The sequence below is a fragment of the Microtus pennsylvanicus genome, chromosome 4, assembly GCF_037038515.1.
Source record: "Microtus pennsylvanicus isolate mMicPen1 chromosome 4, mMicPen1.hap1, whole genome shotgun sequence".
Taxonomy (NCBI): Eukaryota; Metazoa; Chordata; class Mammalia; order Rodentia; family Cricetidae; genus Microtus; species Microtus pennsylvanicus.
In genome coordinates, this window is record NC_134582.1 from 97,357,911 (window position 1) to 97,484,717 (window position 126,807).

At 42.3% G+C, this 126,807-nt stretch overlaps 4 protein-coding genes, 1 non-coding gene and 1 pseudogene across 7 annotated transcripts; 1 reads left to right on the forward strand and 5 right to left on the reverse strand.

Annotated features, from left to right (window-relative positions):
- The first annotated feature begins 12,993 nt into the window (after positions 1 to 12,993).
- LOC142848204 (serpin B6-like) lies at positions 12,994 to 45,040 on the forward strand. 3 transcript variants are annotated; one of them, XM_075969940.1, is made up of 7 exons: positions 12,994 to 13,069; positions 18,194 to 18,368; positions 19,635 to 19,787; positions 21,077 to 21,194; positions 24,765 to 24,907; positions 28,170 to 28,325; positions 44,578 to 45,036. In XM_075969940.1, exons 1-7 carry the CDS (start codon positions 13,041 to 13,043, stop codon positions 44,977 to 44,979), a joined length of 1,176 nt encoding a protein of 391 aa, XP_075826055.1. In that variant the 5' UTR covers positions 12,994 to 13,040; the 3' UTR covers positions 44,980 to 45,036. The 3 variants fall into 3 exon arrangements, with proteins under 3 accessions (XP_075826055.1, XP_075826054.1, XP_075826056.1); XM_075969939.1 differs by lacking the exon at positions 44,578 to 45,036 and adding an exon at positions 28,626 to 29,142; XM_075969941.1 differs by lacking the exons at positions 12,994 to 13,069; positions 18,194 to 18,368; positions 19,635 to 19,787; ... (1 more) ...; positions 24,765 to 24,907; positions 28,170 to 28,325 and adding exons at positions 34,475 to 34,678; positions 36,415 to 36,567; positions 38,462 to 38,579; positions 40,798 to 40,940; positions 44,128 to 44,283 and having other exon boundaries at positions 44,578 to 45,040.
- Positions 45,041 to 69,572: 24,532 nt separating this feature from the next.
- Positions 69,573 to 70,853, reverse strand: LOC142848782 (zinc finger CCCH domain-containing protein 14 pseudogene; annotated as a pseudogene).
- Positions 70,854 to 70,860: 7 nt separating this feature from the next.
- LOC142849151 (U6 spliceosomal RNA) lies at positions 70,861 to 70,967 on the reverse strand. The gene has a single exon (XR_012910547.1). It is a non-coding gene; the product is annotated as a U6 spliceosomal RNA (small nuclear RNA).
- Positions 70,968 to 71,999: 1,032 nt separating this feature from the next.
- On the reverse strand, positions 72,000 to 79,236 carry LOC142848783 (serpin B9-like). Its single transcript, XM_075970960.1, has 6 exons — positions 79,063 to 79,236; positions 78,252 to 78,389; positions 77,679 to 77,796; positions 75,394 to 75,536; positions 73,643 to 73,798; positions 72,000 to 72,404 (listed from the first exon to the last, which is right to left on the reverse strand). The coding sequence occupies exons 1-6, from the start codon at positions 79,228 to 79,230 to the stop codon at positions 72,000 to 72,002; spliced, it is 1,128 nt and encodes a 375-aa protein (XP_075827075.1). The 5' UTR covers positions 79,231 to 79,236.
- Positions 79,237 to 91,272: 12,036 nt separating this feature from the next.
- LOC142848785 (serpin B9-like) lies at positions 91,273 to 98,520 on the reverse strand. Its single transcript, XM_075970961.1, has 6 exons — positions 98,353 to 98,520; positions 97,533 to 97,670; positions 96,960 to 97,077; positions 94,666 to 94,808; positions 92,916 to 93,071; positions 91,273 to 91,677 (listed from the first exon to the last, which is right to left on the reverse strand). The coding sequence occupies exons 1-6, from the start codon at positions 98,518 to 98,520 to the stop codon at positions 91,273 to 91,275; spliced, it is 1,128 nt and encodes a 375-aa protein (XP_075827076.1).
- A 12,137-nt stretch (positions 98,521 to 110,657) lies between these two features.
- LOC142848786 (serpin B9-like) lies at positions 110,658 to 117,904 on the reverse strand. Its single transcript, XM_075970962.1, has 6 exons — positions 117,731 to 117,904; positions 116,911 to 117,048; positions 116,339 to 116,456; positions 114,058 to 114,200; positions 112,307 to 112,462; positions 110,658 to 111,062 (listed from the first exon to the last, which is right to left on the reverse strand). The coding sequence occupies exons 1-6, from the start codon at positions 117,896 to 117,898 to the stop codon at positions 110,658 to 110,660; spliced, it is 1,128 nt and encodes a 375-aa protein (XP_075827077.1). The 5' UTR covers positions 117,899 to 117,904.
- Between the last annotated feature and the right edge of the window lie 8,903 nt (positions 117,905 to 126,807).

The following is a 126,807-nucleotide window of genomic DNA, read 5'->3' on the forward strand; positions in this document are numbered from 1 at the left end:
ATGATGTCAGTCAGGCACCCAACATCCCTTCTCAGCTCTGAAGCAGGCCCCGAAGAAAGAAGATCTTGATCTAGTGTCTGATTTGGCCTTGCTGATCTGTCAGGGAAAAACTGTGGAGACAAAAATGCCCAATTAAAAGCACACCTCATCATTCAACACTCAGAACCTGGCTGCTTCAAGCTGGATCCAGTAACTTGTGATGGCTTTGCATCATGGGATCCTCCTAATGATCCATGGATCCTCACCCAAGAGGCCAGGCTCAGGGAGGACAAATGTTGCCTCAAATATATTACATATCAGGGTAGTGGTATGGACACTCCCTGTCTACTCAGAAATGACGTAACACAAATGGCCCTTGAACTAAGACCAGATAAATTCCCCCATGGTTATAAAACCCTTCCATCTCAGGAAGGAGATTTTCTCTGAGAATTTTCTTTTTTTTTAATTTAATACTTTTTAAATAAAAAAATACCAAACCAAATTCTCACTCTCTCCCCACCTCCCAGTCCCCTCCCACTCCCTCCACCCATCCTTCAGCCCCACCTCCCTCCAATCCTAAGAGAGAGCAATGCATCCTGCCTTGTGGAAAGTCCAAGCCCCTCCCTACTACATCTAGGTTGGGCAAGTTATACATCCAAAGAGAATAGGATCCCAAGAAGCCAGTACATGCCGTAGAGACAAATCCTAGTGTCTCTATCAGTGGCCCCTCAGTCTGCCCCAAATGTTAATCACATTCAGAGGGACTAGTTTGTTCCCATGTTTGTTCATTCCCAGTCCAGCTGGAGTTGGTGTGCTACCTTTAGCTGAGGCAAACTGTCTCAGTGGATGAACCCCTCATGGTCTTGAATTCCTTGCTCATATTCTCACTCCTTCTACTCTTCAACTAGACCTTGGGAGCTCAGACCAGTGCTCTGATGTGGGTGTCTGCCTCTGTTTCCATCTGTTGTTGGACAAAGGTTCTATGGTGAGATTTAAGATAATCATCAGTCTGACTACAGGGCAAGGCCAGTTCAGACACCCTCTCCTCTATTGCTTAGGGTCTTAGCTGGGGTCATCCTTGTGGATTCCTGGGCATTTTTCTAGAGCCAGGTTTCTTGTTAACCCATAATGGCTCCCTCAATCAGGATATCTCTTTCCTTGATCTTTTATCTGTCCTTCCTCCATCTCAACTATCCCTTTCCCTCAAGTTCTCCATAACCCTCTCCTTCTCCCCTTTCTTCTATCCCCTGCCGCCATGCTCCAAAATTTTGTCTGACGATCTTGTCTGTTTCCAATTTCCAGGTGGGTCTATATATATATTTTTGGGGGGTTCACCATATTACTACCTTGGGAGCTCAGTCCAGTGCTCTGATGTGGGTGTCTCTAGGATCATGAACTATAGGCTCAATATCCTTTCTGTGTTCCTGATTCTCCTTTAATTCTCATTCTTTATTTAGCCTCACAAAATGGTAAATAATTTTATTATTTATTATTTTTCTGTGCTACTATCTTGCTTGCTCTGAAGCAATTTCTCCGCTCCTACATAGTTCAGGAACCCGTGCTCTATTAGAGAATGGTGCTGCCACAGTGATCTGTGTCTGCCCACATTAGTTAACAAGTTATCCCCCAACAGATGTACCCATAGGCCAACCCAATATTGACAATCTCATTGAGACTCTTTTCGGGGGTTGTGTCAAGTTGAAAATTAAAGCTAACCATCTCATCATGTTTTGTGCAGTCTTGGGGATCAAACCTTGGACTTACTGTATGGAAACAAACACTCTGTTCACTCATTCCTAAATAAGTTTATCTATATAGAAATGTCTATAAAAGCATCCTTAATTTCAGTGAAGGGCTCAGTACAATGAAGTGACAGCCGAAAGGGAACCTACAGGATTCTGCCAGTACAAACTAGGCAAAAGCCAGTTACTTTGTGCCTGGTAGTGTTACCTTGGCAGCGTCCAAGGACTCATGGACATTGAGTGCCATCAAGAGCACCAGCAGAGAAGATGTGATATGGATAGGTTCTTTGCCTGCTGGGACCCAGAATCAGTCAATGACATTACCCATGTCGCCTGACCTGGGGTGGCAGAACAGCAAGCCCCCTCTCCCTGAGAACAAACCATGGCTCCTCCTGGGGTTTGAGACTCTTGGCCCTGACCTTCCTCCGACCTGTCTCAGATGAAGTACTGCTCCAGTGCTGCGGGCCTGATGCCAGGAGCCTTGGCTCTCTGTGCTATTAGGTACTTTCTTGTGGAAACAGAATGAATGGATTATGTTACATCCTGCTATTGCTGGGGAAAAAAGAAAGAAGTTGTTGGGCTAAGAACTAGCAGACAAGTGCCTCATGACTTTTTCTTAAACCTAGCTTTGTCCTCACCTCCTCACACTGCCACCAGGTCCTCTTATCTCAGGGATGTGTATTGTTAGTCTCTTAGATCCCCAGTCCCTGACCCTGTCCTAAGAGCCTCGTCCTGTCTGCTCTCATCTTCCCTGAGCCTTTAATCCCCAACTTTATCCCCTGGTTCCATCCCTGCAGTGTCCCATGCTCAAGTCCAGGCTGGTGTAACCACAGCTTCATCCCCTCACATGAAGGATGCTCATGACCCAGGAGTCCTGTGTTTCAGGTCTTGTGGTCTTGGCCGAATGTGTGTGAGAGTTTCTGCCCAGGGCTCAGCTATGAGGCCTGGAGATAAGGACTCCTGGGTCATGAATTCCCTTCTGGCTGAGGCAGGTGGGTATAGAGCAGTGGCTCCTGCTGTGCTAGAGTCTGTGGCAGTAATGGATGCTCTGGGAGTGAGCAGCAGCCGAGGGCCTGAAGTTTTCCCAAATTGCTGTTCCTTTGGCAGATGCCAACGAGGCCCTGGTAGCTGAGGGTTTTGTATGGGGCAGGCCACTGGAAAGTTCATTTTTCCTTTGGTGGCCTGATCATCCTGTCTCTCCATCTTGGCTCAGTCCTTCCCTGCCTGCTCCTGAGGTCATCTTGGTGACTCTGTCTTCTTCAGTATCACCCTCTTGGTGTCTCAGCCAGGCACTGTCTTCTCTGACTCCACCTCTGTGGAATATTCTCACAGGCCCTGCCTGTCCCTCCAGCACCTGCTGGGAAGGCCCAGCCTAGATTCTCCAGCTCATGGGTCTGTAGGCTGGGCCACTCCAGCCTCACCCTGCACCCCAGCCCTGGTGCTTCAGTTGTTTGTGGAGAATGTTACCAGCTGACTCCACTGCTCTGCCATTCATCACTCTAGTAAATCTGCTCACACCTCTGCCTCCTCACTGTCCTCCAGAAGATCAAACTGCCCCCTTTCTCTTCTCTTTGAAGATCACTGTACTCAATTCTGGACATCCACTCTGTCCAACAGGGATTCTTCATGGCCTCAAACAACTCAGGTCTTTCTTTAGAACTAGCCCCCTTTTTGTCCTTGTTAACTTGTTCCTCCGTCTTTTCAGGTCCCTCTGCCCTCCCCTAGCCAGCTTTTGGATCTTCTTTCTATTTTCATGGACATCCTTTCCCTCACTGAGGCCTATTTGTACTGGACAGTCACATCGGTACCTAGACTTCTCCTGAACTTCCCATGGATACTCAATCTGTTCAAGTTTAAATAGAAATTGATTCTGGACCTGGTGGCACAGGTTTGTTATCCCAGCTATGTTGGAGGCTAAGGCAGGAGGAATTCAGGTTTGTATCCAGTCTGGACTACAAACCAATGTCAAGGCTAGCCTAGGTAACTTAGTGAGACCTTGTCTGGAAAAAAAAAAAGTAAAAAGAGGACAGGGGATGTAGCACAGTGGTAGAGGACTGTACAGCATCCAGGAGACCCTGGCTCTGTCCCCAGCAGCACAGGGAAAGATAAAGTAAACAGGGACTGGTGATATGGCTAAGTAGGTAATGTGCTTGTCAGTCTGGCCTGCTGACCTGAATTTGTCTCTTAAAACCTACATAAAGGTGGAACTAAATTAGCTTCCTCAAAATTAGCTTCCAACCTGACTGTGTTGGCTGCCACACATCCTCACCCAGACATAACATATACTCTCACACAAATAAACAAACCATGTTTCCTTTACATTCATCTTACTTCTGTTTTCCTGTCTTGCTTGAAACAGGAAACTGGGCCAAATCATCCATCTGGGTCATACTAGGTTCCTCCTTCCTTACCCACCTAATCTGCAAGCCCCAAAGCTGCCTATTCTCTTTTGTGTTTTATTTTATTTAATTTATTTATTTTGACATAGGGTCTTACTATGTAGCTTTGGCTGGCCCGGAACTCTCTATTTTGACCAGGCTGTCCTTGAATTTGCAGAGATCCTCTTGCCTCCACCTTTTTAGTGCCGGGATTAAAGGCACATCTCTACTACCAATCTCTTCTGAAATCAACACTTTCCTATGGTTCCCTGATAGTACTTTTTATCTGAAAAATTGGTGACATTGTTTTCCTTGCTGGCTCCCACTCCTGCCTCTCTTCAACAGTGCTGTGAAGCAAGCTTTCCTATCCTAACTCTGAGGATATAGCCGCTTGCGCAGCAGTCTGTAAACCCACTGGCATGATATCGTGAATATAAAACACTCCAGTGTCTAGGCTAAATGGCCTTGTATTTAGTGATACTCTAATAAGCTGTAGGTTTCCTGGGCATACAAAGACTTCCACGTTTCCTTAATCGCAGGGTTGACATGTTCCCTCCTGTGGTTCATGTCCCCAGCAAATCCTAATTCATCAGATCTCAGTTCTAGTCTTAAGGACTCTGACGCCCTTTTTGGTTCATATTTCCAAAGGCAAACTTATTGTTTCTGCTTCTCCTTTTTCTTGCCCCTTGTCTTCAGCTGTGTATATACAACTCCATATTTCATCTGTTTGCACATCTGTGCTGAGGCCGGAGACTGTGTCTTCTCTCTTTCTTTCTCCACGTGGCTCCTGGCCCATTCACTAAGTAGAGTAAATCTGTAGAACAAATGAAACAGTTTTACCATATGTGGCATGTCACTGGCACCATTTTTCCAATTCTAGGCAGTTCATACAATAACGTTTTTAAAGCTGATGACCAAACATCAAACTATCGAATAACAATATTGTAAATGTTCTAAAGGACTTTGACTATGACATTATATCGTTATCTCACAGGCTAGGAAATACCCCTGTCCTTGTGAAGGTCTAATACTGTGTTCAGACACGCTGGAAAACAGAAGGGATGGTGTGTCTGTTTGGAGGGCGAGTCCAAGGAATGCTGCAGTGGTAACCAGACATTAGAGCTCTGTTGGCTTTCTCCTTGAGCTCAGCAATCAGATGCCTTCCTCACGAGAGGTTGGGGTTCTCTGGTTCAGGGTGGGGTGGTGCTGTGCTTTGTCCGTCCCCAACAAAACTCATGCTGAAGTCAACCTCTCATGTGAAGTATTTATTATAGGAGGTGGGGTATCTTTATGGAATGACTGGGTCGTGAAAGCTTTTCTCTAAGCTAATCCATTTGTGGATTAATTGATTAATTGGCCATGGGCTCTCTTGGATGGGCCTATTATGAAGCCCATTTGCCCTTGCTACTTATATGCACTACTCTCATAGTGTCAAGACCTGCATCTCTCAGGACTCTACAGATAATCTCTACCAACAAAATGACTCTCATTAAGATGCAGTCTCTCAACCTTGGGCATCTCAGTCTCTAGAATCACAAGTTAAATAATCTCTTTATTAAATATGTGGCATGAAGTATTTAATGATAGCCAAAGAAAACAGGCTAAGACAGATAGGTACTGAGAGGGGAAGTTTTGTACCCTCATATAAATACTCTGACATCTTCACCAGGATGAACAGTAACATCTATGTCTCAGCCCACCCCTGCTTTCCTTCTAGAATTCCAGGCTGACATTTTAGAATTTAGCTTCTTTGTGTAGAATCCAAAGTGGTCTTTATGAATATTCCTTTAAGATGACCATAAGTTTCCAAGATCATCTGGCTGCAGTGCAAGCTCTAATTAAAAGCCCTGTCTCCCAAAACAGCCACCAGAGATAGGGCGGCAGAGCATGGACCCCCTGAAATTAGCCTCATCGCCCTCAAGTCCTGATCATCACACGTTTACTGCCATCTCTTTTTTGTTTCATTTTTACATACTTTGCATTTTTAATCTCATAGAGCCCTCATAAAGACCTTGTGAACAAACTCTCTAGGTGTCTCCTGGAAACCCTGTCCTGGGGCTCCATGTTGGTGTTTTTTTTTTTTTCTCAGGGACAGGCAACTGGACAGCGGCACTCTGCCTTGGCCTGGTGGATACCTGCTCAGCTGCCTCCTCATTTACATTTTGAAACGGATCACCTTTCGATGCTGGGGTGGATAAGAAGACAAGTTTCTTTTGCTGTGGAAAAAGAGACACAGAAGCACGTCAGGGAACCAGGGCATCCAGGAAACTGATCATTGAGAAGTTGGTGTGCAAGTTGATTCCCAAAGAGCTGAGCATGCGCAGGTGGCCCCAGTTTGAAATGTGCCTCTCCAAGAATCATGGTTTGGAATTTTTGAGGGCGATAAAGAGTTATACTGGCTTAAGTCAAAGGAAAAGTAACTGCAGAGTAGTTGGTGTGATAGTGGTCTGTCACTGTCACCCGATCTTCAAGGCTCTTCATAGAATGATATTCAGAAAATAGTGATGTTAGCATGGTTGATATGGGGCAGAGTTTTCAGCTCTCCGAGGCCAATCGTCATCCATCTGACGCCTGCGTGGTCTCAAGCATAGTGTCAGTGTTGTCAGCAATAATGAGGTGGTGATTCAAGCCTGCAATCCCAAATCCCAATGACTTGGGAGGCAAGAATATCCAAAATTAAGTCCTGCCTGGAATACAGACAGATCTGTAGTTCAACTGGGCATCTTGGTGAGACCCATTCTCAAAGTGGAAAAAAAAGAAAGTAAGAAACATTGAGGGTACAGCTCAGTGGTACAACACTTTGGCAGGCGCAAGGCTTCAGGTTCAATGCAAGTACAGAGCAGGTGGATGGACAAAAGAAAAAGAAGGAAACAAAGGTGGCATTCAATTCCCTGAAATTAACTGAGACAACTGTTATCCTGCTACAACCATGACCTGCATATCACACTGAGGATGCTGTTCTGGGATGCATGTATACACCGAGCTCTTCGAGCCTCAGAATAAGATTGCTTTTGTCTCAAAGCAGGTTTGGTTCAGAGCAAGAACATTCGTTCCTCTGGACAGGATGAGAAAGAGCTAACCTCATGTTCTAGCTGCAGTCTCTTTTAGGCATCCTGGTAACACCCAGTGGAGAGTCTCAGAAGGGTGGCTCCTGGTGATTCATGTAACCCTTTCCTTCCTCTCATATTTGGTTTCTAATCAAACTCTGGATTCAAACATGACAAGTGTGTGTGTGTGTGTGTGTGTGTGTGTGTGTGTGTGTGTGTGTGTGTTTTACACTCTAATTCAGGTTAATCTGAAGTGGACTAGAACTCATCACACAGACAAGACTTGTTTTAAGCCCATGACAATTTCCTGCTTCATGTTCATGCATGCTGAGATTACATCATGGGTCACCATTTTAGGTTTTCTTTCCTTTTTACAATTTAGGAACATGTCTTTTCTTTCTGTACTCTCCATGTCTTTGTGACTGAACCTGACTCTAATACAACCCATTAGGTTAGGGAAAAGTCTAAATTGGATGGTAGTTAGTTGTTTAAAATAGAAACAGTACTGTCTTTGAAAACGGCTAGACATACAGACCTTCATACAAACCTGTATGCAGCCACACCTTAAATTCACAGGCCTCTCATGACTAAGAGCCCTAAGGCCTGGGATTAGACACTTGGTAACACATTGCGAAACTGTTCATCTCTCAACACTAACAAACTATCCTCCACCACCAGCTTGAACCTGAGGCAACATTCTTCTAAGAGATGTTATATAAATGGTTTCTAGATAGTCATCTACCTTTCAACACATTGACTTGGTACTAAATTAAACCTTTCATTTTCTTGTCTCTCTGTCTCTGGACTGTTTGACTCTATGAATCTTAGTAGAATCAAATCTTTTGTGATTATATTCCATATCTGCTGTGATCAAGATATTTATAAAATTGGCATCCTGTTTTGCTTCCACTGGAGTAAGGCAAAAACATTTTGTTCATGCTAATGGTCCTGTAAGTTCTCTGCTACATGCCTGACTTATGTGTTTTAGAAGTGTTGTATAGCCCAATGTGCTTCATTGGTGAGTCACTAGAAGTGACCGTTAGTGGTTGTTCCTCGGTGAAACTGTTGGATCACTTGACCTGAAGAGCTTGAAAGCAATACGACGTAAGGATGAAGTTTTGCTCTATGCCATTCGAATAACATGTCTGCTGTTCTTGGGAAATGCCATAGTGCATATAGAAATCTACAGAGGTTTTTACTGGAAGCTTACACTCAGGGAGTCTACCCTGGGAACAGTCTTGGTTTTGTGTTATAGTTATATGGTGATTACCCATTTAATCAAACTGGGTTAACCAAGCAGCTGACAATCATGGGTGGCTAGGTACATCTGTAGGTTTCTACTCCTCTAATTTTCCAGCTGACTAGACACTTAGGGTTCCACTCACTGTGCTCCGGTTTCCAGGAAGTATTGCTAAGTCAGTACAAATCCACCTCCACCACTGACTTCCAGCTATACCTGCTGTTCACATTCTACCAGTTAGCCAATCCCTGGAAATCTGAATATTTCACACGGAGAACAGGAGTGTTACCTAATGTTACAAAATGTGCAGGGCAAAGCATGCATAACGTCTGAGAAGATGATTTTGTTCTTTGCTGAGGCAACAGGAGGGAACACATGCATGTAGAATGACTTCCTGGTTGCTGTTCTGGGATGTGTTCAGCGAACTGCGCGTGGATGGCAGTAGGCATTTTGCATGTGTTTGTGTCTGTGTTTTGTACCCAACACTTTAAAAGGGGTTTGTCTTCACAAGTAGACCACAGCACTTGCTGGGGATAGAGCTAAGTGGCAGAGTGCACGCTTAGCGTGTGAAAGGCCTTGAGTTGGATACCTAGGAAGATACCACACTGAGAACATAACACAGGAAAATATACTTGGTTAAAAAAAAAATCCAAAATGCATGAGTAAAGTGAACTGTATTTGCTACTCATGAACATTCCTGGTAAATCTGTCTTTCTGTCTCTCTCCTTTCTCCCTATTTGTGTGAGTGTGATATATGTATGCAATGCATATACAAGTGTCTACAGTCAGTGTCGTGTATGTGTGTCTGTGCATGGAATTCAGAGGAGATCATGGGCTATCTTGCTGTGCTGAGAGCCAGTGAATCCCATTCATCCTCCCGCCTCTTTTCCATACAGTTCAGGCAGCAACAGGCATGTTCATAGTCATACCCAGATTTTAAAGTGTGCTGGGATGTTCTCGGGTCCTCATGCTGTACCCACTGAGACATCTCTCCAGTGCCCTTTCTCTCCATTCAAGATTCACTCTCTCCCTTTAGCTTTTTATTGTTTCTTTGTGGATTTCATATCATGCATCCCAATCCCATTTGTCTTCCCATCTCCTCACTTCTGCCCTCTGTCGTTGCAACCTCCCCCCAAAACAAAATCTGAAAGTAAAACCAAACAACCATAACCTAAAACCAAACCAAACAAAGAAAAGAAAACAAGTGAAAAATATATGAAATAGAAGCTGTAGTGTGGCCCAGTGAATCACACAGTATATTCTTTAGTTCATATGGTTCCACTTGTAAGTGCTCATTGAAATATGTCAGTGCTCATTGAAATATGCCATTGGTATGGTTCAAGGCTTCTGGTTTCTTCTACACCTTTGATTCTGGGTCCTCACTCAACTCCTCTTTGCTATCTTGTTGTTGCCTTGGAGATACCATTTCTTTATACATCATTGCTATGTTCAACTTCCAGTCTCTGACAACTGTGTAGCCACCGGAGTAAGGATTTGTTTGCTTTACTTGTGCACCGTATTCTGAAGGACAAGCTGTCCCTGTCCCTGATTGGAAGCTTGGGAAGCAAAGTAGCATATATTACCAAATAAGAGGATCTGAGTAGTCATAACTGCAGACACCAGTCAGCTGTGACAGAGTGAAAAAGACCTTTCCTGGAGTCAACGTTTATCCTGACCGTCTTTATATTTCCAGTAATTTTCTAAGTATTAGACAGCAGTGCATCACCGACTAGGGTGGAACAATGTGTGTGCTCATCTGCAGACAGACGGAAACCCTCCCTTGTCTCCTGCTCTACTCCATCCTCTCACAGTGACGTTGCCTTCATTTATCCATGCCCACCTGCACCGATGCTACTTACTTGTTTCTAGTACAACTGTCACGGCACTGCTTATAGGTGGAGCCTTGGGTTCTGAAAAGCCCCAAGGACAAGTCACTGATACCTCCTGCTCATTTTTTGTTCCTTTTCCTGCACCGTCCAGGGTCCACCGGGTTGAGGCTCTCCACCAGAGATAAGCACAGTTAGCACTTCATTAAATGAGGAAGAGAAGAGGGGAAAGAGGAGAAAACACAGAAGACCAGTGAGTGATGGGAAACTCACCTTTCTATTCTCCATCAAGCTCTAGAGACTGCTTTGCCAGCGTTTATGGAAAATTGCTAGCACAGGGAGCTGGGTGGGAGAGGGAGATCAGCGACAGAGTGTGGGTTTGACATACAGAAGCTCTGAGGCCAGTTACTGGTGGGAGGTGGTGGGGTAGATAGATTCCCATAACCCACCCACTCCTGCCCCTCAGGAATTACCTAAAGAGAGGGAAGACTGGTCCTTAATGGCATTTCCGTTGGAGTAGTTCAGCAACTCTGTACTTCTATCATTTCCTATTAAAAACTGGCTCTTTTTGACAATCACCATACGTCTCATTACAAGCCCAGAAAAAAAACACACCATAAAACTGGACAGATATGCATTAAGCAACCTCATGTTGACTGATCCTTCTGGGAGGATCCTGAGCATTATTATCCCACCCGATCTAGTGATATTTTCTTTCGGTAACTTACTAAATCAGAGCCCGTCCTCCAGGCATCATGGAGGTATTTCATGGGGCATGACTACTGGATGTCTTGAAGCAGAGCTGCTGTAGTGACCTACAGAACACCTTGGCCCACAGACTTGACAGTGAAGTGAACAGAGAGCCAGAACCATGGTCATGGTAATGAGGCCGAGAGGGTAACCAAAGGCTTCTGCTGTCTCCAGGTGCATGTACTCCTGCCCGCACTACATGTAGCATATTTAAAAACTTAAAATCATAGGAATCCGTCACATGCACACAAAGGAGTACTGTATAGCTGGGGAAAAGAATAAGCAAGATCTCTTTCATATGGAGGTGTCGGGGTCTGAAGCTCCAACATAAAGAATATTTTCCCTAACTCGACCAGTACAGAGGCACGGGAAATAATGAGACACAGTTCACACAGCAATATCGGAAGGGCATCTCAGGCTTCATTCATTCTTGATGATCTACCTGCCTTTATTATTCAAACATCTTTTATTTTCCCAGGTAAACCAAAGTGGAACCTCATTAATATTCTCTTTCTGGGGAGGCAGGAGGACCATCACACCTGCAACTCAGTCACCAGCTTGGAATCCATACCTCTCCCCAGGCCTTCTACATATTAACAAAAGAGAAGGAGAAATACATCCTGAGCCTTTTTTAGGTGGCTACCAGTGGTCTGGCAGGATTGCAGCTGCCCTTGGAAACTAAGCACGGCCAGAACCTGGCTGCAAATATCTTGTATAAAATATGGGCCTACATACAAACACAGACATACGCATATACCCAGTACATACACACACACACACACACACACACACACACACACACACACACACACACAGACGACCCAGAATTAGGAAAGGGAAAATTACAGTTCTATGTAGAATTTTAATATATCCACATTCATCCTATATACACACAGTATTTTTGCATAAAAATGCTGGAAGGATAAAATGGAATAAAATCTTGGATTGGAGGAGTTGGAAAGATGTCTAAGAGCTAAGAGCAGATACTGCTCTTCCAGAAGACCACAGTCCAGTTCCCAGGTCACAACTCTAGTTCCAGGGGTCATTACACTGTCTTCTTCCCTCTGAAGGCACTGAGATCATGTACACGAACCCATATTAGACACAGTATATACACACAATTATCAAAAAATCTTAAAAACAAGCAAAAAATAACCACTCTTAAAACTAGAGTGGAATAAATGACGGATGGGCTGCGGAAGGATAGTAAGATGTTTTGAGAATTCCTTTGCTTTTTCAGTACTTCAAAGATAAAACTTTACAGCTGGGGTGGCCTCCCGTCTTTTTGGTTTTTTTTTTTTTTTTTTTTTGCCTCCTAGTTTTCTACCAACATATTCTAGGCAGAGGGGCCAAGGTCGCTGGTTAACATTCTATAAATTAGGACAGCCCACACAGAAATAGCCACTGTAAATGTGAACGAGACAGCAAAGAATCTGATGTTTTAGAGTTGACCTTTCCTTAAAGGTTTAAAACCTGACCAGCATTCTCCCCACCAGCTCAGCCTGTTTCCTAGAAGGAACACAAGATGGCAGATAGGGCTTTTTTTTCTCATCTGTGTGAAATAGCAGCGCTTGCAAGACTGACTTTTCCAGAATGGAGTAGTGGAGTCTTTGGCCATGGGCACTGACCGCTTCTCTGTTTCTGTGCCTGCGGGACAGGTGCTCTGCCTTCACCCCAGTAAAGTCTTTTCCCCTCACTTTAAACGTCTGTCCTGCTCTGCCACATTTATGTCCATCCCCCAAATGCTGGTATACTTCTGGTGTCACTAAGGCTGACAAACGGTCTAAAGGCACAGTAAACAGGCTGTAGAAAACCACCCAGAGATTCCAGCCTGAGTTTAATAACATCACTGCATTCCTATGGTTGAGAGTTAGCCAAAGCCTCAGGAAAGTACCAGAAAGATCGGTGGCAGCTGGCCTGGAGCCAGAGGATGGGCTAGGTTGTAGGGCGTCAGTAGCTTCCCTGGCCCTTCTCTTGGCTAAGGGCTGTGGCCCAGCCTCCAGCCTCCGCCTGCTTCCCCATCCCCTCAGGTATTTGAGGCAAGTCGAGCAGCCAGAGCCTCCTTATCTCTACTCTGCATGCTTCTTACCAGGAAACAAAGTCCCGGGTATGCTCTTCTGTGGGCTAGATGTGGGCTAGCCCTGGCATGGGGCTCTGGGGACCTGGGACACTGAGGATGCGAGGTCTGGGGAGGCTAGCGGGTGTAACATGTGGCAAGGTCCCAGCTTGGGTTCCCTGTTGTGCTCAGCGGCTTAGGTGGCTGGTGATGTAGATTGGTTAGTAGCCTTCTGTTTCTTGCCGGTTGGTGCTGTGGCTGCCCTCCCAGATCCTCCAGCGTCCTTAGAGGAGGCTGGCACAAAATGGGGGCAACTCGGAGCCGGACGGCTGATGTGCCAGGGTCCCAGGCTACAGGTGACCACTCATGTTTTCTGTCACGAGTGATCCTGGAGACTTCGGAGACGCGGGCTGTTGACTCACTGTGGCAAGTCTTGGGATCTGGGGTGTGAGTGTGGGTGGTGTTTGGAGAGAGGCCAAAGGCTGGGTGCTCAGACCCCTCTTTCCTTTCCAGTGTGCCTGGGTCTCCCAATGACAAGGCCCCAGCTGGGCTAAGAAGTCCTGACAAATCCTCAGTAGAGCAAGGCCTTAAAACATAAATATTTATGAGAAACCATTCCAGATCTTTGAATTATTTTCTATTACTCTCATGCCAGGCGAATTGTTGAGAGATTTGATGTCTGTCGGGCTAGGAGGAAGGACATGAGCAAAGTTTTGACAGAGTTTCTGTGCCAGATGAAATTGGCATGTGAGTTAGGTTTTTCCTCCCTTCCTCTTGTTTTGTTGATGGACCCAGCGCCTTGCTTTGCTGAGCAATTGCTCTACCACTGAATCACATGCCTGCTCTTCCCCCTTACTGCTTAGATTTGTTTTGAGAGTGAGAAGGATGGGAATCTAACATTCATGTGGTGTCGGGAAGCTGGGTGGGAGGAAAAACTGGGTGAGGCTTGGCACTTAATAATTTCTGGCTTACTTGGAGGCGATTGCTTGTAATAGGACTCTTCCGGAGGCTGCCCGTTTCCTTCCTCCAGTAGTTGAGGACTTGGGTGTGGAATCTGATGCATCAAGTAACCTTTGGAAACTGTGCGATCAGGGACTAACTTCATAGAGCTGGGGCACATGTTATCACTGTTATCAGTGTACATGGGGAGTGTCCCAGTGTTTCATGGCTGCCTGAGTGACTGTGTGCACTATGACTTGTGTCATCATACAGAGTGGGTGCATTTGGGTCACTCTTGGCTCAAATACACCAAGTTTATGGGGCTCCCCATACCTTCTATTGCCATACATGAATTTCAAATGAACTCAGCATGAAATAGCAAATAGAAATCAAAATCTGACAGAAAACATTGTAGGAGAACTGAACTGTGTTGCTGCACACCTGTAATCCCAGCCAGCACTCAGGATGCTGAGGCAGGGGGATAAGAGTTTGAGGCCAGCCTGAGCTGTATAGACCTATTCAGACCCTCTTCCCTTTCTTGCTTTCTAAACTGTACAGTGTATGGTAACAGGACCATTTATCTAGTGTTTACATTGTGTTGGGTATTTAAAGTACATAGCAGCATGTACATTGGTTAGGTCAATTATTAAGTTACTTTACATGTATAAATTGAGCACTTGAGAATTTTGCCATCTTCAGATACCAACTGATGTCAAGGAATGACCGTACTTAGGGGGGCACCATTTTCCGGGTTGCACAAAATGTAGAAAACTAGCTGAATGCGCAAGTGTTCATCTCCCTCTGACCTCTGGAGGTGTGAGGAGCTCTGAGCCAAAGGAAACCCTCACTGAATTTCTTTTGTTGGGGTATTTTATCACAGCAGCGCATGTTAGGGAAGTCCTGGATGAGGTCAGTTCAAGAGTTTAGCATCTGACAGATGGGTGATGCAGAAAGAGAGAGCACAGAGTCAGTCTCTGAGAAAGGAGCAGTGTTACGGGAGGTCCTTCCACTCCTGCAGCCTATCGCCGCTGAGATACAAGCCCCTTGGGGCGTAGTCTCTCTCCCTTTAAAAAAGCGGCCACTTCCCTCTCCTCTCTCTCTACACTTCCTGCTCCGCCGGCGACTAGACTTCCTTCCTGGTTGCGCAGAGAGCTGATGGTGATCTGTAAGTTTTTTCCCCTTTAAATAAATACCACCCTATTAATCATAATTCCAAACTGGTGTGGCATTGTTTATGACTTACGCCTTCAATTGGCGCCCAACGTGGGGCTCGAACCCACGACCCTGAGATTAAGAGTCTCATGCTCTACCGACTGAGCTAGCCGGGCAGGCGGCTGGGGTATTGGGGGCGCAGCCCCGCCGCTTCATATTACTACAGAGCAGTACATTCAAAACTCTCCGGAGTGAAGGGAAAATTCCCTTCACTTGCTAGTTTGAAAGGGTCTTCCAAGAGCCCAGCAAAATGCATGAATCGAGCTCAGAGAGGGACACAAAAGTGGGTGTTTCAGAATATCAGAAATAAGAATAAGTTCATAAGCTTTCAGAGTTGAGGTTCGAAAGGGGCTCTGAGGATATGAGGTCGGTATATCATCACCCCCTCAAACGCAAAACTCTTAGCTGGGAAGTAGTGGTGCCATAGCTGAATGACTGGATGTAAAGTCACATGGAACCTTTTATAGATTCTGTCAAACTCAGTGGCATGGAAGAATAATAAATTTTCAGATGTTTAAGAAACCAGAATAGCTGTATTCTTCCTCAGAAAGAAGTTATACAGTATGTTGCATTAATATAAGGGAATAAATAACAAAACAAGAATATATTTGGGCCCAGAGCAGATGATATATGTGAAGAGTTATGAGCTATATAGTACTCACAGAGCAAGGGTCTAAGAGTCCTGTCACTTATGTGGTCAATAAATACTACTTGATATGAAACATCCATATAATGAAAGAAGAGTAGAATGCTTGACTGTGTTGACCGTGGATATGAATGCCTCCAAGTGCCTTTGAATTTCAGAAGTGTTGAGTCCGTGAGAACGTGCAATGGTGATCTATTTTAAAGTGTGGCCCATGGGGGCCTTAAGAACAGAAGCATCTTTCCCATCTTGTTAACTAGTTTACCTTACCAAAGCAGCTGGATTTTCTTTTTGGTGAAGGTGTGTGCGCGCGTGCGCACGCATGTGTGTGTGCGCATACACATACACGTACACTTATGTTGAGTAGGAGTTGACACACATGTGTCTTTGTTTCATGTGGAAGTCAGAGACCAACCTCAAATAAAGGTCCATGCCTTTGTTGAGATAAGGTCTCATAGTTTGCCACTGTGTTTGTTAGGCTTCTGACTTGTGAGCTTCCAGATGTTCTTCTGTTTCCTCCTCCCATCTTACGGGATTGGAACTGCACATATGTGCCATCTTGCCTGCCCTTACAGGATTGCCAAGGCTTCCAACTCATATTCTTACACTTGTACGACAGGGACTCTATCCACTGAGTCATTTCCCCAGCCCAACCTCTCACTGTGTCTTAAATCACAGGACCAATACTCAACCTGTTTCTTCAAGCTTTCAGAGTTAGTACTTCATAAATCCTCTCCTGAAAGAAACCAGGAGAGGATCCATACTCTGCCCTTGGTCTGGAAGAGTGAGTTCAGCATAGTGTCCTTTTGTTGCTGTAAAGCCAGGTTGTTGAGACCAACAACTCAGGGTCAAGTAATCAATACAAAGAGATCCCCACTAGCCACATGAGGGCAGTCTGTGTATCAAGAAGAGAAAAATACCAGTTAATTGGTTTTTTTTTTAATAAAAAGGTTTGAGTCCATGAATAAATGTAAATGAGCTTAACAAGATGACTTAAAAAGCACGAAAGAATTCAGCAGTGTTTACACTCTTAGGGGTGTTAAATATTAAAGTTCAAGCTCAAATGCAGTAGTTCAGAAGGCCTGAAGGGTATTGGATGAGGACCAAATTACTTGGTACAGTTTGCAACTCACATAGAGGAAAACTCAAGTAATAATATTGCAGAGAGATTCCATGGCGGAGGGAACCTGGAATTTGGAAGGGGTCTTGAAAATCCACATGAAGGTGAGATTGAAGCCCAAAGTTATTTTAGCTAGACACACATGCTTGACCGCAACAGGAGTAAATGCCTGGTGCTAGGTCTCATTGGGATTTCAGGATGACCTTGAACTAGGCAGCCTTAGTCTTGTTTCTGCAGAAAGAGGATGCTCCCTTACTTTTAATTTAATCCCAGGAAACCTCTAAAGAAAGCCTGGTCATACGGGTCAAATTTACATGGACACCTTTTGGTCACTGGGGGTTCGATATGGGTTCTTTACTGAGCCTTGGATTGTTAAGCTGTCAGGACCACTTTGTGTTCCTTCACTATTCTCAATTAAAGTCTCTTGTCCTGCTTTCCTCCCTCAACCCCCTCTTCCTCTCCATTTGCATCTCAGCCAGTCTTGAAATAGAGAGCATTCTTCCATAGCTTCCCCAGAACTGTGATTGCAGGTATCGTGCCTGGCCACAGTCCTTTGATCTAGAGAACCCATTTCTCTGAATTAATTTTTTCTTGCCTGTCTTCCAGTGTTAACCCCTCTTTTATAAGGTGGCATGTGATTACATTTTGTCACTATTTGAATTATTGCTATTAAATTATTATTTAATTATTAAATAAAGTATTTCAAGATCCATAATCCTTACTGCAAAGTCTCTTACAGGGTTAAAAATCATTCCAGATTGCAGGGTTTGGAACCTGGGTGTCTTTGGGTTCTTTGATCAGCTGACTACAGCTGTAGCTGTAAAGCTGTGCAAGGTATTCTGTTCTCATCACTAAAACTGGGCGCCTTCTCTTTTCTGCAGCCTGTTCCTTTCCTTTCCCATGCTCTGAGTTCCCAGCATCAGGGGAGCTGATGGGAAATCATAGAATGTTGTACCGTCTAACTGGGGAAAAGGAATTTGGCAACTGTGTACGATGATGTCAGAGCTGCCAGGCCCTGCTTCTAGAGCTGCCTGCTCCCAGGCTGCACTGCTGCATTTGTGGACGTCCTGGCTAATGGGTCGAGCACTGACCCGAGTTAGCCAGGCCGGGTGGTATCACTTCCTGCAAGTCCCTTTACTTTCCAGGTGGGGATTTCCCCTTTGTTCACTGAGCCCCAGCATCACTGTGTGAGTGAGAGTGAAGAAGCAGCCAACACATCAGCCTGTATTTATGTGATACTGATTTTAATTCCTCATTCCAGGCTCGCTATCATGGATCCTCTTCAGGAAGCAAATGGCACCTTTGCCTTAAACCTTTTGAAAATCCTGGGTGAAGACAGCTTGAAAAATGTGTTTTTCTCACCCATGAGCATCTCCTCATCCCTGGCCATGGTCTTCATGGGGGCAAAGGGAAACACTGCAAGCCAGATGGCTCAGGTAGGCAGCATCGCTTCTCAGCAGCTGGATACCATGGAGTGTCGGTTGAGCTGGTCCTCCACATTCTCAGTCTCAAGAAAAATCCATCTTGAGGAGCAAATGGAATGAAATGGCCGGGGGCTATGGTTGGAGACTTGAGAGGAAGGATGCACCCTATACCTGTTAGGGCCCTATCACTAATTCCTCGGTGCTCACAGTATGTAAGTGAGGGTTAGCTTGAGTAAAACACCAAAGGGTGGTACCAGGGTCCTCTGTGCTGCCCACTGTCTTCTCTCTGGCCCTAATGAACCTTAGCTTTTTCACAGGTAAGGAATTCTCGAATGGGGCAGCCTTGATTGGAAGGCCAGGGACATGTCCATTAGGGCTCCTCTTGGACTGAGTGCTTTAGCTGCAGAGGTTTCTGAACTGCAGAGACAGGTTGTCCTGGCATTAAAGGAGGAGACTAACTTGGGCTGTGGCTTTTTATTCTGGATTAATTCTTTGCAGCACCTTTTCGTTTTTACAAGGCATACTGTGTTTGTTCTTTTCTCAACCTGAAGAGAGTTAAGGCATAGAGACTTGCTTTCAGTTTACACTCTTTTTGTCTTTTAATTCCAAGTTATTACAGCCACTGTAGGCAGTTTACCTGTTTCCTAGGGGAGCAGCTGAAGTAATTTGCATAGCGTTTTCAGAGGCTTTGCAGGTCTATGGAATTGTATCTAAGGTCTGGTACCCAGGTGCTCACTGTTGGCTGGGTCTTGCTTCTCTTTCAAGCTGCTGTATGTGGTGCAGTTACTCCAGGATGTTCCAGGTGGCCTCCTGCAGGATGGCTTGGATTTCCTTCCACCATGGTGCCTGGAAATAAGATTATAAATGTGGCAGCTGCCAGGCCTTTAAAAGCCCAAGCCTGGAACAGGGTCCCTCTCCTACATTCTGTTGGGCAGACAGTGCTGGAGCCAGTCTGGTCTCTAGAGAAGGGAGGACACAGTGTGATTTGAGGTCAGAACTGGCTGCACTTAGCAGGTCTGGCTGGTAGCCGTGCTTGAGCCAGAGCACAGTTAGTGGACAGGAAGAGCTGGGCTTGTGAAGGGCCGTTTCTGCTCAGACCAGAGCTGACAGGGTACAAGGGAGGACCCTAGAGAGGGAAGAGTCCAGGTACTTTCATCTTCAATTGTGTGGTTCTTTGAGTGGCAGGAAGGATCTATAAGATTTTGAGGATGGGTTTAGTGTTGACTCATTCCCTGTAGCTGGTCCTGCTGAAGCCGTGTTTTAATCTGTTGATTTCAGGCACTCTCTTTGGATAAATGCAGTGGCAATGGAGGTGGAGATGTCCACCAGGGCTTCCAGTCACTTCTCACCGAAGTGAACAAGACTGGCACACAGTACTTGCTCAAAACAGCCAACAGGCTCTTCGGGGAGAAGACTCTTGATATCCTAGCAGTAAGTATGTGGTATTAAGAGACGGCAGGCTGGAGTTATCCCCTAGCTAATACCTAGACTTCTACACACTCACATGCATTCCTGCAACAACTGTTCATGTACCCATATGAAATGCACATTTATTTGCCACATATAATCACACAAATAAAAAATAAAAATAGTTCCCTCAACTGGGAATTAAATATGGAGTGATGAGCTGTTTGATATAAATATTGAAATACAATGTATATGTTATAATATATTATAAAATATAATGTATACTATATTATATATATAAATCACAGCATAGAATACATATAATTATATTACATATTTGTATATTATAGAATATACATCTGTATGTTATCTAAAATTACATATTTTTTATAAAATTATAAATATTATGTATAAGTATAACATATAAATATATCAATATATTCCATACACACTGTCAACACAGAGGGAGTTTCAGCCCATTTACACTGTATAGAGTTTTCTGTTGCAACAACACGGCAGAATGTGGGCGGTCATCAATGTCATTGTCATTTTACAGAACATATCAGCAAATGGCTTGAGCTTCTGTTTGTCTTCTGGTTCTGGTGTTTGGTTCCCTTTAAGACCTTGTGCTTGCCAGGCTGGTCCTCCACCTCCGTGGTGCACCACTGAACCCCATCCCAGCATGCACTGTGTTTTTGTGCACTCCCTGAAATTGCTCACTCCCTGAAAATCACCTTCCTGAGATGGTGACTATGGTCACATAGCTGTTCAAATTTCATAACATGAAGTAAAATAAATTAAAATGAAATATTCAGTTTTATAGCTTCCATGGCCATCCCCTGGTGTTCTGCAGCTTTAGGTGTCACTATTTCAAATGATGCACTTTTGTATTTCTGTTAGTGTGGAAAACTGTGGTAGAAAGTCCAGCCTGTGCACAGTGCAGAGATGCTGTAGCTCTCATGGGGTTAAGCCTCACTCTGCCCATGTGGTGGATTATGAGAGTGACAACCGTATAAAGTTCTGCATCTGAGCATCTTCCCAGATACCTCCTTGAGCCTCAGCTACAAGGATGCAGCTGTTCATCATGCTTTTCAGTGGTACTCGGTCCACCAACCACCATCTTACCTCATTCATAAACTGTGGTTAAAGAAAGCTGGATGCAGGAAGGCTGGATTTTATACTCCTCCCACGTGTTCATTTGCAAGTCACATCTGTAATCATAAAAATTTGCTTTTCTGCTTTTGCGCATCAAGGATGGAGGCTTTTGGTGCTGATCACTTTCGTGGCTGTGTAATCACGTTGCTCTGTCTCAGTCTTTTAAAGATTCCTGCCGCAAGTTCTACGAAGCAGAGATGGAAGAGCTGGACTTTAAGGGTGACACAGAGCAGTCCCGACAGCACATCAACACCTGGGTCGCCAAAAAGACAGAAGGTGAACACAGAGTTGTTCTGTTCTGTTTGTTTTCAGAGCTGGGACTTGAATCCAGGGCCCTGAGCATGCTGAGCAGGACCTGGGTCCCTGAACTACACCCCAGTTCCTGTTAAGCAGTTAGCCTACTTTTGAAAATGGTGTGTTTGTTTGTTTATCGAGTGTTTGTGTATATCTGTGCGCACCTGCCGTCAGGACAACTCACAGGAGTTGGTTTTTTCTTTCTACTTCTGGTCCTATGGTTTCTACTCAGTTTGTTAGGGTTGTTAGCAAGCACCTTTACCTGCCAGGCCAACTATCTGTTTCTAGCCTATTTTTTTTATTTGTTTGTTTGTTTATTGAGACAGGGTCTCACTGTAAAGACTTGGCTGAAACTCACTATGTAGACCAAGCTGGCTTCAAACTCAGAGATCCACCTCCCTCTGCCTCTCCAGTGCTAGGATTAAAGGAATGCATCATCATTCCTGGTTTTATAGTCTGTTGTTGACAATCATATTGTTCATTCCTTCACAAGAGCTTCAAATGTCAACAATGATGGCCTTTGGTCTTTAAATCAGGACTTCTTTTTGACATGCCTGAGAATTGAAACCAAGGTGTTGAGTATGTTATGCAAAGTACTCTAACATTGATTTGCATCTTCAAACCTAAATCACAGGTCAGAACTCTTTGTTTGTTTGTTGTTTGCTTGTTTTGTTTTCCTTTCAGACAGGGATTCTCCAGGTAGCCCTGTCTTCCTGAAACTCACTCTGTAGACCAGGCTGGCCTTGAACTCAGGGATCTTTATCTCAGAGGTACTGGGATTAGAGGTGTGCACCACCATGTCCAGCTCCTAAATGGGAGTTCTTGAACTATCTGTCACTATTCTTTTTTGCCTAAGAAATTCTTATATGACCTTGTGCAGTGTATAAAACTCATATACGTTTACATAATAAATCTATAAAACTATGTTTTAAAATAGTTTGTGATATACATATATTTTTGTCATAAAGATGAAGCCAAAATTGCATACTAATGAGGTAGAAGAGTTTATCTAACACAGTACAATGCAAAGATATGATAAATTCAAACTTATAAAAAGTCTTTATATGTACGTGCTTATGTCTGCATGCATTTATGTGCACCCTGTGCCTGCAGGTGCTTTCAGAGGCCAGAGAGTGCCAGATCCTCTGAAACTGGAGTTACAGACAGTCGTGAGTCACCTGATGTGGGTGCGATATGAATGTTTAACCATTTAGTTACCTCTTCACCTCCCCAAAGATGTAATAATTCTCACTGAGAATGAGAGTACAAAAATAGTGAAAGTCTATTTTTCACGGGGAAGCCATTCTGTCTCTATAAGAGCAGAAAACTTTCTGTGTAGACCACAAAAACTGCATTCCTAATAATCTTGAATATGAGCTGAGGTGTTTCATGTGGTGTTTGTTGGCATTGCATTTTATAGGATAACACAATGGCATGCACAGTACAAAGTGCTTGTGGGTGCTCATCACCAAGGCCACAGTGAAGCAAGATGGAAATTGGTACCATGAGCAACTTGGGATCATCCTGTGTTGGAGTTTGAATGATGTTTTGGCTGTTGCTTGTTCAAAAAACTGTACCTGTTGGCTGTTTTTCCCACTACCCCACAGTCAGGCAGTAAGATCATGTCTAACACTTTGCATAGCTTTTTCCTGTTCTTTTTAATTTTTTTAATTAATTAATTTATTTATTAAAGATTACTGTCTCTTGCCCGCCACCTCCTCCCATTTCCCTCCCCCTCCCCCAATCAAGTCCCCCTCCCTCGTCAGTCCAAAGAGCAATCAGGGTTCCCTGCCCTGTGGGAAGTCCAAGGGCCACCCACCTCCATCCAGGTCTAGTAAGGTGAGCATCCAAACTGCCTAGGCTCCCACCAAGCCAGTACGTGCAGTAGGATCAAAAACCCATTGCCATTGTTCTTGAGATCTCAGTAGTCCTCATTGTCCGCTATGTTCAGTGAGTTCGGTTTTATCCCATGCTTTTTCAGACCCAGGCCAGCTGGCCTTGGTGAGTTCCCGATAGAACATCCAGAGTGGCTCACTCTGTAGCACTGGTGACTTACAGCCTACTGTATAGATTGGGTTGGCTTCAAACTGAACCTGGCTCCTAGTAGTGGGATTAAATGGTATGTCACCCCATCTTCCTTTTAACAGTGTGTCTATGATATCTCCCAGTATTTGGTACACCTCTTCGAAAACCTACCAAAGGACTGTCTCTCCTGTCCTTGGTTCCTTCCTCCTACTGTCCCTCCCTCTGTGTGTATGCCTGCAGACCAGAAGAGGGCACCAGACCTCATTATAGATGGTTGTGAGTCACCATGTGGTTGCTGGGAATTGAACTCAGGACCTTTGGAAGAGCAGGCAATGCTCTTAACCTCTGAGCCATCTCTCCAGCCCACCAGTCTTTTTTTAAACAGTCTAACTTTTCTGTCCTAAAGTTGTAGGCACCAACTGGGTCTTTCCAGCTCAAACTTTGTTTTAAAATTCCAACAGCGTGTTCAACATTAACTTTACATCATTATTTCAGTGATAAGGTTTTTCTTACCAGAACATTTTGGGCTTATTTTTCTTCTCCCTAAAACTTTTTTTAAAAGAGTTTGACTTTGATGCTGGAGAGATGGCTCAGCAGTTGAGAACACAGATTGCTCTTTCAGAGGAGCTGAATCAGTTCCCAGCACCTATACCACAAACTTCCTATAATTTCAGTTCCAGAGGATCTAACACATGGGGCTTCTATGGACCAGCATGCGTGTGGACACACACACGCACACAAATATAGATACATATGCATAAAACATTAATTAAAAATAAATCTTCAAAAACAAAAATGCTGTCTTGCTGATGCCAGGATTGTTGCTTTAAGTACAAATGTCCTTTATTTTGAGAGAAAGTGAAATCTTTTATCCATGCTCCTGACCAGAGCAGGAGGTGGTGCCCTTTGCCTATCAGCCCTTTGCATGTGTCAGCCAACGCTGTTAGCTGATTGGGTCTTGTCTTTGCCATTGTTATATTGCTGTGAAGAGACACCATGACTAACGCAATCCTTATAAAAGAAAGCATCAAGCCGGGCGATGGTGGCGTACGCCTTTAATCCCAGCACTCGGGAGGCAGAGGCAGGCTGATCTCTGTGAGTTTGAGACCAGCCTGGTCTACAGAGCTAGTTCCAGGACAGGCTCCAAAGCCACAGAGAAACCCTGTCTTGAAAAACCAAAAAAAAAAAAAAAAAAAACAAGCATCAAGTTGGTAAGTTGGTGCTTTGGTGCTTATAGTCTTAGAAGGATTAGTTCGTAGTCATCATGGCAGGGAACAGGCAGGCCTGGTGCTGGAGCACCTGATCCACAGGCAGCAGGCAGAGAGAGAAACTGGGCCTGCTGAGGCCTTTTGAAATCTGAAAACAACATATCTCTTTCAACAAGGCCATACCTACGATTCCTTTCCAAATGATTCCATTAACTGGGCAACAAGCATTCAAATATATGAGCCTATGGAAGCCATTCTCAACCAACTACCGTGTGTTTTTAATTCCTCTTTTTTTTTTTAAAAAAAATCTTTCTTTCAGACAAAATCACAGAGTTGCTATCTCGAGAATCAGTGAATCCAGACACTCTACTGGTCCTTGTAAATGCCATCTACTTTAAAGGGAACTGGGAGAAACAGTTTAACAAAGAGGACACCCGGGAGATGCCTTTCAAAGTCTCCAAGGTAAACACAGAGCAGTAACAGAGGAGACTTCTGAGCAAGGTCCCCTGTTCACACTGGCTTCTGAAACACAAGGAGGCTGCTTCATGTAGCCCATGCCCCTCATGGCTCTGGGCAGCTCCTCAGCTAGAGCTCCCTCTCTCATCTTTGAGGCCTTTCTCTTCCCCTTTCCTTCTGCATGTTGTCACTGGTCTGCAGTCTACATGGCCCTGCTTCTGTCACTGACCATGGTGTCACTGGCAGCTGCTGAGACAAACCTGATGTCAGAGCTCTGCCGTGTACTTGAAACAGTCTATCATGTGACTCTGGAGATAGGAAGGTCTGAACTCCAGATGTGCTGTCTCTTTGTGACCCTGAAAGCAGCGCATTCCTGGAGATCCCTTCAGTGGTGCACAGTCCTTTCTTTTCAGTGTCTTCCTAGAAGTGCTGTCTCGTGTCTTCTCCCTTCTTCAGAGGACCACAGCTCCGCCTGGTGCCACAAAACATTGCAGAGGGAAAATCACCATTCTCACCCAGCTGGAAAAACAGCAGAGGGCAGACAACTGTGTAATGAATGCCTGGCTCACGGTCGGTGCTCAGTAAACACTTAAGCAGTGTGTGAAATTCAGATTTAGTTCGGTGGTAGAAGCACAGATTTTTGCTTGTAGACAATCACACAAAGGATGTTTATATGGGATAGACTACATTCAACCTCTTCCTGGTTGGAGTATTCTATTTGCTGGTGGTCTAGTGGCTTTTTTTTTTTTGTAACCATTTTGTAACTATTCTGTCCACTCCTGCCCGTCTCAGTGCATATACTACTAGGCTGACAAATTAATTACATCACATTCTGGATCAGTAACCAGAACTTATGTCTCCAAGGCAAACTTGAATTTGACCTCCAGGTTCCTACAAAATGCATTATATTTCAAGATTTATTCTTAAACTGTTCTTTATTTCCTGATTAAAATATTTCTGTCTTTGAAATAAGTCATTGACAAGATGTTCGTTAGGACTTTCTTCAGCTGCAAGCAAGAGAAACCCTAGATGACCACAGTTGACAGCACACAGATTCATCACCCACCTGGGCGGCAGGAAATGGGTGGAGCCTGGGGCTTCCTACTCCGGGTGATGTTCTGGGGAACTGACTCTCCTTTGCTCTACCATCCTTAGCATGGGACCTTTGTCCTCATGCTCACACCGGGACTTTGACCCTGACGCAGCAGTCCACAGGGAAGGACACAGGGCTGAGAGCAAGAAGCCTCTTTTTGAGAACTTTCCCATTCATTATAGAAGTGGAACCACTTACTGTGACTCCTGCTAAGTGCAAGGCCGAGAGGCACTGCCTTGTCTCTTTGTCTCTGCAGTCAACACAGGCTGGTCTATAGCTACATCAGGTGTTGACTGTAATCCATATATGTTGTCATGCCTCCAAAGGCACAAGATTTTATGTTGGTATGATATGTATTTAAATTATGAGCAGTATTTCTGCTCATAGTTTGCCACTAATATGGTCTTCAAATGTTACTTAAGAGCCTACTGTGCACTAAGCATTAACTGGTTGAGTGTGTCTGCCCTTATGAAGCTTTGTTTTCCTGGAGGAGAGAAATTTGAGATAAGCATAGGTAAGAACACAGTGGTTGGTGGAAGGGCTCCAGAGACATACAGAGGAGGTGGCAGGATGCTGTGCTTGGGTGTGGTTTCAGTGAAGAGCTACTGAAGAAATTCACTGGGAAGATGGTATGTGAGCAAACAACCAGAGCATATGAGGAATGTTCCAGGTTTGAGACCCAGTTTGCTGGGCAGAAAGGGGCTTAATCTAGTTAACTATAGCACTATAAATAGTCCTGTGACTATAGTAGATCAAAGAAGAGAGGAACAGAATAGGAAGCAGTGTGGGCTCTTTTTTTCTATTCTGGGCAGTTTTAAGGACTTTCATTTACTATTGTTCCTGGTAGAGTAGTACACAGTGCTATGGTCTCACTTGCATTGTGCTAGGACCTATGGCCGCTGTGCTGGGATCAGTGACAAAGAGGTCATCACTGTGTCCCAGGGCTATGCTTATTTGGGTGGAGGTTTAAAAATAAAGTCATGTTTTGGTTCTATTTCAAAGGGACAGACAATACAGTTTGATCATGAGTCAAATGCAGAGTATGAGAGAATGACAGAAGTCGTGGACTCAAGTTGGTTTTGGCAACTGGCAGGACATCACTGTCAAGCAGGACCAGTAAGAATTATAGGTAGAACAGATGTACATAGGAATACCAAAGTGTAGGAGTCAAATAGAGTACAAAATACATTATTTCTGAGTTCATGGAGAAGTCCTGGCTAGAACAGTGAATTTGGGAATTTTGTTCAAAGTGATGAGAATATATGAGACCCCACGAGAAAAGAATGTTGGCCCAGGACATCACAGGTATTTAGAGATTGGGCCAGTCAGCTTTCTGACACTAAAGTGTGGAGTTGAACAACTCAATAAGAGACAGGGCTTATTGGACTCAGTGTTAGAAGTTTAAGTCTGTGATGAGATGAACCCATTATTTTGGGGCCTGTTTTGAAGATACTGGAATTCTAGGAACAGGTGCTGGAGTAAAATGGCTCATGCCAAGGCCAGGATCCCACAACCCCTTTCAAGCGCACATCCTAATGACATAAACACCCCCTCTCGCCCCCACCTCTTAGGAGATTCTACTCCTATGCCATGCATGGTTGTGCATACCTTTACTCACAATACTTGGGAGGCAGAAGCCGGTAGCTCTCTGACTTCAAGGCCAGCCTGACCTGTGTAGCAATTTTAGGCCAACTAGGGCTACATAGTGAGACTTTGTCTCAAACAAACAGAATTCTACCTCCTCTTTATCTAACACACCTGAGGACCAAGCCTTGAAGAAGAGGCTTTGGGGGAGGGGGGCATGTAAGGACTATGCAAGCATTTGAGAGACTGATGACATACCACAGAAGTCAGTTTAAGAAAATGTTCCTAAGGCTGGAGAGATGGCTAGACAATTAGAAACAGGACCAGAATTCAAATTCAGTACCCACTGGTGTCTCCTAACCATTTATAACTCCAGTTCCAGGGAGATTTGACACCCTCTTCTAAAATATGCAGGCACCAAATGCACGTAGTCAGGTGGTACACGTACATACATATGTTCAGGCTAGACACTCATACATTTACAATATAATAAAAAAACAAATATTCCTATTGCATTTACTTCCTTGTTTGAATCTGCCCAATGTGTTACTTGTGTCTCCTTTCAACTTAATATTTATCTCTCTTTCACAGAATGAGGAGAAACCTGTGCAAATGATGTTTAAGAAGTCTACCTTCAAAGCGACCTATATTGGAGAGATAGCCACTGAGATTCTGTTGCTTCCCTATGCTGGCAATGAGCTGAACATGATCATCATGCTTCCAGATGAGCACGTTGAACTGAAAACGGTAATGATCACGAGACCTTGATGGAACTGTGAGGGAGAAAGAGTGGCATTTGTGTTTCTATTGGAGGAGCTCTCCTAGGCTCCCATGTTCATGTTTTTATCTTCCATTCATTTGTGAGGCAAGGGTGGAACCCAGAGCCTAGAGCCTGCTTGACAAACACTCACCACCGAGCTGAATCCTAGCCCCTCCCAGCTCCTATATTAACTTAAAGCCACGCATTCCTGGGCAGTGTAGGGCCTCCCCATCGTCTCAAGTGCCCCGGGTGACAACATTGTCCTAAAGTGTCCACCTCTCTTCTAGGTGGAAAAGGAAATAACTTATGAAAATTTCATAGAGTGGACGAGGCTGGACAAGATGCAAGAACAAAAGGTGGAGGTTTTCCTCCCTCGGTTTAAACTGGAGGAGAATTATGACATGAAGGACTTCCTGTGCAAGCTTGGCATGACTGATGCCTTTGAGGACAGGGCAGACTTTTCTGGAATATCTTCCAAGCAAGGCTTGTTTCTGTCCAAGGTTGTGCATAGGTCCTTTGTGGAAGTCAATGAGGAGGGCACAGAGGCTGCGGCTGCTACACATGTCAACAAGACAAAGAGGTCCCTCAGTGTCACCCCTCGTTTCTGTGCCGACCGCCCCTTTCTTTTCTTCATTCAGCATGTTAAGACCAATGGGATTCTGTTCTGTGGCCGGTTCTCCTCTCCCTGAGGATAAGGTGTTCCTGTCAGTCTTTTATCCTTTCTCCATGGTTTGCCTGCGACCTAAGTGACCTTATCCATAAGTGCAATGACAATTTTGAAATAAAGTGCATTCTACATCCCAATGACTTTTCTATGATCTGAAACTGAGTTTCTGGGGGTTGTGATGTTGTTAGCTACAGAGTTCATCCTGCTGGAGGATGCTGTGGCTGCCAGCACAGGCAGCTGCGTGTCCCCTGTGACATGAGAAGAGAAACAGTGCTTCTTTTGGTAGTATTGGGTTCTCATTCCACTGTAAGTTAAAAAAGCTACTGAAGCCAGTGAGGTGAAGCTCTGAGGAGTGGGCAGCAGAGACATGCCTTAGACAGTCTCTGTGTAGAAATGTGTGCCAAATTTGTGTACGCCATATAGGTGGGGTGAGGAGGGACTCAGCCCAGTCAGAAAAGCTCATTTTTCCATATATCTGTTTGCCCTGTCATATGGTATGACACATATACCTCTTTAGATCTATACTCTCTTTCTCCTAAGTGTTGGAAATGTTAGGCCGTTCACAGGAATATAGATAAGCACAGCTGCATGAATATGCACAAGGCGACTTCCCCAATTATTGATAAACATTACAAATAAAAAGGTGACAGGTTTCTGCTGCTGTGTTGTCACTTGCTGGAAAGACTATAGAAGCATTTGGCAGAAGGGGAACAAATTGAAGGGGGCCAGTGTTAAACACTCATGTTGGGAATGATAAAAGGGCTGAGAATGAAATCGGAGAAACATCACCCTTCACAATAGGCACTAATAGCGTAAAATATCTTGGAGTAACTCTAACAAAACAAGTGGAAGACCTGTATGACAGGAACTTTAAATCATTGAAGAAAGAAATTGAAGAAAATGCCAGAAAGTGGAAAGATCTCCCATGCTCTTGCGTAGGCAGAATTAACATAGTAAAAATGGCAATCTTACCAAAGCAATCTACAGATTCAATGCCAGACTGGTACAGATAGCATTATTGTTTAAAAACCTACAATCGAAGGAACTGATTCATATGTACACAAAGGGATACTGTGCAGACAGAAAAGAGAATAAGGAAGGGCTCTATTCACCATATTAGAAGGATCTCCAAAACACACACACACACTCTCCCTTCCCACCCCCCCACCCCCGCACGTGTGTGTTGTGTGTATGTGTTTTAAATTCAACTTACAAAACTATTGGCAGATAACAAAATGCTACTCCTTGGTAGGAAAGGTGGAAATTAGAGCTGTCTATAGAATTCTAGTGTGCATACATACAGAGTGTGTTTCCCATAAGGATACGCTGGAAGGATAAGCCAGAAACAGTGTTAGAGAGACGAGGATCCAAGAAGCAGATGGGAGTGACATTCTTTAAGTATTCCTTACGCTTCAGTCCTTTAAAAGTAAAAACTCCCAGCTAGACTGGTGGCCTGGTTTTCTGCTGGCATCTGCTAGGTAGCGGGGTTGGCTCGCTGGAAAAAGATCTGGGAAGTTCTTCATGGAAGTGTCTATCTTCGCAGAAGGAAGGTCTCCAGAGAGGATCAGTTTGAGTCTAACTTTTCAGACTCCAGCGCACAACTCACACAGACCCAGGCACATTCCAGAAGAGACTCTGGAAAAACAGATCCAACACCCTTGGCACGGACAACCAGGCCTTTCTCTGGCTCCAGCCCTCTGACATCCCAAAGCCTGTGGCATTTGTGTCAGGAGCCTGGGATCTCACTGTCAGGGCGGGTGGAGTCACATGTGGATTCCTAAGAGAAAGACTGCCACATTCTATGAGGTCAGGATAGCCTGCACAACCCAGACACATATAACTCAAATGTCAGTATGGTCATCTCTGGGAATCCTTGGTTTAGGGTGAGGCAAAAAAAGGGCAGAGTTGACCTCACCCTTAAACCTGACCGGCATTCTACCCACCAGGTCGTCTTCCCCCTCAACAAGACCTCTGTGAGCTGGCAAACAGGGTTTTTATCATCATTTGGATAAAATACCAGCTCTTCAGTGTCTAATTATTTTGGACCAGAAGATTAAGTAGTGGAATTGTTGAACACCTATCGGTGTTTCCTGTCTGTCTGTCTATCTATCTATGCACCCCCATTCACTTTTATTTATTTATTTGTTTGTTTATTTATCTATCTGTGCAGGCTAGACAAGTGCTCTCTCTAGCCTCAACAGTAAAGTCTTCTTTTTCTCTCACTTTAATCTTCTCTTTTGCTCTGTCCCATTTATGCCCACTAAGTGCTGGCACACTCCAGTGTTGCTAAGGCTGTCATTCAGTCTTGACGAAGGCACAGTGAACAGGTTGGTGAGACCTCACTCTGGTCCAGTGTAGGAAACCACCCAGACACTCCAACTTGGGTTTGTTCTTGTCCTTGTTTTCCTAGCACCTGCAGTCAGTAAAGGCGTCCAGAACCAGAAAGATCAGCTGCAGAACTGGCAGGCTGGGTGGCAAGGAGCTAGAAGAAGGGTTGCTTGCATTGTTGGGTTGGGTCACCTGGTTTTACTCTCTTCTTTTCCAGACCCCCAGGCCTGTGCCTCGGGCTCCAGACTCCACCCACCTCTCCACTCCTCTGGAATTGGAGGCCCAGGGAGCAAGCAGCTCCTTCAGATCTTTGCTCAGTTCGTGGCTGGCCACTGATCCTTGAGTCCAGGGTAAGTTCTGCTAGGGGCAGGCTTTGGCGCTGGGCGCTGGGCTGTGGTCATGGGCAGGAGGGGAGTGAGGAGAACCGCAAGAGCCCTAGGATCCTGGCTGGGTTTTCCTGGAGCAGCATGGTTGCCACAGCGGTGACTTCACTGGAATCGTGGCCTTGTGATCCAGGCTCGCAGGGAGGAGTGAGAATATGAGCAAAGAGGTCAAGACTATGATGGGGACGCCCACTGAAACAGATTACCTGAGCTAATGGGAGCTCACCAACTCTTGCTGGACAGGGAAGGAACCAGCATAGGACCAAACTAGTCCCTCTGAGTGTGGGTGACAGTTGTATGGCTGGGGCAGACTGTAGGATCACTGGTAGTGAGACCAGGATTTATCCATACTGATTGTACTGGCTTTTTGGGAACCCATTCTTTTTGGATGGATACCTTGCTGAGCCTAGATATAGTAGGGAGGGCCTTGGTTCTTCCTTAAAATGAGGTGCCTTTCCCTCTCTGAGGAGTGGATGGGAGCTGGGGTGGGGTGGAGGGAATGGGAGGAGAGGAGGGAGTGGGAACTGGAATTGGTGTGTAAAATGAAAAAAGATAGCTTGTTTTTTTTTCAAAAAAAATAAAAAGAAAAAACACAAACAAACAAAAAGTTACATTGTTTTCTACACCAGATGTCCTGAGTTGTTTTTTTCTCTCTTTTTCCTTGTTTTGTTGATGGACCCAAAGTCTGGTTCTGCCAAGGAAGTGCTCTGCCACTGGACCACAGGCCTGTGACTCTTCTTTTTCTTTAAAATTGTTTTGAGAATTAAAAGCATGAAAAATTAGTGTTCCCCTAGTGTCATTGTTAGTGAAGGAATACTACCTGTTTCTAGGAAAACTGGTCTCCTCTACAGGTTCTTAGATTCCTTAATTTTTTTTTTTCAAGAATAGACTGAGAAAGAATTTCAAAGATGATTTTATTAGAGTCTAGAAGAAAAGCTCCAGAACAGCTTCTGGGAATAGGGAGATGGAGAAGAGGCCAAGAAAAAGCTGCGCTGGCTGATTGGTTTAGGAATGGAGGTTCAGCAAGCAGCCACATGGCGAAAGGGAGAAAAAGTGAAAAACTCCACAGAAGCAGGGATGACATACTTAAGTTGTGTGGCTTAGAACCAGAAAGAAAAAGACAAAAAAAAAGATGAGAAAGGAAAAATGAGCAGACCAACCAGAGTCCCATTGAAGCTTGGGAGTAACAGTACCAGGCCTGGATTTCCCAGAAGGGAAAGTACACCCTCTCCTTAAGGGGATAATTATTCCTCCTGTATATTTGGCTTGGCATTAGGTGATTGCTCTCTGGAATGGGAAAGTGGTCTCTTAGCAAGGTAGCAAGGTGATTAACTCTTTTGTTTTAGACTAACTTGGAACGTTAATGCACCCAGGCCAGAGGTAGAGTCCATTCCCTTGGTCAGAAGGAAATAGCTTTTCCTTCATGGGCCTTAACAAAGAACTCTGGCCACAGCTGCTGCAACATTTCTCTCTCCAAAGAGGCGGCATTAAATCACTTAGGAGATGGGCTGCAGTTGGAAATAGACATAACTCACTTTTTACCACCTAGAGATCCAGTTCCACAGCTGTTGTGAAGGACTTGGTATTTGGACTGGAGTTTGGTCCCTCCTAGCCTCCAGGCAAGGGAGATTAGAAACTTGAGCTCCTTTCTGGCATTTCTGGGTAGGGAACCAGGAATGTTAATTACTGGAACAGCTGCTTTTGGTGGCCCTGACCTTCAAGTTCTTTTGGAATACTGGGCTGTGAAGGGTTCTAGGTGTAGTTCGACAAGGTGTGTGTGTGTATGTTGTGGGGAGGCAGTTACTTTGTGATAGGACTATTCTGATGGATACCTTTCTGATGTGGTTTAGGACTACGGTTTGTATTTGAGGTACTGAGTAACTTTGGATTAAGGTCACGCCCTCAGGGCTTTTGTGTTGGGACTTGAGGTGACGGGAATGGCTGATGCTATCAGTTTACATTGGGAGTGACCTGTGTTTCAAGACTACCTTCAGTAATTGCATCCACCATGGCTTGTGTAGTAACACAGAGAGGGAACCTTTGTGCCACACTCAGCTCCATAAACCAAGTTCACCTGGCTCCCTATGTCTGCGTGTCTGTTCTCATGGATTTCACCTGTAGAATGGGCAGACAGAAATCAATAACAAATAGGAAATATTGGGAGAAGCCAGGAGTAGTGCTGTACACTTGTAATCCCAGTTCTCAGGAGCCTGAGGCAGAGGAAGGACAGATTGTGGGCAGCCTGGCCTTGTACTCAGAGATTTACCTCCCTTGTATTGTAATTAAAGGTGTGTGCCACAACCTCACGGCCCAAAGAATGTTGTTTATAGTCCAGCCTCGCTGTCCACAGCCGTAGTATAAAGCTGTGCAAGGTATTCTATTCTCATCAATAAAATTTGGTACCTTCTCTTTCCTGCAGCTTTTTACTTCCCTTTCCCATGCTCTGAGTTCCCAGCATCAGGGGAGCTGATGGGAAATCATAGAATGTTGTACTGTCTAACTGGGGAAAAGGAATTTGGCAACTGTGTGTGGATGATGTCAGAGCTGCCAGGCCCTGCTTCTAGAGCTGCCTGCTCCCAGGCTGCACTGCTGCATTTGTGGACGTCCTGGCTAATGGGTCAAGCACTGACCCAAGTTAGCCCAGCCGGGTGGCATCACTTCCTGCACGTACGTCCCTTTTCTTTCCAGGTGGGGACCCCAGCATCACTGTGTGAGTGAGAGTGAAGAAGCAGCCCACACACACATCAGCCGTATTTATGTGATACTGATTTTAATTCCTCGTTCCAGGCTCTCTATCATGGATCCTCTTCGGGAAGCAAATGGCACCTTTGCCTTAAACCTTTTGAAAATCCTGGGTGAAGACAGCTTGAAAAATGTGTTTTTCTCACCCATGAGCATCTCCTCATCCCTGGCCATGGTCTTTATGGGGGCAAAGGGAAACACTGCAAGCCAGATGATTCAGGTAGGCAGCACTGTTTCTCAGCAGCTAAATATCATGGAGTATCAGTTGAGCTGGTCCTCCACATTCCACAGTGGTCTTGCAGATGACATAGGGGTGTGACTGGAGGGTTGATGGGAGAGCATGTTACCCCTGCTGGAACCCTAGATACAGCATCCTGATCCACTGATGGTGACTGTATGTGTCAAGGGTTAACTTGGGGCAAAAGTACCAAAGGCTCCCATGACCTCCACTGTCTGCTGTGGTCCCCAAGGATCTCAGCTCTCCTACAGATAAGGGCTCCTCTTAGGATCTTGATGTTTATTCCAAATGGGGTCAGTCTTTTCTGGCAGAGCAGGGCTAGAGCCATTGAGTCTCTTGTTGGTGCAGTGCTTTCTCAGCAGAAGTATATGAATTGCAGAGACAGGCTGCTCCAGAATAAGGTGGGGAGACAGTGAGGGATAAGCAGAGAGGTATTAGTCAGCTAGGGCTGTAACAAATACTACAGATGGGGTGGCTTAAGTAACATAGAACATTTTCTTATAGTTCTAGAGGCTGAATTCTAAAAATCATGGAGTAGGAAATCTTGTTTACTGTGGATTGTAAATGGCACCTTTGTCTTCCCTGGATGTTTAGCTCATGGTCTCCTTTTCTTATAGGAACACAAGTCAGATTGGATTTAGCTCACTCCGATGATTTCCTTTGTCCCTATAAAGGCTTAGCTCCAAATATGGTCATATCCTGAGGAACTGGGTGTCAGATGTCACTATGCTAGTTTGGGGGATACATTCAGCACATGGGGAAGGACACATTGCAGTCTCTAAACTGTAGCAGTTCTGAACCACAGCAAAGTGTATGTGCCTAGTCTCCTATATGCCAAGGTTGGGGGATATCTTGATTCATCCCAACTTGTGTTTGAAGGGACTCTTTCCTAATCCATGATCACCCTGGGCTATGATTTTGCATCCTGGATTAGTTCTTCACAGCATTCTTCTGATTTTACAAGACAAATTTGTTTGTTTCTTCCTCAGCCTTCCTCCTTACTGGCAAGAGTTAGGGCATGGAGGCTTGCCTTCAATTTACACCTCTCCTTCTCTTTTAATTCCAAGCTATTACAGCCACTGTAGGCAGTTTACCTGTTTCCTAGGGGAGCAGCTGAAGTAATTTGCATAGCGTTTTCAGAGGCTTTGAAGGTCTATGGAATTGTATCTAAGGGTTGGCTGGGGTCTTGCTTCTCTTTCAAGCTGCTGTATGTGGTGCAGTTACTCCAGGATGTTCCAGGTGGCCTCCTGCAGGATGGCTTGGATTTCCTTCCACCATGGTGCCTGGAAATAAGATTATAAATGTGGCAGCTGCCAGGCCTTTTAAAGCCCCAGCCTGGAACAGGGTCCCTCTCCTACATTCTGTTGGGCAGACAGTGCTGGGTCCAGTCTAGACTCTAGAGCAGGGAGGACACAGCATGATCTGAGGTCAGAACTGAGTGCACTTAGCAGGTCTGGCTGGCAGCCGTGCTTGAAGCCAGAGCACAGTTAGTGGACAGAAAGAGGTGGGCTTGTGAAGGGCCGTTTCTGCTCAGACCATGGCTGAAACAGTTCAGGGGAGGACCCTAGAGAGGGAAGAGTCCAGGTACTTTCATCCTTGATTGGGTGGCTCTTTGAGTGGCAGGAAGGATCTATAAGGTTGTGAGGATGGGTTTAGTGTTGACTCATTCCCTATAGCAGCCGGTCCTGCTGAGCTGTGTTTTAATCTGTTGATTTCAGGCACTCTCTTTGGATAAATGCAGTGGCAACGGAGGTGGAGATGTCCACCAGGGCTTCCAGTCACTTCTCACCGAAGTGAACAAGACTGGTGCACAGTGCTTGCTCAAAACAGCCAACAGGCTCTTCGGGGAGAAGACTCTTGATATCCTAGCAGTAAGTATGTGGTATTAAGAGACGGCAGGCTGGAGTTATCCCCTAGCTAATACCTAGACTTCTACACACTCACATGCATTCCTGCAACAACTGTTCATGTACCCATATGAAATGCACATTTATTTGCCACATATAATCACACAAATAAAAAATAAAAATAGTTCCCTCAACTGGGAATTAAATATGGAGTGATGAGCTGTTTGATATAAATATTGAGATACAATGTATATGTTATAATATATTATAAAATATAATGTATAATATATTATATATATAAATCACAGCATAAAATACATGTAATTATAGTGTCATATAATTAAATTACATATTTGTATATTATAGAATATACATCTGTATGTTATCTAAAATTACATATTTTTATAAAATTATCAATATTATGTATAAGTATAACATATAAATATATCAATATATTCCATATACACTGTCAACACAGAGGGAGTTTCAGCCCATTTACACTGTATAGAGTTTTCTGTTGCAACAACACAGCAGAATGTGGGAGGTCATCAATGTCATTGTTATTTTACATAATATATCAGCAAATGGCTTGAGCTTCTGTTGGTCTTCTGGTTCTGGTGTTTGGTTCCCTTTAAGACCTTGTGCTTGCCAGGCTGGTCCTCCACCTCCGTGATGCACCACTGAACCCCATCCCAGCATGCACTGTGTTTTTGTGAATTGCTCACTCCCTGAAAATGACCTTCCTGAGATGGTGACTATGGTCACATAGCTGTTCAAATTCCATATCATGAAGTAAAATAAATTAAAATGAAGTATTCAGTTTTATAGCTTCCATGGTCATTCCCTTGTATTCTGCGGCTTTAGGTGTCACTATTTCAAATGATGCACTTTTGTATTTCTGTTAGTGTGGAAAACTGTGGTAGAAAGTCCAGCCTGTGCACAGTGCAGAGATGCTGTAGCTCTCGTGGGGTTAAGCCTCACTCTGCCCATGTGGTGGATTATGAGAGTGACAACCGTATAAAGTTCTGCATCTGAGCATCTTCCCAGATACCTCCTTGAGCCTTGACTATTATTACCTCAAGGATCCATCTGTTCCTGACATTTTTACTGATACCCGTTCCACCACCTCACTTTGTTCAGAAACTAAAATTAAAGAGAGCTGGGAAGTGAGAAGTTGGTGTATGGTTACTTTCCTATTGCTGGCACAGAACACCATGGCCAAGGTAACTTACAAAAGAATTCAGGCTTATTGTTTCAGGAGGTGAGAGTCTGTCACAGTTATGGCAGGAAGCATGACAGCAGTCAGGCAGGCACCATGCTGGAGCAGCCGAGAGGGCATCTCTCAAAACTGCAAGAAGGCAGAGAGAGCCCGCTGGAATGGAGCTAGCCTTTTTGTTTGTTTGTTTGTTTGGAGACAGGGTTTCTATGGGTAAACCTGACTGTCCGGAAACTGGAGCTACTCTTTTTTTTTTTTTTTATTTTGGTTTTTCAAGACAGGGTTTCTCTGTAGCTTTGGAGCCTGTCCTGGAACTAGCTCTTGTAGACCAGGCTTGCCTTGAACACACAGAGATCTGCCTGCCTCTGCCTCCCGAATGCTGGGATTAAAGGCATGCGCCACCACCACCCCCGCCATGGAGCTAGTCTTTTTAAACCTCAGAGCCTGCTCCCAGTGGCGCACCTTCTCCAACAAGGCCACACCTCCTAATTTTTCCCAAACATTTTCACCGACTGAGGAGTTAGTGTTCAAATACATGAGCCTGTGGGGGCTATTCTCATTCAAACCACCACAGTTGGGTTCTTTCCTCATATTTATTTGTAAATTACCATTCATTTTGCTTTTCTACTTTTGTGCATCAAGGAAGAAGGTTGTCCAGGCTGATCACTTTCGTGGCTGTGTAATCACGTTGCTCTGTCTCAGTCTTTTAAAGATTCCTGCCGCAAGTTCTACGAAGCAGAGATGGAAGAGCTGGACTTTAAGGGTGACACAGAGCAGTCCCGACAGCACATCAACACCTGGGTCGCCAAAAAGACAGAAGGTGAACACAGAGTTGTTCTGTTCTGTTTGTTTTCAGAGCTGGGACTTGAATCCAGGGCCCTGAGCATGCTGAGCAGGACCTCTGTCCCTCAGACCCTATTAACCATTTCAGTGTGTTGTAAAAATCACACTTATTTATCTATTGATCTTGTGGTGTGTGTGTGTATGTGTGCATGTGTGTGTGTGCGTGTGTGTGTGTGTGTGTTTGTGGAGGTCAGAGGACAACCCGCAGGAACATTTCTCTCCTTCTCCTGTGTGGGTTTCTGGGGATTCTACGTGGGTCTTCAGACTTGGTGGAAAGCACCTGCCAAGCCACCTGTCTTGCCCTGATATGCCTTGAGTAGTTGTCTTGTTAGCCCCTTCACAAAAGCAGCAGATAGAAACAGGAATGACTTTTTGTTCTATAAGTCAGACTCCTCTGTTTCTGCTTCTTCTCCTTCTTGCCATGCTAGGGCTTGAACCCAGAGCCCTGCACACACTAGGCAAACATTTTACAATTGGTCCACTTCTTCAGTTCTAAATCAAAGCTTCTTAAAATTTTCTACTACATCTCCTTTTGCCTTGAGAACTTTTAATACACCTGGAGAGTATATGTATGTATATATGTATGTGTATATGCACAGGTGATCATTTATTGGTAATAAATCTATAGAAGTTTATTTTAAAACAATTTCATCTATATACATACAGTTTTTTATTTATTAAAGATGAAATAAAACTTGTATGCTAATAAGATGGATATGTTTATCTGATACAACCTAATCCAAAGATATTAATCTGATACACTTACATGCTAAGAATGAAAGCAGGAAAATATTGAGTCTGTTTTTCACAATGAAGCCATTCTGTCTCTATAAGATGAGGAAACTTTGACTGTAGATCACAAATGCTGCGTTCCTAACACGATGGTTTCCGATATGATGTTTTGTGCAATGTTTGTTGGTCCTGCGCTTTGTAGTGTGACTGTGTTGTCACGTGCGGTGCAAGGTGCTCATGTATGCTTGGGACCGAGACTTTAGTGCATCAGGCACTGGAGTTTGGATGGAGTTTTGGTGGCTACAGACTCAGAAGGCTTTAACTGTTCAAGTTTGGCTACTGACCCCACATTCAGTCTCAAGTAGGTCACACCCACAGTTTAAGAAGCTTTCCTCTAAGTGTTCGCACATTTTGTAAATCTGCTTCTTGACAGCTTGCACACCCGTTTCCTGCATTTAGAAAAGTACCTGTGCTCTCTCTGTCTCAATGTTTAATACATCTCTTCCAGAGCCACCCAGTCTCCTGTCTTTCCTATTCTACCTCCCTCCCTTCTTATCCCCCCCCGTTGTTGTTACTGTTATGATTTTCACAAGCAAAGTATAGAAGGCTTGTGCTGCAGCTCCTCCCTGTCTGGGGCTGTCTGTGTCCTACAGTTTTTCTGCATCATTCCAGGTGCTTGGCCCCACCCCCATTTGAACGTCTGGTTGTAGCCTGTGCTTTATATTTGTAGGGCATATTTTATAAATGTTCTTTCACTTTCAATTTACTTTTTAAATGGATACAGAAGATTATATAGACTTGAGGGGCTTCTGTGTGATTTTTTAATACACACATACTCTGTAATGTTCAGATCAGGAGAAATACATCTGTTGCTTCATTTATATATTCATACATATATTATTTATTTATTTTGTTTTCTGAGGCAGGGTTCCTCTGTGTAACAATCCTGGCTGTTCTGGAACTAGCTTTGAAGACCAGGCTGACCTTGAACTCACTGAGGTCCACCTGCCTCTACCACTGCCTCCTAAGTGCTGGAATTAAAGGCAAGCGCCACCACCGCCTGGCTATATATATAGCTTTTATTAATCTATATGAATGTGTGTATCTGAATGTATGCCAATGTGTGTAGGTGCCTGCTGAGGCCAGAAGAGGGTGTTAGATTACCCGGAACTGGACTTACAGACATTCGCGAACTATCCATTGTGGATGCTGAGAACTCATAACTGCTGAGTCATCTCTCCAGCCCTACTTCAAAAAATTTAAAAATATGAATTTATAACCATCTTGTCTTATTGAACTCCTTAAGCTGCAGACACCAATCATCCCTTTCGTGCTGCACCTGTTGACCTGTTGGCGTCTACTATGGTCATTCAAAGAGTGAAGTTGTTCTTCCCAGAATAGTGTGCTGTTCTTTACTTTAGCGAATTCTTTTAGTTAACTGGCTTGTTAATCCTTCCTTTCAGATAAAATTAAAGAGATGCTAGATCAGGATATGGTGAAACCAAACACTGTTCTGGTCCTTGTAAATGCCATTTACTTCAAAGGAAACTGGGAGAAGCAGTTTGACAAAGAGGACACCCGGGAGATGCCTTTCAAAGTCTCCAAGGTAAACACAGAGCAGTAACAGAGGAGACTTCTGAGCAAGGTCCCCTGTTCACACTGGCTTCTGAAACACAAGGAGGCTGCTTCATGTAGCCCATGCCCCTCATGGCTCTGGGCAGCTCCTCAGCTAGAGCTCCCTCTCTCATCTTTGAGGCCTTTCTCTTCCCCTTTCCTTCTGCATGTTGTCACTGGTCTGCAGTCTACATGGCCCTGCTTCTGTCACTGACCATGGTGTCACTGGCAGCTGCTGAGACAAACCTGATGTCAGAGCTCTGCCGTGTACTTGAAACAGTCTATCATGTGACTCTGGAGATAGGAAGGTCTGAACTCCAGATGTGCTGTCTCAGGCTCTTTGTATCCCTGAATACCTGGCTCATGGTCGGTGCTCAGTAAACACTTAAGCAGCGTGTGAAACTCAGTCTTCCTCTGATGGGAGAAGCACGGAATTACAGACAAGCGCACAAAAGGAGGTGTTTGCAGGATATTATTGATTGAATGCCTAGCATCTTTCTATCACTAATTCACTTTTTTCATATGTGTTCTTTAGTTTGGTTTGGGTTTTTATTTCACACATACTCCTAGGCCAAAGTCCAGATTAATTGCATGATGTTCTAGATCATTAACCAGCCCTTAGATCTCCCATGCAAATTGGATTTCAATCTTCAATTTCTTCAGGAATGCATTTTATTTCAAACTTTATTCTTCAATGACATTTTTGCTCCGACAAACTATTTTTTCTCTTTGCTACTAATCATTGATCTATGTTATCACTTCTTTCAACTGTGAGCAACAGAAACCCCAGATCATTGTAGCTGAACTTATGCAAGTTAATCATTTACCAAGGGAGCAGGCGATGGATAGATTTTGTAATGGCTATGCACTGGGGTGATGCTTCTGGAAACTGGTTCTCTGTTCTTGCTCTGCCATCCTTGGCATGGGCTTGTTCCCTCATGCTTCCAAGATGGCTTAGACTCTGACTTTATAGTCCAGGGAAAGGACACAGAGATGGGGAGCTAATAACTTCTCCCTCTGAGTCATCTCCTGGATATTGTATAAATGGAACTGTTTAATGTTGCTTCTGCTAAGTGCAGGATTGTGAAGTCATCTGTCTTGTCTTCTTGTCTCACCAGTAGAGAAAGACTGGGCTCTGTCTGCCATGAGTGTCACTGGAATCTGTGGTGTGCGTGAGGCAGGCCTTCCAAAGACATAGAATTTGAGGTGATCTGGGCTTGCATTTTAATTCCATATTTCCGAATGGTATGCAACTTATACACACAATTAGTGAAGCATTAATTTGCTAAGATTGGATCTTTCCATATTTCATGATTAGAGGCTTTGGATTTTGGAGGTATGTGGGGGAGAAACTGTCCAAAGCAGAGGTTAGCACTCTGTATACCAAATTTAACCCATAACCATTTTCCTAGACAGACTTTTATGTTACACATTTAGCCTTATTCATTTATAAATGACTCATTGTGACAGAAAGTGTGTGAGCCGCAGAACCAAACAAGAGTGCATGAATTGTGGTCAATTATGGATAAAATATGCTGATTTGGGGTCAAGGGCATGAATGAGAAGAAGGGTAGCAAATCGCTTGGCTCAGGGCTAGTTCAGGGAGACATGATACACTGATCACAGAACAGGACTACAGAAATGTGTTTCATTCGCTCAGAATGGTGTGCTATACCAGAGAAGTGGGACTGCAAAGGGTCATGCCTGTCACAAGACATTCTAGACTTAAACCATAGAGGGATCAGAAACCAAGAAGGATTGTTGAATAGGGTGTGTTCCCCGGCTGGCACTATGTTGACAACTATAGTTATTTTCTGGCAAGGTGTTCATCTTGCCTGGCACTTAGTGTTGTTGCTTATTGGTTTGCTACTTATGTAATCAGCAGATGTTGCTTGAGATCCTACTGTGTAGCAGGCATTAACTGGTTGTGTGTGCTGCCCTCACGAGGCTAAGTTTTCCGGGAGGAGGAAACTTTGATAGAAGCATTGGTAACAACACAGTGGTTGATGGAAGGGCTCTAAAGACATACAAAGGAGGTGACACACAGGATGCTGTGTTTGGGGTGTGGCTGAAGAAGAGTGCTACAGAGGAAACCTTCACTGGGAAGATGGTATGTGAGCAGACACCAGGATGTAGGTCTCTTCCGGGTTCTCAGGAGGAGTTCATGGATTAGAAGTAACCCCATCACTAAAGCTGAGCAGGGATGAGAGAACATGATAGGAGGTCAATATAAGAGAAAGCAGGAGGCTCTTAATGCGATTCCAGATAGGTTAGGGTTTTGCTCCTGCTAGAGCTGCACCACACAAGGGTGTCCGGCTAGAGTGATGTGGTCTGACTTGCATTGTGCTGGGAATTATGACTGAGGTGCTGAGGTCATCACAGTATCCTAGGGGTATGCTGATGGCAGTGGGGGCTAAAAAAACAAGTCAGATTATGATTATATTTTAAAGAAGGAGCCAGTATTATTTATTATTGAGTTAATGAAGGATGTGAGAGGCAGGCAGAAGTCAAGGACATACAATGATTTTAGCAAGAGAAAGGATACAGGATGGTTTTGACAATGGGAAAGAGCATCGCTGTCAACTAGGACAAGCAAAATTGTATGGAGAGCAAATTTGCAAAGGAATATAAGTTCAGACCTATGCCTGTGGTGGGGGCTTTGTTTGTATCAGACTGAAAGAGTCAAATTGACTGTAAAATGGGATTTTTCCAGAGTTCAGGGGGACGCTCGGCATAGACAGCACAGTGATTTGGAAATTATGTTCAGTTTCATGAGGCAAATGAGTTCCCCCAAGAGAAAAAAGTAATGGGATAGGATATCTCAGGCGTTTGGAGAATGGGTCATTCAGCTCTCTGACACTACAACTAATACAGAGAGAATCAACATAGCCCAGTTGATAATTCCTTTCTAGGGCACATCTCAGTGATCTGAGCAACCATTCTCTAGGCTCCACTTCTTAAAGATTCCTTTGCCTTCAAAAGCTCCACTCTGAGAATCAAGTCTTGAAAAATGGGTCTTTAGGGACATGTAAAATCTGAACTGTTCCAGAAGTTGAGGGACTGACAGAATGTTCTAGGAGTCTATCCAAGAAAATGCTTCCAGGGACAGTGACTATCTTCCCCTGTTGGATTTGCCCAGTTTGACTTGTTTCAACTTGGTATTTATCCATCTTTTACAGAATGAGGAGAAACTTGTGCAAATGATGTTTAAGAAGTCTACTTTTAAAATGACCTATGTGGAAGAGATATCCACCAAAATTCTGTTAATTCCCTATGCTGGCAATGAGCTGAACATGATCATCATGCTTCCAGATGAACACATTGACTTGAGAATGGTAAGGAGCCTTCGTGGAGCTATAAGAGAAAAATTGAGTGGCATTTATGTTTCTATTGGAGGAGCTCTCCTAGGCTCCCATGACCATGCTTTTATCTTCCATTCTTTTTTGAGGCTGGGGTGGAACTCAGAGATTGGAGCCTGCTTGACAAACACTCACCATTGAGCTGAACTCTACCTCTTCCAGTTCCTATATTAACTTAAAACCACATGCCCCTGGGCAGTGTAGAGCCTCCCCATCATCTCAAGTGCCCCGTGTGACAGCATTGTCCTAAAGTGTCCAACTCTCTTCTAGGTGGAAAAGGAAATAACTTATGAGAAATTCATAGAGTGGACGAGGCTGGACAAGATGCAAGAACAAAAGGTGGAGGTTTTCCTCCCACGGTTTAAACTGGAGGAGAATTATGACATGAAGGACTTCCTGTGCAAGCTGGGCATGACTGATGCCTTTGAGGACAGAGCAGACTTTTCTGGAATATCTTCCAAGCAAGGCTTGTCTCTGTCCAAGGTTGTGCATAAGTCCTTTATGGAGGTCAATGAGGAGGGCACAGAGGCTGCGGCTGCTACAGCTGCCGTTTTCATTCTGGGATCACCATTGTACACTCCCCGCTTCTGTGCCAACCACCCCTTCCTCTTCTTCATTCAGCACGTTAAGACCAATGGGATTCTGTTCTGTGGCCGGTTCTCCTCTCCATGAAGAAAAGGTGTTCCTGTCAGTCTTTTACCTGTTCTCCATGGTTTGCCTGTGATTTAATGACCTCATCAAGTACAATGACAATTTTGAAATAAAGGGCTTTATGACACCTCACCTTCAGAACTGTGTGCCTATCTCGTGGGAAGGCTTTTTCTGGTTTTGCACTTCCGTGGGTTTGTGGCATTGCTGGCTACAGAGCTCATCCCTGCTGGCGGGCCTCATGGCTTTCTTCTGTCAGCCATGTATCCTGACACAAGAGAAGTGGTGTCTTCATCTCTTCACCACTAGCTGCATTAAAATCTCATCTCACTTTAGTGAGAGAATATATGCAGTGCAGGTCTCTTGGGGAAGGGGCCATGAGGACAGCCTCAGACAGTGTCTGTAGGCAGCTCAGGTTCCAAACTGGGGCAAGGAGAGGCACAGTGCTGGGACTCAGCTCAGGGAGCAAAGCTCCCCTTTCCCTCTGTTTCTGTTCTGGACATGGGGCGTGTCACAAATCTGTGCAGGCAGACACACTCCTACTCACGTTACCCCTGCAACCAATCTCTTCCAAGCCCACGTTTTAGGATCTCTTAAACTAAGAGAGCTTCTCAGGTGATGAAACCCCACCTATAGGAACTAGTCATTTTGGCAGGAGTGGAGACAGGAGTTGAGTGGACTTGGATTGGCTTTTTAGTGGCTGAATTAGTCTTGGGACTAGACCATATCTCAATGTTCCTTGAGGCCTTCAGGACCAGGGTGATTCCCTTGCCTCAAAAGGATTCCTTAACTTCTGTGTCCTTCACATGCTTGTGGCAGCCCAGGGCAAGGGTGAGCATGGGTGTACTTCCTGGCCCTGGACGTGGAATGATTCATCTGTCAACTAATCAAGGACAGCAGAAGATGCAGCCAATTGACTAAAACAAGTGACTTTAGAAAGCCGGTCTCCGAGGCCTGGCTGCTATGGAAGGGCACATGGACTGGATTTCCTAATTACTACTTCTCTTGGGTCTGCTTGTTGGCATAATTCTTTTTGTTTCTAGCTTCTTTAGCCTTCTGGGATGGAAGTATCCCTCATATGACAGGGCGTTAAGCGCCAGATGTGGTCCCAAGAACATCAACTATTGCCATCAGCATTAGTTCCTATGTGACACTTATAAAACTTCTAGAGGTCTTACAGTGTCGACTTTGACAACCATCCCTCCCCCTTTCAAATGCAGCTCACGCCTTTTATGCCTCCAGATCCTACCACCCTATGACAGACCAACAATGCCACCCGGGCCTGTTTCTCCCCCATCTTAAACCCCATCTCTGCTCTAGAGAAGAAGACTTTAATCTCTTGTCAGTCATTTCCCTTGTGACTCTACCAGGGGGAAATCTAAAAACAGAAAGGCCAAGAATAAAACAAAAATCCCCACCCTTTAACAATTACAACCTGTCTGCTTGGGGACTGACTCAGAAACATGTGATGTCTTATCAGTGAGCATAAGTCCCCAATACACATGGGGCCTCATTCAAGTGATCAGGAAGACGAAGGCTACTGTAAATGCTTATCAGGATGACGAGCTGGATGCTTCCTGTCTACCCAGATATGATATCACACAAATGACCCGTAAGATAAGACCAAGTAACTTCCCCCAGCAGATATGAAAATAACAAAATAACAAAAAACAAAACAGAAAGACCTGTCTCAGGGGCATAATTTTCTCTGAGAATTTGCTTTCTTTTTTTTCTGTGTTTCCTGTAACGTACATTCTTTTAAAATGTTTATATCTAATCTGGTAATACTCTTTTGTGAAAACCAAATTTTGTAAAGCATCGGATGGTCATGTAGAATCACAGATATGGAGAGGCACCCTACTGCGACCTTGTCTGAGTCTTACCTGACAGACATCTCACTGTCAGGTTGTCTGACCTAGGAAGTTCAATAACATCAAAGGGGGTGTTGATAGTGTTGGTACCATCTAATCCTGCTCCCCTTCCTTCCCTTTCTTCCTGCCTGGGTACCAGGAGCTATGTAGTGTTATTTCTTTAGGAGGATTGTTGTTATCTAGGCTCTGGACCTCTCTTGCTTTGGTCACCTGCCCTTTGTTTATTCTGAATTGGTTAACTAAGGATCCAAATCTGATATATATATATATATATATATATATATATATATATATATATATATATATATACTTACTTTGGTCTATTTTCAAAATATCTGGTTTAAGGCATCTAGTTTGTTTGTTTGCTTTGAAAACATTTTGGTCTAGACATTTGGTTTGGCCTAAGCATATTCGTTTGTTTGCTTTTGGATCTCTAAAAGCATTTGTTTGTTTTGTGTTTTTCTTTCACTGTTGGAACTTTGAAGAAATTTTAGTTTCAGTTTACTTTGTCTTTGAACTATTTTGACTTATTGTCATTTTGCCGTTGTCCTCTGACACTGCTCCTCAAATGTCCAGTTCTGCATTTTTCTGCTGCTTCTCTTGTGATCCTAGGGATTTTTATGAGCACCTTATGGAAAGATACTGAAGATAAGAGGCGCTTGTTCCTTCAACACTCCATGACATGCAACAGCTTCATAGGGAAACCCAACTAATATATCCTGGTTTTGGGTCAGAAGGACCTGCATTGGCTAGCCCAGGATAGCACACGAGTGATGGGTTTCAGGCTTGAGCCTCTTCAACTTTGTGTAAATGTGCTGCATAATCCTGGGACCCAGTGGGAGAAGAGGGTCTTAGGATAAAAGCTGAGAAAGTCAATCCCAAAGGCAGTACATAAAACTGACTTGACGCAAAGTTCATAGTCAGCAAAGATGGGCAATTTTTAAAAAAAAATTAGAGATTTGCATGTCATCTATCTATCTATCTATCTATCTATCTATCTATCTATCTATCTATCTATCTATCTATCTATCTTTGGAATAAGGGAAAAGTTTTGTGTTCCCTTCCCAATATTCCTGGTGAATTAAGCATTGTTGGTGAGTCTCCCTGTATGGCCTTCACTGATCCATACTGTTAAACCTGAGTTCTGTGCCCTTTGCTTCTGTTTTTTTTTCCTAACCAGAAACTCCCTAAAGATTGAGGGCTACAGTCACCTGCTGTGGAATAACCCTCTTGTACACTGTAAAGATCTGTCACTCCAACTGGAGGGGAATATTGGGGGCCAAGCAAGCCAAGGAAGATGGGAAGGAGAAGGGCAGAGTCAGGAGTCACCAGCCAGACACAGAGGGAGCAGGAGATGAACTTGCCATGTTAATAAAGGTATGGCCATATGGCAGAGCATAATGAAGGAAAAGTTAAAATGTAAGAGCTAGTTAATAATAAACATGAGTTATTGGTCAAGCATTTATAAGTAATATTAAGTCTCAGAGTGGTTAATTGGGAATTGGCGGGTGGGAGAGAAACATCTGCTTCTAGATACTAACTTAGACATTTTCTTGACCCATCTATACTCTGTTCCTATGTGGTAAGCTTATGTTTTTTTTGGGGGGGGGCATCTTTATAAAACCTGATCCATCCCATGTGACTGGTCTACTTGAGTATCAAACTTTTGAAACAATGAACCCTAACAATGTGAGAATTTTCTCAGGAATATATGATGGGAGGAGGAAGCACCAGCTGGGAATGGGGAGATATCATAGCTGTTATTGTACAAGCAAATTACAGTTAAAAGCAACAGTTTTCAGAGTCAGTAGCCCTGTTGGCTTTGCCAGGCAGAGTTCCTCCCTCTGAGAATAATTTCTCAGGTGGGTCGACACCTGAATTATCAATTGCTATAAACTATAATTGTGTCATGGCCCTCAGCAGGTCATGATAAATGCTCCCAACACCACTGAATGACCAAAACCCACCCACCCCACCTCTTGAGAATGTAGGTGTCATGTTCTTAAAATCACTTCCTATTGTTTGGGGTCAACAACATCTTTAAGGGACCCTGAGAAAAATGAGATAATAGTTAAGTCTTGGGCGAGCTAGCTGTATTATTTGTTATCTAACTCATGTGTGATGGGAAAGGGAAGAAACTTTCTGAAGTCCTGGCTGGAGCAGTCTGTAAGGTTGAATCATCTTAGCTGACTGCTTTGAAGTTGCTGTGGATGCATCTTTTTATTCTGGAAACTGCAACAAAGAAATTCTGAGAGGATGGATCATCCAGGCTATTTGTCTTCATTGCTGTATGGTCACTTTAAAAAAATACACAAACTTTTGAAGGTAACATATACATCTGCATTAACACACGCGTGGAATATGTGGCATGCACAGATCAGTTTAAGATGATTTTTCTGTTCTGTATTTGAGAAGGTAAAAGGCCTCTCAACTTTATAAGTCCATTTGGACTGCAAAAGCAAACTGTAATATAAATCTGCATCCATGTCACATGAAAGAATGGCATGTAATAAGTCACAAGGGCTCTGTAGCCAACAAGATTTATCTTGTTTCTTCCAGTCTCAGCTGTTTCCCTGTTGAGGGATCAGCATATATGTCATCTGTCTTGCAGGTTTTCAGTCAAGATTTTCAGGAGGTCTCCCCCAGTCAAATCTGATCTTTATTAATTTTGAAGAAATCCATAGCTTTTTGTTTTCTGTGGAAACAAAGCATAACCCCTCCCCCAATGCACCACATTTCCTGCTCAAGTGCTCAGCTGCACCGCAGGGCTTCTTAAGGAGCTACACCTTGTATACCAGGAGCACCGGGGCTGCTTGAGGGACTGCTGCAGTTATTAGGAAGCCCTGTCTGGTTCCATATTTGGAACTTTTTCAGCTTTCTTAGACCCTATGTTGATATGCATGGCCCCCATGTTGGCCGCCAGTTCCCAAATGACACAAAGACTTTTTACTAATTATGAAGGATTGGCCTTAGCTTAGGCTTGTTCTCAATTAGTTCTTAGAACTTAAATTAACCCTTTTATATCAATCTACATTCTGTCACATGGCTCATTACCTCTCCTTCATACCGTATGCTCAACTCCCTCTGTAATCTCCGTAACAAATCTCTCCCTCTCTGATTCTTCCCCCGAGTTCCTCTCTCTCCCCAGAAATCCTGCCTATCTTTGCCTGCCTAGTTATTTGGTGTTCAGATCGTTATTAAAGCAGTCAGAATAAAATAATGACACATTTTTACAGTGTGATCAAATATCCCACAACAAGTCTGTCCTTAAGATTGAAGGACAACTGACTCCAAGAACAAAGAATTTTAGTTTTATCGTTTTACCAGGTGAACCACCTAAAATTCTGTGTTTGGTTTTTATCCAAATGCTGTTTATATTCTTTCTGAATTTCAGTAAAACTTTGGCTAACCAGACAAACACTACCATACCAACAGGAGGAATCCTTTACAAAGAATTAACCATTTTAGTACATTCTTGCTAAATAACAAATATTTAAACCAATTTGTAAAATTTACCTTATTACACAAAACTTTCATTGTTTCTGTCATCTTTGGTTCTCTAGATTGCTGACCAACAAGACTGATGGCATTAATTGTCAAAATTGGCTAACGTTTTCAGCTCCTTAACCCAAGCCACTTCCATTAGTGCTTTTAAGATCTACCACATCTCAAAAACACCCATTAGCTTCTAAAAAAAAGTACTAAATATTTCATAAAAATCAAGTATCCACCATCTCTATTAAAAAGAGACATCTACTATTGTAAGGGACTTGAAAATATGGCAACAATTTAGAAGTGGTTATAGGTTCTTTCCACAGTGAGCTTCTGAGAAAGGAGAAACTAAAGACATAAAAGCTTAGAGCCAGATGATTTCACATAATGGAAAAAGACATCATATCAAAGACTTCTGTTACTTAGAGAGAAAATACTTTATGAGATGCCCCTGACCAACTCCTACACTGTCAGACTTTAGAAAATAAACTTGTAATTTTTATGTTTAAAGATTAGTTTTTCTATATTTTGAGATTTTAATATAATCATATTATTTTCCTTTTCTGTTTCTCCCTCCAAACCCTCCACTCTACCCCTCCCTGCCCTCTTCCAGATTCAGAACCTCCTTTTTCTTAATTGTTGTTGTTGTTATGTGTGTGTGTATTTCTAAATACATAAATACCACTTGCTCAGTCTGTATAATGTTACCTGTGTGTATGTTTTCAGGGCTGACCATTTAGTATTGGATAACCAAATGTTGTGTTTTAATCTGGGGAAGACTATTTCTTCCACTTTCAGAATTTCTTGGTTGTCTGAAGTCTTGTGTGTGTGTGTGTAGGGTAAAGACCTCATAGACTTTCCCCTGTTTAGATTAATATTTTTAATTGAAATTGTGTGTGGTGTAGTTTTTCAATACATGGTTTCTCTGTGTAACAGCCCTGACTGTCCTAGAACTTGTTTTGTAGACCAGGCTGGCCTCAAAATCACAGAGATCCACCTGCCTTTGCCTCACAAGTGCTGGTATTAAAGGACTGCACCACCACTGCCCAGCTTTTAATTGAATTTTTATTACATCTATTTATGCACTCTGCGGTGTGTGTGTGTGTGTGTGTGTGTGTGCATGCACACACTCGTGTCATTAGATAATGCATGTGTGGAAGTCAGAGCACTACTTTCAGGAGACAGTCATCTCTTTCTACTGTGTGGATTATAGGGCTCAAATTCAGGTTATCAAGCTTGGTGGCAAACACCTTTATCAACTCAGCAATCTCAGCAGCCCTAGATTCCTATTTCTTACCTTTGTACCAACTTTTCTGAGGACATCATCTAGGTTGTGTGACACTTATCTCCAACTGCAATGACCTCAAGTACCAACAGTAGCTATGCAAAACACACCTTGTTTAAGTTGCTTTCCTGTATCTGTGATGGAATATCTTAACAAAAAGCGAGTTTGTGTGTGTGTGTGTGTGTGTGTGTGTGTGTGTGTGTGTGTGTGTGTGTGAGAGAGAGAGAGAGAGAGAGAGAGAGAGAGAGAGAGAGAGAGAGAGAGAGAGAGAGAACAGGAAGTGGGGTCACTGTTCTTTCATGTTTCTGTCTAATTCAAGAAACTAAATTGAAATATAGAATAGACCTCTTGGCTGAACAAACTCCTGATTGCCTTTCCCATTCTCTTAGCTTCTGTTATACATTTCTGTTGTTTTCAAATCTGCTCTGTATCTTTCTTTGACCTTCCCCTTTATTGAGCCTTTTTTTCTTGACTATAGGACTTTAAGTTCTAGATGGTGTTGCAAGATATTTGATTGCACTGTGAAATCTTGAGACTTTGTTAATAAAACTATCATTGGATCATGAAGTAGAGTCAGTGACTAGTTGACAGGAGTTATTCATAGAGAGAAAGAAGGAGCCAGGAATATGCATAGAGAGTTGCACAGGAAGGAATAGGGAGGGACATAGTAATTCCCATTCTTATTTGGTTTGGGACAAGTAGGAAGATGGTCTCTTGCTGAGTCTCTGGCCAAAAGGAAGATCAGCTGGTTTCTTTTGGGTTTATCTGATCTAGCTGATCTAGCAGGTTTTTACCCCCAACATCTGTCTCCTGAGTCTTTATTTGTAAATAGAACAATGTGGTTAAAAGCAGTAAGATTGTGCTGGCTCAGGGACATTAGCCATCGCTTTAAACTTTAATATCTGCTTTCAGGTGCTAGGGATCTTTTTACCTAGTATCCTTACCTGATCTCTAGGCTTCTGAGACAGTTAATTTATACTTCTAAAGTGTTCTTGAGCTTTTAACCCTTAAAGTACCTTAACCTATAACAAACAAAGGTTTGTTATAACCTATAACCAAGAAGCTACACTAAACTCTGTTCTTTTCTGTCTAGAATTTCTTTTCAAGCTCTCTCAGGTTTTAAGTGGATATAGTCAACTCACATTGATGTACCATTCTGTAGGCAGAGGCTGCTCATTTGTTTCTCAGCTGCCGAGACCCAAAATAATCAGACAGAAACTATATTAATTACAATACTGTTTGGCCAATAGCTTATGTGTATTTCTATCAAGCTCTTACATCTTAAATTAACCCATTTCTATTATTCTGTGTATTACCATGAGGCTCGTGGTTTACTGGCAAAGTTCTGGGGCACATCTGTCTCCTTCAGCAGCTACATGGCATCTCTCTGACTCTGCCTACTCTCTCTCTATATATCTCTTGCATCCTGATTATATTCTTCTTTGATATTGGCCCAAAGAATCTTCTTTATTAACCAATGGTAAAAAATATATTCACAGCATAAAGAGTGGAATCACACACAACCTCATGGCTAAGGATACTCTTAAAATTTCAGAATAACAGTATTCTCTAAATTTAACTTAGGTTTTACGTGTGAGGGAATAATTCAAAAGAAATAATGGAAACTCTGGTCATGAAAAACATTTATCTCAGAAACCTCTAGTACAGTAGCACAGATGGACAATGTGGCTATCAACATTGGGAAATCTCTTCCTTTCTTCCAGGTGGTAACTTACTGTGTAGGGCTGTGAAGTTCAAATGCCCTCTGAACTGTTCAGTTAGAGACAGCCTAAAATAGCAAAAAGTAATTGTCAAGACATAAGTAATCACTGTTAGTGGGCTGGGCTATAGCTCTGTCTACTGGCCTATCATATACAGGGCCCAGGATAAGACTGGTTACCAAAATGGAAAAAAGAGTGTAAAAATTACAAGGAGGAAAGAAAGAAAAGAAAAGCACATTCACTGTTGTACTCTTGAGAAAATAACCATTTTTCAATTTTTGCTTGTTGTTGACTACCATTATTGAGAAGATGATTATCCTGGGTAGTTTTATGACAATAACACAATCTGGAGTTGTCTGAAAGGAAGGATCCTTAGTTGAGAAAATTGCCTCTATAAGATTCAACTGTAGGGCATTTTCTTAATTAGTGATTGATGCCCCCTTTCAAAACAAAAACACTGAGTCTAATCTCTTATTTAGCTTTCTTCCTTGTCATTATCCACAACAACTTGCAACCAACACTCTAAGCAAAGGCAAACATCCACAATCCATTTTGGAGGGGGGGGGCGAATGTGAGAGAAGTTTTCTAGGCTACTTCCTGCTGATTGGGGGCACTGGTAATCTTTGAGGGACCCTGAGAAAATTTAGGATTAAGGTCAAGTCCTGACCATTCTGTGAGCCTGAATTATCTCTGCCATCAGTCTTGAAGCTGTTCTGGATGTAGAACTCAGAGGAAACTGCAACAGAGATTCTCTGAAACATAGGATTGTCTGGACCAATCGTTCCCACTGAACATATTTCAGAGGGTCTTCCTTGATCAAACCTTATTTTTCTTAACCAAGAATGAATTCACAGCCTCTCATTTCCTGTGGAAAACAAATCAGATTCTCTTTTCCAAAGCAATGTATCTTTGACTTAAAATTTGAAGTTAAGGCATTTTCAAAATATATCAGTTGGATCAATCCAGCATCATTTATAATCAAATTTCTTTCAACAGCTGTTGCTCATTTCTTAGCAGTCAGATAATTCAAAGACAACACAATAACACAGTATCCATATTCTCTATGTATTGTGTATTTTTCTTTCTTTTTTTAACTCTTTTTATTTTTAGTTTTTAGTTTTTTGAGACAGAGTTTCTCTGTGTATCTTTGGCTGTACTGGAGCCCACTTTGTAGACCAGTCTGGGCTTGAATTCACAAAGGTCTGCCTCCCAATTTCTGGTATTAAAAGGGTGTGCCACCATGCCTTGCTCCTCTATAGCTTTTTTAAATGACTTTCTCTATTCTTTTTCTTTTCTCTCCTAAGATTATGTATATTTTTTTAATTGAGAAAAGGAGAAAAAAAACCAAGTTTCCACCTCCTCCCAGCCTCCCATTTCCCTCCCCCTCCTCCCACCCTTCTCCCCCTCCTCCCACCCTTCTCCCCCTCCCCCTACTCCTCTTCCCCTCCCTCTCCAGTCCAAAGAGCAGTCAGGGTTCCCTGCCCTGTGGTAAGTCCTAGGTCCTCCCCCCTCCATCCATATCTAGGAAGGTGAACATCCAAACTGGCTAGGCTCCCACAAAGCCAGAACATTACGTAGGATCAAAACTCCGTGCCATTGTCCTTGGCTTCTCATCAGCCCTCATTGTTCGCCATGTTCAGAGAGTCCAGTTTTATCCCATGCTTTTTCAGTCACAGTCCAGCTGGCCTTGGTGAGCTCCCAATAGATCAGCTCCACTGTCTCAGAGGGTGGGTGCACCCCTCGTGGTCCCGACTTCCTTGCTCATATTCTCCCTTCTTTTGCTCCTCATTGGGATGTTGGGAGCTCAGTCCAGTGCTCCAGTGTGGGTCTCTGTCTCTATCTCCATCCATCACCAGATGAAGGTTCTATGATGATATGCAAGATATTCGTCAGTATTGCTATAGGATAGGATCATTTCAGGTTCCCTATCCTCAGCTGCCCAAGGAAGTAACTGGGGACCTCGGCTTGGGCAACTGAGAGCCACTCTAGGTTCAAGTCTCTTGCCAACCCTAAGGTGACTCCCTTAACTAAGAATTGTGCTTCCGTGCTCCCCTATCCAACCTTCCTTTATCCCAATCCTCCTGTTTCCCCAAGTTCCCCCATCCTCCCCTTCTCCCTTTTCTCTCCCCATCACCCCTTACCTCCATCCCACCCCACCCCCATGATCCCAATTTTCTTCCTGGTAATTTTGTCTACTTCCCATAGCCAAGAGGATAACTATATGTTTTTCTTTGGTTCACCTTCTTACTTAGCTTCTTTAGGATCACCAATTGTAGTCTCCGTGACCCTTATTTATGGCTAGGAACCAATTATGAGTGAGTACATCCCATATTCATCTTTTTGGGTCTGAGTTACCTCACTCAGGATAGTGTTTTCTATTTCCATCCATTTGCATGCAAAATTCGAGAAGTCATTGTTTTTTACCACAGCGTAGTACTCTAGTGTGTATATATTCCATACTTTCTTCATCCATTCTTCCATTGAAGGGCATCTAGGTTGTTTCCAGGTTCTGGCTATTACAAATAATACTGCTATGAACATAGTTGAACAAATGCTTTTGACATGTGATAGAGCATCTCTTGGGTAAATTCCCAAGAGTGGTATTGCTGGGTCCAGGGGTAGGTTGATCCCGAATTTCCGGAGAAACCGAAACACTGACTTCCACAGTGGTTGCACAAGATTGCATTCCCACCAGCAATGGATGAGGGTACCCCTTCCTCCGCAGCCTCTCCAGCAAAGGCTATCCTTGGTGTTTTTGACTTTAGCCAATCTTACAGGTGTAAGATGATATCTCAAAGTTGTTTTGATTTGCATTTCCCTGATCGCTAAGGAGGTTGAGCATGACCTTAAGTGTCTTTTGGCCATTTGAACTTCTTCTGTTGAGAATTCTCTGTTCAGTTCAGCGCCCCATTTTTTAATTGGGTTAATTAGCATTTTAAAGTCTAGTTTCTTGAGTTCTCTATATATTTTGGAGATCAGACCTTTGTCTGTTGCGGGGTTGGTGAAGATCTTCTCCCAGTCAGTAGGTTGCCTTTGTGTCTTAGTGACAGTGTCCTTTGCTTTACAGAAGCTTCTCAGTTTTAGTAGGTCCCATTTATTCAATGTTGCCCTTAATGTCTGTGCTTCTGGGGTTATACCTAAGAAGCGATCGCCTGTGCCCATCTGTTGTAGGGTATTGCCCACTTTCTCTTCTATCAGATTCAGTGTTTTCGGGCTGATATTGAGGTCTTTAATCCATTTGGACTTGAGTTTTGTGCACGGTGATAGATATGGGTCTATTTTCATTCTTCTACAGGTTGACATCCAGTTGTGCCAGCACCATTTGTTGAAGATGCTTTCTTTCTTCCAATGTAAACTTTTAGCTCCTTTATCGAAAATGAGGTGTTCATAGGTTTGTGGGATAAAGTCCGGGTCTTCTATACGATTCCATTGGTCGACTTCTCTGTTTTTATGCCAGTACCACCCTGTTTTCATTACTGTAGCTCGGTAATAGAGTTTGAAGTCAGGGATGGTAATGCCTCCAGAAGATCCTTTATTGTATAGGATTGTTTTGGCTATCCTGGGTTTTTTGTTTTTCCATATAAAGTTGATTATTGTCCTCTCCAGATCTGTGAAGAATTTTGATGGGATCTTGATGGGGATTGCATTGAATCTATAAATTGCCTTTGGTAGAATTGCCATTTTTACTATGTTGATCCTCCCAATCCAAGAGCAAGGGATGTCCATCCATTTTTTGGTATCCTCTTCAATTTCTTTCTTCAATGCCTTAAAGTTCTTGTCAAATAGATCTTTCACTTCCTTCGTTAGATTTACCCCAAGATATTTTATGCTGTTTGTGGCTATCGTGAATGGAGAAGCTTCTCTGATTTCCCTCTCTGCTTCCATATCCTTTGAGTATAGGAGGGCGACTGATTTTTTGGAGTTGATCTTGTATCCTGCCACATTACTAAAGCTGTTTATCAGCTGTAAAAGTTCTTTGGTGGAATTTTGGGGGTCGCTTATGTACACTATCATATCATCTGCGAATAATGAAAGTTTAACTTCTTCATTTCCAATTCGAATCCCCTTGATCCCATTATGTTGTCTTATTGCTATTGCTAGAACTTCAAGCACTATATTGAAGAGGTATGGTGAGAGTGGACAGCCTTGTCGTGTTCCTGAGTTTAGTGGGATGGCTTTGAGTTTCTCTCCATTTAATTTGATGTTAGCTGTCGGCTTGCTGTATATAGCTTTTATTATATTTAGGTATGACCCTTGTATCCCTAATCTCTCCAATACTTTTATCATAAAGGGATGTTGAATTTTGTCAAATGCTTTTCAGGCATCTAATGAAATGATCATATGGTTATTTTCTTTCAGTTTATTTATATTATGGATTACATTGATAGATTTTTGTATGTTGAACCAGCCCTGCATCCCTGGGATGAAGCCTACTTGATCATAATGGATAATTTTTCTGATGTGTTCTTGGATTCGGTTTGCCAGTATTTTGTTGAGGATTTTTGCATCGATGTTCATGAGTGAGATTGGTCTATAATTCTCTTTTTTGGTTGAGTCTTTGTGCGGTTTTGGTATCAGAGTAACTGTAGCTTTATAAAAGGAATTTGGCAATGCCTCTTCTGTTTCTATATTGTGAAATACATTAAGGAGTATAGGTATTAGGTCTTCTTGGAAGTTCTGGTAGAATTCCGCATTGAAACCATCTGGTCCTGGGCTTTTTTTTTGGTAGGGAGGTTTTTGATAACCTCTTCTAATTCTTCGTGACTAACAGGTCTATTTAGATTGTTCACCTGGTCCTGGTTTAACTTTGGTATATGGTATTTATCTAAAAATGTGTCCATTTCCTTTACATTTTCCAGTTTTGTGGCATATAGGCTTTTGTAGTAAGATCTAATGATTCTCTGAATTTCCTGTGTCTGTGGTTATGTCCCCCTTTTCATTTCTGATCTTATTAATTTGCAAATTCTCTCTCTGCCGTTTGATTAGTTTGGATAGGGGTTTGTCAATCTTGTTGATTTTCTCCAGGAACCAGCTTTTTGTTTCATTGATTCTTTGTATTGTTTTCTGTGTTTCTATTTTGTTGATTACAGCCCTCAGTTTGATTACTTCCAGTCTTCTACTCCTCCTAGGTGAGTCTGCTTCTTTTTTTTCTAGAGCTTTCAGGTGGGCTGTTAAGTCTCCAATGTGAGCTTTCTCTGTTTTCTTTAAGTGGGCACTTAGTGCTATGAACTCTCCTCTTAGCACTGATTTCATAGTGTCCCATAAGTTTGAGTATGTTGTTTCTTTATTTTCATTGAATTCCAGGAAGACTTTAATTTCTTTCTTTATTTCTTCCTTAATCCAGGTATGGTTCAATAGTTGACTGTTCAGTTTCCATGAATTTGTAGGCTTTCTGGGGGTAGCATTGTTGTTGAATTCTAACTTTAATCCATGGTGATCTGATAAGACACAGGTGGTTAGTAATATTTTTTTTTAACTGTGGATGTTTGCTTTGTTACCGACTATGTGGTCGATTTTTGAGAAGGTTCCATGAGCTGCAGAGAAGAACGTATATTCTTTCCTATTTGGGTGGAATGTTCTATAGATGTCTGTTAAGCCCATTTGATTCATTACCTCCATTAATTCTCTTATTTCTCTGTTAGGTTTCTGTCTGATTGACCTGTCCGTTGGTGAGAGAGGAGTGTTGAAGTCTCCTACTATTAGTGTGTGTGGTTTGATGTCTGCCTTGAGTTTTAGCAATGTTTCTTTTATGTACGTGGGTGCTTTTACATTAGGGGCATAGATGTTCAGGATTGAGACTTCATCCTGATGAACTGTTCCTGTTATGAGTATAAAATGCCCCTCTCCACCTCTTCTGATTGATTTAAGTTTGAAGTCAACTTTGTTAGAGATTAGTATGGCCACACCTGCTTGTTTCTTAGGTCCATTTGCTTGATAAGCCTTTTCCCAGCCCTTTACCCTGAGTAGGTGCCTGTCTTTGTGGTTGAGGTGTGTTTCTTGTAAACAGCAGAATGTTGGATCCTGTTTTTTTATCCAATCTCTTAGCCTGTGCCTTTTTATAGGTGAGTTGAGTCCATTGACATTAAGTGATATTAATGACCAGTGGTTGCTAACTCCCGTCATTTTTTTAGTCATAGAGTTTGTGTGTTTCCCTTCTTTGATTTGTGTTGGTGAAGGGTCTCTAGATGTCTGAGTTATTGTGGTCATTGTTGGACTCCTTGGTTAGTGATTTTCCTTCTATTACTTTTTGTAAGGCTGGATTTGTGGCTGTGTATTGTTTAAATTTGTTTTTATCCTGGAAAATTTTATTTTCTCCCTTTATAGTGAACGAAAGCTTGGCTGGGTATAGTAATCTGGGCTTGCATCCATGGTCTCTCAGTTTCTGTAGTACATCTATCCAGGACCTTCTGGCTTTCATGGTTTCCATGGAGAAGTCAGGTGTAAGTCTGATAGGTTTACCTTTATAAGTAATTTGGCCTTTTTCCTTTGCAGTTCTTAATATTCTTTCCTTATTCTGTATGTTTTGTGTTTTGATAATTATATGGCGAGGGGATGTTTTTTTTTTGATCCAGCCTATTCGGTGTTCTGTATGCTTCTTGAACCTTCATAGGTATATCTTTCTTTAGGTTGGGAAAGTTTTCTTCTATAATTTTATTAAATATATTTTCTGGACCATTGAGCTGCACTTCTTCTCCTTCTTCTACTCTTATTATTCTTAGGTTTGGTCTTTTTATTGTGTCCCATATTTCCTGAATGTTTTGTGATGAAAGTTTGTTGGACTTGCTGTTTTCTTTGATCAGTGTGTTTATTTTCTCTATGGTATCTTCAGAATCTGAGATTCTTTCTTCTAACTCTTGTATTCTGTTGGTTATGCTTGTTTCTGTAGACTCTGTTTGTTTACTTAAATTTTCCATGTCCAGCCGGCCCTCTGTTTGTGTTTTCTTCTTTGCCTCCATTTCAGTTTTCAAGTCTTGAACTGTTTCCATTATCTGTTTGATTGTTTTTTCTTGGTTTTCTAGGGTATCATTCACTGATTTATTCAATTCTTCAAACTTTCTGTTATATTTCTCATCCATTTCTATAAGGATGTTTTTTACATGCTGTTTAAGGGCGTCAATCATTTTCATGAAGTCAGTCTTTTCTACTTCTTCTTGATTAAGGTGTTCATGCCCTCCCGTTGTGAGGTCACTGGTTTCTGGTGGCTTCATGTTGCTTTTCAGCTTGTTGGGCGAATTCTTGCCTTGGTGTCTGCCCATCTCTTCTTCTAAATGCTCCCTTATGGATCTTCTTTTACTGGATCAGGTCTCCTTGGCTACCCAACGCTGGCTCTCCCCAATGTTGGCTCTCCTGGGGCCGAGAGATCAGGTCTCTGTGCCGATTGGGCAGCTCGCAAACAAAGCGCCTACCCTGCTTGGTGCAGGCAGACCATAGAAACAAAGGAACACCCGCCCGCTTGGGTGCCCCGAGGATTCAGACCCAGTGCCCAGACAGGCTGGGCTGGGTGATGTTATGTGCCGAAAGAGGGCGGTGGGGCCTAAGTGGGGAGGGTTCTGGATGGAAGCTGGGTGGGCTAGGAAGAAAGAGGCGGTATGCAGGGAGTAGAGGCCCTGCAGAGAGCCCAAGAAGGATAGGGGGCCAAGGAACCTCTGAGCTTCTCATCCCAGGCTGGCGCCGCGGGCTAGAAACTCACCCCAATGCTGGCTCTCCTGGCGCCGAGTGATCAGGTCTCCATGCTGGTTGGGCAGTTCGCAAACAAAGCGCCTACCCTGCTTGGTGCAGGCAGGCCATAGAAGCAAAGCGACTATGTATATTTTAAAACACACTGTAAACCATTTAGAAGTTTATTCTTCTGTTTGAATCTGTCTTTACTGTATAGATCTATCTTTTTCTGAGCACATGAGTCTTTATCTGTTAAAAAGCATGGTTAAGATTAAAGCTGAGGCTTTTGTGGCTGGCTCTGCCCCAATCTTTAGCTTTCTGAAAGTCTAGCTTCATGGTGGAGGTACAGGCAAAAGCCATGTTTTGAAAGAAAAATGGGGGACATAGATATGAAATGATAAAAGGGTAGATTATTAAATCTACTCTGAAATAAAAACTGGGAGGATATAGATATGATAAGATACAAAGGTAGATTACTAGATTTACTTTAAAAAAAGCCAACTATTAGTTTTAAATATTCTACATTGGATTGGACTTTTGTATATTTTATACAAATTTTGTATATTGATACAAATTTGAAATTAATTTTTTAAAAACATACTGTATATACATCTCTAATCTTGTTCAAGGTATTATACCTATACAACTCATTTAACAAAGTAGTCTTTAATTTCTAGTCTTTTAAATTTATTGTTACCAACTGTATAGGATAATAAGAAAATGTAGGTTAGTAATTAGTCACCTATTATAATTGAACTTGTCACATTAGGCATGTTTTCAAGGTCAAACAAAGGTAAGTTTTAGATAGACAGATCATCTTCAAACACTTTAGAAATCTGCAGAATTCGGCATTTAAGATGTTTTAATAATATAGACTCTTTTTTATGACAATGAGATATGTCTGCTCCTGACAGCACCAATCTACTTTGGAGAAGATAATGGGCATCAAAGAAACTCCACATGGAGTTTATTTTTCTTTGTGGCAAAAGTAAACCACTGAGCAAGAAAATGCCCTTATCTGAAATGCTGACAGTATGCAGTCCTAATTGGACAAGCAGGACACAAAAGAAAGTGGCTGTCAATAATTATCAAGACAAGGAGGGATAACCCTTCAGAATATCCTGCTTCAAAGAAAAGTCTATAAAATATACTAGGCCTATAGGCCAAAGATAGATACCCCAATGTTTCAGTGGAACTTTGAGTGACTTCCCAGGCAGTCAGCTATTTCTGTCATTTCTCATATTTTTTGGAAGTCACTTGCTTGCACTTCCTGCTTACTCAGTTAATATTATTTCCTTCTTGGATTTTTGAGGAAGTTGAATAATAGATATAGTTACAGTTTTCCTTGTTTACTTGACACAGAAACAAAGTTATGATAGAAAGTAAATTATGTATAAGACTTTGGACTCACCAAGATAGGGTGGATATGAAATATTTTCTCTGAATTTGTCAAATGCAAATGGATTGGGCATTTTAATATATTTATTGCCTGTATATATTGTATATAGTCATTGTACTTATTATATATAGTTTTTCATATGTTAGTTATAGCTTTCTTTTTTATTTTAGCAAAAAGGGGAAATATGGTGATATTTCATTTGTATTTTAATAAATAAATCTTGCCTGAAGATCGAAGAGTAAAACAGCCCCATTGGTCAGCCTTACAGACCAGGCAGTGGTGACGCACACCTTTAATCCCACATTAATTTGCCATAGAAACCAGGTGGTGGTGCATGCCTTTAATCTTAGCCCTAGAGAGGAATATAAAATGGGAGGAGACAGCTCTCACACACAGTTTTGTTTTGAGATTCCTGGAGGCAGGATTGCCATTTCAGACTGAGGTAGAGGTAAGAGCCAGTGGCTGGCTGTTTTGCTTTTCTGACCTTCAGGTTGAATCCTAGTATCTGCCTCTGCGTTTCTCCCCAAGTAACTCTGGTCATGGTGTTTCACCACAACAATAATAACTCAAACTAAGACAGTGAATGACATGTTAAACCCTGTTGTGTTCCGAAAACACAATCCTTCTAGCCTCCTTTGACTCTAATTTTCTATCTCACTCTTGTTCTTCATGTCTAAGTTTTTGGGCCTTTAATGCCTCTGCATCTCTTCCCATGACTGACTCCCTCTTGGTTTGCTATTTAACCTACCCACTATCACTGGATGGCTAATGCCATGGAAAAATGAGTGGCCTTCTTCAATTCTTTCTTCTTGCTTTTTTTGGATGGTGCTGAGGAGAGAACCCAGGTTTCATACAGTATGCACACCCTACCACTCAGCTTCAAGGCCAGCACATCCTTGCATCCTAATGTTCTTACTCTCCACTGTCAAGGGCCAGTTGACTGGTTCAGCCTCTCCTACTTAGTAGCTTCCTTTTTAAGCCTCTTTATCATATATTATTTTCCTGGTTGCCCTTTGAAATGTTGTTTGCATTCCTTTGACTTCTGTCCTTAGGAAAATGCCACCTAGATCTGAACCAACCTGTTCCCATGGATCATAGAAAGAAAGCAGAGGCGGGGGTGCGGGCAAACTATTCAGGCAATGGCAACATTTTCAGTTTGATATTCCTGACATTTCCAGTTTGATATTCGAAGATGACCTTGACTGTGTGGGACCTTTGGTCTCTATAGGAAACACCTGAAAGAAATGGTTTCAAGAAAAAAGATTTATTTTGGTTCTTAGTTTCAGAGGTGCTAGGTAACTGTTTTGGCTTATGGCAGGCAGGAACTTCATGGAGAAGGGCCTGACAGAGGAAGACTATTCATCTCATCTTGGCCCAAAAAACAGATGTGTAACAGGGTCCAGAACTTAGCAGGCCCTGAGACCTTAGCACAACTGACTCCATGATGGAAGTGCCATTCAGGATGTAAAACTCAGCACATAGATAGTACCACCTGCCAAAACTAAAGGAAAGGCCTGATCCATCAAAGTCCATAGTTCTGGGAAAGTCTCAAAATGTACCAATCTTCCTTTGTAGCTTCTGTAGGTCTACTTCTAGCTAAATGTTCTTGTTAACTGAAATATGTCAATCCAGAATATGGTTTCTGAGCTTAAAATCTCATCCTGATAAAGACTCTGTCCTACACTGGTATCCTGATCACCCAGTGTAGTCGCCAGGATATAGTTTCTGAGTTTAAAAGTTCATCCTGAAAAAGACTCCGTGCTACACTGGGTGCACCCGGTGCAGTCATTAGCCAGCCAATAAAGACTTTCTATTGGCTTAAACCCATGTCTGGGGTACCATCCCTGGTGAATACCCCACAGCAATGTATCTGCCAATCAAGGCCCTCTTTGTATTTTCCACAACCTCCTAAAAATGCCATCAGATCACACACATCACAGACTGATTCTGTTGATTAGGTGAAAGCCTGTATAATCCATTCTCATCCCCCACTAGAGGGAGATCGTGAGCCGCTGTGGGGACATTTCATATTCAAACCACAACACAGATACAGCATAGTGTATGTTCCATTTCCTCTACAGTTCCTTATAAATCCCCCTATGATTCCTTTTGCAGTTGTGCCAAATTTTTAAAAAAAACATATTGGTTTTTTTCCCCCTGTGTGTGTAGTGCAAGTGGATGAACCTTGGTTCTTATGTATGGTAGATAAACACTTACACTGAGCTATACTCTCAGCCCTTTAGACTTGATTACATTACTGGTTTAAATCCAACTCTTTAGAGTAATATTTCTTTTATTTCTCAGACAGACTCTGCTCAACTTTGCAAATCTTGTGACAGGACATAATGAAGAACTGAGTTAAATGCAAAAGCAGAGCAAAGAGGAGCACTCAGGCTAAGCCTTTATTTGGTGAAGTTGGCTGAGGAAGCATGCTGGATATTTGTTCAGTCTTAGAAGGGAATTGTGACAAGCAAGAAACATCAGAAGAGAAAGGTGCTCACCTTGTTTAAACAGGTAAGCTCTTTTCAGTAAATCACCCATTGAGTGGGGGAGCAGCAGGGCCCCCTAGCTTGTCCTCATTGGCAGAAAGGGGATTGGGTTTAAGGTTCATCCTAATGTCATTCAAAAGGAAATGCAGAGATTACTAGAGTCCCCTCTGCTGAGGCATCTGTGGCTGGCGAGAAACAAAAAGCATCCAGTTATGGGTTCCTACTTATTGTTCCAGAAGTTTCCCTGGGATTGGAAACATTGAGACCTGAGCTTTTCAAACACCTTTCTTCTGGGCGAGGTGACCACCACTTCTGCCTCTCACATTGAAGCCACCCAACTCAATTAAAAAGAAACTTTTGACTCAGGGGTGAATCTGTAGATCAGGTTGACATAGATTGTAGCCCCAAGGAAGGTATCCTCAATCTTATGAATTTAAGGCGTGAAACACCAAGCCCAGTTTTGTTCTCTCTTGACTCTGTTCCATATCTTAATAATTCTTCTTCACCTTCTTCTCAGGTTAAGGAAATGACACGATTAAAAGGAAGTTATAACTGGGATCATCTTTGTGCATTCCTGAGAGTCTCCCTGGCATCAGATTTCTCCCCAGCCCCAAAATGGGCCCCCATCAAGATATCTCTTCCATTACTCTCCTCCACTCTCCCCCAATCACTCCAACCTGTTCCCACATGTTTCCATCCCCCATCTTCCCACCCCCAGTTTGCCCAGGAGATCTCATCTATTTCCCCTTCCCAGAGAAATACAGTGTGCTTGGATTTAGAGAAGGACAGAGCCATTGTCCAACTCCAAAGCCAGCTTTGATTTTTTAAGTGAGTCATGACTATTATTCAAGTTTATGTTCAGTGATTCTTACCCTCAGATGACCTGTTTTTATAAGTTATAATTCTCGTTGCTTGGTGGTTCTATCTGGAAAATTATCTTTTCCTCTTTAGGCATCTAGATGTCCAGGTCTTTTGACTTTTTGAAGATGAGTATTTTCCTGCAAAGACAAGAACAGAACCCTGCCCCAACCCTCATGAGGTTTCCTTATCACCTGTGTGATTGTCACCTCTGTGGATAAGCCATCATTTCTGTTTCTCAAGAGGTTTCTCTTTTTCGAATCAAATCTTTATTAATTTTGATGGTATCCATAGCTTTCCTTCTTCTGTGGAAACAAGAACAAAACCCCTTCCCCAACATAGCACATATCCTGGTTTCCATGTGAGATCAGCACATCCTTGAAACACACCTGTTGATTTAATTCAGAAGTTTTTGCTATTACCCAGTGTCTCTCTGCTTCTGCTGTTCCTTTCTCATTAATATTAAGAAAATTCAAGGTTAATGAAGCATTATGCAATCTATTTCTAGGAGTATTTTTCATCCCTTTCTGTTTGCTTAACATATCCTTTATAATTTGATTTGATCTTTATATAACTGCCTGGGGTGTAGGATTGTTTGGTATACTTGTAATATCCTTTATATTATAATAAGCAAAAATTTTCTTAGAGACATATGCTGGACCATTATCTGTCTATATTTGTGCATGTATATCCATGCTGGCCATAACTTCTAATAAATGTGTGATTACTGAATCAACCTTTTCTGAGCTCAAAGTATTTGCCCAATGAAAACCTGAATAAGTGTCAATGGTGTGGTGTACGTATGGTAATTTTCCAAAATCTGCAAAGTGAAACACATCCATCTGCCAGATTTCAGTTTTTTTGGGTACACTTTGGGTGACTCCCTGTAGGTAGTGGTGTTTGGTTATAGAAAGAACAAGAAGGACATCTCCTTATAATCTCCTTTGCTTGTTGTCATGTAATAGAAAACTCTTTCTTTAAACCTTTGCTATCCACATGATGTTTCTTATGGAATTTTGAGGCCTTCAGCATACTTCCAATCAATAATCAATCAATTTCTGCATTACCTTGTGCTAGAGGATCTGGCAGACCCATATGGGATTGGTTGTCTGTTATGTTAATGGGACAAAGCCTTTTTCTGATTATATTTTGAACTTGTATGAATAATGAAGTCTATTTTGTATCATCTGGTATAAATTCAGTAGTTTCAATATGCAAGACAAATCTTTCTGCATATTGTCAGTCAGTAACTATTCGAGATGTTCTTTGAAATTCCTTAGTACCTTGAGAATTATAAGAGCTTTGTTCTACCTTATCTAAATCTTCTAATTTGTAACCTGCCTTTCTTTCCTGATTTATTTGCATCAGTATAGAATGTACAGGCTCCAGTTATTGGTGTTTCACATACAATGCGGGGAAGGATCCAAGTCTTTTTCTTTATAAAGTTAATTTTGTCACTTTTGGGATAATTGCTATTAATCTCACCTAAAAAAATCAGCACAAGCTCTTTGCCAAGGTTCATTGTCTTACCATAATTTTTTTTTATTTCATCAGTAGTGAAAGGGACTATAATCTCTGCTGAGTCTATTCCTGCTAGTTGACGAAGTCTCCATTTCCTTTTTTTTTGTTTTTTTTTTCGAGACAGGGTTTCTCATTTTCTTTTTACAATTAATTCACAGACATTTTCCACATAAGTTTTTAATTTTTTACTTTGTTTATGTGGTAAAAAGTTCGATTATAAGAAAATATCTTCCCTTTGCATTAAAATTCATGTAAGGGAAATTCTGGAAGGCAATATGACTAGAATGCAATTAAGATTTGGATTGACCTGATCCACATGTGCCTCCTATAATTTCTCTTCAAAGACAATCAATTCCTTTTTGCTTCAGCTGTTAATTCCCTGGGAATATTTAAGTCTTTGTCACCACCTAAGGTTTTATTTAAATGAACTATTAGATTAGGTGTTATCCTCAGAGTTGGTTGTGGATTGGAAATGTCTCCTAACAGTCTTTGAAAGTCATTAAGAGTCCATAATCAGTCTCTCCTAATTTGTGCCTTTTGTGTTCTAATTTTCTGTAAACCTATTTTAACCTAGGTAATTGACAGAATCTCATCTTTCTATTTTTTCAAGAGATTTTGTAATTCCTATTTTGGCAAAACTTTCTTTACTTCTTCAAACATTCTTTCTAAAATATCTACGTTTGAATCAGATAGCAAAATATCGTCTATGTAATAGTAAATTACAGATTTAGAGATTTTTTTTTTACGTATTATTTCCAATGGCTGATATATAAAGTATTGGCACAGGGTGGGTCGATTGAGCATTCCCCATGGGAGGATGGTCCACTGTTATTTCCTAGTGGGCTGAAAAATATTATAAGTAGGTACTGTGAAGGCAAATTTTTCTATGTCCTTTTCTTGTAAAGGCTTAGTGAAGAAACACTCTTTTAAATCAATAACTATAAAAGGTCATCTTTTTGGTAATAGAAAAGGCAGAGGAATTCCAGATTGTAGAAGGCCCATAGGTTGAATTGCCTTGTTGGCAGCTCTTAGATCTGTCACCATTCTCCATTTACCAGTTTTCTTTTTTATAACAAATACAGGAGAATTCTTTTTTTTTTTTAAATAGGCATGACTTTCTTCCATCCTTTACATATCTTAACAGTTTAAATTTGGTCCTGAAAATGTTTGAGCTTCTATTATCCCCTTTACTAATCACCTTTTATACTTTAATTTTTAAAATCATCAAGTCTTTGAAATCAGTGTTCTGTTATTTAAAACAGTTGACACCTTTTTCTTTAACAGCTTCAAAATCCACACACATAAAACTTCATAATACAGCGGCCAAGTTTCATCCTATTTATGACATTTACCCATTTGATTTCTATAATTATATATAGTTCTGTCATTTAAAATATACCACTTCAATCTCCTACATTTCAAGAACGATCTTTAGGAGTCACTAAGTATATTTTCCGTGGAGTTATTTCTGACAATATTTTTCAGAATATGGGAATATATATGTATATTTATACTCTTGTGAGTTCAGTCTGTTTTCTGAAACTTTCTGTATATACCTGTAAAATTTTTTGTATTATTTTGTGATAATGTAGTCCCCAAAAATTATTTTTAAATTTTATGCTAATAGTCAATGGAAGCATTTCAAGGAATTGTTCATATGTTTTTGCATTTGTCATTCCAACCATGTTTACCCTATATGACCATGTCACTACTTACTTTCACAGAAGACAAGGGATCTCAGTACACTCTACCAGAGTAGCACTTAAGCTAAGAGTCTGTACTATGCTTTTTAAAGCAAATTTATTCAGACATTAAAAACAAAATTTAAAGTAGTTGTTCAAACCTGCCTTAGTATTGTGGCCATTCCCATTTCCTCAAAGATGAGGCAATATTTGTAACCCAGCGAGAAAATGCTACATCATCTTTGGGAAAAGTGATTCAGCACTACAGCTCTAAGCTGCAGGACCATTACCAAAAATGATGTTAAACAGCAATGTATAAACATGCCATAAATGTTTTAACAGAATTGGGCTTTTCTTCAAACTGTCTTTTTCATAGTCAAAACTGTCTTTTTCATCATCAAAATAAACAAACAAAAAATGTTGAAACCACTTAGTAAACTTACAAACTTGAAAAATTAGACACTTCAGTTAGGCAATAACATTCATATTATGAAAGCAATATATTCGAAATTTCAAAGACATTACAAGTTCTGTACAATATCTCTCATCAGAAGATGAAGCTTTCAAACTCCATGATCTTCTTGCCAGGTAGGACTACAGCATCGTTCGCTAGTTTGAGGTCGATCTATTTCAAGGCATGTCTTGTTGGTACAGTAATGTTGGGATGGTAAAACATGCAGTCTGGTCTTATACACTGAGTATTAAACCTACAGTGTTTTGGGTGGTAGAAGGGACATTCCATTTTCTTACAAGCTGGGAAGTAACGGCAGACAGAGCTGACCATTAGAAGATGGTGCTGGTGAAGGGACTACTGGTTTTGAAGTCAGTACTGGAATTCTATTGATGTGAGTGAAGGAACAATCTGGCTTAGTACACTTTGCATCAGATTTACAGTTTGGATGCACAAACCAACATCTTTCAGCAAATTTACAATTGGGAAAGGCTTTGCAAGGTGAAATGGGATGATGCTATTCACACTCGTCCCCATTTTTACAAGCAGGCCAGTACTTGCAACGTTCCAGAAGCTTTTCTGGTTTTTGTGCCACACTCGGGTCAGTCATCCCAGCGGGGCTCATCTTCATTGTCTATACCACTACTGGGTCAATCTGCAGTCGGGATAATAACTGCCTCTGCTGAGCGCCTTGATTTTTTTCTGTCCCATCTCCTTTTGCTTTTTCCTCTTTAACAGGGGGACTTATTCTGGGGACCCTGCTATGCCCCTGGACCATTTCCGCTAGCAATTCTTCTTGAGCAGTTCGAGTTCTGGGAACGACTGAAAGTGTCTGTTTCTGTGGATCTGCAGAAGAGTTAGTTGTATTTGTTACGGACTTGAGCTTTGGAGATAGCCTTCAAAGTGATATTCTTGTTGGCTTGTTTAGAAGGTGGAAGAGAAGGTCTCCTCTCAGGCTTTGCCGGCACCGACACAACTGCTGGACAAACTTCCTATCCAGGAACCATAATCCTCATCTTCCTCCTCCTCATCTCCATCACGACTGAATCTTTTTACTTTTAAGACTGAACTTACCACAGACAACTTTCTCTTCCGAAAGTGTTCATCCTCAATACTCATTTTATCCAAGTTGTTTCTGGAAGAAGGGGCTGTAAGTGACGTCTATGATGCTAAGCACTTCCGGTTCACACCACCGTCCTGCTTCGTACACCTGGCTGCTCCGTAAATCCAGCTGCTTGGCAGCGTGAGTACGGTTTTGCAGCCTGTTTTTATGAGTGCTACTGTCTGCATTTCTACTTGCAGGTGGTCGATAAATTTCAGTAGAAGGGCCAGAAGAACCATATGTAAGTGTCACTGCAGTTTTTTTTTTTGAGATAAGGGATTTTCCTGTACAAAATTGAGGTCTTCATCAATGAGATCATCTGGTTCTGGCTTGATATCAATCACATGTTCAGAGGGTGATGGCTCCCCCAGAGGTTAAAATATGGAACACTTCACGAATTTGCGTGTCTTCCTTGTGCAGAGGCCATGCTAATCTTCTCCGTATCATTCCAATATTAGTATCGGTGCTGCCAAAGTGAGCACAATATAGGAGAGGGCTGGATGAGAACCTGCTAAGGCAGAGAGATTGAAGAACGACTTGCTGATAATTCTTCCTTGCTGGTGTCTCCAAAAGGTGCTTTCTTCTCCTCCATCAAATAAAAGCTGCCATGCTCAAAGTCCCTCCCTACCACGTGTGCATCTCTCATCTGTCTTCCAGATGCCCTCTGACTCTCTATGATTACATTCTATCAGCTAGTTGCTGACTCTGCCTCCTCATCCAAGGTTGATATTTTTAATTAAAGCAAATGCAAACTCAGACTTCACGCTGATATTTATTCAGCAGCATACATGTTTGGTAAGAAAACAAAATTTATTTTGAAATGGTCATTAAGGTTGTCACAGAATCTGACTACTATAGTTGCTTGTGGAGAAAAACAATAGTTTAAAGAATCATGATTTCAGCAAAGAGATAATATAGTAGTTCAAGGTAGCTGTCATGGCAGATAATTTGAAAACAAGTAGTGAAGTCCAGCTGTTAGAGGAGGACCACACTGTCTGCATCTGTCCCCAAGACTAGCACAGTGGTGGGCACATACCTGGTAACTGGTGGACAGCAAAGAAAAGTAATATTAAAGTGTGCATTAAGGACCAATCACTGGGAAAACTGCAATAGCTGTCATCATCCACAGAAGTGTTCACTATGATGAGTACAGATTAAGACAAGTGATGGCAGGAGGTGAGGAGCCAGGAGAGCACTGAGTATATAGTTGGCATGATTTGTCTGTGCATTGTGTGTGGTGTTTATTAGGGTCACCGTAGACAACTTTGTGGTTACCTAGTGGAATTGTTTGCCTCTTTTGTTGTTTTACATAACAGGGAACCAAAGCACTCTGTGGCCCTGAGACCTGGTAGAAGGCACAGATGAATGTCAGGAAAGGGGGAGACAAATGAAGGCATCCAATGATCAGACTGCCATCACCTTGGAACATGGTTCCACCATATGCCCATCCTCACAGCGTTACAGGAGTTGTCAAGATGCTGAATTGAGAACTGTTCCTGACAGGGTAATTGTGCCTATGGAGAGGAGAACCTGCCACAGAACAGGAGGCTATTGGTTTCATTGTGCCTGATGAAGAACAGGAAGGGGCGGTCTGCACGGAATATTAAGTCAGGATTACATGCACAGTTAAAACTTATGAAGGCCGAGGCTGCTGCAGCTTCGGTGCCTTCTTCATTGACCTCCACAACACTCTTGTGAACGAACTTGGACAGACATAGGTCTTTCTGTGGAGACATTGCTGATGAATCAGCCTTGCTTCCTTGGAAGACATCCATCATTCTCAAGTGCTGAAACACGGACTCCATTTCATAATTCTCTTCCAATTTAAATTTTGGAAGGAAAACCTTCATATTAATTGTCTTCATATAGTCTGGTTTGGTCCAGGCTGTTAACTTCTCAAAGGTGAGATTGTTTTCCACCTGACAAATTAGAATTAGAGACTGTCAAATTCACTGTTGAGGTCTTACCCAGAGTTTCATAGTCACTTCCTGCTCACAGACTGTGCCATCATCCCACATGGGGTACTGCCTCTTCACATGGCCAGACAGCATGAGTGTCCCACTGTCCTGATAGTGTGCGGCTCACTTGATGGGTATGGAAGCCATCAGCCTGAGAGGTAAGAAGACCTGGCCATCTTCTCTTCAACCCACTGGAAGGGAGGTCTATTCCAGGTTAGATTGTGTTTTTTGGGTTGCGTGACTTAAATGTGAAATTTCTCAAAAGACTCTCATAGTAAATGCTTGCTCTGCAGCTCTTTGTACCTTTTTTTAGGCATCAGGGGGGTCTAGAAGAATGAAGGAAGCAGTTCCTAGAGGTTACCTATGAAGGACGTAATTGGTTCTTTGTCCCTTCTTATTTTTCTGCTTCCTGATTACTAAAAGGCCTGTAATGTCTGCCAAATGCACTTGCCTCAATGGAACTGTAAGATGCGGACAGGTAATTTGAAAGGAGCTCTCTGAATCTGTATGCCTACATAAATCCTTCCCCTCCAATGTTATTTTTGTTAGGCATTTTATCAGTGATGAAAAACTAACACTACATATGCCATGCCACTGTTAGGGAGCTGGATGAGAAGAGCCAGGGAATCTGTTCTGATTACAAAGACCCCTTAGATCTTTCACACTGCACTGCCCTCCATTCAGAGTCTGGCTGTCATATAGTGGGGCATCCAGCTGCAAGGAAGAGCAAGAAGTTTCATAATGATCTGCCTGACATCTGCAGATGTTGCTCCTTATCTTCCACTTTGTTAGGTTAAAGTGCTATATTTTTCTGTATATTTTATGTTCTAATATATTAAAATAAAATAATAACAAGGATCATGATAAAGTTCTCTTTACAGAGTGGTGTTATTTTCCAAGCACTATGCTAAGTTTGCTGCCTGAATTTCTCTCATTTCATCCTATCAGATAGTGATCATCATATCATATCCTTGTGACGAAGTTATAATATATGGCAAAGTCACACAACCAACAATAGGAGTCTTGAATACATTAAAACCTTGTGCCTGGACACAATTCGAAGCTCAGTCTGTTAGAACTACCCACTCTCCGTGAAGTTGCCAAGATGAAAAGAATTAATTATTGTCTAATGAGAACAGACACTGGACTCTTCTAGAAGACATTTAGAGTGTCGAATAATACAACCTCTACGGTCTCACCTGGCTGAGGTCCACACCATCATCTGGGAGCAGGACCACAAAGCTCAGCTCCAGGCCCTCATAGGGCATCACCAGCACCTGTGCCTGTACTTCATTCACGTAGGCGTGGTTAAATGTGTCTTCCTGATACATCATCTGCACTGGTCTTTTCTCACTCTGAACAGATGAACCCAGGACATAAAATACATTATTAAGAGAGGTCAAAAGGTTTCCAAATGAACTGAAGTTAATGCCAGCAGTGTTCTCATCACTCACAATGACAACACTAATCATGACCCAGTGAACACTTAGTTAACGTCTACCAGTCTCTTCCTGCTTTCATTAAAATAGTTGTTGTAAGCAGATATGGAACTGTAGTAGATAGGATTCTACGCCGTGGTAAAAGGCCTTGACCAAAACAGCATGGGTAGAAACGGGGTCTTTCATCTTATAACTCTCAGGGCACATTCCATCCCTGAGGGAATTCTGAGCAGGAGCTGAGGCAGAAACCACAGAGGAGTGCTGCTTATTGGCTTGTTCCCCATGGATTTCTCAGCCTGATTTCTTATACAGTTTATGACCTCCTCCCCAGGGTTGGCACTAGCCAGAGTGGCATGGATCCACACCAATTATTAAGAAATGTGCCCCATAGACTTGTCTCAATGCCAATCTTATGGAGGCAGTTTCTCCATGTAGCGTCAGTCTTCTCAAATGGCTCTGGTTTGTCTCCAGTTAACAAAACAGCAACCTAGCAGACATTTACTTAGGAAACATCATGCGTTACCAGCAGGAGAAATGTGTCATTCAATTATTAATATTTCAAAGTCATAGTTGGGCCAATAATGTTCCACCACGTCTCATGTTTCAAAGCCATTGTCCACAGGTTCACACTACTGGGGTCTGAACAATCCATTAGGACACAGGGCCTATTAGAGAAGAGTTAGGTTTTGGAGAGGGGCTGCCCCTGAAGAGGATTTTGACAATGTACCCCTCTTCCTTTTGCTTCCTGACTGCTGTGAGGTGACCAAACACCACCATGCATTTTCACTGCATGTTGTACTGTACCACCGAAACCCTAAGTGATTGGACCCACTGACTCAGACTTAAACTACTGGGATCATGAGCTCCATTAAATATTTCCTACTTAAATTGATTATCTCAGATAGTTTGTTTCACTAATAGAAAGTCAGCTAAGATCACACCAGAAATAGGATTTCACCATTCACTATTGTCAGTCATTGTATCTAAGGAGGCATAATCAATTGTAGTTAAAAGAAAAGTTTTCATACTTTAGACTGGGATATTTCCATAGTGGTGTAAATGATACTGCAGACAGATACATCTTCTCAGAAAACATCCTTTCTACTATGTATCATGCTTCATCTATATATTATACTAATGTAATATAAGAAGTCATATCTGACATTTTTGTACATAAGGAAAATTTAGTTTAGAGAGAGGTAGAAGCAATGGTCACACAAGAAATTGTCAAAAGTGGAAATTGCCCCCAAAAGGATGAAAAATAATATAGGCCGTTAATGTTCTATATTCCTATCAATTGTCTATATTTTAACCTTGCATTCAAAAACATTAGTTTCTAATGGTTTTATGTGCCTTCCTATTCTCCATGTTTCTAGGCTGAGGATCAAGCTCAGCACCCCACAAGACATGCGATATCTACCACTGAACCCCAGAGCTACACACTCACCTTTACACATTTCCATGCAAGTTCTTTGACACACTGGCATGAACTTTTGGATACTGTTCCTTACCTGGTTTATTTTAAAGGGCATTTCCCTTGTGATTTCTTTGTAAAACTGTTGATGCCACTTTCCTTTGAAATATAAGGCGTTGACAAGAACCAGCCTGGTCTCTGAATCAACTGAACCATCTGACAACAACTCTGGAATTTTCCCTTTTGAAAAAGCAGAGACATCATTCAGGTTCATTTTATACACGCATGAGAAATAAGATGATGTTACATCTGGGCAGATTCAAGAATCACTTTCAAATTTTGCTAAAAAAAAAAAAGAAACAAAAGAAAACAGGAAGCCAGCATCAATGCATGACTGGAGATCATGTGCACCGAATGATCATCCTGAAGATGAGGGTGCTGAATGATTTCCAAGTCTCTCACAGAAAGCAGGTTTGGAAAAAGCAGAAAAAGTGACTCCAGGATGGAGAATAAAGAAGCAGGAAATGTGGAAGGGGTAACCGGGGACTAATGTTTAACCTTGGATGCTCTGGTGGGTACTATCTTGACAGTCTGAATCAACTAAGAGACATGTCTCTGGGCAGTCCTGTGGAGACATTTCCTAGGAAAGTGACTAAGGGGGAAGACATTCCCAAAGTGGGCAATGCCTTCCTGTGCTGCCATGACTAAAGTACTGAGGGAGAAGCAGCACTGCTTTTGCCTGCCTGCCTTCAGCCCTCGCTGATGAGTGCATCTATGCTCTTTGTGCCCTAGGCCTACCGTTTTTAGCTGACACTGGGACTCAGTAACTTTGGCCTTCATGTGGACAAAGACTGGTGGCTTTCTAGAATCTTCTAGGCTTTCCATACCAGACTGAGTCTTATAAGATCTTCAGGCTCATAGAGAATGGAAATGCTCCCAGATTCTCAAACACACCACGTGCAGATGATCGTTGTGGGATTACTCCTTAAGAGAGGGCACGCAACTCTGCCCTTTGTGAAGTCCAAGGCCATCCCCCCTACATCCAATCAGCCTGTGTTTTATATGCCAATCTTTTAAATCCCATCTGTATTATATATTCATTTTGTTCCTCTAGAGATCACGGAGTAATACACTAATGTTAGATACAGAGTCTTATCTAGAATACCATGGCCATGCCCAATTCTAGCATAGCACAACATGTCAGAGACTCAAAGGCAGAAAGTAGTTTGTTGAATAGCTATTACTATTCTACACTCTCCATCACCGAAAGAAACAACATAGGCAAGAGAACAGATTCCCTTCTTCTCCATTAAGGGAGATCCCATCAATGGTCATGAGAATCCTGCTCATTTATAATATCAATTTGTAGAAGAGGTAAGATTCTAACAAAAAAAATGGGCAAATAATTGCGGAGTCTTTAAGAAAAGATTTTCATTCTTATCGTCACTCTGTTAGCACAAATAGGAATGTACTTATTGGGATAGAGCTGTTTGGATGGTTTACATATCAGACAATGCTCTCAAAGATCTGTGAGACCAATTCTCAAGCAGTTATCTTTAAAATAGAAACAAATACGGCTTAACCCAATGGAAAGTTCTTTTAGGTCAATGTAGCTGAGCAGCCTTGATAGAGTATTTTCAATGGAAATCAAGGCTGGTTTCACCACATGTAAGTGAGGGATCTGAGGCAGGAAAGGTGAAATCAGAAACAGGAATCCTCTTCTACATAATGGTGGTGGGGCCCGGGGCAATACAGACCTTAGGAAGAGGGAGCCCAGAGAAGACTTATGAGGAAGATTTCTACATGAATCTCCATGGTGGAATCATATAACCTGTCAACACCGCAGACCACCCCTGTCTTCTTATGTAAGCTGTTCAACTTGAAATCAGGCCCATGATTTCTCATGGCATTTCTATCATCCCTCTGTCCTGAAGAAATACACAAAACTGGGCTGGAGAGATGGCTCAGTGGTTCAGAGCACTGTTCTTCAAGAGGTCCCAAGTTCAGTTCCCAGCACCCCCATGGTAGCTCCCAGCTGTCTGTAACTCCAGTTTCAGGGAATACAACACCCTTACACAGATACACATGTAGGCAAAAACCAATGCACGTAAAATAAATACAAACCATTTTTAAAAAGAAAGAAATATACAAATAACCCTATGTTTCAAATCTAACTGTCTGAATAAAACCTCCATGAATTCACTAAGGTCTAAATTATACCACATATCATGATGTGAGTCTGCATCTCTTTGACTCCCTGAAATAACATGAGATTAGTCCATGAGGGTGAAGGGAAGTTAAAAGAAAGAGGAGGGAAGGAAAAGAGAGAGGGGTGGATGGAAAGGACAAGAATGTGGGGTGTGAATAACTTGAAATTCTGACCTTCAGTCTGTTTGGAGACCCACGTGTTTATGTGCTTCCTGGACTCCTCTGGATCTTTGGCAAAGGACAGCTGCTCCAGCTCCGAGTGATAGAACTGAAGACAGGACTCCTTATAGGTCTTTGGAGAGAAAATGTTCAGAAAGGTAACATGGGCAAATAAAGTGTCTGCAAGGAACCTGACCTTCTGAATATTAAGACATTAAAGAACAAAACTAAAATGAGTGTAGATATCACTTTAAAGAACAAGCATCTTTTTGTACTAGGCCTTTGTAAGTGAGAATAGCCAGACCTGAATAAATAAAAATTACGCAAAATTAGATTTAAAGTATTTCAAAGTATCGTTATAGAATTTTGGTCTTGGTCAAAGTTAGGTAGTCGAGTCTCACTATGGAGACTATGCTGTCCTAGAGCGCGTGTCTGTCTTGTCTCAGTCTTCTAAATGGAGGTCTTATAGATTTGTACAATCGCTCTGGCTAAAAGTTTGCCCTTCATTTCCTCAAGATCTCTGGGATCCTTCTCTATAGCAACAATTATTTTCAAAGCAATTGATGTCATTCTACTGATTCAACTTACTGGGGGTAATTCACAAGTGTTGTCTGCAAAGATCCTATTGGCCATTCTAAGCAAGTATTTTTTTTCTGGCTTGTTTAGGTTTCTTAGAAGCCACTGGAAGCCCTGATGAATGTCTTCTTCTGTGTTTAAACCAAGCGCCTGTGAATGAAAACAATGAAATAGTATGACATCAGTAATGAAGAATTTTGGTTGTAAACAGAATTTGCAAGCTAATAAGAGATGTTTAAGGTAGGATACGAGGTTCTGATGTAAAGACAATTGATATCAAAATAATTAAAAGCAGGCATTAGTCTCACTTTCTAATAAATAATTACAAACTCTATTGCTCTAAAAATGAATTAGATCTAAGAAATCTGTGTTTCAAATATTTTTGTCATTTTTTTTCTCTGAAGTACTTGGGACTAAACAAAAGGCCTTAAACATTCTCCAGGAGTCCTACAACTGAGTTGTAATTGCAACACCCTCCTTCCATTACATAAAAATACAGACAAACCTCATGTGGAAATAAGTTGTGCAGGTAGCCTTGAACTTGTGATCATCCTGTCTACATCTCCTTAGAAGCTGGAATTTAAAGCCTTGCCACAATACCTACCATGAATCTATTTATGCACCATATTCTAAGTGAAGTCTGGAGACAATTTTGAGACCTTACCAAGTCAAAAAAATCATTGCTTTAAAGAAGTCTTACTGGAGAATATTGTCTTCCTTCATTTTAGCCCCTGTCCCATGAAACTGGTTATGCATATTCCTATCCTTGCTTCTCTGTAGCTCTTAGGTATGTGAAATGGGTGTCAGGTGACAGGGAACTTACCTGAGATATCTGGTCTGCGGTGTCTCCCTTCGCCCCCAAGAGGACCATAGCTAGAGCAGAGGAGACGCTCACAGGAGAGTAACATACATTTTTCGAAGGGTTGTTCTGACAAAGGATCTTTAAAAGGTGGATGGCAAAGGTGCCGTTTGCTTCAGACAGAGTGTTCATGATGCAGAGTCTGGAGGCAAAGGAGAAATGGTACTCAGTACAGCGTTGGAGGTTCACTGATCTGACTCAGGGAAATCTGGGACTCTACTCTTGGTTCTCATTTCAAAGTTATAAGAACATAAAATTGGATTTTACAAATTCATTCTCAGTCACAGTCCTTCCAATTTTAAGGTTATTATCTAAGTGTGGTCACGGCAGCAGACCAAACTAGCATCTGTCCCATATGTGTAGGTAGAAGGTCAGATCTTCAGGACTGCACGCACAGGACACAGCTGAGAGAGAGGGACTCCAGTCACCTTCCATACAGTCCAGCTTTTCTCTGTGAAGATGGTGAGGTCATGGATAAAGAGGAGAAGGAAGAGAGAGGAAGGGAAGAAGAAAACAGCCATGAACATCCAGGTCACATGCAGTCAACATGGGATCACTTATTTTAAGGAGGGAATGAGGAGAGCTCAGATTGGAGCAAGCCAGCTGACCTTTAGAGCACACAGAAGAAAGAAGTTAATTCACAGATACTTGAGGAGAGTGCTGAGGTAGTCAAATGGGCTCGGTGATAGGACCAGAGAGGAAAAAGGAGAGAAGACAATGGAGAAAACCACTGAGACCCAGCAGCACCTATGCCTGACTGAGATGAATCAATACAGCGTAAGGATTCCAGCACTAAGCCCAGGCTCACTGCCAATGGCCAACTGCGTTTCTAGAAAATTTTCTTATGTGAATACCCACCAGATACCACGTGCCCTCTGTCACTTTTACTAACATTCGTTTCCTGGAGTTCCTTTCCCCGACTCAGGCTGGTTCTACTAAACATGGACTCTGCTGGTCCCATAGACTTGGACTGGGCCAGGCATTCTTACCTGTCTCCTTTACAGCCTCCAAGTGCAGTGTTCAAGGCTTGATGCTCCTGGAGTGCAGTCTAGCAGCCTACCCTGTTCAGGAAGCTTCTTTATTCACTGCAGGGTGGTGACATCATCTCAGAGCCCCAAGCCAAGGGTGGAGACAGTGACCGGACCTGATCTCATCCAGCTCTGTCCTCTGCTGGCTGAGGATGGGTGGGGGTGGGGAACACCTGGGCCCTGAGAAAGGAAAAAAAAAAAGCTTAGGGTGTCTGAATGACAGGGCCCCAAGGGAGAATCTTCTCCAGGGTGCCAAAAGAGCCCGGAAGCTGTAGCTGATTACAAGCCTCCATCCATGCAAGAGGTTCAGCTGTGAAGAAGTTGGCTCCAAGTGTCCTGTTAGGTTTGCACTAGCATAGACCCTGACACACAATCCTGGTGCTAACTTCCAGAAGAGACCTTCGCAAATGCTGGAGTATATACTGCTCCATTGGAGGACTTCTCCTTGTCAAATGGCAGAAACAGACATGGAGGCATACTTGCACAGAACATCGAGTCCTCCATCCCTGGACAGGGCACAGTGTTTTGAACAACTAATGAGAGTCCTCCTCAAATTTGGCACCTTAGGTGCCTTACATTCTTTAACTTTAAATTAAAGTAATGTATTTTATGTATGTGAATGTTTTGTCTGCATGTATGTCTGTGCACTAATTGCATGTCTGATGCCCACAGAGGTCAGAACCCTGGATTGGAGTGCTTCTGAGATCCTGGGGATGTTTGTCCACCTGGCTATGGTGATGTCAGGTTAGGAACTATGACCCAGGACAGATGTATTTATATCAGAAACCCTTGTTCTCAAGATACTAATAGTTTAAAACATATGTTCTGTGCCTTTGAGTATACTTGTGTAGCTATATGACAGTCATCACCATCCAATCCCTGATTTTTATGTTTTCTTCTGATTATCAATATCCATTTCCCACACGCACCCTCCTGCCTATCAATGAGTAATCTGCTTTCTGCCGGTGTTTGCCAGTAATGACCATTTCTTGTGAATGAAATATGTGGTCATGTGTGTGGTCTTTTTTAAGTACCTTGATGTTTCCTAGGTTCATTGTTACTGTTTCACGTGCCCATGATTGGGGTGAGGGCCACAGACATGCTGCATACTGCCACCTTCACAGGCTGAGTTCTTTTCAAAGACCTAAACTCAGGTCAAGCCATAGTTCTTGGCTTCCCCCCAGAAAGGAATTTCAGGATGAGCCAGTACAACTCAGAGTTGGATTATTAAGATACACAAACATACCACAGACAGACAGACAGACAGACAGACACACACATACACATACACACACGTAACATACAAAGAAAGACCGAGTAGGAAAAGAGAGAATGGGACACATATGAGCATTCATGTGTCTCAAGGAGAGCTTGGCTTCAGTGTCTTAGCAGTAGCAACACATGTGGCTTTAGTGAGTCTCCAAAATTACATCCTAAAATGATGCTAAAGAACCCTACCCCCATTTTATTTACTTGAGGTCAATTTCTATTTGTTCAGTTATTTAAGAACAAATTGCAAAACTATAATAATTTAACCCACATGAGACCAAGACACATAAACAGAACTTCAAGTTGAGTTGTTGGGAAATAGGATCATTGGAGACTTCACACACACACACACACACACACACACACACACACACACACACACACACAAATGATCAGCTAATACCATCTATAGGATCACACATCCCGTTCTCCCCAAGGTCAAGGTTTTATTCTGCTGAGATTGAGAGCTCACTCAGTTCCCCACTCCCTGTGTCAGACTCAGTCTAGAAAGCCTTCCTCTCCATGTGCTCTCCTTCCTGTCTTATGGATGCCCAGCTTCCCATCAATCTCTTCCTCCCAGAAAGTTCCTGGTGCCATTGGTTTCACACATCTTGTCTTCCAACCCCTGACCCAGCAGGAAGTTACAGCAGCTGAAGGTATGTCAGCTTGAAGCTTGCTTTCTCATCTTGCTTGAGGGAAGGGTTAGGTCATTTACGTGCAGAACAGCATCTGCTTCCTCAGTCACCCTGTGTTCTCCACCCTGAAGGCGATTTTAACCTTCCCTATTCCTAGTGTTACCTTACCTGTTGCTTATTGATCTGCATTAATCAGTTTAATACCAGCATTTACCACACCTTCTGCATACTCTAGAATCCTGGGGACTTATTTTTAAATTATTCCTGAAAAAAAAAACATTGTTTCTAGGAATACCTTGCCTACAATTCCTTTTCACGTGACCCTGTTTACCACAACTGGAACATATGACATTTTGCTTTTTCTTCAAACTTTTAGAAATTACTTCTCCTATCAGAATAGCACCATGAATGTAAAATCCACTATCATCCGTATTTTGAATCCATTCGTTTATTGGTTCCAATCTTCCCTTTAAAGGCCTAATAATAGCTTTGCATTCTGAATTAATAGTTTCAAAAGCCAAAAACTCTATTAATATTTGTCTGACTTGTGGATCAGATACTTTTCTATTTATATCTGAGGTCAATCTTTCAAGAAATCAGTCAAGACTTCTTTTGTGCCTTGTATAATTTTAGTAAATGACTCAAACCACTTTCCCGATTCTTCATCCCAATCCCAAGCATTTAAAACTTCTAAAAAACATAGCACCAAGGTGAAACTAACAGATTCAAGCTGACTTTGTAACTCAGCACATTGACTTTTACCTAGAAACTAATCTTGGAAAATATTAATACTTCAAGCCCTATTTCATTGTTCTATGACTCAACTTCCCCTTTCCACCATGTTTGCCTTTGTAACTGAAGACCAGCTTCCAATATCACTGTTGCCAAATCTTTCCAGTCTTCAGGGAAATTCTATTCTGATTTCCCCGTGATTTTAACAACTGCTTCATATAGGGTGACTGCATACTGTATGAAATGACCACTTTCATAAATCTCTTCAATTCTTATATTTCGATAGGATTCCATTTTACTTCTTGATACCATTGATGGTGATCATTGTTTTCTGGTAGTTCTTGTATAGTAACTGGGTAGCCTAAAGTTGATTTTCTAACCATGTTAGGCCACCCCTCTCCAGTTTGATCATTTTGTGACTCAGTAGTTTCTTGTCTAAATTCCTCTGTTTGCGTCTGATTATTTCTATTATTTTTATTTATTTGTCGTTCTAAGGTTTGTATCTCATCAATTTACTTTTCATATTTGTCACAGTATGGCTATTAAGGGTAAAATATGAATTACCATTCTGCTAGTAATTATAATGAACATCTTGTCAATCTCAGGTAAATCATTTATCTTTGTATGACTCAGTTTAACCTGTAGGCAGTGTCAGGACAGGAATTGGGTAATAATTTGGGAAAATGGCAAGGGCTCTGACAGAGTGAGGTTTGAGATGAGAAGAGCCATAACATAATTAAAAATGGAGAATTTGACTTCTGGAAGGGAGTGGGGGAGGGCAAGGCATCTGTAACAGTGCAACAGCAGAGGCAGAGCTGACGTTGAGCGTTAAGCATACCCTGGGTGCAGGTTGGTGGGTGGCTGGAAAGTTTAGTTTCAGGGTGAGGATGGGGATATTTAATTCAACCAGATGGAGCTTATTTGAGTAATGGCAACAGGAAGGAGGAGTTGAAGGCACTGAGGAGTGATACAGTTGAAATAATCTCTGAAAACCAGAGGGGGCAAAACATCTCAGTAGCCCTACACAAGCCTAAGGAAGCTACAGAACTAAGGAGGAAATTGAGGGATGGGTATGTGGCCACAGAGTCCTAGAAGGACAGAGGAGAAATGCTCACAAAAGCCATGCATAGGAGTATGGAAGCTGCTTTTCCTGGAGGGACAGGCAAGAAATTGCTTGGAGTACTGATGTGATACAGTTGGAACAAACTCTGAAAGCCATGGAGGCATGTTGTAAGGAGAGAGCTGTTTGTCTGTCCTAGCCACCCAGCTAGCTTATACCTGAAATAACTACACAGAAACTGTATTAATTAAATCACTGCTTGGCCATTAGGTCTAATTTCTTATTGGCTAATTCTTACATATTAGTTTAACCCATTCCCGTTAATCTGTGTATTGCCACGCGGCAGTGGCTCTCCAGACATTCTAACAAGTGTCTGTCTCAGGCAGAGGATCCATGGCTTCTCTTCTGACTCTGCTTTCTTCCTCCCAGAATTCAGTTCTTTCCTCTCTGCCTGCCTAAGTTTTGCCCTATCATCAGGCCCAATGCAGTTTCTTTATTCATTAACCAATGAAAGCAACACATTGACAGAAGGAACTCCTACACCAGAGGCAGATTGGCAATACATCTCAGTAGCTCTACACTAGTCTAAGGAAGCTACAGAACTAAGGAGGAAGTTGAAGGATGGGCATGTGGCCAGAGTCCTACAAGGACAAAGGAGGAAATGCTCACGAAAGCCATGCATAGGCCTATGGAAGCTGCTTTTCCTGGAGGGACAGGCAAGAAACTGGAGTACTGATGTTGTTAAGGAATGTCGGATAGAGTGATATGCTCTGCTGCTGATTAGCATTGACGCCTCCTATCCAGGCCAAGCTGGACTGGACTAGACTGGACTGGGGTCATGCAGAATGCTTGGAGCTCTGTGTATGGCCTGATGCCAAATGGGTGGGGAGAATCAGAGGTGGTGTTGGAGCTTTACTGTAGGTCAGGAGATCTGAAAGGAAAGTTGGGGCACCTGTGGACAATGGAGACTTTAGCATTGGTAGCAATAGGGGCTTGGCTGAGACTCTAGTTCAGGTGGGCTCCTCAGCACCATGGGCTATATGTAGTTGGGATGGGGAAAGACATGGCAGCACAGGCAGTGTAGCAGCTGGCATGCACAGAGTTCCTGGCAGTCAGTATTCCTGTAGCATTCAAAGGGTTAAATAGGAGATGAAATATTACATTATTTGTAATAGTTCAGAGTGTGAAGGGGTCACACAGAGGTCTTGGAGCAGACAGAAAAGGAAGCAGAGACACATATGGGCACCAAAGTTATTGCTGGGTGCTAAAGTACACCATTACTATGAGTTTCTTGAGTGAATAAAGCCTTCCTATTTCCAGTGGAGACTGGTGAGCCAAAGTCAAGAGACAGAGCATTCTCATTTCTCTGAAGAAGCAAAGAACAGAGATATCTGGAAGGAAGGACAGAGGTTGTCACCCAGGCTCCATCACCAAGAGGCAGAGCCCAGTGTATGTATAGAAGAATCCTGGATCTGCCAACAGAGCTTTGGGATGGTTAGGAATTGTTCACCAGATTCCAGCAGTGTACTCACCAAAAGAAAGGAAAGCTTGCTGGCTACAATGAACTGAACAGAATGTGCTCATCAGCTGTAGGAACATAGGGTGTTTAGGGCAAAACTCATCAATTCGGAGAAGGCTGGCACCTTAAGGTCTGAATGTGCAAGAACTGGGCCAAGGGAGGGATCCTACAGGCCAATATCTTAGTCATAGCATCATTGTTAGAAACAGAATCCACTCAGGACCCTAAAGATCAAGTTCTCACTGCAAAGGAGATTTATTTGTCCCCCAGAGGGACAGAGGGACGGAGGGTAGGGAATAAAAGACAAAGACAAAAGGTAGCAGGTGAGGTAGAAGGGGCAGGGAACATGGGAAAGAGGGTAAGGGTATTTTTTCCAGGATGGGGATAAAGGACTACCTCTGGATGGAGAGGAAACAATCATAGCCCATAGCAAAATGGGGCTTTATAAAGGTAAAAGGGGGAAACCCCATGCTAGGATGAGGTGTTTAATTTTAATTGGGCATGTTTATTAGGAGAGACAAATGGGACTTTCTTTAAATTTATTTATTTATTAAGGATTTCTGCCACCTCCCCTCCACCGCCTCCCATTTCCCTCCCCCTCCCCCAATCAAGTCACCCTCCCTCATCAGCTAGAAGAGCAATCAGGGTTCCCTGACCTGTGGGAAGCCAAAGGACCGCCCACCTCTATCCAGGTCTAGTAAGGTGAGCATCCAAACTGCCTAGGCTCCCCCAAAGCCAGTATGTGCAGTAGGATAGAAAACCCACTGCCATTGTTCTTGAGTTCTCAGTAGTCCTCATTGTCCTTTATGTTCAGCTAGTCCGGTTTTATCCCATGGTTTTTCAGACCCAGGCCTGCTGGCCTTGGTGAGTTCCCGATAGAACATCCCCATTGTCTCAGTGTGTGGGTGTACCCCTCGTGGTCCTGAGTTCCTTGTTCGTTCTCCCTCTCCTTCTGCTCCTAATTTGGACCTTGAGTTTTCTGTCCGGTGCTCCAATGTGGGTCTCTGTCTCTGTCTCCTTTCATCGCCTGATGAAGGTTAATATTCAGGAGGATGCCTATATGTTTGTCTGTGAATTTACCTTCTTACTTAGCTTCTCTAGGACCGTGAATTATAAGCTCAATGCTCTTTATTTATGGCTAGAAACCAAATATGAGTGAGTACATCTCATGTTTCTCTTTTTGGGTCTGGCTTACCTCATTCAGGATAGTGTTTTCTATTTCCATCCATTTGTGTGCAAAATTCAAGAAGTCCTTGTTTTTTTACTGCTGAGTAATACCCTAATATGTATATATTCTTCATCCATCCTTCCATTGAAGGGCATCTAGGTTGTTTCCAGGTTCTGGCTATTACAAACAATGCTGCAATGAACATAGTTGAGCATTTACATTTGTTGTATGATAGGGCCTCTCTTGGGTATATTCCCAAGAGTAGTATTGCTGGGTCCAGGGGTAGGTTGATCGCGACTTTTTTGACTGCTGGACTTCAGTAGTTCAATACCAAATTGAGCTTTGATAGCCAGTTTCTGGAAAAGTGTGGAGGTCTAAAAATGTGAGCCTATTTCCACCTTGACCAAAAGTCAAGAGTTGGAACTTACTTCTATTTCTTCAAGGTTACTGTGTTTCTACCTCAATAAAAGGTCCCACCTAGATTCAGAACAGAGAGTTCTGCTCTCTCAAGGTTATTGTCAACAGGTGTGGCTAATATATAGACCTTGTATTTCAGAAATGGAGGAGTAGATACCTTTCTACCTCAAACAAAATCTAAGGATCCAACTAAGGTTCCAGTTTCTTTAAGGAGATAAAATTAGATTCCACCCAGGAAGGGGTTTGCCTACAGAATGTTTTGGTCTTGGGTGTGAGTATGACTTTTTTTTGTCCATTCAACAGAATATTTAACTATGGATTGTAGCCTGAGACCTTCAACCGTTCTGTTTGCTTCCTTGGGTAACTGGTTATTCATCTTCAGGGGCAACTAGCCTGCCTTGAATTTCTTTTGGAATCTAAAGTTAGCTCTCTGTGTAAAGGGCTGTCTTTGTGACTGAGAATCCTTTGCCAGTGTAAGTAATGTAAAGTATCATAGGAGCATATCTATTCATCAGAATTATACAATTGAGCAGAAGTCATCTTCCTGACTATCCATAGATATGTGTCTGCCCAGTAAGTGTAAAACACAGCACCAAATGCTTATGGAAAGAACCCCACAGTTGCTCTTATTGGGGAGGTATGATAGTGGCACCAGAGAAAGGGATGGACAGAAAACCACGAGTCCTTTATCGTCACTAACCCTATGGCTTTGGCAAGTGTGGCTCCCCAAGAGGGTTTCCTGTTAATTACTAGTAGTCACTGCTGTACATTCCCACAGCCTCTTGCACCCAGCAGCTCTTCTCCAAGTGGGGGCAGTGCAGAAAACTAGCCTCCAAATACACTGAAACTTGATGAGATCTTGTGAGACTTGGTAGGAAACAGATTGTGTTAAAAGAATCAAATGTTGTACGTTGTTAGAGAGTGTTAAATATCCAATGCCATATTCAGCAGATCTCTGATAATTTTTGAGGGCAATCTTTGAAGCATGCCTGATTTTAAATAAACTTTAGTTGTATTAGTTACTTGTTTTAGCCTTAACCTTGAAAATGTATGCAGGAGACTAAATAAAGTTCATTTTGTAAAAAAAAATTATATTGAACTTAGCATGAGCACAAGTTTTGTTCTGAACATATTAAAGAATCTGATGGTTTATTTATTTATTTATTTATTTATTTTATTGAGCTATACATTTTTCTCTGCTCCCCTCCCTGCCTCTCTCCTCCCATTCAACCCTCTCACATGGTCCCCATGCTTCCAGTTTACTCAGAAGATCTTGTCTTTTTCTACTTCCCATGTAGATTAGATCCTCATTCCCATGTAGATTAGGGTTCTCATTGTTTTCTAGGTTCTCTGGGAGGGTGATTTGTAGGCTGTTTTTCTTTGCTTTATGTCTAAAAGCCACTTTTGAGTGAGTATATATGATATTTGTCTTTCTGGGTTGCCTCACTCACTTTTATGTTTTCTAGAATCTCATCCTTTATAAGGTGAGTATTAATCTGTATGTCTTAATTATCTTTAAGTGTTTACGACAAGTTAGTAATTTGTAGATTAGGATTTTACAGTTTTGTACCTGTTAATTTGACCTATAAATATTACAATTCTTGATTATAGCTCTTTTAGTGTAAATTGTAAATACAGTCCATGGGGGAAACTGGTGATTTAACTTTTTTGGTCCTTTCATAGGGTACTTTCCAGAAAAATCACTGTTTTTTTCTATGACTCAATTTATAAAAATAGATAATGTTTAACAAAATTCATAGTCAGGGAGGCTAGACATATCCTCTTTTTTCTTTTTCTTTCTTTCTTTCTTTTCTTTTTTTTTTGAGACAGGATTTCTCTTTATAGCTCTGGTTGTTCTGGAACTTGCTCTGTAGACCAGGCTGGCCTTGAACACAAAAATCCACCTGCCTCTGCCTCCCACACGTGGTATTAATGGCATGTGCCACTGCCTCCCAGCTGCTAGAAATACATTCTTAGTGATTCTTTGTCGAGGTGTTCTCAGGGTGAGCTTTATGCATAAAACATAAACATGTTTCAGGTATGGAGTTTTCAATCAACAAACAGTTAGCCAGAAGCAGAACTACAGAGGTTGAAAAGCAAGGGTTTTGTATTCAGAGACTGTCCCAGACTGTAGACTTGATTGATTGGGTGTTTTGTTTTCATTTATGATGGTGGTGCTGTCTATTGCTGAATTTTACAACCCGAATGGTAAGGTTACGTGTGTATGTAGTAATAAGGGGCGTCGGGGCTGCATCCCCAGCACCCCGGCTGCCTGCTCGGCTAGCTTATGCCCCGAAATAATTACTCGTACACTGTATTCTTTTAAACACTGCTTGGCCCTTTAGCTCTAGCCCTTACAGGCTAATTCTCACATCCCGATCAACCCATCTCTAATAATCTGTGAGCACCGGTCTTACCGGGAAAGGTTCAGCATGTCTAACCTGGCGGCTTGCTACATCGCGTGCATCTGCCGGGGAGAGCGGAGCATTGCATCTCTCTGAGGTGTCTGCTCCTGAGAGGAGAGCTGTGGAGTCTGAGCTCACTTCCTCTTCCTCCCAGCATTCTGTTCTGTCTACTCCTCCCACCTATCTTCTAACCAATAAAATGGGCCAAGGCAGTTCCTTTATTAGCCAATGACCTTCCTCCATCATGTGTATAAATATTTAATCATTAACTCTGTGTTGTAAGTTTTAAGTCAATTTTTATTACAGATTCTATAGATTTTTAACGGCTTTAAATAAGCTTTTAAATCTTGGGGTATAGAAAATTCATACAATAGTTGCATAAGTCTTGAGATAAAGTTTATATCTTAGCAAAAGTTTCAGGCAGTTAAGTGAAGCTGATATTCTATCTTTTTAAAGCTGTTTTGTCTCGCTTTTTTATCTCCTGCCATAGACTAAGGTGGATCAGCTATCAGTACAGTCAATTTCCAACTCTGGAGCAAGCGTTTCGATGTAGCAGGATAGCACAAAACAATATTTTAACATTATCATTACCCAAAAGACATTCAAATCCCTGCTAAACTGGAACCAGTGATTACAACCCTCAGAGATACAGGATTTTGAGACTTGGCTATCAAAGTCACCATGACACATGGAGGTGGCAGATTCAGTTTTGTGCGGGGCTTTGCTCTGCATCTACTGCTGTCTCAGCCAATAATTGCGACTCCATAGTTATTGACGTGTTTCTCTAGTAGCCGCCCGGCAGGACTTACATCCTACCAGATCTGCTCCTATCTCTGTCAATAGATGTAGTTTTAAATAAGCATCAATTGTTCCTATGTATTAATAAAACCCAGAAGTCAGAGGCTGGGCGAAACCTGCTAAGTCAGAGATTAAAGAGCAACTTGCTGATAATTCCTCCTTGCCACTGTCTTCCTTCTGCTCCATCAAACCAAAAACCAACAAACAAAAAACCGAAAACCTGCCATGCTAAAAGTCCCTCCCTACCACCTGTGCATCTCTCCATCTGTCTTCCAGACGCCCTCTATCTCTATGATTACATTCTATCAGCTAGTTGCTGACTCTGCCTCCTCATCCAAGGTTGATATTTTTAATTAAAGCAAATGCAAACTCAGACTTCCCTCTCTTATTTATTCAGCAGCATACATGTTTGGTGAGAAAACAAAATTTATTTTGAAATGGTCATTAGGATGCCACCGAACTTGATTAGTATAATTGCTTGTGGATAAAAACAATAGTTTACAGAATCATGACATCCGCAGGGAAAAATATAATAGTTCAAGGTAGCTCTGACGACAGATAGATAATTTGAGAGAAAGTAGGGAAGTCCAACTGTTAGAGGACCACACTGTCTGCATCTGTCCCCAAGTCTAGCACAGTGGTGGGCACACCCCTGGTGACTGGTGGACAGCAAAGAAAAGTAATATTAAAGTGTGCATTAAGGACCAATCACTGGGAAAACTGCAATAGCGGTCATCATCCACAGAAGTGTTCACTATGATGAGTACAGATTAGGACAAGTGATGGCAGGAGGTGAGGAGCCAGGAGAGCACTGAGTATATAGTTGGCATGATTTGTCTGTGCACTGTGTGTGGTGCTTATTAGGGTCACCATAGACAACTTTGTGGTTACCTAGTGGAATTGTTTGCCTCTTTTGTTGTTTTACATAACAGGTAACCAAAGCACTCTGTGGCCCTAAGACCTGGCAAATGCCATAGATGTGGTCAGGAAAGGGGGAGATGAATGAGGACATCTGAATATCAGCGTGCCAGGAGAAATGGGCCCTCACCTTGGAACATGGTTCTGCCATATGCCCATCCTCACAGCGTTACAGAAGTTGTCAAGATGCTGAATTGAGAACTTCTTCTGACATGGTAATTGTGCCTATGGAGAGGAGAACCTGCCACAGAACAGGAGGCTATTGGTTTCATTGTGCTTGATGAAGAACAGGAAGGGGCGGTCTGCACGGAATGTTAAGTCAGTTTCAAGGCCACAGTCATAACTAATGATGGCCGAGGCTGCTGCAGCTTCAGTGCCTTCTTCATTGACCTCCACAACACTCTTGTGAACAAACTTGGACAGACATAGGTCTTTCTGTGGAGACATTGCTGATGAATCAGTCTTGCTTCCTTGGAAGACATCTACCATTCTCAAGTGCTGAAACATGGACTCCATTTTATAATCCTCTTCCAATTTAAATTTTGGAAGGAAAACCTTTATATAAATTCTCTTCATATAGTCTGGTTTGGTCCAGGCTGTTAACTTCTCAAAGGTGAGATTGTTTTCCACCTGACAAATTAGAATTAGAGACTGTCAGATTCACAGTTGAGGTCTTACCCAGAGTTTCATAGCCACTTCCTGCTCACAGACTGTGCCATTATCCCACATGGGGCACTGCCTCTTCCCATGGCCAGACAGCATGAGTGTCCCACTGTCCTGCTAGTGTGCAGCTCCCCTGATGGGTATGGAGGCCATCAGCCTGAGAGGTAGGAAGACCTGGCCATCTTGTCCTCAACCCCCTGGAAGGGAGGTCTATTCCAGGGTAGATTGTGTTTTGTGGGTTGTGTAACTTAAATGTGAAATTTCTCAAAAAAACTCTCATAGTAAATGCTTGCTCTGCAGCTCTTTGTACCTTTTTTTAGGCATCAAGGGTGTCTAGAAGAATGAAGGAAGCAGTTTCTGGAGGTTACCTTTGAAGGATGTCCTTGGTTTTTCGTCCCTTCTTATTTTTCTGCTTCCTGATTACTAAAAGGCCTGTGATGTCTGCCAAATGCACCTGCCTCAATGGAACTGTAAGATGTGGACAGGTAATTTGAAATGAGCTCTCTAAATCTGTATGCCTACATAAATCCTTCCCCTCCTATGTTATTTTTGTTAGGCATTTTATCAGTGATGAAAAACTAACACTACATATGCCATGCCACTGTTAGGGAGCTGGATGAGAAGAGCCAGGGAATCTGTTCTGATTACAAAGACCCCTTAGATCTTTCACACTGCACTTCCCTCCATTCAGAGTCTGGCTGTGATATAGTGGGGCATCCAGCTGCAAGGAAGTCCAAGAAGTTTCATAATGATCTGCCTGACATCTGAAGATGTTGCTCCTTCTCTTCCACTTTGTTAGGGTAAGTGCAATATTTTTCTGTATATTTTATGTTCTAATATTTTAAAATAAAATAATAACAAGGATCATGATAAAGTTCTCTTTACAGAGTGGTGTTATTTTCCAAGAACTATGCTAATTTTGCTGCCTGAATTTCTCTCATTTCATCCTATCAGATAGTGATCATCATATCATATCCTTGTGATGACGTTATAATATATGGCAAAGTCACACAACCCACAACAGGAGTCTTGAAAACACTAAAACCTTGTGCCTGGACACAATTCGAAGCTCAGTCTGTTAGTACTACCCACTCTCCATGAATTTGTTAAGATGAAAAGAATTAATTATCGTCTAATGAGAACAGACACTGGACTCTTCTAGAAGACATTTAGAGTGTCGAATAACACAACCTCTCCTGCCTCACCTGGCTGAGGTCCACACCATCATCCGGGAGCAGGACCACAAAGCTCAGCTCCAGGCCCTCATAGGGCATCACCAGCACCTGTGCCTGTACTTCATTCACGTAGGCGTGGTTAAATGTGTCTTCCTGATACATCATCTGCACTGGTCTTTTCTCACTCTGAACAGATGAACCCAGGACATAAAATACATTATTGAGAGAGGTCAAAAGGTTTCCAAATGAGCTGAAGTTAATGCCAGCAGTTTTCTCTTCACTCACAATGACAACACTCATCATGGTCCAGTGAACACTTAGTTAACGTCTACCAGTCTCTTCCTGCTTTGATTAAAATAGTTGTTGTAAGCAGATATGGAACTGTAGTAGATAGGATTCTGCGTGGTGGTAAAAGACCTTGAACAAAACAGCGTGGGGAGAAACGGGGTCTTTCATCTCACAACTCTCAGGGCACATTCCATCCCTGAGGGAATTCTGAGCAGGAGCTGAGGCAGAAACCATGGAGGAGTGCTGCTTATTGGCTTGTTCCCCATGGATATCTCAGCCTGATTTCTTATACAGTTTATGACCTCCTCCCCAGCGTTGGCACTAGCCAGAGTGGGATGGATCCACACCAATTATTAAGAAATGTGCCCCATAGACTTGTCTCAATGCCAATCTTATGGAGGCAGTTTCTCCATGTAGCGTCAGTCTTCTTAAATGGCTCTGGTTTGTCTCCAGTTAACAAAACAGCAACCTAGCAGAGATGTACTTAGGAAACATCATGCGTTACCAGCAGGAGAAATGTGTCATTCAATTATTAATATTTTAAAGTCATAGTTGGGCCTATAATGTTCCACCAAGTCTCATGTTTCAAAGCCATTGTCCACAGGTTCACACTACTGGGGTCTGAAAAATCCTTAGGAGATAGGGCCTATTAGTGAAGAGTTAGGTTTTGGAGAGGGTCTGCCCTCGAATAGGATTTTGACAATGCAATCCCTCTTTCTTTTGCTTCCTGACTGCTGTGAGGTGACCAAACACCACCATAAATTTTCACTGCATGTTGTACTGTACCACCAAAACCCTAAGTGATTGGACCCACTGACCAGACTGAAACTACTGGGATCATGAGCTCCATTAAATATTTCCTACTTAAATTGATTATCTGAGATAGTTTGTTTCACTAATAGAAAGTCAGCTAAGATCACACCAGAAATAGGATTTCACCATTCACTATTGTCAGTCATTGTATCTAAGGAGGCATAATCAATTGTAGTTAAAAGAAAAGTTTTCATACATTAGACTGGGATATTTCCATAGTGGTGTAAATGATACTGCAGACAGATACATCTTCTCAGAAAACATCCTTTCTACTATGTATCATGCTTCATCTATATATTATACTAATATAATATAAGAAGTCATATCTGACATTTTTGTACATAAGGAAAATTTAGTTTAGCGAGAGGTAGAAGCAATGGTCACACAAGAAATTGTCAAAAGTGGAAATTGCCCTCAAAAGGATGAAAAATAATATAGGCCGTTAATGTTCTATATTCCTATCAATTGTCTATATTTTAACCTTGCATTCAAAAATATTAGTTTCTAATGGTTTTATGTGCCTTCCTATTCTCCATGTTTCTAGGCTGAGGATCAAGCTCAGCACCCCACAAGACATGCGATATCTACCACTGAACCCCAGAGCTACACACTCACCTTTACACATTTCCATGCAAGTTCTTTGACACACTGGCATGAACTTTTGGATACTGTTCCTTACCTGGTTTATTTTAAAGGGCATTTCCCTTGTGCTTTCTTTGTAAAACTGTTGATGCCACTTTCCTTTGAAATATAAGGCGTTGACTAGAACCAGCCTGGTCTCTGAATCAACTGAACCATCTGACAACAACTCTGGAATTTTCCCTTTTGAAAAAGCAGAGACATCATTCAGGTTCGTTTTATACACGCATGAGAAATAAGATGATATTACATCTGGGCAGATTCAAGAATCACTTTCAAATTTTGCTTAAAAAAAGAAAATAAAATAAAAGAAAACAGGAAGCCAGCATCAATGCATGACTGGAGATCATGTGCACCGAATGACCATCCTCAAGATGAGGATGCTGAACGATTTCCAAGTCTCTCACAGAAAGCAGGTTTGGAAAAGGCAGAAAAAGTGACTCCAGGATGGAGAATAAAGAAGCAGGAAATGTGGAAGGGGTCCCCGGGGACTAATGTTTCACCTTGGATGCTCTGGTGGGTACTATCTTGACAGTCTGAATCAACTAAGAGACATGTCTCTGGGCAGTCCTGTGGAGACATTTCCTAGGAAAGTGACTACGGGGGAAGACACTCCCCAGAGTGGGCAATGCCTTCCTGTGCTGCCCTGACTAAAGGACTGAGGGAGAATCAGCACTGCTTTTGCCTGCCTGCCTTCAGCCCTCGCTGATGAGTGCATCTATGCTCTTTGTGCCCCAGGCCTATCGTTTTTAGCTGACACTGGGACTCAGTAACTTTGGCCTTCATGTGGACAAAGACTGGTGGCTTTCTAGAATCTTCTAGGCTTTCCATGCCAGACTGAGTCTTATAAGATCTTCAGGTTCATAGAGAATGGAAATGCTCCCAGATTCTCAAACACACCACGTGCAGATGATCGTTGTGGGATTACTCCTTAAGAGAGGGCACGCAACTCTGCCATTTGTGAAGTCCAAATCCATCCCCCCTACATCCAGTCAGCCTGTATTATATATGCCAATCTTTTAAATCCCATCCGTATTATATATTCATTCTGTTCCTCTAGAGATCACGGAGTAATACACTAATGTTAGATCCAGAGTCTTATCTAGAATACCATGGCCATGCCCAATTCTAGCATAGCACAACATGTCAGAGACTCAAAGGCAGAAAGTAGTTTGTTGAATAGCTATTACTATTCTAAACTCTCCATCACCAAAAGAAACAACATAGGCAAGAGAACAGATTCCCTTCTTCTCCATTAAGGGAGATCCCATCAATGGTCAAGAGAATCCTGCTCATTTATAATATCAAACGTGTAGAAGAGGTAAGATTCTAACAAAAAAATGGGCAAATAATTGCGGAGTCTTTAAGAAAAGATTCTCATTCTTATCGTCACTCTGTTAGCACAAATAGGAATGTACTTATTGGGATAGAGCTGTTTGGATGGTTTACATATCAGACAATGCTCTCAAAGATCTGTGAGACCAATTCTCAAACAGTTATCTTTAAAATAGAAACAAATACGGCCTAACCCAATGGAAAGTTCTTTTAGGTCAATGTAGCTGAGCAGACCTGATAGAGTATTTTCAATGGAAATCAAGGCTGGTTTCACCACATGTAAGTGAGGGATCTGAGGCAGGATGGGTGGAATCAGAAACAGGAATCTTCTTCTACATAATGGTGGTGGTGGCCGGGGCAATACAGACCTTAGGAAGAGCGAGCCGAGAGAAGACTTATGAGGAAGATCCCTACATGAATCTCTATGTTGGAATCACATGACCTGTCAACACTGCAGACCACCCCTGTCTTCTAATGTAAGCTGTTCAACTTGCAATCAGGCCAATGATTTCTCATGGCATTTCTATCATCCCTCTGTCCTGAAGAAATACACAAAACTGGGCTGGAGAGATGGCTCAGCGGTTCAGAGCACTGACTGTTCTTCAAGAGGTCCCAAGTTCAGTTCCCAGCACCCCCATGGGAGCTCCTAGCTGTCTGTAACTCCAGTTCCTGGGAATACAACACCCTTACACAGATACACATGTAGCCAAAAACCAATGCACATAAAATAAATAGAAACCATTTTTAAAAAGAAAGAAATATACAAATAACCCTATGTTTCAAATCTAACTGTCTGAATAAAACCTCCATGAATTCACTAAGGTCTAAATTATACCACATATCATGATGTGAGTCTACATCTCTTTGACTCCCTGAAATAACATGAGATTAGTCCATGAGGGAGAAGGGAAGTTAAAAGAAAAAGGAGGGAAGGAAGAAGAGGGAGGGGTGGATGGAAAGGACAAGAATGTGGGGTGTGAAATAACTTGAAATTCTGACCTTCAGTCTGTTTGGAGACCCACGTGTTTATGTGCTTCCTGGACTCCTCTGGATCTTTGGCAAAGGACAGCTGCTCCAGCTCCGAGTGATAGAATTGAAGACAGGACTCCTTATAGGTCTTTGGAGAGAAAATGTTCAGAAAGGTAACATGGGCAAATAAAGTGTCTGCAAGGAACCTGACCTTCTGAATATTAAGACATTAAAGAAAAAAACTAAAATGAGTGTAGATATCACTTTAAAGAACAAGCATCTTTTTGTACTAGGCCTTTGTAAGTGAGAATAGCCAGACCTGAATAAATAAAAATTACGCAAAATTAGATTTAAAGTATTTCAAAGTATCGTTATAGAATTTTGGTCTTGGTCAAGGTTAGGGAGTCGAGTCTCACTATGGAGACTATGCTGTCCTAGAGCGCGTGTCTGTCTTGTCTCAGTCTTCTAAATGGAGGTCTTATAGATTTGTACAATCGCTCTGGCTAAAAGTTTGCCCTTCATTTCCTCAAGATCTCTGGGATCCTTCTCTATAGCAACAATTATTTTCAAAGCAATTGATGTCATTCTACTGATTCAACTTACTGGGGGTAATTCACAAGTGTTGTCTGCAAAGATCCTATTGGCCATTCTAAGCAAGTATTTTTTTTCTGGCTTGTTCAGGTTTCTTAGAAGCCACTGGAAGCCCTGATGAATGTCTTCTTCTGTGTTTAAACCAAGTGTCTGTGAATGAAAACAATGAAATAGCATGACATCAGTAATGAAGAATTTTGGTTGTAAACAGAATTTGCAAGCTAATAAGAGATGTTTAAGGCAGGATATGAGATTCCGATGTAAAGACAGTTGATATCAAAATAATTAAAAGCAGGTATTAGTCTCACTTTCTAATAAATTGTTACAAACTCTATTGCTCTAAAAATGAACTAGATCTAAGAAATCTGTGTTTCAAATATTTTTGTCATTTTTTTTCTCTGAAGTACTTGGAACTAAACAAAAGGCCTTAAACATTCTCCAGGAGTCCTACAACTGAGTTGTAATTGCAACACCCTCCTTCCATTACACAAAAATACAGACAAACCTCATGTGGAACTAAGTTGTGCAGGTAGCCTTGAACTTGTGATCATCCTGTCTACATCTCCTTAGAAGCTGGAATTTAAAGCCTTGCCACAATACCTACCATGAATCTATTTATGCACCATTTTCTAAGTGAAGTCTGGAGACAATTTTGAGACCTTACCAAGTCATTACTCATGAAAAAATCATTGCTTTAAAGAAGTCTTACTGGAGAATATTGTCTTCCTTCATTTTAGCCCCTGTCCCATGAAACTGGTTATGCATGTTCCTATCCTTGCTTCTCTGCAGCTCTTAGGTATGTGAAATGGGTGTCAGGTGACAGGGAACTTACCTGTGATATCTGGACTGCGGTGTCTCCCTTCGCCCCCAAGAGGACCATAGCTAGAGCAGAGGAGACGCTCACAGGAGAGTAACATACATTTTTCGAAGGGTTGTTTTGACAAAGGATCTTTAAAAGGTGGATGGCAAAGGTGCCGTTTGCTTCAGAAAGAGTGTTCATGATGCAGAGTCTGGAGGCAAAAGAGGAATGGTACTCAGTACAGTGCTGGAGGTTCACTGATCTGACTCAGGGAAATCTGGGACTCTACTCTTGGTTCTCATTTCAAAGTTATAAGAACATAAAATTGGATTTTACAAATTCGTTCTCAGTCACAGTCCTTCCAATTTTAAGGTTATTATCTAAGTGTGGTCACGGCAGCAGACCAAACAAGCATCTGTCCCATATGTGTAGGTAGAAGGTCAGATCTTCAGGACTGCACGCACAGGACACAGCTGAGAGAGAGGGACTCTAGTTTCTTTCCATACAGTCTAGCTTTTCTCTGTGAAGATGGTGAGGTCAAGGATAAAGAGGAGAAGGAAGAGAGAGGAAGGGAAGAAGAAAACAGCCATGAACATCCAGGTCACATGCAGTTAACATGGGATCACTTATTTTAAGGAGGGAATGGGAGAGCTTAGATTGTAGCAAGCCAGCTGACCTTTAGAACACACAGAAGAAAGGAGTTAATTCACAGATACTTGAGGAGAGGGCTGAGGTAGTCAAATGGGCTCGGTGATAGGACCAGACAGGAAAAAGGAGAAAAGACAATGGAGAAAACCACTGAGACCCAGCAGCACCTATGCCTGACTGAGGTGAATCAATACAGCGTCAGGATTCCAGCACTAAGCCCAGGCTCACTGCCAATGGCCAACTGGGTTTCTAGAGAATTTTCTTATGTGAATAGCCACCAGATACCACGTGCCCTCTGTCACTTTTACTAACATTCGTTTCCTGGACTTCCTTCCCCGACTCAGGCTGGTTCTACTAAACATGGACTCTACTGGTCCCATAGACTTGGACTGAGCCAGGCATTCTTACCTGTCTCCTTTACAGCCTCCAAGTGCAGTGTTCAAGGCTTGATGCTCCTGGAGTGCAGTCTAGCAGCCTACCCTGTTCAGGAAGCTTCTTTATTCACTGCAGGGTGGTGACATCATCTCAGAGCCCCAAGCCAAGGGTGGAGACAGTGACCTGACCAATCTCATCCAGCTCTGTCCTCTGCTGGCTGGGGATGGGTGGGGGTGGGGAACACCTGAGAAAGGAAAAAAAACAGTGAAAGCTTAGGGTCTCTGAATGACAGGGCACCAAGGGAGAAGCTTCTCCAGGGTGCGAAAAGAGTCCAGAAGCTGTAGCTGATTACAAGGCTCCTTCCATGCAAGAGGTTCAGCTGTGAAGAAGTTGGCTCCAGGTGTCCTGTTAGGTTTGCACTAGCATAGACCCTGACACACAATCCTGGTGCTAACTTCCAGAAGAGACCTTCGCAAATGCTGGAGTATATACTGCTCCATTGGAGGACTTCTCCTTGTCAAATGGCAGAAACAGACATGGAGGCATACTTGCACAGAACTTCATGTCCTCCATCCCTGGACAGGGCACAGTGTATTTGAACAACTAATGAGAGTCCTCCTCAAATTTGGCACCTTAGGTGCCTTACATTCTTTAACTTTAAATTAAAGTAATGTATTTTATGTATGTGAACGTTTTGTCTGCATGTATGTCTGTGCACTAATTGCATGTCTGATGCCCACAGAGGTCAGAACCCTGGATTGGAGTGCTTCTGAGATCCTGGGGATGTTTGTCCACCTGGCTATGGTGATGTCAGGTTAGGAACTATGACCCAGGACAGATGTATTTATATCAGAAACCCTTGTTCTCAAGATACTAATAGTTTAAAACATATGTTCTGTGCCTTTGAGTATGCTTGTGTAGCTATATGACAGTCATCACCATCCAATCCCTGATTTTTATGTTTTCTTCTGATTATCAATATCCATTTCCCACACGCACCCTCCTGCCTATCAATGAGTAATCTGCTTTCTGCCGGTGTTTGCCAGTAATGACCATTTCTTGTGAATGAAATATGTGGTCATGTGTGTGGTCTTTTTTAAGTACCTTGATATTTCCTAGGTTCATTCTTACTGTTTCACGTGCCCATGATTGGGGTGAGGGCCACAGACATGCTGCACACTGCCACCTTCAACAGGCTGAGTTCTTTTCAAAGACCTAAACTCAGGTCAAGCCATAGTTCTTGGCTTCCCCCCAGAAAGGAATTTCAGGATGAGCCAGTGTAACTCAGAGTTGGATTATTAAGAAACACAAACATACACACACACAGACAGACAGAGAGACAGGGAGACAGACACACACACACATACACACACGTAACGTACAAAGAAAGACCCAGTAGGAAAAGAGAGAATGGGACACATATGAGCATTCATGTGTCTCAAGGAGAGCTTGGCTTCAGTGTCTTAGCAGTAGCTACACATGTGGCTTTAGTGAATCTCCAAAATTACATCCTAAAATGATGATAAAGAACCCTACCCCCATTTTATTTACTTGAGGTCAATTTCTATTTGTTCAGTTATTTAAGAACAAATTGTAAAACTATAATAATTTAACCCACATGAGACCAAGACACATAAACAGAACTTCAAGATGAGTTGTTGGGAAATAGGATCATTGGAGACTTCACACACACACACACACACACACACACACACACACACACACACAGACACACACACACACACGCACGCACGCACACGCACACACACACACACAAATGATCAGCTAATACCATCTATAGGATCACACATCCCATTCTCCCCAAGGTCAAGGTTTTATTCTGCTGAGATTGAGAGCTCACACGGTTCCCCACTCCCTGTGTCAGACTCAGTCTAGAAAGCCTTCCTCTCCGTGTGCTCTCCTTCTTGTCTTATGGATGCCCAGCTTCCCACCAATCTCTTCCTCCCAGAAAGTTCCTGGTGCCATTGGTTTCTTCAGGGAGTTCATTTCTTGTTGCTTGGCTCCATGTGTCCACAGAGGCTGCTCACACCACTTGTCTTCCAACCCCTGACCCAGCAGGAAGTGACAGCAGCTGAAGGTATGTCAGCTTGAAGCTTGCTTTCTCATCTTGCTTGAGGGAAGGGTTAGGTCATTTACGTGCAGAGCAGCATCTGCTTCCTCAGTCACCCTGTGTTCTCCACCCTGAAGGCGATTTTAACCTTCCCTATTCCTAGTGTTACCTTACCTGTTGCTTATTGATCTGCATTAATCAGTTTAATACCAGCCTTTGCCACACCTTCTGCATACTCTAGAATCCTGGGGACTTCTTTTTAAATTATTCCTAAAAAAAAACACATTGTTTCTAGGAATACCTTGCCTACAATTCCTTTTCACGTGACCCTGTTTACCACAACTGGAACATATGACATTTTGCTTTTTCTTCAAACTTTTAGAAATTACTTCTCCTATCAGAATAGCATCATGAATGTAAAATCCACTATCATCCGTATTTTGAATCCATTCGTTTATTGGTTCCAATCTTCCCTTTAAAGGCCTAATAATAGCTTTGCATTCTGAATTAACATTTTCAAAAGCCAAAAATTTTATTAATATTTGTCTGACTTCTGGATCAGATACTTTTCTATTTATAGCTGATGTCAATCTTTCAAGAAATCAGTCAAGACTTCTTTTGTGCCTTGTATAATTTTAGTAAATGACTCAAACCACTTTCCCGATTCTTCATCCCAATCACAAGCATTTAAAACTTCTAAAAAACATAGCACCAAGGTGAAACTAACAGATTCAAGCTGACTTTGTAACTCAGCACATTGACTTTTACCTAGAAACTAATCTTGGAAAATATTAATACTTCAAGCCCTATTTCATTGTTCTATGACCCAACTTCCCCTTTCTACCATGTTTACCTTTGTAACTGAAGACCAGCTTCCAATATCACTGTTGCCAAATCTTTCCAGTCTTCAGGGAAATTCTATTCTGATTTCCCCGTGAATTTAACAACTGCTTCACATAGGGTGACTGCATACTGTATGACATGACCACTTTCATAAATCTCTTCAAATCTTATATTTCGATAGGATTCCATTTTACTTCTTGATACCATTGATGGTGATCATTGTTTTCTGGTAGTTCTTGTATAGTAACTGGGTAGCCTAAAGTTGATTTTCTAACCATGTTAGGCCACCCCTCTCCAGTCTGATCATTTTGTGACTCAGTAGTTTCTTGTCTAAATTCCTCTGTTTGCGTCTGATTATTTCTATTATTTTTATTTATTTGTCTTTCTAAGGTTTGTATCTCATCAATTTACTTTTCATATTTGTCACAGTACGGCTATTAAGGGTAAAATATGAATTACCATTCTGCTAGTAATTATAATGAACATCTTGTCAATCTCAGGTAAATCATTTATCTTTGTATGACTCAGTTTAACCTGTAGGCAGTGTCAGGACAGGAATTGGGTAATAATTTGGGAAAATGGCAAGGGCTCTGACAGAGTGAGGTTTGAGATAAGAAGAGCCATAACATAATTAAAAGTGGAGAATTTCACTTCTGGAAGGGAGTGGGGGTGGGCTAGGCATCTGTAACAGTGCAACAGTAGAGGCAGAGCTGACATTGGGCATTAAGCATACCCTGGGTGCAGGTTCGTGGGTGGCTGGAAAGTTTAGTATCAGGGTGAGGATGGTGATATTTAATTCAACCAGATGGAGCTTATTTGAGTAATGGCAACAAGAAGGAGGAGTTGAAGGCACTGAGGAGTGATACAGTTGAAATAATCTCTGAAAACCAGAGGGGGCAAAACATCTCAGTAGCCCTACACAAGCCTAAGGAAGCTACAGAACTAAGGAGGAAATTGAGGGATGGGTTATGTGGCCACAGAGTCCTAGAAGGACAGAGGAGAAATGCTCACAAAAGCCATGCATAGGCCTATGGAAGCTGCTTTTCCTGGAGGGACAGGCAAGAAATTGCTTGGAGTACTGATGTGATACAGTTGGAACAAACTCTGAAAGTTATGGAGGCATGTTGTAAGGAGAGGGCTGTTTGTTTGTCCCAGCCACCCAGCTAGCTTACACCTGAAATAACCACACAGAAACTGTATTAATTAAATCACTGCTTGGCCATTAGGTCTAATTTCTTATTGGCTAATTCTTACATATTAGTTTAACCCATTTCTGTTAATCTGTGTATTGCCACGTGGCAGTGGCTCACCAGACATTCAAACTGGTGTCTGTCTCAGGCAGAGGATCCATGGCTTCTCTTCTGACTCTGGTTTCTTCCTCCCAGAATTCAGTTCTGTCCTCTCTGCCTGCCTAAGTTCTGCCCTATCATCAGGCCCAATGCAGTTTCTTTATTCATTAACCAATGAAAGCAACACATTGACAGAAGGAACTCCTACACCAGAGGCAGATTGGCAAAACATCTCAGTAGCTCTACACTAGCCTAAGGAAGCTACAGAACTAAGGAGGAAGTTGAAGGATGGGCATGTGGCCAGAGTCCTACAAGGACAAAGGAGGAAATGCTCACGAAAGCCATGCATAGGCCTATGGAAGCTGCTTTTCCTGGTGGGACAGGCAAGAAACTGGAGTACTGATGTTGTTAAGGAATGTCGGATAGAGTGATATGCTCTCCTGCTGATTAGCATTGACGCCTCCTATCCAGGCCAAGCTGGACTGGACTAGACTGGACTGGGGTCATGCAGAATGCTTGGAGCTCTGTGTATGGCCTGATGCCAAATGGGTGGGGAGAATCAGAGGTGGTGTTGGAGCTTTACTGTAGGTCAGGAGATCTGAAAGGAAAGTTGGGGCACCTGTGGACAATGGGGACTTTAGCAGTGGTAGCAATAGGGGCTTGGCTGAGACTCTGGTTCAGGTGGGCTCCTCAGCACCATGGGCTATATGTAGTTGGGATGGGGAAAGACATGGCAGCACAGGCAGTGTAGCAGCTGGCATGCACAGAGTTCCTGGCAGCCAGTATTCCTGTAGCGTTCAAAGGGTTAAATAGGAGATGAAATATTACATTATTTGTAATAGTTCAGAGTGTGAAGGGGTCACACAGAGGTCTTGGAGCAGACAGAAAAGGAAGCAGAGACACATTCAGGCACCAAAGTTATTGCTGGGTGCTAAAGTACACCATTACTATGTGTTTCTTGAGTGAATAAAGCCTTCCTATTTCCAGTGGAGACTGGTGAGCCAAAGTCAAGAGACAGAGCATTCTCATTTCTCTGAAGAAGCAAAGAACAGAGATATCTGGAAGGAAGGACAGAGGTTGTCACCCAGGCTCCATCACCAAGAGGCAGAGCCCAGTGTATGTATAGAAGAATCCTGGATCTGCCAACAGAGCTTTGGGATGGTTAGGAATTGTTCACCAGATTCCAGCAGTGTACTCACCAAAAGAAAGGAAAGCTTGCCGGCTACAATGAACTGAACAGAATGTGCTCATCAGCTGTAGGAACATAGGGCGTTTAGGGGAAAACTCATCAATTCGGAGAAGGCTGGCACCTTAAGGTCTGAATGTGCAAGAACTGGGCCAAGGGAGGGATCCTATAGGCCAATATCTTAGTCATAGCATCATTGTTAGAAACAGAATCCACTCAGGACCCTAAAGATCAAGTTCTCACTGCAAAGGAGATTTATTTGTCCCCCAGAGGGACAGAGGGACGGAGGGTAGGGAATAAACGACGAAGACAAAAGGTAGCAGGTGAGGTATAAGGGGCAGGGAACATGGGAAAGAGGGCAAGGGTATTTTTTCCAGGATGGGGATAAAGGACTACCTCTGGATGGAGAGGAAACAATCATAGCCCATAGCAAAATGGCACTTTATAAAGGTAAAAGGGGGAAACCCATGCTAGGATGAGGTGTTTAATTTTAATTGGGCATGTTGATTAGGAGAGACAAATGGGACTTTCTTTAAATTTATTTATTTATTAAGGATTTCTGCCTCCTCCCCTCCACCGCCTCCCATTTCTCTCCCCCTCCCCCAATCAAGTCACCCTCCCTCATCAGCTCGAAGAGCAATCAGGGTTCCCTGACCTGTGGGAAGCCCAAGGACCGCCCACCTCTATATAGGTCTAGTAAGGTGAGCATCCAAAGTGCCTAGGCTCCCCCAAAGCCAGTATGTGCAGTAGGATAGAAAACCCACTGCCATTGTTCTTGAGTTCTCAGTAGTCCTCATTGTCCTCTATGTTCAGCTAGTCCGGTTTTATCCCATGGTTTTTCAGACCCAGGCCTGCTGGCCTTGGTGAGTTCCCGATAGAACATCCCCATTGTCTCAGTGTGTGGGTGTACCCCTCGTGGTCCTGAGTTCCTTGTTTGTGCTCCCTCTCATTCTGCTCCTGATTTGGACCTTGAGATTTCTGTCCGGTGCTCCAATGTAGGTCTCTGTCTCTGTCTCCTTTCATCGCCTGATGAAGGTTAATATTCAGGAGGATGCCTATATGTTTGTCTTTGAATTTACCTTCTTACTTACCTTCTCTAGGACCGTGAATTATAAGCTCAATGCTCTTTATTTATGGCTAGAAACCAAATATGAGTGAGTACATCCCATGTTCCTCTTTTTGGGTCTGGCTTACCTCATTCAGGATAGTGTTTTCTATTTCCATCCATTTGTGTGCAAAATTCAAGAAGTCCTTGTTTTTTTACTGCTGAGTAATACCCTAATATGTATATATTCCATACTTTCTTCATCCATCCTTCCATTGAAGGGCATCTAGGTTGTTTCCAGGTTCTGGCTATTACAAACAATGCTGCTATGAACATAGTTGAGCATATACATTTGTTGTATGATAGGGCCTCTCTTGGGTATATTCCCAAGAGTAGTATTGCTGGGTCCAGGGGTAGGTTGATCGCGACTTTTTTGACTGCTGGACTTCAGTAGTTCAATACCAAATTGAGCTTTGATAGCCAGTTTCTGGAAAAGTGTGGAGGTCTAAAAATGTGAGCCTATTTCCACCTTGACCTAAAGTCAAGAGTTGGAACTTACTTCTATTTCTTCAAGGTTATTGTGTTTCTACCTCAATAAAAGGTCCCGCCTAGATTCAGAACAGAGAGTTCTGCTCTCTCAAGATTATTGTCAACAAGTGTGGCTAATATATAGCCCTTGTATTTCAGAAATGGAGGAGTAGATACCTTTCTACCTCAAACAAAAGTCTAAGGATCCAACTAAGGTTCCAGTTTCTTTAAGGAGATAAAATTAGATTCCACCCAGGAAGTGGTTTGCCTACAGAATGTTTTGGTCTAGGGTGTGAGTATGACTTTTTTTTTGTCCATTCAACAGAATATTTAACTATGGATTGTATCCTGAGACCTTCAACCGTTCTGTTTGCTTCCTTGGGTAACTGGTTATTCATCTTCAGGGGCAACTAGCCTGCCTTGAATTTCTTTTGGAATCTAAAGTTAGCTCTCTGTGTAAAGGGCTGGTTTTGTGACTGAGAATCCCTTGCCAGTGTAAGTAATGTAAAGTATCATAGGAGCATATCTATTCATCAGAATTATACAATTGAGCAGAAGTCATCTTCCTGACTATCCATAGATATGTGTCTGCCCAGTAAGTGTAAAACACAGCACCAAATGCTTATGGAAAGAACCCCACAGTTGCTCTTATTACGGAGGTATGATAGTGGCACCAGAGAAAGGTATGGACAGAAAACCACGAGTCATTTATCGTCACTAACCCTATGGCTTTGGCAAGTGGGGCTCCCCAAGAGGGTTTCCTGTTAATTACTAGTTGTCACTGCTGTACATTCCCACAGCCTCTTGCACCCAGTAGCTCTTCTCCAAGTGGGGGCAGTGCAGAAACCTAGCCTCCAAATACACTGAAACTTGATGAGATCTTGTGAGACTTGGTAGGAAACAGATTGTGTTAAAAGAATCAAATGTTGTACGTTGTTAGAGAGTGTTAAATATCCAATGCCATATTCAGCAGATCTCTGATAATTTTTGAGGGCGATCTTTGAAGTATGCCTGATTTTAAATAAACTTTAGTTGTATTAGTTACTTGTTTTAGCCTTAACCTTGAAAACGTATGCAGGAGACTAAATAAAGTTCATTTTGTAAAAAAAAATTATATTGAACTTGGCATGAGCACAAGTTTTGTTCTGAACATATTAAAGAATCTGATGGTTTATTTATTTATTTATTTTATTGAGCTATACATTTTTCTCTGCTCCCCTCCCTGCCTCTCTCCTCCCATTCAACCCTCTCACATGGTCCCCATGCTTCCAATTTACTCAGAAGATCTTGTCTTTTTCTACTTCCCATGTAGATTAGATCCTCATTTCCATGTAGATTAGGGTTCTCATTGTTTTCTAGGTTCTCTGGGAGGGTGATTTGTAGGCTGTTTTTCTTTGCTTTATGTCTAAAAGCCACTTTTGAGTGAGTATATATGATATTTGTCTTTCTGGGTTGCCTCACTCACTTTTATGTTTTCTAGAATCTCATCCTTTATAAGGTGACTATTAATCTGTATGTCTTAATTATCTTTAAGTGTTTACGACAAGTTAGTAATTTGTAGATTAGGATTTTACAGTTTTGTACCTGTTAATTTGACCTATAAATATTACAATTCTTGATTATAGCTCTTTTAGTGTAAATTGTAAGTACAGTCCATGGGGGAAACTGGTGATTTAATTTTCTTGGTCCTTTCATAGGGTACTTTCCAGAAAAATCCCTGTTTTTTTTCTATGACTCAATTTATAAAAATAGATAATGTTTAACAAAATTCATAGTCAGGGAGGCTAGACATATCCTCTTTTTTCTTTTTCTTTCTTTCTTTCTTTTCTTTTTTTTTTTTGAGAAAGGATTTCTCTTTATAGCTCTGGTTGTTCTGGAACTTGCTCTGTAGACCAGGCTGGCCTTGAACACAAAAATCCACCTGCCTCTGCCTCCCACACGTGGTATTAATGGCATGTGCCACTGCCTCCCAGCTGCTAGAAATACATTCTTAGTGATTCTTTGTCGAGGTGTTCTCAGGGTGAGCTTTATGCATAAAACATAAACATGTTTCAGGTATGGAGTTTTCAATCAACAAACAGTTAGCCAGAAGCAGAACTACAGAGGTTGAAAAGCAAGGGTTTTGTATTCAGAGACTGTCCCAGACTGTAGACTTGATTGATTGGGTGTTTTGTTTTCATTTATGATGGTGGTGCTGTCTATTGCTGAATTTTACAACCCGAATGGTAAGGTTACGTGTGTATGTAGTAATAAGGGGCGTCGGGGCTGCATCCCCAGCACCCCGGCTGCCTGCTCGGCTAGCTTATGCCCTGAAATAATTACTCGTACACTGTATTCTTTTAAACACTGCTTGGCCCTTTAGCTCTAGCCCTTACAGGCTAATTCTCACATCCCGATCAACCCATCTCTAATAATCTGTGAGCACCGGTCTTACCGGGAAAGGTTCAGCATGTCTAACCTGGCGGCTTGCTACATCACGTGCATCTGCCTGGGAGAGCGGAGCATTGCATCTCTCTGAGGTGTCTGCTCCTGAGAGGAGAGCTGTGGAGTCTGAGCTCACTTCCTCTTCCTCCCAGCATTCTGTTCTGTCTACTCCTCCCACCTATCTTCTAACCAATAAAATGGGCCAAGGCAGTTCCTTTATTAGCCAATGACCTTCCTCCATCATGTGTATAAATATTTAATCATTAACTCTGTGTTGTAAGTTTTAAGTCAATTTTTATTACAGATTCTATAGATTTTTAACGGCTTTAAATAAGCTTTTAAATCTTGGGGTATAGAAAATTCATACAATAGTTGCATAAGTCTTGAGATAAAGTTTATATCTTAGCAAAAGTTTCAGGCAGTTAAGTGAAGCTAATATTCTATCTTTTTAAAGCTGTTTTGTCTCGCTTTTTTATCTCCTGCCATAGACTAAGGTGGATCAGCTATCAGTACAGTCAATTTCCAACTCTGGAGCAAGCGTTTCGATGTAGCAGGATAGCACAAAACAATATTTTAACATTATCATTACCCAAAAGACATTCAAATCCCTGCTAAACTGGAACCAGTGATTACAACCCTCAGAGATACAGGATTTTGAGACTTGGCTATCAAAGTCACCATGACACATGGAGGTGGCAGATTCAGTTTTGTGCGGGGCTTTGCTCTGCATCTACTGCTGTCTCAGCCAATAGTTATTGACGTGTTTCTCTAGTAGCCACCCGGCAGGACTTTTACATCCTACCAGATCTGCTCCTATCACTGTCAATAGATGTAGTTTTAAATAAGCATCAATTGTTCCTATGTATTAATAAAACCCAGAAGTCAGAGGCTGGGTGAAACCTGCTAAGTCAGAGATTAAAGAGCAACTTGCTGATAATTCCTCCTTGCCACTGTCTTCCTTCTGCTCCATCAAACCAAAAACCAACAAACAAAAAACCAAAAACCTGCCATGCTAAAAGTCCCTCCCTTCCACCTGTGCATCTCTCCATCTGTCTTCCAGAAGCCCTCTGACTCTCTATGATTACATTCTATCAGCTAGTTGCTGACTCTGCCTCATCATCCAAGGTTGATATTTTTAATTAAAGCAAATGCAAACTCAGACTTCACTCTCTTATTTATTCAGCAGCATACATGTTTGGTGAGAAAACAAAATTTATTTTGAAATGGTCATTAGGATGCCACGGAACTTGATTAGTACAATTGCTTGTGGATAAAAACAATAGTTTACAGAATCATGACTTCAGCAGGGGAAAATATAGTAGTTCAAGGTAGCTGTCATGGCAGATAGATAATTTGAGAGAAAGTAGGGAAGTCCAACTGTTAGAGGACCACACTGTCTGCATCTGTCCCCAAGTCTAGCACAGTGGTGGGCACACCCCTGGTGACTGGTGGACAGCAAAGAAAAGTAATATTAAAGTGTGCATTAAGGACCAATCACTGGGAAAACTGCAATAGCGGTCATCATCCACAGAAGTGTTCACTATGATGAGTACAGATTAAGACAAGTGATGGCAGGAGGTGAGGAGCCAGGAGAGCACTGAGTATATAGTTGGCATGATTTGTCTGTGCACTGTGTGTGGTGCTTATTAGGTTCACCATAGACAACTTTGTGGCTACCTAGTGGAATTGTTTGCCTCTTCTGTTGTTTGACATAACAGGGAACCAAAGCACTCTGTGGCCCTAAGACCTGCCAAATGCCATAGATGAGGTCAGGAAAGGGGGAGATGAATGAGGACATCTGAATATCAGCGTGCCAGGAGAAATGGGCCCTCACCTTGGAACATGGTTCCGCCATATGCCCATCCTCACAGCGTTACAGAAGTTGTCAAGATGCTGAATTGAGAACTGTTCCTGACATGGTAATTGTGCCTATGGAGAGGAGAACCTGCCACAGAACAGGAGGCTATTGGTTTCATTGTGCTTGATGAAGAACAGGAAGGGGCGGTCTGCACGGAATGTTAAGTCAGTTTCAAGGCCACAGTCATAACTAATGATGGCCGAGGCTGCTGCAGCTTCAGTGTCTTCTTCATTGACCTCCACAACAGTCTTGTGAACAAACTTGGACAGACATAGGTCTTTCTGTGGAGACATTGCTGATGAATCAGCCTTGCTTCCTTGGAAGACATCTACCATTCTCAAGTGCTGAAACACGGACTCCATTTTATAATCCTCTTCCAATTTAAATTTTGGAAGGTAAACCTTTATATAAATTCTCTTCATATAGTCTGGTTTGGTCCAGGCTGTTAACTTCTCAAAGGTGAGATTGTTTTCCACCTGACAAATCAGATTTAGAGACTGTCAGATTCACAGTTGAGGACTTACCCAGAGTTTCATAGCCACTTCCTGCTCACAGACTGTGCCATTATCCCACATGGGGCACTGTCTCTTCACATGGCCAGACAGCATGAGTGTCCCACTGTCCTGCTAGTGTGTGGCTCCCCTGATGTGTATGGAGGTCATCAGCCTGAGAGGTAGGAAGACCTGGCCATCTTCTCCTCAACCCACTGGAAGGGAGGTCTATTCCAGTTTAGATTGTGTTTTTTGGGTTGCGTGACTTAAATGTGAAATTTCTCAAAAAACTCTCATAGTAAATGCTTGCTCTGCAGCTCTTTGTACCTTTTTTTAGGCATCAGGGGGGTCCAGAAGAATGAAGGAATCAGTTCCTGGAGGTTACCTTTGAAGGATGTCCTTGGTTTTTCGTCCCTTCTTATTTTTCTGCTTCCTGATTACTAAAAGGCCTGTAATGTCTGCCAAATGCACCTGCCTCAATGGAACTGTAAAATGCGGACAGGTAATTTGAAAGGAGCTCTCTAAATCTGTATGCCTACATAAATCCTTCCCCTCCAATGTTATTTTTGTTAGGCATTTTATCAGTGATGAAAAACTAACACTACATATGCCATGCCACTGTTAGGGAGCTGGATGAGAAGAGCCAGGGAATCTGTTCTGATTACAAAGACCCCTTAGATCTTTCACACTGCACTGCCCTCCATTCAGAGTCTGGCTGTCATATAGTGGGGCATCCAGCTGCAAGGAAGAGCAAGAAGTTTCATAATGATCTGCCTGACTCTTCTATCTGCAGATGTAGCTCCTCCTCTTCCACTTTGTTAGGTTAAAGTGCATTATTTTTCTGTATATTTTATGTTCTAATATTTTAAAATAAAATAATTACAAGGATCACGATGAAGTTTTCTTTACAGAGTGGTGTTATTTTCCAAGCACTATGCTAAGTTTGCTGCCTGAATTTCTCTCATTTCATCCTGTCAGATAGTGATCATCATATCATATCCTTGTGATGAAGTTATAATATATGGCAAAGTCACACAACCCACAACAGGAGTCATGAAAACACTAAAACCTTGTGCTTGGACACAATTCGAAGCTCAGTCTGTTAGTACTACCCACTCTCCATGAAGTTGCCAAGATGAAAAGAATTAATTATTGTCTAATGAGAACAGACACTGCATTCTTATAGAAGACATTTAGAGTGTCTAATAATACAACCTCTATGGTCTCACCTGGCTGAGGTCCACACCATCATCAGGGAGCAGGACCACAAAGCTCAGCTCCAGGCCCTCATAGGGCATCACCAGCACCTGTGCCTGTACTTCATTCACGTAGGCGTGGTTAAATGTGTCTTCCTGATACATCATCTGCACTGGTCTTTTCTCACTCTGAACAGATGAACGCAGGACAAAAAATACATTATTAAGAGAGGTCAAAACGTTTCCAAATGAGCTGAAGTTAATGCCAGCAGTGTTCTCATCACGCACAATGACAACACTAATCATGACCCAGTGAACACTTAGTTAAAGTCTACCAGTCTCTTCCTGCTTTCATTAAAATAGTTGTTGTAAGCAGATATGGAACTGTAGTAGATAGGATTCTATGTGGTGGTAAAAGTCCTTGACCAAAACAGCATGGGTAGAAACGGGGTCTCTCATCTTACAACTCTCAGGGCACATTCCATCCCTGAGGGAATTCTGAGCAGGAGCTGAGTCAGAAACCACGGAGGAGTGCTGCTTATTGGCTTGTTCCCCATGGATTTCTCAGCCAGCTTTGATACACAGCTCACGACCTCCTGCCCAGGGTTGGCACTAGCCAGAGTGGGATGGATCCACACCAATTATTAAGAAATGTGCCCCATAGACTTGTCTCAATGCCAATCTTATGGAGGCAGTTTCTCCATGTAGCATCAGTCTTCTCAAATGGCTCTGTTTTGTCTCCAGTTAACAAAACAGCAACCTAGCAGAGATGTACTTAGGAAACATCATGCGTTACCAGCAGGAGAAATGTGTCATTCAATTATTAATATTTTAAAGTCATAGTTGGACGTATAATGTTCCACCAAGTCTCATGTTTCAAAGCCATTGTCCACAGGTTCACACTACTGGGGTCTGAACAATCCATTAGGACACAGGGCCTATTGGAGAAGAGTTAGGTTTTGGAGAGAGGCTGCCCCCGAAGAGGATTTTGACAATGCACCCCTCTTTCTTTTGCTTCCTGACTGCTGTGAGGTGACCAAACACCACCATGCATTTTCACTGCATGTTGTACTGTACCACCAAAACCCTAAGTTCTTGCACCCACTGACTCAGACTGAAACTACTGGGATCATGAGCTCCATTAAATATTTCCTACTTTATGTTGATTATCTGAGATAGTTTGTTTCACTAATAGAAAGTCAGCTACTATCACACCAGAAATAGGATTTCACCATCCACTATTGTCAGTCATTGTATCTAAGGAGGCATAATCAACTGTGGTTAAAAGAAAAGTTTTCATACATTAGACTGGGATATTTCCATAGTGGTGTAAATGATACTCCAGACAGATACATCTTCTCAGAAAACAGCCTTTCTACTATGTATCATGCTTCATCTATATATTATACTAATATAATATAAGAAATCATATCTGACATTTTTGTACATAAGGAAAATTTAGTTTAGAGAGAGGTAGAAGCAATGGTCACACGAGAAATTGTCAAAAGTGGAAATTGCCCCCAAAAGGATAAAAAATAATATAGGCCGTTAATGTTCTATATTCCTATCAATTTTCTATATTTTAACCTTTCATTCAAAAATATTAGTTTCTAATGGTTTTATGTGCCTTCCTATTCTCCATGTTTCTAGGCTGAGGATCAAGCTCAGCACCCCACAAGACATGCGATATCTACCACTGAACCCCAGAGCTACACACTCACCTTTACACATTTCCATGCAAGTTCTTTGACACACTGGCATAACTTTTGGATACTGTTCCTTACCTGGTTTATTTTAAAGGGCATTTCCCTTGTGCTTTCTTTGTAAAACTGTTGATGCCACTTTCCTTTGAAATATAAGGCGTTGACAAGAACCAGCCTGGTCTCTGAGTCAACTGAACCATCTGACAACAACTCTGGAATTTTCCCTTTTGAAAAAGCAGAGACATCATTCAGGTTCGTTTTATACACTCGTGAGAAATAAGATGATGTTACATCTGGGCAGATTCAAGAATCACTTTCAAATTTTGCTAAAAAAAAAAAAGAAAGAAAAGAAAACAGGAAGCCAGCATCATTGCATGACTGGAGATCATGTGCACCGAATGACCATCCTGAAGATGAGGGTGCTGAATGATTTCCAAGTCTCTCACAGAAAGCAGGTTTGGAAAAAGCAGAAAAAGTGACTCCAGGATGGAGAATAAAGAAGCAGAAGAAGGGGTCACAGGGGACCAATGATTAACCTTGGATGCTCTGGTGGTTACTGTCTTGACAGTCTGAATCAACTAAGAGACATGTCTCTGGGCAGTCCTGTGGAGACATTTTTCAGGAAAGTGACTAAGAGGGAAGACACTCCCCAAAGTGGGCAATGCCTTTCTTGCTGCCCCGACTAAAGGACTGAGGGAGAAGCAGCACTGCTATTGCCTGCCTGCCTTCAGCCCTCGCTGATGAGTGCATCTATGCTCTTTGTGCCCTAGGCCTACCGTTTTTAGCTGACACTGGGACTCAGTAACATTGGCCTTCATGTGGACAAAGACTAGTGGCATTCTAGAATCTTCTAGGCTTTCCATGCCAGACTGAGTCTTATAAGATCTTCAGGCTCATAGAGAATGGAAATGCTCCCAGATTCTCAAACATACCACGGGCAGATCATCATTGTGGGATTACTCCTTAAGAGAGGGCAGGCAACTCTGCCTTTTGTGAAGTCCAAGGCCATCCCCCCTACATCCAGTCAGCCTGTATTTTATATGCCAATCTTTTAAATCCCTTCTGTATTATATATTCATTTTGTTCCTCTAGAGATCACAGAGTAATACACTAATGTTACATACAGAGTCTTATCTAGAATACCATGGCCATGCCCAATTCTAGCATAGCACAACATGTCAGAGACTCAAAGGCAGAAAGTAGTTTGTTGAATAGCTATTACTATTCTACACTCTCCAACACCAAAAGAAACAACATAGGCAAGAGAACAGATTCCCTTCTTCTCCTTTAAGGGAGATCCCATCAATGGTCAAGAGAATCCTGCTCATTTATAATATTAAAAGTATAGAAGAGGTAAGACTCTAACAAGAAATGGGCAAATAATTGCGGAGTCTTTAAGAAAAGATTCTCATTTTTATTGTCACTCTGTTAGCACAAATAGGAATGTACTTATTTGGGTAGAGCTGTTTGGATGGTTTAAATATCAGACAATGCTCTCAAAGATCTGTGAGACCAATTCTCAAACAGTTATTTTTAAAATAGAAACAAATACGGCTTAACCCAATGGAAAGTTCTTTTAGATCAATGTAGCTGAGCAGCCCTGATAGAGTATTTTCAATGGAAATTAAGGCTGATTTCACCACATGTAAGTGAGGGATCTGAGGCAGGAAGGGTAGAATCAGAAACAGGAATCCTCTTCTACATAATGGTGGTGGGGCCCGGGGCAATACAGACCTTAGGAAGTGGGAGCCTAGAGAAGACTTATGAGGAAGATCTCTACATGAATCTCCATGGTGGAATCACATGACCTGTCAACACCGCAGACCACCCCTGTCTTCTAATGTAAGCTGTTCAACTTGACATCAGGCCCATGATTTCTCATGGCATTACTATCATCCCTCTGTCCTGAAGAAATACACAAAACTGGGCAGGAGAGATGGCTCAGCAATTCAGAGCACTGACTGCTCTTCAAAAGGTCCCAAGTTCAGTTCCCAGCACCCCCATGGTAGCTCCCAGCTGTCTGTAACTCCAGTTCCAGGGAATACAACACCCTTACAGATACACATATAGGCAAAAACCAATGCACATAAAATAAATACAAACCATTTTTAAAAAGAAAGAAATATACAAATAACCCTATGTTTCAAATCTAACTGTCTGAATAAAACCTCCATGAATTCACTAAGGTCTAAATTATACCACATAGCATGATGTGAGTCTGCATCTCTTTGACTCCCTGAAATAACATGAGATTAGTCCATGAGGGTGAAGGGAAGTTAAAAGAAAGAGGAGGGAAGGAAGAAGAGAGAGGGGTGGATGGAAAGGACAAGAATGTGGGGTGTGAATAACTTGAAATTCTGACCTTCAGTCTGTTTGGAGACCCACGTGTTTATGTGCTTCCTGGACTCCTCTGGATCTTTGGCAAAGGACAGCTGCTCCAGCTCCGAGTGATAGAACTGAAGACAGGACTCCTTATAGGTCTTTGGAGAGAAAATGTTCAGAAAGGTAACATGGGCAAATAAAGTGTCTGCAAGGAACCTGACCTTCTGAATATTAAGACATTAAAGAACAAAACTAAAATGAGTGTAGATATCACTTTAAAGAACAAGCATCTTTTTGTACTAGGCCTTTGTAAGTGAGAATAGCCAGACCTGAATAAATAAAAATTACGCAAAATTAGATTTAAAGTATTTCAAAGTATCGTTATAGAATTTTGGTTTGGTCAAAGTTAGGGAGTCGAGTCTCACTATGGAGACTATGCTGTCCTAGAGCGCGTGTCTGTCTTGTCTCAGTCTTCTAAATGGAGGTCTTATAGATTTGTACAATCGCTCTGGCTAAAAGTTTGCCCTTCATTTCCTCAAGATCTCTGGGATCCTTCTCTATAGCAACAATTATTTTCAAAGCAATTGATGTCATTCTACTGATTCAACTTACTGGGGGTAATTCACAAGTGTTGTCTGCAAAGATCCTATTGGCCATTCTAAGCAAGTATTTTTTTTCTGGCTTGTTCAGGTTTCTTAGAAGCCACTGGAAGCCCTGATGAATGTCTTCTTCTGTGTTTAAACCAAGTGTCTGTGAATGAAAACAATGAAATAGTATGACATCAGTAATGAAGAATTTTGGTTGTAAACAGAATTTGCAAGCAATTAAGAGATGTTTAAGGCAGGATATGAGATTCCGATGTAAAGACAATTGATATCAAACTAATTAAAAGCAGGTATTAGTCTCACTTTCTAATAAATTGTTACAAACTCTCTTGCTCTAAAAATGAATTAGATCTAAGAAATCTGTGTTTCAAATATTTTTGTCATTTTTTTTCTCTGAAGTACTTGGGACTAAACAAAAGGCCTTAAACATTCTCCAGGAGTCCTACAACTGAGTTGTAATTGCAACACCCTCCTTGCATTACACAAAAATACAGACAAACCTCATGTGGAACTAAGTTGTGCAGGTAGCCTTGAACTTGTGATCATCCTGTCTACATCTCCTTAGAAGCTGGAATTTAAAGCCTTGCCACAATACCTACCATGAATGTATTTATGCACCATATTCTAAGTGAAGTCTGGAGACAATTTTGAGACCTTATCAAGTCATTACTCATGAAAAAATCATTGCTTTAAAGAAGTCTTACTGCAGAATATTCTCTTCCTTCATTTTAGCCCCTGTCCCATGAAACTGGTTATGCATATTCCTATCCTTGCTTCTCTGTAGCTCTTAGGTATGTGAAATGGGTGTCAGGTGACAGGGAACTCACCTGTGATATCTGGACTGCGGTGTCTCCCTTCGCCCCCAAGAGGACCATAGCTAGAGCAGAGGAGACGCTCACAGGAGAGTAACATACATTTTTCGAAGGGTTGTTCTGACAAAGGATCTTTAAAAGGTGGATGGCAAAGGTGCCGTTTGCTTCAGACAGAGTGTTCATGATGCAGAGTCTGGAGGCAAAGGAGAAATGGTACTCAGTACAGCGCTGGAGGTTCACTGATCTGACTCAGGGAAATCTGGGACTCTACTCTTGGTTCTCATTTCAAAGTTATAAGAACATAAAATTGGATTTTACAAATTCGTTCTCAGTCACAGTCCTTCCAATTTTAAGGTTATTATCTAAGTGTGGTCACGGCAGCAGACCAAACAAGCATCTGTCCCATATGTGTAGGTAGAAGGTCAGATCTTCAGGACTGCACGCACAGGACACAGCTGAGAGAGAGGGACTCTAGTCTCCTTCCATACAGTCTAGCTTTTCTCTGTGAAGATGGTGAGGTCAAGGATAAAGAGGAGAAGGAAGAGAGAGGAAGGGAAGAAGAAAATAGCCATGAACATCCAGGTCACATGCAGTTAACATGGGATCACTTATTTTAAGGAGGGAATGAGGAGAGCTCAGATTGGAGCAAGCCAGCTGACCTTTAGAGCACACAGAAGAAAGGAGTTAATTCACAGATACTTGAGGAGAGGGCTGAGGTAGTCAAATGGGCTCGGTGATAGGACCAGAGAGGAAAAAGGAGAGAAGACAATGGAGAAAACCACTGAGACCCAGCAGCACCTATTCCTGACTGAGATGAATCAATACAGCGTCAGGATTCCAGCACTAAGCCCAGGCTCACTGCCAATGGCCAACTGCGTTTCTAGAGAATTTTCTTATGTGAATAGCCACCAGATACCACGTGCCCTCTGTCACTTTTACTAACATTCGTTTCCTGGAGTTCCTTCCCCCGACTCAGGCTGGTTCTACTAAACATGGACTCTGCTGGTCCCATAGACTTGGACTGAGCCAGGCATTCTTACCTGTCTCCTTTACAGCCTCCAAGTGCAGTGTTCAAGGCTTGATGCTCCTGGAGTGCAGTCTAGCAGCCTACCCTGTTCAGGAAGCTTCTTTATTCACTGCAGGGTGGTGACATCATCTCAGAGCCCCAAGCCAAGGGTGGAGACAGTGACCTGACCAGATCTCATCCAGCTCTGTCCTCTGCTGGCTGGGGATGGGTGGGGGTGGGGAACACCTGGGCCCTGAGAAAGGAAAAAAAAAAAGCTTAGGGTGTCTGAATGACAGGGCACCAAGGGAGAAGCTTCTCCAGGGTGCGAAAAGAGTCCAGAAGCTGTAGCTGATTACAAGCCTCCATCCATGCAAGAGGTTCAGCTGTGAAGAAGTTGGCTCCAGGTGTCCTGTTAGGTTTGCACTAGCATAGACCCTGACACACAATCCTGGTGCTAACTTCCAGAAGAGACCTTCGCAAATGCTGGAGTATATACTGCTCCATTGGAGGACTTCTCCTTGTCAAATGGCAGAAACAGACATGGAGGCATACTTGCACAGAACATCGAGTCCTCCATCCCTGGACAGGGCACAGTGTTTTGAACAACTAATGAGAGTCCTCCTCAAATTTGGCACCTTAGGTGCCTTACATTCTTTAACTTTAAATTAAAGTAATGTATTTTATGTATGTGAACGTTTTGTCTGCATGTATGTCTGTGCACTAATTGCATGTCTGATGCCCACAGAGGTCAGAACCCTGGATTGGAGTGCTTCTGAGATCCTGGGGATGTTTGTCCACCTGGCTATGGTGATGTCAGGTTAGGAACTATGACCCAGGACAGATGTATTTATATCAGAAACCCTTGTTCTCAAGATACTAATAGTTTAAAACATATGTTCTGTGCCTTTGAGTATACTTGTGTAGCTATATGACAGTCATCACCATGCAATCCCTGATTTTTATGTTTTCTTCTGATTATCAATATCCATTTCCCACACGCACCCTCCTGCCTATCAATGAGTAATCTGCTTTCTGCCGGTGTTTGCCAGTAATGACCATTTCTTGTGAATGAAATATGTGGTCATGTGTGTGGTCTTTTTTAAGTACCTTGATGTTTCCTAGGTTCATTGTTACTGTTTCACGTGCCCATGATTGGGGTGAGGGCCACAGACACGCTGCACACTGCCACCTTCAACAGGCTGAGTTCTTTTCAAAGACCTAAAGTCAGGTCAAGCCATAGTTCTTGGCTTCCCCCCAGAAAGGAATTTCAGGATGAGCCAGTGTAACTCAGAGTTGGATTATTAAGATACACAAACATACACACAGACAGACAGACAGACAGACACACACACACACATACACACATGTAACATACAAAGAAAGACCCAGTAGGAAAAGAGAGAATGGGACACATATGAGCATTCATGTGTCTCAAGGAGAGCTTGGCTTCAGTGTCTTAGCAGTAGCAACACATGTGGCTTTAGTGAGTCTCCAAAATTACATCCTAAAATGATGCTAAAGAACCCTACCCCCATTTTATTTACTTGAGGTCAATTTCTATTTGTTCAGTTATTTAAGAACAAATTGTAAAACTATAATAATTTAACCCACATGAGACCAAGACACATAAACAGAACTTCAAGATGAGTTGTTGGGAAATAGGATCATTGGAGACTTCACACACACACACACACACACACACACAAATGATCAGCTAATACCATCTATAGGATCACACATCCCGTTCTCCCCAAGGTCAAGGTTTTATTCTGCTGAGATTGAGAGCTCACTCAGTTCCCCACTCCCTGTGTCAGACTCAGTCTAGAAAGCCTTCCTCTCCATGTGCTCTCCTTCCTGTCTTATGGATGCCCAGCTTCCCATCAATCTCTTCCTCCCAGAAAGTTCCTGGTGCCATTGGTTTCACACATCTTGTCTTCCAACCCTTGACCCAGCAGGAAGTGACAGCAGCTGAAGTTATGTCAGCTTGAAGCTTGCTTTCTCATCTTGCTTGAGGGAAGGGTTAGGTCATTTACGTGCAGAACAGCATCTGCTTCCTCAGTCACCCTGTGTTCTCCACCCTGAAGGCGATTTTAACCTTCCCTATTCCTAGTGTTACCTTACCTGTTGCTTATTGATCTGCATTAATCAGTTTAATACCAGCATTTGCCACACCTTCTGCATACTCTAGAATCCTGGGGACTTATTTTTAAATTATTCCTGAAAAAAAAAACATTGTTTCTAGGAATACCTTGCCTACAATTCCTTTTCACGTGACCCTGTTTACCACAACTGGAACATATGACATTTTGCTTTTTCTTCAAACTTTTAGAAATTACTTCTCCTATCAGAATAGCATCATGAATGTAAAATCCACTATCATCCGTATTTTGAATCCATTTGTTTATTGGTTCCAATCTTCCCTTTAAAGGCCTAATAATAGCTTTGCATTCTGAATTAACATTTTCAAAAGCCAAAAATTTTATTAATATTTGTCTGACTTCTGGGTCAGATACTTTTCTATTTATATCTGAGGTCAATCTTTCAAGAAATCAGTCAAGACTTCTTTTGTGCCTTGTATAATTTTAGTAAATGACTCAAACCACTTTCCCGATTCTTCATCCCAATCCCAAGCATTTAAAACTTCTAAAAAACATAGCACCAAGGTGAAACTAACAGATTCAAGCTAACTTTGTAACTCAGCACATTGACTTTTACCTAGAAACTAATCTTGGAAAATATTAATACTTCAAGCCCTATTTCATTGTTCTATGACTCAACTTCCCCTTTCCACCATGTTTGCCTTTGTAACTGAAGACCAGCTTCCAATATCACTGTTGCCAAATCTTTCCAGTCTTCAGGGAAATTCTATTCTGATTTCCCCGTGATTTTAACAACTGCTTCACATAGGGTGACTGCATACTGTATGAAATGACCACTTTCATAAATCTCTTCAATTCTTATATTTTGATAGGATTCCATTTTACTTCTTGATACCATTGATGGTGATCATTGTTTTCTGGTAGTTCTTGTATAGTAACTGGGTAGCCTAAAGTTGATTTTCTAACCATGTTAGGCCACCCCTCTCCAGTTTGATCATTTGGTGACTCAGTAGGTTCTTGTCTAAATTCCTCTGTTTGCGTCTGATTATTTCTATTATTTTTATTTATTTGTCGTTCTAAGGTTTGTATCTCATCAATTTACTTTTCATATTTGTCACAGTATGGCTATTAAGGGTAAAATATGAATTACCATTCTGCTAGTAATTATAATGAACATCTTGTCAATCTCAGGTAAATCATTTATCTTTGTATGACTCAGTTTAACCTGTAGGCAGTGTCAGGACAGGAATTGGGTAATAATTTGGGAAAATGGCAAGCGCTCTGACAGAGTGAGGTTTGAGATAAGAAGAGCCATAACATAATTAAAAGTGGAGAATTTCACTTCTGGAAGGGAGTGGGGGAGGGCAAGGCATCTGTAACAGTGCAACAGCAGAGGCAGAGCTGACGTTGAGCGTTAAGCATACCCTGGGTGCAGGTTCGTGGGTGGCTGGAAAGTTTAGTTTCAGGGTGAGGATGGGGATATTTAATTCAACCAGATGGAGCTTATTTGAGTAATGGCAACAGGAAGGAGGAGTTGAAGGCACTGAGGAGTGATACAGTTGAAATAATCTCTGAAAACCAGAGGGGGCAAAACATCTCAGTAGCCCTACACAAGCCTAAGGAAGCTACAGAACTAAGGAGGAAATTGAGGGATGGGTATGTGGCCACAGAGTCCTAGAAGGACAGAGGAGAAATGCTCACAAAAGCCATGCATAGGAGTATGGAAGCTGCTTTTCCTGGAGGGACAGGCAAGAAATTGCTTGGAGTACTGATGTGATACAGTTGGAACAAACTCTGAAAGCCATGGAGGCATGTTGTAAGGAGAGAGCTGTTTGTTTGTCCTAGCCACCCAGCTAGCTTATACCTGAAATAACTACACAGAAACTGTATTAATTAAATCACTGCTTGGCCATTAGGTCTAATTTCTTATTGGCTAATTCTTACATATTAGTTTAACCCATTCCCGTTAATCTGTGTATTGCCACGCGGCAGTGGCTCTCCAGACATTCTAACAAGTGTCTGTCTCAGGCAGAGGATCCATGGCTTCTCTTCTGACTCTGCTTTCTTCCTCCCAGAATTCAGTTCTTTCCTCTCTGCCTGCCTAAGTTTTGCCCTATCATCAGGCCCAATGCAGTTTCTTTATTCATTAACCAATGAAAGCAACACATTGACAGAAGGAACTCAACACCAGAGGCAGATTGGCAAAACATCTCAGTAGCTCTACACTAGTCTAAGGAAGCTACAGAACTAAGGAGGAAGTTGAAGGATGGGCATGTGGCCAGAGTCCTACAAGGACAAAGGAGGAAATGCTCACGAAAGCCATGCATAGGCCTATGGAAGCTGCTTTTCCTGGAGGGACAGGCAAGAAACTGGAGTACTGATGTTGTTAAGGAATGTCGGATAGAGTGATATGCTCTGCTGCTGATTAGCATTGACGCCTCCTATCCAGGCCAAGCTGGACTGGACTAGACTGGACTGGGGTCATGCAGAATGCTTGGAGCTCTGTGTATGGCCTGATGCCAAATGGGTGGGGAGAATCAGAGGTGGTGTTGGAGCTTTACTGTAGGTCAGGAGATCTGAGAGGAAAGTGGGGGCACCTGTGGACAATGGGGACTGTAGCAGTGGTAGCAATAGGGGCTTGGCTGAGACTCTGGTTCAGGTGGGCTCCTCAGCACCATGGGCTATATGTAGTTGGGATGGGGAAAGACATGGCAGCACAGGCAGTGTAGCAGCTGGCATGCACAGAGTTCCTGGCAGTCAGTATTCCTGTAGCGTTCAAAGGGTTAAATACGAGATGAAATATTACATTATTTGTAATAGTTCAGAGTGTGAAGGGGTCACACAGAGGTCTTGGAGCAGACAGAAAAGGAAGCAGAGACACATTCGGGCACCAAAGTTATTGCTGGGTGCTAAAGTACACCATTACTATGAGTTTCTTGAGTGAATAAAGCCTTCCTATTTCCAGTGGAGACTGGTGAGCCAAAGTCAAGAGACAGAGCATTCTCATTTCTCTGAAGAAGCAAAGAACAGAGATATCTGGAAGGAAGGACAGAGGTTGTCACCCAGGCTCCATCACCAAGAGGCAGAGCCCAGTGTATGTATAGAAGAATCCTGGATCTGCCAACAGAGCTTTGGGATGGTTAGGAATTGTTCACCAGATTCCAGCAGTGTACTCACCAAAAGAAAGGAAAGCTTGCTGGCTACAATGAAGTGAACAGAATGTGCTCATCAGCTGTAGGAACATAGGGTGTTTAGGGCAAAACTCATCAATTCGGAGAAGGCTGGCACCTTAAGGTCTGAATGTGCAAGAACTGGGCCAAGGGAGGGATCCTACAGGCCAATATCTTAGTCATAGCATCATTGTTAGAAACAGAATCCACTCAGGACCCTAAAGATCAAGTTCTCACTGCAAAGGAGATTTATTTGTCCCCCAGAGGGACAGAGGGACGGAGGGTAGGGAATAAAAGACAAAGACAAAAGGTAGCAGGTGAGGTAGAAGGGGCAGGGAACATGGGAAAGAGGGGAAGGGTATTTGTTCCAGGATGGGGATAAAGGACTACCTCTGGATGGAGAGGAAACAATCATAGCCCATAGCAAAATGGGGCTTTATAAAGGTAAAAGGGGAAACCCCATGCTAGGATGAGGTGTTTAATTTTAATTGGGCATGTTGATTAGGAGAGACAAATGGGACTTTCTTTAAATTTATTTATTTATTAAGGATTTCTGCCTCCTCCCCTCCACTGCCTCCCATTTCCCTCCCCCTCCCCCAATCAAGTCACCCTCCCTCATCAGCTAGAAGAGCAATCAGGGTTCCCTGACCTGTGGGAAGCCAAAGGACCGCCCACCTCTATCCACGTCTAGTAAGGTGAGCATCCAAACTGCCTAGGCTCCCACAAAGCCAGTATGTGCAGTAGGATAGAAAACCCACTGCCATTGTTCTTGAGTTCTCAGTAGTCCTCATTGTCCTTTATGTTCAGCTAGTCCGGTTTTATCCCATGGTTTTTCAGACCCAGGCCTGCTGGCCTTGGTGAGTTCCCGATAGAACATCCCCATTGTCTCAGTGTGTGGGTGTACCCCTCGTGGTCCTGAGTTCCTTGTTCATTCTCCCTCTCCTTCTGCTCCTAATTTGGACCTTGAGTTTTCTGTCCGGTGCTCCAATGTGGGTCTCTGTCTCTGTCTCCTTTCATCGCCTGATGAAGGTTAATATTCAGGAGGATGCCTATATGTTTGTCTGTGAATTTACCTTCTTACTTAGCTTCTCTAGGACCGTGAATTATAAGCTCAATGCTCTTTATTTATGGCTAGAAACCAAATATGAGTGAATACATCTCATGTTTCTCTTTTTGGGTCTGGCTTACCTCATTCAGGATAGTGTTTTCTATTTCCATCCATTTGTGTGCAAAATTCAAGAAGTCCTTGTTTTTTTACTGCTGAGTAATACCCTAATATGTATATATTCCATACTTTCTTCATCCATCCTTCCATTGAAGGGCATCTAGGTTGTTTCCAGGTTCTGGCTATTACAAACAATGCTGCTATGAACATTGTTGAGCATATACATTTGTTGTATGATAGGGCCTCTCTTGGGTATATTCCCAAGAGTAGTATTGCTGGGTCCAGGGGTAGGTTGATCCCGACTTTTTTGACTGCTGGACTTCAGTAGTTCAATACTAAATTGAGCTTTGATAGCCAGTTTCTGGAAAAGTGTGGAGGTCTAAAAATGTGAGCCTATTTCCACCTTGACCAAAAGTCAAGAGTTGGAACTTACTTCTATTTCTTCAAGGTTACTGTGTTTCTACCTCAATAAAAGGTCCCACCTAGATTCAGAACAGAGAGTTCTGCTCTCTCAAGGTTATTGTCAACAAGTGTGGCTAATATATAGACCTTGTATTTCAGAAATGGAGGAGTAGATACCTTTCTACCTCAAACAAAATCTAAGGATCCAACTAAGGTTCCAGTTTCTTTAAGGAGATAAAATTAGATTCCACCCAGGAAGGGGTTTGCCTACAGAATGTTTTGGTCTTGGGTGTGAGTATGACTTTTTTTTGTCCATTCAACAGAATATTTAACTATGGATTGTAGCCTGAGACCTTCAACCGTTCTGTTTGCTTCCTTGGGTAACTGGTTATTCATCTTCAGGGGCAACTAGCCTGCCTTGAATTTCTTTTGGAATCTAAAGTTAGCTCTCTGTGTAAAGGGCTGTCTTTGTGACTGAGAATCCTTTGCCAGTGTAAGTAATGTAAAGTATCATAGGAGCATATCTATTCATCAGAATTATACAATTGAGCAGAAGTCATCTTCCTGACTATCCATAGATATGTGTCTGCCCAGTAAGTGTAAAACACAGCACCAAATGCTTATGGAAAGAACCCCACAGTTGCTCTTATTGGGGAGGTATGATAGTGGCACCAGAGAAAGGTATGGACAGAAAACCACGAGTCATTTATCGTCACTAACCCTATGGCTTTGGCAAGTGGGGCTCCCCAAGAGGGTTTCCTGTTAATTACTAGTAGTCACTGCTGTACATTCCCACAGCCTCTTGCACCCAGCAGCTCTTCTCCAAGTGGGGGCAGTGCAGAAAACTAGCCTCCAAATACACTGAAACTTGATGAGATCTTGTGAGACTTGGTAGGAAACAGATTGTGTTAAAAGAATCAAATGTTGTACGTTGTTAGAGAGTGTTAAATATCCAATGCCATATTCAGCAGATCTCTGATAATTTTTGAGGGCGCTCTTTGAAGCATGCCTGATTTTAAATAAACTTTAGTTGTATTAGTTACTTGTTTTAGCCTTAACCTTGAAAATGTATGCAGGAGACGAAATAAAGTTCATTTTGTAAAAAAAAATTATATTGAACTTAGCATGAGCACAAGTTTTGTTCTGAACATATTAAAGAATCTGATGGTTTATTTATTTATTTATTTATTTATTTATTTATTTATTTTATTGAGCTATACATTTTTCTCTGCTCCCCTCCCTGCCTCTCT

Bases quoted from the DNA above. Each gene is read 5' to 3' on its own strand.
- LOC142848204 (XM_075969940.1), top strand. From the start codon at position 13,041: ATGCTTCTTACCAGGAAACAAAGTCCCGG. The intron at 19,788-21,076 runs GTAAGTATGTGG...GCTCTGTCTCAG, and splicing joins AGACTCTTGATATCCTAGCA to TCTTTTAAAGATTCCTGCCG. The intron at 24,908-28,169 runs GTAAACACAGAG...TCTCTTTCACAG, and splicing joins TGCCTTTCAAAGTCTCCAAG to AATGAGGAGAAACCTGTGCA.
- LOC142848786 (XM_075970962.1), bottom strand. From the start codon at position 117,898: ATGAACACTCTGTCTGAAGCAAACGGCACCTTTGCCATCCACCTTTTA. The intron at 116,457-116,910 runs GTAAGTTGAATC...TTCTCTCCAAAG, and splicing joins ACACTTGTGAATTACCCCCA to ACCTATAAGGAGTCCTGTCT. The intron at 114,201-116,338 runs GTCAGAATTTCA...CTTTTTCAAAAG, and splicing joins GGTCTCCAAACAGACTGAAG to GGAAAATTCCAGAGTTGTTG.
- LOC142848785 (XM_075970961.1), bottom strand. From the start codon at position 98,520: ATGAACACTCTTTCTGAAGCAAACGGCACCTTTGCCATCCACCTTTTA. The intron at 97,671-98,352 runs GTAAGTTCCCTG...TTTCATTCACAG, and splicing joins CCGCAGTCCAGATATCACAG to ACACTTGGTTTAAACACAGA. The intron at 93,072-94,665 runs GTAAGGAACAGT...TCATCTGTTCAG, and splicing joins TGCCCTTTAAAATAAACCAG to AGTGAGAAAAGACCAGTGCA.
- LOC142848783 (XM_075970960.1), bottom strand. From the start codon at position 79,230: ATGAACACTCTGTCTGAAGCAAACGGCACCTTTGCCATCCACCTTTTA. The intron at 77,797-78,251 runs GTAAGTTGAATC...TTCTCTCCAAAG, and splicing joins ACACTTGTGAATTACCCCCA to ACCTATAAGGAGTCCTGTCT. The intron at 72,405-73,642 runs GTGAGACCGTAG...CTAATTTGTCAG, and splicing joins ATGGTGTGGACCTCAGCCAG to GTGGAAAACAATCTCACCTT.